General features: G+C 33.3%; 10 protein-coding genes across 17 annotated transcripts in view; 4 read left to right on the top strand and 6 right to left on the bottom strand.

Annotated features, from left to right (window-relative positions):
• The window catches only part of LOC132306770 (protein NPGR2-like), a 12990-nt gene extending 10732 nt beyond the window's left edge, over nucleotides 1–2258 (bottom strand). The window contains exons 1-4 of one of the 3 annotated variants that reach the window (XM_059804328.1): nucleotides 1772–1855; nucleotides 1416–1480; nucleotides 983–1263; nucleotides 431–683 (exon numbers count right to left, since the gene is read on the bottom strand). In XM_059804328.1, coding sequence (XP_059660311.1) covers nucleotides 431–683; nucleotides 983–1240 — 511 coding nt within the window. In that variant the 5' untranslated portion in view covers nucleotides 1241–1263; nucleotides 1416–1480; nucleotides 1772–1855. Of the gene's footprint in view, nucleotides 1–430; nucleotides 684–982; nucleotides 1264–1415; nucleotides 1481–1771; nucleotides 1858–1879 lie in introns of those variants that run through there. The other 2 variants (XM_059804326.1, XM_059804327.1) reach the window with 2 other exon arrangements.
• A 20650-nt stretch (nucleotides 2259–22908) lies between these two features.
• LOC132309430 (probable F-box protein At3g61730) lies at nucleotides 22909–25963 on the top strand. Its single transcript, XM_059807740.1, has 6 exons — nucleotides 22909–23036; nucleotides 23868–24067; nucleotides 24198–24242; nucleotides 24999–25163; nucleotides 25262–25309; nucleotides 25764–25963. The coding sequence occupies exons 1-6, from the start codon at nucleotides 22948–22950 to the stop codon at nucleotides 25961–25963; spliced, it is 747 nt and encodes a 248-aa protein (XP_059663723.1). The 5' UTR covers nucleotides 22909–22947.
• An 811-nt stretch (nucleotides 25964–26774) lies between these two features.
• Nucleotides 26775–27837, top strand: LOC132309431 (putative RING-H2 finger protein ATL21A; the record flags this gene model as incomplete). Its single annotated transcript, XM_059807741.1, has 3 exons — nucleotides 26775–27062; nucleotides 27173–27191; nucleotides 27350–27837. Coding segments are annotated over 3 exons (795 nt in total), but the record flags the coding sequence as incomplete, so codon positions are not given.
• Nucleotides 27671–32461, bottom strand: LOC132306772 (uncharacterized). The gene is made up of 3 exons (XM_059804329.1): nucleotides 31445–32461; nucleotides 30464–31100; nucleotides 27671–28087 (listed from the first exon to the last, which is right to left on the bottom strand). Exons 1-3 carry the CDS (start codon nucleotides 32071–32073, stop codon nucleotides 27941–27943), a joined length of 1413 nt encoding a protein of 470 aa, XP_059660312.1. The 5' UTR covers nucleotides 32074–32461; the 3' UTR covers nucleotides 27671–27940.
• Nucleotides 32462–40876: 8415 nt separating this feature from the next.
• LOC132306773 (uncharacterized) lies at nucleotides 40877–42125 on the top strand. Its single transcript, XM_059804330.1, has 2 exons — nucleotides 40877–41052; nucleotides 41188–42125. The coding sequence occupies exon 2, from the start codon at nucleotides 41281–41283 to the stop codon at nucleotides 41692–41694; it is 414 nt and encodes a 137-aa protein (XP_059660313.1). The 5' UTR covers nucleotides 40877–41052; nucleotides 41188–41280; the 3' UTR covers nucleotides 41695–42125.
• Nucleotides 42126–45026: 2901 nt separating this feature from the next.
• LOC132306775 (succinate--CoA ligase [ADP-forming] subunit beta, mitochondrial) lies at nucleotides 45027–56173 on the top strand. The gene is made up of 13 exons (XM_059804334.1): nucleotides 45027–45274; nucleotides 45702–45812; nucleotides 46162–46273; nucleotides 46881–46945; nucleotides 50674–50751; nucleotides 52960–53034; nucleotides 53127–53279; nucleotides 53405–53539; nucleotides 53838–54002; nucleotides 54225–54347; nucleotides 55573–55644; nucleotides 55768–55840; nucleotides 55951–56173. Exons 1-13 carry the CDS (start codon nucleotides 45173–45175, stop codon nucleotides 55953–55955), a joined length of 1269 nt encoding a protein of 422 aa, XP_059660317.1. The 5' UTR covers nucleotides 45027–45172; the 3' UTR covers nucleotides 55956–56173.
• Nucleotides 56174–57652: 1479 nt separating this feature from the next.
• On the bottom strand, nucleotides 57653–68144 carry LOC132306774 (glutathione gamma-glutamylcysteinyltransferase 1-like). Of its 2 annotated transcripts, none has more exons than XM_059804331.1 (9): nucleotides 67584–68143; nucleotides 66105–66261; nucleotides 64552–64790; nucleotides 63372–63535; nucleotides 62266–62317; nucleotides 60043–60270; nucleotides 59408–59914; nucleotides 58639–58692; nucleotides 57653–58453 (listed from the first exon to the last, which is right to left on the bottom strand). In XM_059804331.1, the coding sequence occupies exons 1-9, from the start codon at nucleotides 67656–67658 to the stop codon at nucleotides 57956–57958; spliced, it is 1974 nt and encodes a 657-aa protein (XP_059660314.1). In that variant the 5' UTR covers nucleotides 67659–68143; the 3' UTR covers nucleotides 57653–57955. The 2 variants fall into 2 exon arrangements, with proteins under 2 accessions (XP_059660314.1, XP_059660315.1); XM_059804332.1 differs by having other exon boundaries at nucleotides 58314–58477; nucleotides 67584–68144.
• A 3680-nt stretch (nucleotides 68145–71824) lies between these two features.
• On the bottom strand, nucleotides 71825–74074 carry LOC132310205 (CRIB domain-containing protein RIC7-like). The gene is made up of 4 exons (XM_059808411.1): nucleotides 74017–74074; nucleotides 73624–73724; nucleotides 73314–73404; nucleotides 71825–72390 (listed from the first exon to the last, which is right to left on the bottom strand). Exons 1-4 carry the CDS (start codon nucleotides 74072–74074, stop codon nucleotides 71906–71908), a joined length of 735 nt encoding a protein of 244 aa, XP_059664394.1. The 3' UTR covers nucleotides 71825–71905.
• Nucleotides 74075–75893: 1819 nt separating this feature from the next.
• Nucleotides 75894–83658, bottom strand: LOC132306776 (glycolipid transfer protein 1-like). Of its 2 annotated transcripts, none has more exons than XM_059804336.1 (7): nucleotides 83575–83658; nucleotides 80985–81114; nucleotides 78739–78794; nucleotides 77963–78093; nucleotides 77641–77776; nucleotides 76326–76457; nucleotides 75894–76153 (listed from the first exon to the last, which is right to left on the bottom strand). In XM_059804336.1, exons 2-7 carry the CDS (start codon nucleotides 81100–81102, stop codon nucleotides 76118–76120), a joined length of 609 nt encoding a protein of 202 aa, XP_059660319.1. In that variant the 5' UTR covers nucleotides 81103–81114; nucleotides 83575–83658; the 3' UTR covers nucleotides 75894–76117. The 2 variants fall into 2 exon arrangements, with proteins under 2 accessions (XP_059660319.1, XP_059660318.1); XM_059804335.1 differs by having other exon boundaries at nucleotides 83462–83638.
• Nucleotides 83659–89858: 6200 nt separating this feature from the next.
• Nucleotides 89859–103478, bottom strand: LOC132306777 (rab GTPase-activating protein 22-like). Of its 4 annotated transcripts, none has more exons than XM_059804338.1 (12): nucleotides 103072–103471; nucleotides 102537–102637; nucleotides 102020–102115; nucleotides 98821–98924; nucleotides 96435–96652; nucleotides 96038–96160; nucleotides 95859–95947; nucleotides 92988–93093; nucleotides 91344–91441; nucleotides 90434–90700; nucleotides 90234–90317; nucleotides 89859–90143 (listed from the first exon to the last, which is right to left on the bottom strand). In XM_059804338.1, exons 2-12 carry the CDS (start codon nucleotides 102627–102629, stop codon nucleotides 90129–90131), a joined length of 1293 nt encoding a protein of 430 aa, XP_059660321.1. In that variant the 5' UTR covers nucleotides 102630–102637; nucleotides 103072–103471; the 3' UTR covers nucleotides 89859–90128. The 4 variants fall into 4 exon arrangements, with proteins under 4 accessions (XP_059660321.1, XP_059660320.1, XP_059660322.1 ...); XM_059804337.1 differs by having other exon boundaries at nucleotides 102537–102640; nucleotides 103072–103470; XM_059804339.1 differs by lacking the exons at nucleotides 98821–98924; nucleotides 102537–102637 and having other exon boundaries at nucleotides 103072–103478.
• Between the last annotated feature and the right edge of the window lie 6020 nt (nucleotides 103479–109498).

Here is a 109498-nt window from a genome sequence, read left to right on the forward strand (position 1 = left end):
GGTATAAAGAAAGGAAACAAAATCAAAGAAAAACAGGAAATATGCCAAAATCTATGTGATCCCATGATTACGGGGATCTTATCTACGTAATCCCTTGATAATAGGGATCTTACATAAAACACCTAATAAAAGGCTGAAAACAGGTAATAAAAAGAAAAATAATAATAATATAGATATTTCAACATAAATAAATAAAGTTCATCACACTGTTTTAATACATACATAAATATAAGAGGGGTATAAAACTAAAGTACCTAAAAATGATAGTCAAACCTTGACAAAAGCTGAGTAATTCATAACTGGAAAATAAGCAAATCATAAAAAAGATAGATAGGAAAGGAAGTAAAAGAAACATGAGCAAGCATAACATACAACACAACATACTATAGAAAGAAGATTGTATTTCAATCAATCAGCAGCAGCACATTACCTTTATACCTCCCAAGTCCCTGCAAGGATTTTGCTTTAAGAAAGATCCCTTCAAAGAGTAAACTGACAGCATGTATAGACATTGGTGGTGTAGCATCACTTTGTGAATGTTTCTTGCGACGTTCTCCTCTTCTAGCAAGGGCCAATTTCATCTTTGGAGTCATAGCAGCAATATCTATCCCTTCAAATACGTGCAAGGCAGCTTCTATGTTTCCCTTATGATATTCGTATCTTCCTAATAAAGCTCTTGCTTCCTGGAAAATGATGACAAAAAGGACGAATCCCTGCCTTTAGACATTTAAAGAAGAGAGAAAATGTTTATAAAATGAGCAGTTGAAGCGGAGTTGATACGGTTACTGAATTGGATGAGTAGCAAAACAAGAAAAGGAAAATGGAACATCAAATGAATGCTTGCAAAAGAGTTAAAGATGACAGCAATTGATAAAGAACAAAAGTGTGCTACAGGGTTAAAGAAAACAGACTTCACCCAAAAAATACATAAAAATAAAAAATAAAAAACAAGAGCTTAGTTAGAATTGTTAGATAAACCAACCTCATAATTCAAACAACCACTCTCGCGCAAAGATGATTCAGCTTCTTCGATATTGCCGGTATCTGGCTTCTGTAGTATTTCACCTGCTCGAGAAGAATGCCCACTGAAGATATAATCCCTGGTTGCAAGAGATTCAGATGGACGAACCATCTCATCTGCTGCTAAATGCTCTCCTGGGCATATGCAATTCATTATCTTCCCAAAATTCCAACCTCTACGGCCCTTCCTTCGCCCTTTGATCCAATTCTCATTCCTCATATTGTTTCACCTCAGTAGCAATCCTTCAACCACAACCACCACCAATAAGGAAAAGAAAAAATTAGACCCTTTATGTCAAAATTAAGATAAACCCCCAATCAAATTCTTAGTTCAGTGACTTAAATTGCAAGATCATGAACAGAAAGAAGAACAAGTTCAATAATCATAAACTTACAATATTATAAAATTTTGAACTGCAAAGCATACCAATCCTTATTCTAGTAGAATCATGATGATGCTCTATCAAAAATTAATTTAAAGAAAAAAAGTCAAACACCAGTAAGCATTAAATATGTATCAATGACAAAATTTAATTAATATAACAGACTTTAATCCCAAAACCCTAAATTCAGCAATCAAAAGTCCAAATTCACGTTACCAAAAAGTAAAACCCATTAACGTTTCTTGAAACCATTTGTGAAATCCACAGATAACCCAATTCACACACTGATCATCGCATTCACCACCCAAAACCCCAACATAGCACTAGGAAAAATAAATGCATTAAAATCAATAAATTACAACAACAACCTCTTATGTATAGACCCAAAATTAGTTGAAAACCCTAGAAATTAATAGCAGGAGAAAACCCATCAGGCCAATCAATTGAATTTCACCAAAGAAATGAACAGAAGTTACCTTTTATTATTCCAGGAATACAAAAAGCAGAGGCCTAGAGCCCACAACACGTCAAAACCAATAACCATCTCCTCTCCAATCAAAGCTTCATTTGAAATTCCCTAATCAACCAAGAATCCAACAAAGTTTCAACAACCTCCTTTCTTTTTCTTTCCCTTTCTTTTCCTTTCTTTTCTTTTATTTTCCTTTCTTTTCAATTGAGAATTTCCTTTTCTAAGAACTATTAACAAACCTTGAGGACTCCAATATTAATGGGTCTCTCTGTGTTTGTGGAATTACTCTGATTTTTGCGTTGTGGCAAAAGGCAGATGAAAACAGAGAATGGAATTTGAACTGAATCGTGAGAGAGAGACTGGGAATTTATTGGATTATTTAAATAATATATCCTAAATACTTGTTTGGGACTCGAGTTAAATGAAAAATCTTAGGTGGGACCCATTTGGAGTTCAGTAGGTGTCTGAGGCTAAGTTTCTGCCACGTGGAATCTGTTTTCATTGCATTTAGTGCCGGCATTAACCTGTCATTATCAAATGACAAAAATCTCCTTTTAATTTCTATTTTTATTTTTTTTTAAATTAATATTAAAATGAATATTAATCCTTCATTATCAGTAAGGAAAAAATTATATTGAAGAGAGATAAAAAAAAGGATGGATGAGACGTTACACAGGTAAGAGAGAATTAAAGAAAGAGTTTTAGTTATTTTTATTATTATATTTAATAATATTTTAATTTATAGATAATAGTATTATAATTTTAAATTTATATAATTTGGTATACCATTTTAATCTAAAATTTTTATAATAGTTCACTTGTCATGGGTACACTTCTTGTCTTCACTCTTTTCTTCTGTCTAACAAATAAAAATTTATAAAGGAAGAATGATCACTCTTCCTATTCTTATTTATTTCCTTATATCATCTCTACCGAACAAAATAAATTAATTTTTTCCTTCCTATTTTAACTTCACACATCTTCCTTTCTATCGAACCCATCATATTAGATTCATTTAATTATTAGATTGAGACAAGGTGTTGTAAGACACTTTGACACTTGTCGAATAGGGAAATTCGGCCAAAACATATGTCAGATATAGCATGAATGCAAAAATAATATGTTTTAAACACTTCGGGGCAGAGTGATTTTATAAACTTTTTTCTAGAAAAATGAGATTCATTGGAATTTAAAATTTATTATTAGTTAATTAAAAAATATTATAAAATCTAAGAAAACAAAAAAACAACAAATGTCTAGTTTCAGGTTCCACAAATTTGTGAATTTATTCAATTATAAGAATAAAATGGTAAAAAAGTATTATTTGTATATATGATAATATATTATAATAATATTTTTTGACATATATATGTTGTACTCATGTTCTATTTTTTGAAATTTTTTGTATTGTCATATTTTTATTGTGCTCTTGTTTTGTGTCCTAGTGTATGTATCCGAGCTTTCTAGGATAATCGAGAATTCTAAAAAATACTAATAAAAATAATTTTTAAAGTAAATATTTAAATTGTCTATAGAAAACAAGAGTTCAGTTTCCATTTTAATTTGTAAGAAATAGGAATTAACATTTCTTGTTAACGAGTATGTAACTTTTGGATAAGGGACATCTTTGGTTCTTTTTTTTGTAGTTCTTCAGAATAAAATAAATAAAAATAAAAAATCTAGAAATTCGTTTGATTGATAATCTTTTCAAAATACATCCTTTTTCAATTCTCTCAAAGCTCTTTCATATTCTTAAGAGTTCTTGAAAATCTATTTCACATAATTAAACCCAAAAAAATAAATAGGCATGAACTGATTTCATAAACACATTTGTATGCATTGGATGTAATAAATTAAATTTAACTAATGAAGTTATTGTTTGTTTAAAAATACTGAATCAGACGCTTTAAATTTCAAAACCAAATTTCTTCTTATTCCAATTATAATTTCGAAGTGACAATTCGATAATCCAAAAATAACTTACACATATTAGTTTAGCGGCCTTTTTCACCATGCATGCATTGAATCATGCTATTTGAGAATTATGGACGATTTGAATCTTTGCTTCTTGATATGAACACAGTTCTTGAAGTAAAATGGTTTCTGGGGAGTGAAACCTTTTGCCGTTTTGATCTTAAATTATTGATAAACGATGTTTTAGAGTGTTAAAATTTGGATTTGTAGATTTTTTTTTTTTTTTTTTTTTTTAATTCTTCAACATGGTCACAGTCAAACGTAAAGAAATACTCTGATTTAACAAGACATTACTAAGTAATTAATGGCCTAAAAAACGCTTTTACATATAGCTGAGCTCACCCCCAAATATAATACTTTGTTCTATATATGTACTATTATATAAAGCCATGGCAATGATTCTGAAAAGTAAGTAGCTACTCTATTTACCAATTAAAGGAACTAGTATCATATGCCTAAAAATTCCAGAATTAGAACTAGCAATGGTCACAGTCAAACGTAAAGATGAGCTTCAAGTGAATAATCATTTTGTGAATATAAAACATCAAAAGTTGAGTAAATACTCTGATTTAACAAGACATTACTAAGTAATTAATGGCCTAAAAAACGCTTTTACATATAGCTGAGCTCACCCCCAAGTATAATATTTTGTATCTATATATGTACTATTATATAAAGCCATGGCAATGATTCTGAAAAGTATGTAGCTACTCTATTTACCAATTAAAGGAACTAGTATCACATGCCTAAAAATTCCAGAATTAGAAGCATAAAAGGTTCAAAATATATTATAACTGTAGCAATCGTGACACAATATTATTTATTTTTTTATTCTTCCAAATTAGAGATTTATCAGGAAGTCACTCATCCTGGCACTTCTTCAGAGTAAACAGACCTAACTTTGTAGTTCTAATAGGTTTATGGCCATCACAACTTTAAAACACATTGTGTCTTCGCTTTCCTCAGGCGATGTGACACCCTGTAACATATCAATGTGGTAACTTGTCTAGTGTCTCGCACCCGCCCGCATCACACTCACCCATAAAAGTAGTCACAATCACCCCTCGTGGGGGTCAACGTCCTTATTGACCACACTTTCTGGCTGGGCTCCAATTCTAATACCATTTGTAATAACTCTCACCCTACCCAAATACAATATTGTCCGCATTTTGGCTCCCCCGGATCATAAACTTTCCAGGAGGTCACCCATTCTAGTATTACTCTAGAGTAAGCACACTTAACTTTGGAGTTCTGATGGGTTCATGGCCATCACGAATTTAAAATACGTGGTATCATTGGAAAGTGTTGAACCTTACATGTGTCACTTCACCTTTTCCAGGCGATGTAGGATCATGACACCCTGTAGCATACCAGTGTGGTAGCTCGTCTAGTGTCTTGCACCCGCCCACATCGCACTTACCCATAGAGGTCGTCACAAGAACAATGGTGGTTCAATGAACAAAACCCAAAAAACTAATTATAGATAATAAATAAATAAATAAGGTTTAAAACACTAGCACCAATAAAGGGGAGGTGAACTGTGGTGGAGCGGTGGAGATAAAAAGAAAGTCGGTGGTGTTAGATGTGAGTAGGTGAAGAGAGAATGGGCCTTGACGAAGATGAGCCGTGGGGAGAGAACGGGTTTTGGCGGAGATGAGCCATGGAGAGAGAGGGGGTGGTGGGTTGTGACATACTACAGGAAAAGAAATTGTTAACTATTAAATGTGTGGACACCCCAAATTATGCAAACGCGTTTTAAGGCACTTATACATGTTACATTGTTACACCCCTAACATTACTGTGGGACATGGGCGGGTATTAGAATATTTCTCAATTTCATCATAGTGTTTGGTTCAAGGTGGAGAGATCATCAGTCGAAGTGGAGCTACGGGGTACCGGTGAATACTGAATTCAAGCAAAAGTGGAGATTGTTGAGTTTGTGGCTTGAATTCATGTGTAAAAGATGGACCTGTTCAATTTATTATGTACATGTTCACTTGGGGTGGGATGCGAAGATGAATGACCCTGAATGGACATGTTCAACTTTTTCATAGTGTTTGGTCTGAGGTGGAGAGATCTTCAGCTGATATAGTGTGATACCCCTCGATTCTAGAGCCACGGATGATCAAGTCCGAGCACAAATCCGAAGGATACCAAACAATCAATATGTAAACAAGCAGGAATAAAACTGAATTAAGATTAACATAATAATAAAACAGAAAGAAAATTAAAATGAAAATCCTCAAACCTTTAAATAATAAATTAATATAATTTAAATCTGTACAACTCGGGAATCCACCTAGTGGACTCCTAATTCCAAATATTTAAATAAATTTATAGAATTAAAATCCAAAACCAAAATAGAAAGGAAATCCTATGTAACCGGAAGAGTGAGTGTCTGTATCTGCATCAACACGATCAAATTCTAAGCCTGGTACTGGCGAATACCTGAAAAATAAGAGTGAGTCAGGCCTACACGGAAGTTCCAATCTACTACAATCCGTACATAAACCCGATACGTAGATACATCCTAGATAGCTCGGCAATATCTACAATAGTCCCTATATATATATATATATATATATATATATATATATATATACATACACTATAGGATACTCACTAGCATATAACATAGTTCAGCCTGGGTAGAAGGTGACATATAAAACACGCTTTTCAGCGGCCAAGTACCTAGACCTACCAGGGAACATTAGCTATATCTAGCTACTCAACCTTTACAATATACGCAGACTCAAGCTCGTATCACGGTACCATAAGTATATATAAATTCCTTCATAATGCAGAAAGATAAAACAAACATCCATTATGTCGTTCAACTGTTTTAGTTGACAGGACATACATCTATGTAGGATTTAACTGTTTTAGTTAATCCATTCCATATGTATGAAGGGATATGACTTAGCTTTTTGATCTAATCCATCCCTGATATGTCACCGTCCCATGCCGGTACATATTATGCAAATGATCCACAAATGATGCACATTTATTAGAACATCAAATACATCTAAAGTCCGGCACAATAGCAATCAGATATAAACAAGATTCTATTATGCATACAGTATATGATTAAAATCACGAAACGTCCGTTTAAATTGCTAAAATAGTAATAAACAATTTAAACTATCCATTTCCATATAATTGACAGAACAGAAATATAACAGTTCAGCAATTAACATCCATAGCATGATATAATGATTATCAGAATTATGAACTGAGCACATTATACTATACATCCCAAACCATACTCTCATACTAGTTCTTTTCGTTTGCTAAAATAAATCTAGTAATCACAACTTACACTATCCTTGACAGCATATCAATCAATGCTTAAATTACATGACGTCCCTAACCACAGCATAACCAAACTTCTTGGAACCAAAGTAGGTCATTTAATAGTTTTATTGATATGACACAAACATGAGTAGGACTTAGTGTTTTGAACTAATCCATCCTAGAATATGTAGGTCTTAGTGTTTTGAACTAAGCCACCCCAAATCCATTTATGAATTAATGTAGGTAAACAAATATTAAGTTTCCTGAACATTGTTTAATTCGTTTAAACATTAATTTCAATTGTCAAAGCAATTAAGTTATACTTCCATCCGATCTAAACAACATATAAGTTATTTAAATTTCCAAACCATCCACCTTCTTAGTATATATAGATATAAGATGCATTCTGGGATCTTCCTAAGTCCATTACATCCATTTTGGTTAATTAAAATAGGTTTAGAAACCATTCTGGGCAACTAAAACCAAAATCCAAGTCGCTGCCCAACTTAGTCGGCTCAATTGCAAACTGAGCAGGCTAAGTTGCTAACTTAGTCGGCTCAGTTCCCAACTGAGTCGGCTAAGTTCCTAACTGAGTCGGCTAAGTTCCTAACTGAGTCAGCTAAGTTGATGCTGAAGCCGTCTTCTTCGTCCGTTCAGCCCCTATAAGCCCCAGAACTCCATTGTTAAGGCCTCTAAGCTTCAACATACGTTCCATACATCCATACTAAATTATTTTAAGTATTTTAACATGTAAAGATTTATCTTAAACAACAATTATGCATCAAAACTTCCACAACCATTCAAAATAAGAAACTGAAACTAAAAACATATACCCTCTGTTTTAATCCAGTTAAGCATGCATAATTACTCAATTTTAGCATTCATTAAACCCCTAGAGTCTACATAGAATGCATAGAACACAAGTTTACAGGAAAGAGATAGATTGAAACTTGCCTTTAGGTTTCAGTTCGAAACCTTTCAATGCCGTTACTAAATTCTCCAAGACTGTTCCCTCCTCTGGTCACTGTTCTCTACCTCTGTTGCGTCTTGGTTCATCCCACGCACAACCCCCTTAATTAATCTCTCAAGACCCTCACTGTGTATCTCTCTTCACGTTCCAGAGCCTCTGTTCTTCCTTTTCAAGATATTACGTGAAGAGGGTTTTCTCAAAACCCTTGCAGACATATAAGAATATATATATATATATATATATATATATATATATATATATATATATAGCCGTCCCCAATCCTAAATCTGTTTATAACCTTATATATATAGTCTTCTGTAAAGCCCTAATCCTAGTTCCAGCCTAATGATATGTCGGCTACTACATGAAATAAAACTCTAAACCTAAACTATAAATACAACACACATAAATTATATAAGCTACCAAAATTAAATTAAAACAATAGTCAAATATTTAAATTAACCAAGAATTAAATTAAAACAATTACAATCAATTTAAACAAACACAATTACCAATTAAGCAAATAAAACCATTAAACACATAGCCAAATAATCATATTTAAATTCACACAAATCAAATAATCAATTAATGAATTAAAATGCACATAAAATACATAAAGAAATTCCAGTTATATCCTTTTGAGAATTAGGGGTATTACATATAGAGATATAGGATAGCGCGTAAAGACTGAATTCAAGCCAAGATGGATATTGTTGGGTTTGTGGCTTGAATTCATGTGTAGAATATAGACTTATTCAAGTTATTATGGACTTGTTCACTTGGGGTGGGGTGGGAAGATGAGTGACCCTCAATAGACCTGTTCAACTTTTTTATAGTGTTTGGTCCAAGGTGGAGAGATCTTCAGTCGATATGGAGCTATGGGGTAGCACGTAAAGACTAAATTCAAGCCAAGGTGGACATTGTTGGGTTTGTGGCTTGAATTCATAGATAGAAGATAGACCTATTCAAGTTATATATTATGGACTTGTTCGCTTAGGGTGGGGTACAAAGATGAGTGACCCCAATACCTGTTCAACTTTTATTTGGAGCTTGTTCATCGTTGGCAATGAACTCGTGTTATTTCAGAGTTGAAGATTAATATAGTAACTCTTTATACACAAGCTGTGAAATTCTTGTCCAATAAGAAGAAATTGTGTTTGAAAACTCTATAAATATATATGGGAATTTTTGTCCAACAAGGAATTGACCGGGTTTGAAAACTCCATAAATAAAGATGTGTGAGATAGGTAGGTAGAAAAAATAAATAATTAAATAAATTAAATAAAATAGAGGAAATATATAAGGGGTTTGTGAGTTTTGTGAGCGGATGAGAGTATATGTAATTTATGAATGCAAATATGTAATCTCAAAAGTTTGATGAGTGAGAGTGAGTGAAATTTGGCATTTGGTTGTATCTTCTTTTCCTTGATTCATAACAATGAAAGCTATCACTTCATGGACGTAGCCTTAAAATTGAGTGAACCATAAAAAATAGTGTTATGTGTGGGTGTCTATGAATGTTATCTACATATGTGCTTATATCGATGTGATGTGATGATACTTTGATTATGTGTAATGAATGAGATTTAACTTTCAACAATAACCTACCATTAAATGAGTTGGAGAGAATTAATTTCCCTAACACATGGGTGGGTGGTAAAGAGACCCAACATTGAAAGTTAATTAAGGGATTGTTAAGTCATTTTGCTTATGAGATTTTTTTTAACTAAAAGAATAATAAAAATTATTGCTTCATTTAGTATAAATTAAGGAAGGAAGAGGGGTGGAGGGAAGACAAGAAGGAAGAAACAAACTTCATTTGTTTGGTAAAGAGGAGGTAATGAGAGAAGAAAAAAGATGATGGTTAAGTCATCCTTCATTCTTTACAAATTTTCTTCCCTCCAAATATGGACGAAAAACACAAATGAAGAAAGGCCCTATTATAAATGTTTTTAAATTACAAAAATTTCTTCATAATTCTCATTTTCTCTTTCCTTCTCTCATAACAGAAAAAATAAGGTATTAAGTCATTCCCTTCTTTTCCATCTAACTAAATAAAAAGAGGGGAAGTACACAATCTCTTCTCCAGTAATGTCTCATTCATCTCTTATTCTTTCCCTTCCATCCAATTTTCTTCCATCCTACCAAACAAAGCATATATAATTAATTTGAGAGGTATATGTGACGTTTCACTAAAAACGTTAACACGTTAGGAAACAAGCCCTAATAAGTGATTTTTTGAGCGTAAGTTTGCACAAACTTATCATCTACCTATAATTTTACATCATTTCAAGAAACATAAAATTGCAAATGCAGCTGACAGAGTCTATTAGATTAGAGTTTGTTACATATGCAACCCTTTTTTTAACAACATTGTTACATTTATAACTAAGAGTGGATCAAAAAAATGCAGCAAGATGAGAGTGGCCAAAACTAAAAGATAAATAATCGATTTTTTTTTTTTGGAATGTTAAGCAATTACGCACAAACTCGTGTTTTCATTGAGACTCGAATTCAAATACTTGTACTAGCGGGTTATTGACCATTTGATAATAATTTAATAGGGCATTTTCATACAAAAACAAACACTACTTTTTTTGGATGTGAAAATGAAGAGAGGCTATGCCATAGACCATAGCTCATTGTTAATAAGCTGAGAAGAAAAAAAAAAAAGGAAAAGAGCAAAAAAAATTAAAAAGAAAAATAAAGAAAAAGGGCCATTCTTGACTGTTATAATGATTTGTGGAAGTATGTTTCCCACATGAGACGTGGTAGGATGAAAGGTTTGATGGTCAACACATGTGGCTTGAACGTGGGGGGCAGTTTTTTAAGCATCTCAAATGCTAGCCATCTACTTGCCCAATGTAACCTGCATAAAAAGCTTGCAAATCACATGGCAAATTTTGGTTACATATTATTATTATTATTTTATTTGTCTTTTAGAATAAATTACCTTTACTTCATCTTAAGTTTTCTTTGCGTCTTAAATTAAACCTTAATCAAGATTACAGTAAGTCTCTTATCAAGTTTTTTTTGTCAAAAATACAGTTATTCTATGTTATGGAGTACCGAATCAGTAGTTTGGATTTGAAATTTGAAAACAAGTTAGTTAAACTTTGAATTATTATTTTTTTTTTAATTCCAAATTCAAGGTATCAATTGGAATATTTGGAAGCATAACTCTGCTTCTTGAATTTATAATTAGAGATAATTTAATTAAAACATGAACTAAATATCATTCGATTACAAATTTAATGTATGATTCCATGCTCCGTTAGTGCCATAGAAAATTTATCTTAAATGCCAAGATTAGCCTTAATTGCAATGAAATTACACGCTTACCCCCTCCCCTCTCTCACCTCACATTGCATAAAATCCACCTTAATCAAAGGAAAATAATAGAAGTCATGAATTGATATTATCAATGGCTCCATTTGGTTACATTTAAAAAAAAAAAAAAAAAAAGAAGAAGAAGAAGAAGAAGAAGAAGAAGAAGAAGAAAGAAATGGAAAATGAATAAAAAAAAAAAAAAAAAGAAAAAAAGTGAAGTGAATGAAAAGAAAATTTATTTTCTAACGTGCATTTGGTTAACATGAAAATTATTCAAGAAAATTGTATTGAAGAGCATAAAAGTTACTAAAAATATTTGTACTTACCCAAATTGTCCTTATGTTATATTTTTCTTATTTTATAAAATAGTAAAATAATAAAATAAATAGTAGAATAATAAAGAATTAATTAGTAGTAATATATATATCCAAAAAAATGATATAATTTTCAATTAATTGACACTTACAAATTAGTATTTATAAAAGTCTAAGTTAATTCAAACTCTACCACCAATAAAGTTATTATTGGTTTGTCATTCTTTGAAATCAAGTAATAAATAAAATAAAATTATTATTGGTGGCTTACAATTATCGATATAGTTGGTGGATAAAATAGAAAGACATTGCTTTCACGAGAAAATTTTATTTTCGCGTGTTTTGGGCAGTAAACGTTTTAAGGAAAATAACAAATTGCAAGTATTCAAATTTTCAAAAACGTTTCATTTTCATTCTATTCAAACTCTAAAAAAGTTGTAAAATTTTCACTTTCCTTTCTTTTTTAGTTAATTCTACCTAACCAACCAGAGCCGTAATTGTCGTGTCTTTTGCTATTGTTGATTTAAATACTTTGAAAAAAGAGAAAGCCCTCTTTATCTAATATCTAAGTAATTAAAAATCTTTGTAAAACAAAAACAAACAGATAATTGCCAAGTTTAGCAGTATTGTAATTTAAATCAAATCATGACATAGGCATCAACCATTGCTGCTAAATACAATGACTAATATATATATATCTCCAAAGAAGATCTGATTACATTATTAGATGTATGTACGGGAGGAGCCAATCAATTTGCCACCACCATTATTGTTGAACCCAATCTCCCATCAACCAAACACAATTTAGCAAGTCCTCTTGATATAACATCATTTGTTTTCTTGTCCGCGCTCAATAATGTAATATTTGTGCATTTATATTAAATATGTAATACTCGTTCAACAGATTACCTGCAATGCATTTTACGTAACTGTTGGATTATATATTAATTTGAAGTTATTGCATTTTCAATATATAGTTTAATTTCGATTTAAACAAAAATGACATACACAAAAAAAGGAGAAGAAGAAGAGTGGATGAGGTGTCAAACTTATTTATAAATAAGCTTAGAGAATTATTGGCGAAATTTATGCGTCAAATATGATTACTGATACGAAATAGCGGGTGAAATGACATGTAGATTGTTTATAAGATGAGAGATAATTTTTTACTAATTTGAAACTGTTGATGCGTAAATCCTCACGACTCGGAACGGCGGCAAAGGGACGTCACCTCAAATGGCACCGTTGGGGTGCCAGCCGAGGACCCTCCGACGATCAAGTTAATACTTGTAATCATATCACATAATAATTATGTATATTCGGGGTTTTTTTTCGTACCTTCTTTAACGTTTTGGTGCTCTATTTATGGCTGTCGATCGTAATCAAATTGGTCCCGCGGGAGATCTGCTTGTACGAGATCAGAGTAGATCGTCTGTTGCCAGATTTGTCGGGGATATAATTTAATCCTTTATCTTTCTTAAATTATGCCAAGGTTATCCTCACCCTATTGAACCACGTCGTCATTCATTATCCTAGATAAGAAATGTCATCATTCTTATCCGATGGAAATCTTTATCTCCGATAACGAAATATGTTGAAGAGGTCTGGCGGCTGGTCAAGGTAGGTTATTTTTCCCTATCAGTTGCCCCCCATTCCCAAGCTTGCTCGTCTAGATTTGCGAATATAAATTTTTTTTTTTTTTTTGTTTTTTGGCCCTCGGAACAGTACCCCGCGGGTACTATTCATGTGAACAGTAGAAGAAATTTTTTTTTTTTTTTTTCTTGCCCTGGGAACTCTTCCCTCGGATACTTTTTTTAGTACCTTTGAGTAATCTCCTCGCGGATACTATTTTTAGTACCTTTGGGTACTCTGCCCCTGAGTACTATTTTTGATACCCTTGGGTACTCTGCCACTGGGTATTCTTTTTGGTACCCTTGGGTACTCTTTCCTTGGTAAGTGAATAAATTGGACGAGTTTCACTCAGGTCGTCACTCCTTTAATAAGGGAATTAAATTTTACGAGCTTTACTCAGCTCGTCCCCTTTAATAAGGAATTTTTATTTACTATCCCTTATAGTACGGGATATTCATTACGGGATTCATTCAGCCCGGGTCCTTGTAGTACAGGACATTTATTTACTATCCCTTATAGTACGGGGATATTGATTACGGGATTCATTCAGCCCATCCCTTTAGCAAGGGAATAAATTTTACGAGTTTCACTCAGCTCGTCCCTTTAGTAAGGGAATTAGGCTTTACGAGCTTAACTCAGCTCGTCCCTTCAGTAAGGAAATTAATTACCACATAGGTATAACACGTGAGGGGGAGGATCGTTTTTTGACCTGACCTTTGTAGGTTAAGTCTTGATCTCTGATGACCATACTTTTGTCAATTAGGTCCTGGTCTTGGTCTCTGATGACCAAACTTGGGGTGACCGGGCACTGATCTTGGATGACCGAGCCTTTGTAGACTTTGGGCAATCAATTCTTAATCTTGGTTGACTAGGCCTTGGTTTTGGATAACCAAGCCTTGATTTATGATAAACAAGAGTTGTACCCTTCCCGGTGTGTAGAAACTTACCTGGTTATGGTTTCGGAGGATCGAGCACCGATCTTGGACAACTAGTGCCCCCAAGGGGTCGCTAAAGGAAAGAGACTGAAAACCCGACTAGCTCGATGCACCAAGGTACGTCAATCTTCTAAACCTTGTCATCATATGTAGATCGACGATTGATATCGTGTGATCCACTATTCTGTCCCCGATGCTGGGATCTTGGGTGATGACCCATTCTATGGACGTTTATACAATAGACAGGGTGTCTGAAGTCGATAGGCAATTCCTGCAAGGGAAGAGAGGTGACAACTGTCGTCTGGTAGGTGGAAGCTTAGCATCCAGCGACTAACTTGATGCTTGGTGGATAGGGGCGTGGTACCCAACGGCTGACAGATGACGGTTTGGTGGCCAATACCAGATGACGGTCTGGTGGCGAGTACCTCGTTGGGTCCAATAATCGCCCTTAACTTAGGAACCTCCTTGGGAATACAGACCTCATGGGATCTTGAGGGACATTGAACTCCTTGGACCTAAAGGCCTCGATACATTCTTGGGTGTAGAAGGCCACCCTGATTGCACGAACGAACAGAGTAATGAGACTCCGTTGCTAGAGACATCCTTAGTAGTAGAGGCTTTACTAGTAGGTAGAGACCCCCTTGTTGGTGGTGATCTTCTTGATGGGTGGAGACCTACCCATTTATGTAAGTGCAAAAGGACCAGGTCTTAGTCTTCAACGATCAGGCCTTGGTAATTGGCTGCTGCCCGATATGAGATGGAGTCTAGTCTTAGACGACCAAACCTCAGTAGTGAGGGGACCAAGCATTGCTAGATGGAAAACACCATATTGGACGCCCTGGGTCGACGTGCCAAATTTTGATTATTGTCATCGTACACTAGGTGGCATCATGTAACCCAATGTTTTGCCCCCAGTATAATGGACGGGTAATCAAGATGTAGAGTCCCGTCCTTATATAAAAACATGGAAACCCGTTGTCAACTGATGACTTTGGGATGGTTTCCATGATCGAAAAATTTCATCTTGCCGTCAGAGAACTAATAGTTCCCATAGATGGCGCCAGCTGTTGATGCGTAAATCCTCACAACTCGGAACGACGGCGTTTACCTGCAAAACAAAAGGACGTCACCTCGAATAGCACCATTGGGGTGCCGGCCGAGGACCCTCCGACGATCAAGTTAGTACTTGTAATCGTATCACATAATAATTATGTATATTCTGTTTAGGGGTTTTTTTTTCGTACCTTCTTTAACGGCTTGATGCCCTATTTATGGCTGTTGATCGTAATCAAATTGGACCTGCGGGAGATCTGCTTGTGCGAGATCAGAGTAGATCATCTGTTGCCAGATTTGTCGGGGATATGATTTACTCCTTTAACTTTCTCAAATTATGCCAAGGTTATCCTCACCTTGTTGAACCACGTCGTCATTCATTATCCTGGATAAGAAATGTTATCATTCTTATCCGATGGAAATCTTTATCTCTGATAACGAAATATGTCGAAGAGGTCTGACGGCTGGTCAAGGTAGGTTATTTTTCCCTATCAGAAACTTTTAAATTATGATCCTTATTTTTATCCTAATTGGATGGAAAAAATTGTGAATTCTACATTTTTTTATTAATCTTTCTCTTCTTTTTTCCTTTTTTTTTTCTTTTTTTTTGGCTGATCAATGAAGATATTAGTTTGTATATATTTTATGGTTTGCAATCACAGTATCGGTTGCGGTTGCGGTCATAATCGCATTATAACAGACTCAAACGAATATTGATATAAATCGATCGGTTCATGAAAATGTATAATGATATCGAACTCTTGAAAAGTAGTTACGAACCGATTGATACTGCGAACCATAATATATAAATTGACTATTTTCTTTATCAAGATAACGAACTGACCTAAGATTAAAAATCTTTGCTTTATGGAGACAACGAACAAGGAAAAAATAGACACAATGGAACAAAAAGTTAGAAATCCCAGGACTTAAAAAAAAAAACAAAAAAAAAAAAAACGAATTCTATATTAAAGTTGATTCAATTAATTTGCCTCGGCAAAGAAAAAAAACAGGAGAAGATACTAACAGAAAAAAAATAAAAAATAAAAAAAATACTCTGTGTGAATGTGGATTCCAAAGGCCTTTTCCTTTTTTTGATTGAGACATTTGAGGATTAATATAGGACTGTCGTGAGGTACATTATGTGATACCACGAGTTAAAATTGTCTCATGTATTTAAAATTTTCTTTAAAATTGTCTTATGTATTAAAGAGGTTCAGTAAGCTAATCAATAAATATATTTTGTCATATTAGTAAAAAAAAAAAAAATTTAAAATTCTCTTTGATGTCACGATGTTTAGTAACTGAGAATGAAATAAATTACATTTGAAAATAAAATAGAATAGTATATTTTTTATTTTTATTGTTTGATTGTAAATATAAAATGATATAAAATGTTCACCACTATTCTACCACCCTTCTACTATTTAGTTCGGCCAATTTAAAACTTAAAATGAAATAAATTTCAAATTGAATTTTCAAAAATATTTTTTTCGGTAACAAATAAATTAAATTAATGCAATAATATTCTTCTATAATTTTGTAAAAGAAATGATGGTGGTAGTGGTGGTGGAAGGCAACGATGATGGCAGTGGGAGCTAACAATGGTGTAGGTGGGCATGACGGTAATGGAAGACGATGGCGATAAAGAACGACAGTGTTGTAGGTAGTGGCAAAAGGCGGTGGCAGTGTGGAAGGAGACAGTGGTGTTGGAAAAAACAATACTATATATATATATATACACACACACACTAGTAAAACGGTATGTGCATTGCACGTGAATAAAATCTAATTTAAAACTAATATTCAACGAAGTAATTAAATAATTATTTTCTCACATATTAATTAAGATAAACAAATTACAAGATTAAATAATGATAACAATTTATAAAATGTTTACAATAATAAATTAGAAAATTATTATATAAAACATAATTAGAAAATTTCTAAAATGATCAATGGACATAACATTGACACAAGATAAAAGAGATAAACATAATAATTATTAATTAAACTTTTCAATAGAAATTCAATTATAGGAGTATTTCCAAACTCCTAAAATAATATCAAAATCAAGACTATTTTTATTATTACAATTCACTAATACTTATTTTAGTATTATTAATATTCAACAAGTCAATGAATATAATTATTGAATATTTATTCATCTACTAAAACTTATATATTTCTTTTTATATATTTTCTTTTCTAATTAGAGAGACTCATATGTAATACTCATGCAATGTATATACATCATGTTGCAATGCATTTTACGTAATTGTTGAATTGTATATTAATTTAAAGTTGTTGCATTTTCAATGTAAAGTTTAATTTCGATTTAAACACAGAAGACACACACAAAAGAAGGAAGAGAAGGAGAGGAGACGAGGTGTCAAACTTATTTATAAATAAGCTTAAGATTGCAAATAGGTAGAATTATTGAAGAAATCCATGCGTTAAATATGATAACTAATACGAAATAGGGACTGAAATGACATTTAGATTGTTTCTAAGATGAGAGACAATCTTTTACTAATTTGAAACTTATTAAATTATGATCCTTATTTTTATCCTAAATGGATGGAAAAATTGTGAATTCTGCATCTTTTTTTATTAATCTCTCTCTATTTTTTTTTTTTTAATTGATCAATGAAGATATTGGTTTGTAAACATATTATGGTTATGGTTTGCAGTCATTGTATTGATTGTGGTCGCGATCGCAGTGTAACGGATTCGAATGAATATTAATATAAATCGGCCAAACCGATCGAGTCATGAAAGTATAATGATATCGGACCCTTAAAAATAATTACGAACTAATTGATACTGCAAACCATAATACATATAGATTGAATATTTGTTTTATCAAGATAACGAACCGCCCTAAGATTGAATCTTTACTTTATCAAGGTAACAAACAAGATAAAAATAGACACAACAGGACAAAAAGTTAGAAATTCTATGACTTAAAAAATAATAATAAATAAATAAAAATAAAATAAAATAAAATAAAATTCTATATTAAAGTTGATCAAATCTAATATTCAAGATTAAATCAATAAATATATTTTTTCATAGTAGTAAAAAAATTAAATCTAATATTCTCTTTAATGTCACTGTGTTTGGTAAGTGAGAATGAAATAAAATACAACTGAAAATAAAATAAAATAATATATTTTTTGTTTTTATTATTTGGTTGCAAATATAAAATAATGTAAGAATAAAATGTTCAGCATCATTCTACCACCATTCTACCATTTAGTTTAAAACTTAAAATGGAATGAATTTCAAATTAAATTCTCAAAAATACTTTTTTTGGTGACAAACAAATTAAATTAACGCAATAATATTTTTCTATAATTTTGTAAAAGAAATGATGGTGGTAGGGGTGGTGGAAGGCAATGGTGACGGCAGTGGAAGCTGACAATGGTGTAGGTGGGCGTGACGATAACAGAAGACGATGGTGGTAGAAGACGACAGTGGTGTAGGCGGTGGCAAAAGGCGGTGGCAGTGTGAAAGGCGACAGTGGTGTAGGTGGTGTTGGAAAAAACAATACTATATATATATATACACTAGTAAAATGGTACGTGCAACGCACGTGAGTAAAATCTAATTTAAAATTAATATTCAACAAAGTAATTAAATAATTATTTTCTCACATAGTAATTAAAATTATTATTTTTAAATAATCACACATTAATATATTAATTAAGATAAATAAAATTACAAGATTAAATAATGATAACAATTTATAAATCTTTACAATAATAAAATAGAAAATTATTCTATAAAACATAATTAGCAAAATTCTAAAATGATCAATGAACATAACATTAGAGATAAATATAATTATTATTAATTAAACTTTTCAATAGGAATTCAATTATTGATAGGCATATTTTCAAACTCCTAAAATAATATCAAAATCGAAGACTATTTTTTTTTTTAATTACAATTCACTAGTACTTATTTTAGTATGAATAATATTCAACAAGTCAATGAATATAATTATTGAATATTTTATTTATCTACTAAGACTTATATATTTCTTTTTATATATTTTCTTGTCTAATTAGAGAGACTAAATTATTTATTTTTTTTATATATATTTCTTTGTCTACTTAGATTTTCTTTTATTAAAAAAACTCATAATAAATAGGTAATTTGAGTTTTATAGAGACTCTTCTAAACACCTTGTATTAATTAAAAAAAATAAAAACTCATAATAAATAGGTAATTTGTGTTAGAGTTTTATACAAACTCTTTTAAAAACTCTTTTTATATCAATTAATAAATATTTTTTTATATTAATAAATAAATTTTAAAATACTGAAATTCTTTACACTTTTAATAATAGTATAGATGTAGATAAATTACTGAAATATTGTTATTTAAATATTATAAAGAATTTTAAAATGAAATTATAAATCAATATAATCATAAAATAAACTATATAAATATAAAGAACCTATTAATAGTCCAAGGATAGAATTTAATTATATATCCTTAAGACAAATTTGCTCTGCTATAGTACTGACGGACTTTGTGGCGTCTGTCTCTCAGGATACAACGACCTTTCTTTTTTCGGTGGCAGCACTTCAAACTGAAGAAATGGGCGAACCGACTAGGTGTAGTACTCCTTCTATGGACCAAACTCAAACCTACACACTAAAACTATATGTATGTAGAAAAGAAAGGTAGAAAGAGAGAATTCAGAAATTTGTAAAGAAGATTATGAATAACACGCTTTGTAAATGAACCAAGGGAGTATTTATAGGCAACTAGGTGCCTTTAAAGGTGACCCGAATGTCACCTTCACCAGACACGATGGTTCAGTCCAAAATGTAAGCACTGGTTCGGACTAGATGCACATTTTCGTGATAACCACAAGAGTAAATCCAACCCAATTCAATAATCTGTTAAACAACAAATTAACTAGATTTTACAATTAATCCTAAGCCTAGGAATTGGGCGGGGCACACATGTGTGATGAATGGTTTGGACCTAAGCTAGCCGTACTCCCCTCTTAAAAACTTGGGTACCATTGGAAAAGTAAATATATTACGTTCATTTCTTTGCGAACAAGAACGCATTCGTCTATTGATCCACAAGAATTTTTTAGCGGAATCTACTTTAAATTTTGCCTAAAGTTTCTATTTTGTATGTTTCATTTCCAACAGGTGGTGGTGATGAAAGACAATAGAGGTAGCAGTGGCGGCGGCAACAATGTCAGTGTGGTAGTGGTGGTGATTTTTGGACTTGAAATGTGAATTTTTTTGTTAAAAAATAAAAAATTACTTGTAAATTATTATAATTATAGTCAAGGGCCTTGTAATATAGTAATTTCTTGTTACAAGTGCCATTTGTCCCACATCGGATCCGGATGGGAAAGTGATTATGTATAAATGGGTGGGTATGTAATACTATCCAACAACTTGAGCTTTTGGATAAATGGGCAAGCGCTCACCCGTTATAGTTGGTATTAGAGTCAGACCTAATCCTTGATCCGATGCCATGCCAAGCGTCCGACCCGGAAGGTGTCCGAGTGAGCTACCACAGATAGGCAGGGTAGCTCGACTGTAATGAGGGTGTTGGGAGATCGGGTGGGGCAGAATGTTACTATGGGCCATTTATCCTACATCGGATCCGGATGAAAAAGTGATTGTGTATAAATGAGTGGGTATGTAACACTATCCAACAACTTGAATTTTGGAATAAATGGACAAGCGCTCACCCGTTAAATTTCTCTTCCACATTCTAAAGTAAAAGGCCAAAATGAGTGTGTGAGTGGTGTCAATGAAAAAGAAAAACTTTTTCCTTTCAATTATTGTCACTTTAATTTTCTTACCAATTCCAGTGGACTTCACATTTATGATGCAAATTAATACATTGATTTTGAGTACCACAACCTTTACATTAATGTGGTATTTGGTGAACGAAGAATAAGTAGTAATTTGAATATAATTTTGGCTATTTTGCAACAATTATATTCCAGCGAAAAATAAGAAGAAAAAAACAGTCCTTAATTTTTGTATTAATAGGACTACAAAATTTAAGGCAGCCTTGTTGTACTAAAATACGGAGACAACCTTATTTTAGAAAGAAAAAAAAAAAAGATTTCACTTGTGTGAGCTTTCCATAACTATTTTGATTATGACAATAAAAATGATGATGAAATTGAAATTGTCTAATGTATATTGTTATATGAAGCCCATGAGTACATGATTTTACTGAGACTACAATGGTTGTTATAAAATACTCGTAATATCATAAAATACTAAACATATAAATGTAAATCACTTCCGCGTAAGAAGAGAACTCATATCATCTAAAGCTAATTATATGATTGTTAATTAACGTTAAATTTTATGTTTTACCAAACGCAAAAAATAGATTTCATCACGAGAGTATTTTGTGGCACACATTTTGTGTGGATAAAATTTCGTATTAAATTAATACGCAGATCGATCACTCCATCTTTCGAGTTGGATTCTTAATTATAAATATTAAACTTTTTTTTTCCCCCAATTTCAAGACACTAATATCATTCTAACATAACCTAATCTAAAAACAAAGAAGAAAAAAAAAACTTTTTATATATTTGTGGCCAAGTAGGAATCCATTTTCCTTTTTTTGAAGTTGACAACTTGTTTGGCTTAGGTGTTTGCCAACACTGGGTTAAGCAGATTTCCCATAGATCAAACCATTTTTCTTTAATGCAATGTTATGCTTCTTACTGATTTAAGTGGAAAAATTCCAAGTTTTCTTCCTTAAACAGTTCCATAATTTATTTTCTATAATAGCTCCTAACTCCAATTGAAATGTCTCTTTAAAGTTGTAATTGCAGGTTTTTAGGATTTTGTTGGAATCTCAAGTTTTCTTCTGCTCTATGTTTTTGAATTCTTTGTTCTATGCAATTTTTTCTATAAAAAATATTTATAATCTAAATGAACACTTGGCAATGAGCAATGAGCAAAAAATATGCCTGTTTTGAACTTTTGATTCTTGCAGACAGAAGGATAAACTGAAATATATGGGTTTTGAACTTCTAATTCTTGTAGATTTTGTAGGCAATTGCGCAGAGAGAGAGAGAGAGAGAGAGAGAGAGGGGGGCAAGTTTGCAGTTGAAAAATATTTTGTTTTTTGGTTTAGTTACTAAAAATATAATCAAATATATATATATAAAACAAAAATTAAAAATAATAAAATAATAATAATTCAACCGTGAATCCGACCCAACCTGCACGAACATATTTGGTCTAGGTTATAATCCAACCCATATTGGGTGTAATTTGGGTTGACCCAACCCAACCCAATTTTGGGTTGAGGTTGGGTTGGGGCTGGGCTGGGTTGGGCCAGCCCAAGTTGCACCCGTACCCTTTATATTTTTCACTTTTTATCGTATTTTTTCTTGGCAGGAAAAGGAGATTTAATTTGGGTATCAAGCAAGTCACACACTGTTGTAGTTCTATTTTTCGAATCTGGTCTTCCCGCGCCTATATATAGCCAGATGTGGCTCTTTTCATTAATTTATTCATTCCGAATTTCTGTTTATCGCTGAAGCACGAAAGCAATGGGGAAACGATTGCGAAGGGAGAAATCAATCTGCTGCTGCATCTCTCCTCGATCCACCTTTCTCACTCCTCACTCCACTTTCTACTGGTTCTCTCTCTCTCTCTCTCTAATCTATATACATATAATATAGATGAACACAAATATATATATATATATATATCTACCTAAGTGCGCATAAATTAGAATACAAATCGCTTTGAAGCTTGATTTGAATTCCGTTTCTGACGAATTTCAAATCGAGTTTGAATTTTTGCTTGAATTTTTGACCAGTCACTGATCCAAGTGTAAAAAGCTATTGGAATCTCTGTATTGATTTATTTTTATTTATTTTTTTTTTCCTGTTCCTGCTGATCTCAGCCTCATTTGATCTTGTATCGTTTTAGATTCAGACTATTTTTGACTGTTAATCTTGATATTCTGATATATAATGCACTTGACGTTTGGTCTCAAAGTCTAAATTTTAGCTGATTTCATGAATTTTGAATTAGTTCCTTCTGTTAGATCGATGCATTCTTTGAACTGTTCCCGGGAAATAACTCTACTTCTTCTTCGCTTCATCACATATGCAGCTCAAGTGTATATATATATATACGTACACATGTATGTATTGATTGTTCTAATTCGATTTACTATTCAAACATTTTCGCATTTAACAGTTTTGATCTGAAGATCAATTCAAAAAAGAACAGGTAACCTGTTTGTGTACTGGAAAGCTCAATCTGTGTGTGTTTATAGATCAAAATCTGTCTCTGCTCCAAACATGCTGATCAATATTGAAATCTAAAGCTTGATCGATCAGAATTAAGTTTGAATTAAAAAAATATGAGATGCTATTTGTGCTTTGATTGTTCTAATTCGATTTACGATTCAAACATTTTCGCATTTAACTGTTTCTATTATTTGAACACAAAATTACAGTTACGAAGAGGACGTGTGGACGGAGATCGCCAAGTACTTGGACGGAAAATCTCTGGTGATGCTCGCAGCAACGGGCAAGTGGTTCCACCGCATTATCATGGATGAGAGTATATGGAACTTTACCTGTTTGCGCGATCTTCAAGTCCCTGATCCTCGCAAGGTGTCCTTCAAATGGATCAAGCTTTACGCTTCAGCTTTCGGTGATGATCATATCCTTCAAATGACTTGCCACGTGTCTATTTTTGATATAGTGTTGCAACAGTTTAAGGTAGACTAGTGTCCGCTTAAGTCTCGCCGTCTGATCAACTCTGTTTGATTACTGTGACGCAGATGGAAGTCACTCTTACATGTTTCGTCAGCAGGAGAAACATATTGGTATATACTCACACACAATCACTCTCTCTGTTTATTTTCTTTTATTCCTATTTTTTATTTTTCTGGTGATTTATGATTGTTGGGTAGTGTGAAAATTCTGATTGTCCTGTGATTACAATATAATAGGTGATTTTGTAACAAGTCGTGTCAATTTTTCCACACTTTTTTAATATTAATTGGGACTTGATTGGCATGAAGTATCTGTCTCGATGGTCTCGGAACCACCTTATCATCAGCAAGGATCTCAGGCTTGTTACTATTACTTTTTTAAGTATATTTAGTCCCTTCATTGTTAAGTTGTTACTATTGCTTTTACAAGTATATAAATTGCATTTGCCTCAGATTTTGATGGAATTACATTTGCCTCAGATTTGGGTGGAATTGCATTTGCTTTACTATAGGAAAACAACAAATTTATCTACATGATGTGATTCAGATTAGCTTTGTGTTTGGATGGTACTTCAGTGTTTTTGATGCCTTATGTGAAGAACAAGCTGAACATGAGCGGAACACTAATGAATATGTGTTGGATTGCCCCTGCATATGACACTTCTTAATACCAATATACATCAGCCTTTAGTTACATTGGAAGTTAATGGTCGCATGAATTTCTTCAGCACTTAAAGAGGGAAACTAAAGAGAGAACTATACATGTTTTACATTTTCTCAAGCAGAAAATAAATACATTCCATGTCATATCTCATGTCTGAACTCCAGACACATAAATGTTCTTTTCTTTTTTGATGGATCAACCAGATTGGATGCGGATCGGGGCATTTTTCTTTGACTCACCAGTAGCATTCCTGACAGAGAAGCTGATTGCTCCAGCGAAAATTCCAATAGAAGAAGGCTTAGATAAAATGTTGCAGTCGAATGGCTTTTGCGTGTTAAACAACATTAAATCTGGCATCTGGATTGCTGGTACACTTCACTGTCCTGGAAATTCCTTAGGCAGGGTCAATATGTTGAAATTCATTACTATCCCTTTAGCTGTATTCTGACCAGGAGCATGTTTTCAGATTTACAGCTTGTTCGATGCCCTGTTTGTGACCTCAATACATGTGATGGTGAGCAATGGAATTGCCTTCTTCTGTCCATAATGTACTTGAATGAGTATTTTAATTAAGATCAATAGACATTATTAGTGATTATGGATGTGATTAAAGAGGTAAGAGTTAGTTCCACTTCGTGTTCTAATCATCACTCAATGCATTGAAAATGGCAATCACTCAATCTGGAGTGAATTGCATTTTTTTTTTCTGCATTGATGACAGAAATAGCATTCTCCTGCTCAATGTTAACAGTTTCGCGAATCATACCAAACATAGTAAAGAGAGGTGATACATCCTATTTGAATGTTCCTGCTTGTTTAGTTGGTTTAATGACCAAAATCTTCCACATAAACAACTTCCAATTATGGATGTATGTTACGTTCTTCCATTAAGAACACAAAACTCAGAAGGTTCATCTATGAAGGTTGAGGGACATATAGATGAAAAATTTACACTTGATTCTATGCAGGAACAATGCAGACACTGGATGCAAGGCAAATGGAGCTCTTTCTGAATGACAAATACAAGGACGGGAGCTGGGAGTACAAGCTGATAGGATCCCATGATGTCAAAAAGCATATAGATGGAGCTTGTGGTGCCATTTTTGACATTAAACACCTCAAGGATCCCTCAACATCTGGTAATTTTCTTACTCCATGGCTAGTTTAACATACCATATTATATAGCATTTTTTCTGTTAATTGGAAAAAATTGAAACTGTGATCAACATCCGTAAGGCCTAAGAAAGAGGACTGCTTAATTAAGAGGATCTCTCGTATACAGAAGTTTAATGGGGAGCATAATGATATAATCGCTGTGATTCCTCATATTCTTAAAACAAATCGGGGATTGTGGTAAAAAGAGAAGAAAATAATAAAATAGAAAAATACTTCATGTTCATGGACGGTATGACAAGAAATTTGAGATGTTTCAGGATTTGGGATGTAAATATAAATATTCTATGATATTTCTGAAAGCACTTAAGACGAGAAAATAGAACTTAAGGCTGTTATTGTAAGCTTAAGGGTGTAATTAAAATGGTTGTTCTATAACTTGAGGTTTCTGTTACCCTTTCAACTCTAAAGAATTCTTAATCATTGATGGAGCATTAGAGAAATTCTTTCTGATAAGTTTTCACGAGAACATGTATATTGATAACGTTTTAATCTCATTAGGATTGTCGTTGTCTTAGTCATGCGGCTTGTAGGCATTTCAAAAGTTCCTGGTTATTAGAACAGAAATGAATATAGATACGTTTTTTTTTTTTTCCCTTTCAGAAATGTAAATTGAATGCGATTGTCCAGCATTATGATCTGAAAGCCAGAAATATATGCATGATGAAAAGATATTGCAATCAATTGGTATGCACCTGTCACACATAAGAATTGATGAATTAAAAAATATTGAAGGGATGTGATTTACTATTGATCACCCATTCACTTTCCTACAGTGGCAAGTGATATGTTAGTGAAATGTTTGGTTGCTTCCTTATTCAGGAGAATTTTTCATACGCGATATCAACTACCAGACACCACAAATACAACTCTACGATCCATATTATTGCCTCCCAAGACGGCTATTGGACATCAATCTTTCAGGTTATTATCAGAACTACACCTTCCTTAGCTGCCCATCTGAGCTCACGAGGTCTCGATTCACTTCCATCGATTGCCTCAGTAATTCCACAAACACTACTTTAGCTACATCTTCAATGACTCTTGTAACATCTATGACCATGTGCAAGATAATGGCTGCTTTGCTATTATCAGTAATTCCACAAACACTACTTTAGCTACATTGTCAACAATTACTGTTCCACTTTGATACCAAGTACTCACAGGGCATGACAGCGTATGAATACTTTTACATCTTTACCAGTGTGCAACATGGAGATCTGGTCTTATTGATATCCCAAAATAATAATAATAATAATTTTGCCTTCTCACTATCAGAGAAAGAACTTCTGATACCAAAACAGAATGGTGAACATATATGACAATATAAAATCATGAAGATCAAATTTTGGACGAGTTTAATGTTATACTTCATTTCCAGGTAGGACTAACAGCCTCAGAGTTTTCAGCATCATTGCCTTGGTCATTGTCCTTCCATCCATCACATGTGCATTTGGTATTGCATTTTTCATGTGTTGCATGGACGACGGAAATCTACGCAGTCCTGCTACCAATACCACACTCACCGTAGCTGCAGTAACACCGCAATCAACCAACTTATCGACAGGCTTAGATGAATCAACCATTGAGTCCTACACCAAAGTAGTCCTCGGTGAGAGCAGACGCCTTCCATGGCCAAATGATAACACTTGCCCAATATGCTTGTCAGATTACAGCCCCAAAGAGACAGTCAGGTGTATACCTGAGTGCATGTACTTTAACTATAAACAACGAATAGCAAGTAAAGATCATGTTGTGCCATTGCTAATTATACATATATTCATTATGTCAGAATTTCAAGGCATAATGAGGATAATCTCATTAAACTGTTTCACAAAGTTGCAGCTTTACAACAGGAGTATCAACTAATAACCAGTAGTACAACTAAAGATGCACACTTCAGCATGGATCTCACTAATGGTACAAATCGACACAAAATAGAACCAAGTCAGATGAAGCATACTAGAAAACCTCATTTCTTGGCAAGCAGCTTTTTTGGAAGCATCTCCACGGGCGTGGTCTTGAGCAGGAAAAGCCTGGCAGCTCGCTCTCGCAAAGTACCCCCACATTTAAGCCCCCGGGCTTGCAACTCAGATTTCAATCTTTCCATGCCAAGAACCTATAATTCCGCCGGAAAAAAATACAATAATATTAGTTGCTGTTGCCAAAATAGACCTTCAGTTTTATAAACAATGGGATAAAACATAATGATTATGATGCTCATAAGATGAATGATGACACAGGCCAAAATTTTGGTTGCAAATTTATGAACTTAGACTGTTCAAATTAAAAGCACATTAACACAACAAATTGAAGTTAGTGTTCCAAATCAGATTCCACTTTTCAAATAAAAGCAATCATCACATACAATGATCCTTCCCTTACAAGGAATCATTCAACTTAATATTGAAAGAGAATCAGCCACCTGGTGTTTAAGAGACGCATACAACAGTTGAAGTAGAAAGCAGATAACATAATCCGAAAGTGCATTTTATCTGTTCTCCCTACTCTCCTCTTGAGATTAGGCATAACCACAATGACATCTCCTATTGTTTGGGACAAGAACACACTTACCATCCATTTAATATTTGCTTCGTGCCCAAACATCTCAATTTGACTATTACCTAGACATACCTGATACACAAAGGGAGTGGGTCCCTCTGTAAATTGTGTATTTTATTCCTGCAGAGAGGTGTGGACACCACCTTGTTATCTAAAAAAATATGAAAGGACTATAATGATGTCATCATTTAATATATCCGAATACCTATTTTACCTCCTTTTTAGTAATAAAAATGCATAATCAATTTTCCCCATAAAAGAAAGGCAAACGTCTATTGTGTCCTTAGTGAGAGGGAGAATGGAAATTCTGATTTAATTTGACGAGTCGCGATCAACCCTCACACAAACCCAGTATAAATCCTATTTAACTCAAACCCTCAAACCAAGTTAACTCAATGAACCATATAACCCGCCTCCCCAAATATCACCTTTATCTAACACCACCCAAAATAAATTCCTTTCCTACATCTACCAATCTACCACCATAAGCATCACAAATTCTACCGACACAACCACAACTCACAAAATCTCAACCACACCAATTGTTTGGCATGGTCACCATAGATAATTTACCCTTTAAATAATTTCTGGAATCCAATTGTCTCCTCCACCTACCAACCCCATAAACACCATGGCTGCTCAAACCAATAGACCATTGACAGACTCATCAACCACAGGTAAGCCCGCCAATTTTTATCAGCATCTTAGGCCCATAACAACAATAGTGGACCACAACCACAACCACAACCGGCGTATTCAATCAAATAAAAAAGGAAAGAAAGTAGTTCTATAAGTTAATCAAATCCAAATGACAAATCAGTAGTAATGATGGAAGAAATAAGATATTCGAAATAATTTAAGGTTTTCAAATTTGAGTTTGTGATTTAAATTTGTGTTTACATTCCATTGAAGATTGAGAATTCTTTCACACTGCTTAGTGCTTATCGATTTTTTCTGCAATCGAATCAATTTGCGACGTAGGTTTTGATTAGAAACAAATTACAGTTATCTAAGCTTACTTTTTCTAATTACTGGATTAGAGACAGAAAATTATTGGGAATAAGAAAACCCAGTAAGAAAAGATCCTCAAATGGAAACAACTCCTAATAAACCCCACTATGGAGATTGTGGTGGTGCTACTAGGCTCATCAACGGTCAATTGCAGCTGTATTAATTATGAATGAAAAACAGTGAAGATGGATTCTGGATTCTCTTTTTCTCAGGTATTTTGTGTGTGAAATACCAGCGAATAGATTTAACATTGTGGCAGCAATGGTCAATTGATCAACTTTGTGGCTGATGAAAGTTGTGACATTGTCCCCTTTCCTCCTTAGTCACTGTAGAGGGGCTTCAATGAATACAATCTCATTGTGGTTGTCAGGTAAATATTTTGTGTTCTCTCTCCATCTCTCACATTCTTGATGAAGGTGGGGGCCCATAGTGTTGTGGTCATGGACTGGTACTAATCAATGTGAAAATGGTTATTACCAAAATTGAGAAAAATGGACTTATCAAAAAAAAAAAAAAATTTGAGAAAAATGGTGATGGTAGAGATTATCGGGTGGACTTATTAAAATACCATGGTAGCAGGTGAGAAGGATCCACTCTTTCGCCCACTCACAGACAACACTGGTAGTTTTGTACTTCTAAAATTAGTTAACTTTTATACTAGAAAAAATCTACATAAATAGGAGGGGTAAGACGTATAACTCAATTACTGCCAACTGCCTCTAACAGACAAGGGATGAAAGGAGAGGTAAATGTAATTCTCAATCAAAATAAATTACAGCTTCTTGAGAAATAAATTTGATTAACAAACTGGATAAGTTTCAAAAGATGGAGTGGCAAAAGAAAAGTAAATAAATCAAACAACAAAATTTAACACCAATATATGAAAATAGTAGCACAAGAAAATTGATCATCGGGAGCATACCTCCATTTCTGTTTCAGAACTATAGTCATCGAAGTTCAATGGCTTCTCTATATCACACATATTTGTGCTTGTGACCACTGTTTCCTCAAGAACTACTAATTTGGATTCCGAATCCCGGTTAATTTCCGAATCACTTTCTCCACTTGAAAAATCCGCCGCCTCTGCAGAGCTGGAAGTTATAGATGGTTGACCAACACTTCCCTCCACATTCCCAAACACAGATCCATCAGATGCTTGCTTTTCAGGCTGAAATGCTTCAGTTGCAGAAACTACTGCCCGCTCCTGGAAAGGTATATCCATCTTTTCTTCATGAACCTCTAAAGCTAGTTCAGCAGCCACATTGCCTTCACTGTGAGCTGCATCTCCACAAGGACTTCCATTAGATTCTAAATCTCCTGCTACCACAGTTCCCTCACCCTCAGAACCGCTCTCAGATGAAATCCCATCGGAAGATTCTCCACCAAGTTTCCCACCAGTAACAGAGCCAGGACTCCCCTCTGTTTCCTTATTCGAAGATGAATGATTCATGTGATTAATAATGACAGACTTCTCATTTTCCTCCTCATCATCAGAGCTGTCATCCTCATCCATATCATCACCGTCACTATCATTCTCACCCAATTTTCTCTTTCCCATCCTAACAAAATCAAATGAAAACAAATTTTTGAGTGATAAAGTTTCTGTTATATTCTATGATAAGCTACAGTTCATGTCAGAAAGATAATTCAACATAACTATCCCAATTGATTGAGCTAAGCATATTTGGTTGGAGCTCCCCCTTATTTTAAATAGGTTTTGGAAACAAAAAATCAAAAAGGAAAACCCACAAATGAGCTTCATTCAACTATGCAGATTTCTCAGAAACCAAGCAAAACATTTGCCAATATTAATTCAAATTAACTGATGCAAAAATTAAAATTTCATTTTAATATAAAAAAAGTAATAACGTAGAAATTAATAAGTGTAGAACCTAATCATTACCATATCTTCAATCTTTTTCCTTCCGATCCATTCAACCCGGCAGCCTTGCGTTTGGAATTCACCAACCCGGCAATGGATTCTCTCACCGATCTATCGACCTCCTCCATACACTTGGCCGATTCCTCTCTATACTTCTCCACATATTTATCCGCCTCCCCCGCCCCTCCAGCCTTCTTCACCGTTTTCGCCTTCTTCTTGATAAACTCCTCGGCGATCTTCTCGAGCCGCCTCTCCTCCTCCTCCGCCTTCCACTCCTCCAGCTTCTTCTCCGCGTTCACGTGCCTTAGCCGCCGTCCACTCATATCACGACAAGCATCGAAATTGTTGGTCTTCTTCTGCCCGGCCTTGGTGGCGGCGCCACGGAGGAGCGAGCCAAAGCCGCCCTTGCCGCCGCGGAGGCGTAGGAGGAGGTGCACCGTGGGGAACAAGCGGGTGCCATCGTCGGTAATTAGGGTTTGGTCTTCAAGTTGCCGGCCGTTGGATAGGAGCCGTTGATTTTGGATAGGGATGGTGGTGATCTCGCAGAGACGGTGTTTGATAGAGTTGGCTGATATTGATGGAGACGCGAAATTGAGGATTTTGTGCTTGCCGTCTAATACTCTCACCAATACTTGATAGATCTCCGCCATAATCAAATCTCTCTCTCTATCTATATCAATGACAAATCAACCAATCGATTCCTGAATCTTATTATGATATATAAACCCTATAAAGTTTATAGAATCCAAGCCCTAGAAAATATAGATCCTCTCTCACCCTTAATCAGGAGCTCCGAATATTCCTTTCCTTTCCTTTCCATTCCATTATTGGGGATGCTACCAAATTTGATGATCTTATTTGGAAACTAAAATGAAGTTGGAAGAAAGCAAAAATTCGATGAGGAAGCTGGTACTCTCCACGACTGTCAATAAGATCTGGATGGAGCGAAACAATAGGGTGTCCACAAATCAGAAGAATTCACAAATGGTGGTATTAAGGCAAATCACTGACATGGTTAGGCAAAAATTATGCCCTAGACTAGACATTGTCTTTGTATCTGTTGGGCTTGGGCCAGTGATCTATTTCTTTGTTAGCTTTTGGTTGGGCTTAGTCCATCATTCGTGGGCTAGCCTATTCTTTTGGAATGCGTTGTAAAGTTTTTTTATTGCAATACATACTTAACTTCCGAAAAAAAAAAAAAAAAAAGCAATTTTGTTTTAGTGAAAGAAACATACATCAGCTCATATGGCTTGTTTGGATGCCCCCAACGAAGTTAAGGGTCCATCCAGTAAAGACTAAAGAGAGTCCAATGATCCGAGTTATGACTGACTACTCTGGAAATTAACTAAAGAACAAGGTTGTGTTTGGGGAGGCTTCTTGATGTAAAAAGTCCTTTCATTATAAAGGGCTTACAAAAATGCCTTTGCAAAAATAAATTTGAGAATAAAAAGTTGTTTGGCTAACATCATGTGGAAAAGTGCTTTTACCTGCAAAAGTGATTTTATTCACATGATGTACATTTGGTAACAATATGTCAAAAAGCCCCTCTATTATTAAATAATTTCAAATTTATAATAATAACCTTCCATAATATTTACATATATCTTACATCAAACACAATTATTGAATCATATTAGTATCAATTATGAAAAAAAATAATAATAAATAAAGAATCATATTAGTACCAGTATTTTGTCATCCTAAAAACCACATAGAGTATTGCCATTAATATTTTCTAACATATTCTAAGAACACGATGATCATCAATTTTACAACTATAACAAACCCAGGAATCTTTACATCCATAACGAGTCCAGGAATCGTTACATCCATATGGACTTGCTATGCAAATTGCTCTGCACTAGGATATATTTCCAATTAAATCAAAAGGGAGGAGAAACTCTATTCACTTTTCTTTATCAATTTGAATTCATATTACATGTTATTACATTTAAGTAAGAAAGAAGAAGAAGAGAAACGGAAACCATTATTTAAGACCTGCTTTTCAATCACCGGAACATTTTTTATCGCCCAAACATTATTATCCCTGTGTATAGCCCAAGTGATTGGATCCTTTGTTGTAGTTTTATCGCCCAAACATTTTTATCCCTGTGTATAGCCCAAGTGATTGGAACATTTTTTATCGCCCAAACATTTTTATCCCTGTGTATAGCCCAAGTGATTGGATCCTTTGTTGTAGTTTTATCGCCCAAACATTTTTATCCCTGTGTATAGCCCAAGTGCCTGTGTATAGCCCAAGTGATTGGATCCTTTGTTGTAGTTTTATCGCCCAAACATTTTTATCCCTGTGTATAGCCCAAGTGATTCACTTGGGCTATACACAGGGATAAAAATGTTTGGGCGATAAAACTACAACAAAGGATCCAATCACTTGGGCTATACACAGGGAATCACTTGGGCTATACACAGGGATAAAAATGTTTGGGCGATAAAACTACAACAAAGGATCCAATCACTTGGGCTATACACAGGGATAAAAACGTTTGGGCGATAAAAAATGTTCTGGTGATTGAAAAATAAACGCCTATGATAATAAGGAGTTTAATCGGATAGCCTAGTGGTACTTTCTTACTTTCTAAAATGCCTATGATATTAAGGAGTTTAATCAGATAGCTTAGTGGTACTTTCTTGCCTTCTAAAATGGAAGGACTATGGCTGAAGTCCTCGCAGAAGCAAAATGGATGAATGACTTTCTTGCCAAGGTAAAAAAAAAAAAAAAATAGTTACATATACTTGTCAAAGCCTAAATTTAAGCAAAATTCTATTATTTTACGAGGTCAATCCAAATTGTTAAGATGGTAAAAACCTCTCCTAGTTATTATTATTATAGGCAAGTATTTTACATAAAAATTAACTTTAATGGAAACCAAAAATCTTGAGAGAGTGGTCACGAGGGATAATTTCTCTTTGACAATATTAAACTGTAAAGCTAACATCAACAAGTACCAGACACCTACTTTTCGAAAGGGGGGTCAGGAGTTTGAGTCTCAATGAAAACATGTGTGTTTGAGTACCAACTAAGAGAGAGAGAGAGAGAGAGAGAAAAAAAAAAAAATTGTAAAGCTAACATAGTTCTTTAGTTAATTTCCAAAGTAGTCAATGAACTGAAATATATGGGTTTTGAACTTCTAATTTTTGTAGATTTTGTAGTTTGCAATTGTGTACAGAGAGAGAGAGACAGAGAGGGCAAGTTTGTAGTTGAAAAATATTTTATTTTTTTGGTTTAGTTACTAAAAATATAATCAAATATATATAAAAAATAATAATAAAAAAAGTTAAAAATAACTCAACCCGTGAACCCGACCCGACCCGACCGAACATATTTGGTTCGAGTTATAACCCAACTCATATTGGGTGCAATTCGGGTTGGCCCACCCCGACCTGATTTAGAGTTGAGGTTGGGTTGGGGTTGGGCTCGGTTGGGCCAGCCCTTGCACCCTCCACAAAAAAAAAAATAAAAAGAAAAATAAAGAAAAAGGACCACTCTTGACTGTTATAATGATTTGTGGAAGTATGTTTCCCACATGAGATGTGGTAGAATGAAATGTTTGATGGTCCGGTCAACACATGTGGCCATGAACGTGGGGGGCAATTATTTAAGCATCTCAAATGCTAGCCATCTACTTGCCCTATTTAACTTGCATAAAAGCTTGCAAATCACATGGCAATTTTTGGTTACATATTATTATTATTTTTTTTATTTCTCTTTTTGAATAAATTACCTTTACTTCATCTTAAGTTTTCTTTTTGCCTTAATCAAGATTATGGTAAGTCTCTCATCAAGTTTTTGTCAAAATACGGCTATGCTATGTCATGGAGTACTGCATCATTAGTTTGAGTTCGAAATTTGAAAAAATTTAGTTAAACTTTGAACTAATTTTTTTTTTTTAATTTCAAATTTAATGTACCGATTTGAATGTTTTGAAGCATAACTTTGCTTCTTGAATTTATAATTAGAGATAATTTTATTAAAACATGAACTAAATATCATTTGATTACAAATTTAATGTACCGATTCCGTACTCTGTTAGTGCCATTGAAATTTTGTCTTAAATGCCAAGATTAGCCTTAATTCCAATGAAATTACACACTTACCCCCTCCCCTCTCTCACCTCACATTGCATAAAATCCACCTTAATTAAAGGAAAATAATAGAAGTCACGAATCAATATTATCAATAAGTAATTGATGTGTCTTGCTATTGTTGATTTAAACACTAAGAAAGAAGACAGAGCTCTCTTTATCTGTCAATTAAAAATCCTTCTCGGATACTAATCATTGAAATAGCAAAAAAAAAAAAAAACCATCGCCAAGTTTAGCATTGTTGTAATTTATTAGATGTATAATATTAGATGTATGTACGGAGAGGAGCCAATCAATTTGCCACCACCATTATTGTTGAACCTAATCTCCCGTCATCATCAACCATCAACCAAACACAATTTAGCAAGTCCACTTGACATAACAACATTTGTTTTCTCCACGAGTTTTAAATACATGAAAGTAGCAAGGATTTTTAGTTAGAAATGACAATGGAACAAGTTTGAGGTGGGATCCTTTTCCGATAACTGTTCATGTCTAAGAGAGTAGTCTTGTTCGTACTCAAAATCATATAAGTACATGAAGTTAAGTAGGCGAACTAGTAAATCAGAAATGCAACACACTGCATCGTGAGATCATTGGGATGTAACATGCATGCAACAATAATGTAATATTTGTGCAAAACATTTATATTGAATATGTAATACTCGTGCAACGTATATACATCATGTTGCAATGCATTTTACGTAATTGTTGAATTATATATTAATTTAAAGTTGTTGCATTTTTAATGTAAAGTTTAATTTTGATTTAAACACAGAAGACATACACAAAAGATGGAAAAGAAGAAGAGGAGACGAGGTGTCAAAACTTATTTATAAATAAGCTTAAGATTGCAAATAAAGAATTGTTGAAGAAATACATGCGTTAAATATGATAACTGATACGAAATAGGGAGTGAAATGACATGTAGATTGTTTCTAAGATGAGAGACAATATTTTACTAATTTGAAACTTATTAAATTATGATCCGTAGTTTTATCCTAAATGGATGGGAAAATTGTGAATTCTGCATCTTTTTTATTAATTTTTTTTCTTTTATTTTTTAGTTGATCAATGAAGATATTGTTTTGTAAACATATTATGGGTTGCAGTCATTGTATTGGTCATCGTACCTTAAAAATGATTACAAACCAATTGAAATTGCAAACCATAACACATATAGATTGAATCTTTATTTTATCAAGATCACGAACCGTTCTAAGATTAAATCTTCATTTTATCAAGATAACGAACAGCTCTAAGATTGAATCTTTACTTTATCAAGGTAAAAATAGACAAAACAGGATAAAAAATTAGAAATTCTATAACTTAAAAAAAAATTCTATATTAAAGTTGATTCAATTAATTTGCGAGAAAAAAAAATAATAATAAATAAATAAATACTCCGTGTGAATGTGGATTCCAAAGGCCTTTACCCTTTTTTTGATTGAGACATTTGAGGATTAATATAGGACTGTCGTGAGGTACATTATGTGATACCACAAGTTAAAATTGTCTCATGTAATTAAAATGTCCTTTAAAATTGTCTCATGCATTAAAGATGTTCAGTAAGCTAATCAATAAATATATTTTGTCATATTAGTAAAAAAAATTAAATCTAATATTCTCTTTAATGTCACTGCATTTGGTAAGTGAGAGTGAAATAAAATACAACTGAAAATAAAATAGAATAATATATTTTTTGTTTTTATTATTTGGTTGCAAATATAAAATGATGTAAAAATGAAATGTTCAGCATCATTCTACCACCATTTTACTATTTAGTTGAACCAATTTAAAACTAAAAATGGAATGAATTTCAAATTGGATTCTCAAAAATACTTTTTTTGGTGACAAATAAATTAAATTAACGCAATAATATTCTTCTATAATTTTGTAAAAGAAATGATGGTGGTAGGGGTGGTGGAAGGCAACGGTGACGGCGGTGGAAGCTGACAATGGTGTAGGTGGGCGTGACGGTAACGGAAGACGATGGTGGTAGAAGACGACAGTGGTGGCAAAAGGCAGTGGCAGTGTGAAAGGCGACAGTGGTGTAGGTGGTGTTGAAAAAAACAATACTATATATATATAAACACACACACATACTAGTAAAACGGTACATGCGTTGCACGTGAGTAAAATCTAATTTAAAATTAATATTTAACAAAGTAATTAAATAATTATTTTCTCACATAGTAATCAAAATTAATTTCCGAAAATAATCACACATTAATATATTAATTAAGATAAATAAAATTTCAAGATTAAATAATGATAACAATTTATAAAATCTTTACATTAATAAAATAGAAAATTATTTTATAAAACATAATTAGCAAAATTCTAAAATGATCAATGAACATAACATTAGAGATAAATATAATAATTATTAATTAAACTTTTCAATAGGAATTCAATTATTGATAGGCGTATTTTCAAACTCCTAAAATAATATCAAAATCAAGACTATTTTTTTTATTACAATTCACTAGTACTTATTTTAGTATGAATAATATTCAACAAGTCAATGAATATAATTATTGAATATTTTATTTATCTACTAAGACTTATATATTTCTTTTTATATATTTTCTTGTCTAATTAGAGAGACTAAATTATTTATTTTTTTATATATTTCTTTGTCTCCTTGGATTTTTTTTAAATTAAAAAACTCATAATAAATAGGTAATTTGAGTTTTATAGAAACTCTTCTAAACACCTTATATTTATTAAAAAATAAAATAAAAACTCGTAATAAATAGGTAATTTGTATTACAGTTTTATACAAACTCTTTTAAAAACTCTTTTTATATCAATTAATTAAAAAAAATTTAAATACTAAAATTCTTATTAAAATACTAAAATATTGTTATTTAAATATTATAAAGAATTTTAAAATAAAATTATAAATCAATATAATCATATAATAAACTATATAAATATAAATAATCTATTAATAATCCAAGGATAGAATTTAATTATATATCCTTAAGACAGATTCGCTCTGCTATAGTACTGATGGACTTTGTGCCGTCTGTCTCCCAGGATACAATGACCTTTCTTTCTTCGGTGGCAGCACTTCAAACTGAAGAAATGGGCGAACCGACTCGGTGTAGTATTCTCTCTATGGACCAAACTCAAACCCAGACGCTAAAGCTATATGTACGTAGAGAAGAAAGGTAGAAAGAGAGAATTCAAAAATTTGTAAAGAAGATTTCGAATAGCACACTCTGGAAATGAACCAAGGGAGTATTTATAGGCAACTAGGTGCCTTTTAAGGTGACCCAAACTGTCACCTTCACCAGACACGATGGTTCAGTCCAAAATGTAAGCACTGGTTCGGACCAAATGCACATTTTCGTGATAACCACAAGAGTAAATCCAACCCAATTCAATAGTCTGTTAAACAACAAATTAATTAGATTTTACAATTAATCCTAAGCCTAGGAATTGGGAGGGGCGCACGTGTGTGATGAATGGTTTGGACCTAAGCTAGTTGTGCTCCCCTATTAAAAACTTGGGTGCCCTTCGAAAAGTAAATATATCACGTTCATCTCTTTGCGGACAAGAACACATTTGTCAATGGATCCGTAAGAATTTCTTAACAAAATCTACTCTAAATTTTAACCAAAGTTTCTATTTTGTATGTTTCATTTCCAACAGGTGGTGGTGGTGGTGAAAGACAATAGAGGTAGCAGTGGTGGCGGGAACAATGGCAGTGTGGTAGTGGGGATGATTTTTGGACTTGGAATGTGAATTTTTTTTGTAAAAAAAAAAAAAAAAATTACTTGTAAATTATTATAATTATAGTCAAGGACCTTGTGGTCTAGTAGTTTCTTGTTATAAGGGTCATTTGTCCCACATCGGATCTGGATGGGAAAGTGATTGTGTATAAATGAGTAGGTATGCAACACTATATAACAATTTGAGCTTTTGGATAAATGGGCAAGCGTCCACCCGTTACAGCTAGTATCAGAGCTAGACCTAGTTCTTGATCCGGTGCCACGCCAAGCATCTGACCCGAAAGGTGTTCGGGTGGGCCATCTCAGATAGGCAGGGTAGCTCGACCGCAATGAGGGTGTTGAGAGTTTGGGTAGGGGAGAATGTTACAAGGGGCTATTTGTCCCACATCGGATTCGGATGAAAAAGTGATTGTGTATAAATGAGTGGATATGCAGCACTACCTAATAACTTGAGTTTGGGATAAATGGGTAAGTGCTCACCCGTTAAATTTCTCTTCGACTTTCTGAAGTAAAAGTTTTCTTTTTCATTTCAATTATTGTCACTTTAATTTTCTTACCAACTCCAGTGGACTTCACATTTATGATGCAAATTAATACATTGATTTTGAGTACCACAACCATTACATTAATGTGGTATTTGGTGAAAGAAGAATATTTAGTAATTAGAATATAATTTTGGCTATTTTGCAACAATTATATTCCAGCGAAAAATAAGAAGAAAAAAACAGTCCTTAATTTTTGTATTAATAGGACTACAAAATTTAAGGCAGCCTTGTTGTACTAAAATACGGAGACAACCTTATTTTAGGAAAAAAAAAAAATTTCACTTGTTTGAGCTTTCCATAACTATTTTGATTATGACAATAAAAATGATGATGAAATTGAAATTGTCTGATGTATATAGATACATGAAGCCCATGAATACATGATTTTACTAAGACAACAATGGTTGTTATAAAATACTCCTAATATCATAAAATACTAAACATATAAATGTAAATCACTTCCGTGTAAAAAGAGAACTCATATCATCTAAAGCTAATTATGTGATTGTTAATTAACGTTAAATTTTACATTTTACCAAACGCAAAAAATAGGCTTCATCACGAGAGTATCCGGTGGTACACATTTTGTGTGGATAAAATTTCGTATTAAATTGATACGCAGATCGATCACTCCACCTTTCTAGTTAGATTCTTAATTATAAATATTAAACTATTTTTTTTTTTTTCTAATTTCAAGACACTAATATCATTCTAACATAACTTAATCTAAAAAAAAGAGAAGAAAAAAAAAAACTTTTTATATATTTGTGGCTAAGTAGGAATCCGTTTTCCTTTTTTTTTTTTTTGAAGTTGACAACTTGTTTGTCTTAGGTGTTTGGCAACTGAAGAAAACGTGAAAAAAGTACAAACACCAAATTCACCAATATACTCCATATTGATGGTTTTAAGATGACAGGGCTCTTTTCGTCCTTTCACATCCTCCTTGGTTTTCTCCTGTAATTCAACACAAAGTCAGGGGCAATTGTTTAATCCATCCTCTACAAATAGTATGCCCCATCTCCACCTCGCTCCCACTCCCTCCACACTTCCATTTTCTCTCCCCCTCCTCCTCATCTCTCTCCCCTCCCCCCTCTCTCTCCCTGTCTATTTACACACACACACACACACACACACACAATATATTTATATCTGGCTGCCTTTGATAATTGGTATCGACGACCTTTCACCACCGCTGAGAAATCAGATTTGGGTCTCTCTCTGATCTATACTTTCACCGGTTACTGCCTATCCCTATTTTCATTTTCATTTTTCATTATTTTTTAATTTGATTTTTTTCAAAATTTGATTGTTAAACAGCGGTTAAAATGACCGTTATGGGCTTTTAACCTTTTTCACTTTTCTGTTTTACCAGCCAAAAAAAGGAAAATGACCACCCTCAGGCGTTTCTGGTAAATTCCATTGTCCGGTGCTGACGTGGCAAAAAGACACGTGTCAATCGGTGATAATGTCGTCAAATAAGCGTAAAGAGAGAGAGGAGGCTTTCGAGTGTATGAAGCCAACAACAAAGCTAGCGAAGCCGACTTTCAGCCGAGCCGATTCGCCGACTGCTCCCGAAGCTGTGAATCGGGTGTCGAGCAATCAGCTTCTAGCAGGATATCTTGCCCATGAGTTCCTCACAAAGGGTACACTCTTTGGGCAACAATGGGACCCGGCTAGAGCCGAGGCTGTTCCGGTGTCGGCTGAGTTGAGGAGACTGAAGTCTATCCAGAAAGCGAAAGCTGAGCCGAGTTCAAAAGCCGAGGTGCAGATGGAAAAGTATGAGAGGTATGTTGAGGTAGCGGATCTATTCAAGACAGATGGAGCCCACTTACCCGGCGTTGTCAACCCGACCCAACTCGCCCGTTTGTTACAACTCTGATGTATTTGAAGGTCAGTCGACGAATTTCATTGGTCTATTCAAGACAGATGGAGCCCACTTACCCCGCGTTGTCAACCCGGCCCAACTTGCCCGTTTGATTCGAAGGTCAGCGTTGCCACGTGGAAGAATTTCATTGATCAGTCTTGGACCGTTTTTATTTATTTTACTTTTTTTAATTTAATGAGTAAAGTTTTTTTTTACTTGGAGAGACTTTAGTGATATGTATTTTGAGGTGCATTTAAAACGACTGAATTAGAGAGTATTTGGGGATTATGATTTTGTGGTGGGGAGGAAATTTTATATGTGGAATTTATAAGGAGTATAAATTTAAGATGAAGTAGATTGACGGAACAAATTCATGTTTGTAAATGTTTTTACAACTGTAAAAATAAGACTTTGTAGCACTTATATCCGTTTGGTTCGATATAAAATATTTTTTTTAAAAAATATTTTTTTTAAATTAATATTTTTTTATTTTTACTTTGTCAGAGTTTGGTAAAGGTTTAGGTCGAGATTGAAGTTGAATCCATCGGACGGGACAGAGAAAATAACTTGCCGAAAATTTATGAATAAATTATTTTTGTTAAATTTTAATATTTTTTTTTTTCGTAAATATTTTAATACAACCAAACACCAGAAAATAAAAAAATATTTTCTAAAAAATATTTTACGTCTAAATAAATGGAGCCTAAATTTGAACCTCATTTTCACTAAAAATTACTTTGTGATGTATTTTGTGCATGCATTGATATGCAATGGACGAAATCATTAATGTGATTGTTAAAGCTTAAAGTTTCTATTATTATTTTTTTTTTCAATTTTTATTCTAAAACGGTCAATTTAGAATTCCAAATGCAGCATAAATATCATTATTATTATTATTTTTTTGAAAGTTCAAACAAAAGCGCGCGCATTCATTAGATCATATTATCTAAACTATATAATTATATCTAGCCCTGCTCTTTTCGCTGGCTTTATAGGTAAGGATTATTTTTTAAGTAAAATATGATGGACAATTAATGTAATTTTTTACATTGCTTTGGAGTGGACGTTAAAAGCTCAACCTCTCTTGGTTATCTTTATTACCATTTTAATTTTTCGAACTCATATATACAACTTACAAAATATTATTCATTCAAATGTATGTGAAAAACTGAAAATATAATCTTCAGTATGTAACGGTTTAATGTGAAGTCCATCTAATATTGGTATATAGTTCGATTCTGAGAGAAGGTATTACACATTATATAGATATAGATATAGATATAGAGATAGAGATAGAGAGAGACAGTTCTAAGTGTGACACAAATTGTTTACTTCCGCAGAAGCTTCCTGGTGGTGTGTTATATACGCGGTATAAGTAGTGAGAGACAATTCAAGCGTGACAAATTGTTAAGCAGAAGCTTAAAAAAAATAGAAATTAAAAAAATCAGTGATTTATTTATTTATTTATTTTATACCAAATTTGAAGGTTTCTTGGACAAGAGTTATGGAATCTCGTTATTGTGACAAATTGACATCCATGACTAGAGAAAATTTAATAACTTTGCTAAATCAGATTGTGTTTCACAGAAGAAGTGATGGGCCCACCTATTGTGGTATTGTGGTAGGTTAGAAAACACATATATGGGATACGAATACAATATTATATGAGTAACTGCGAATCGACAAATCTACAAAAAGAGAGAAGGATACAGTCTCATACGACAGTAAAAAATTAATAAATTTTATTTTTATATATATAAAAAATTAATTTTTGGTCATTTTAAAAAATATAATAAATCTAAAATGCAATCATTAATATAACATAGAAATTGGGTTCAATATACATAAAACAAGTATCCGTAGTCAATACTTAATAAATTTTGAATTTTTCTTAACAATTATATTATGTTATTATTATACGTAGACAAAATACATAAGTAATATCGGATACATATTAATAATTAAAAAATATATTTTAAAATTATGGATACATTTAAAAAATATCGGACACATATATGCGAATATTTGTGGAGTATTTGTATCCGATATGTGTATGTTACTCTCCTAAAAATATCCATATTTTCTAAGTATGAGACCTACCACACTATGTGACACTCAATAAATCAGGTTGAGGAATATAATATGTATTAAGTCATAAGTCACATTATTATGAAACATCATATTTGAGCATTTTCAAACACAATTGAATTATTTTTGACAGTTTTTCAAATAATAAGTAATACTTAAATATGAAAAAAAAAAAAGGGTGCACAAATTGTTCCAAATACGGAGAATGGAGATGATAAAAATGGTCATATCTTAGTACATCTTTAGGGTAACAAAATATATGAGAAATGAATATATATTCTAAAAAGAAAAACATATATTTTTTTTCCCCGAAAGGGAAAAGGAAAAACACACATTGCGAACAAAAATATTTTAATTTTGGTTTTTTTAAATTTTTTGGTACTTAATTTGAATTATCTTAATTATTTTGAAGAAAATATAGAAGATTTATGTACAGTATTTGCTTGAGGCAGTCATACTTTTCAATTCAAAAATGATGCCTTACGAAGAGAGAACATTCTTTTTCCATGTACAACCATCACCTTGACCGGTCTAGAAACATTGAATGACTAATTTGGTTCCATCATTTAAAAATATATATCTTAAATGATTTAAAAGCATGTTAAATAATTTGGAAAATTACAAAACTACGTATTTTAATTTTTAACTCAATTTCAGAAATATAATTTAAAAGATGTCATTAAATTACAAAAATGATCTTATTTACTGATAAATAAAAAATTCATCCGCACTATTTTTAGTGACAGCTGAATGTGATTGTTATGTGTTTATTGGTAACTTTTTTTTATATCCATTGTCACCATTCATGGTGTGGTATGGTGTGAATGAATTTCTTAAATAACTATTAACGAATGATTATTACCCATTAAATAATTTTTTGAAACGACTTTTTATTTAATTTTTACTATTAGAATATAAAGAAGTGTGAAAAACATGTTAATATCAATTTTATTTTTCTTTCTTTATTGGCAATATAATAGAAGATTATGAACTTTTATCTAATATTTAGAGAAGATAATTATTGAATCCAATACTTCTATAGTAGGTTTCATCACATGATGTGACATTATATAAATGTGAGACTCACCACCTCACCCACTTAAATTAAATTTAATGTCTTTAAATCATTATTTTTGAAAATTAACATTTAATCCAAAATGGCTAATTAATGAATAAAACTAAAAAAAGAATTAGAAAATAATAATAAAAAAGAAGAACAGAGAAATATGTATTTTTCATAAAATGAAAAGGAGAAAAGAATAAAATAAAAGAAGTCACGGTCGTCTCTGCGCTTCCGGTACACAAAAAACACCAATTCTCTCTCTCTCTCTAGGGTTTCAACGCTGGCTCTATTCGTATAGGAGCTTGATCAATCTCATCTGAATCTCTCACTTGGATCTGAAGAATGGTGAGAGGATTGCTAAAAAAACTCACCTCTCAGTCTCTCTCCGTCGCCGGAAAATGGCAGCAACAGCAGCTCCGGCGTCTCAACATCCACGAATATCAGGTCACTCTTTCCTCATCATCTTCGCATTATATATACACACGCGTATGTGTGGGTTTTTGTATGTACATATCTGTATATATGTTGAAAAATCTCGTATTCTGCGTAATTTTGATTTTCAAAGGAAAATGAAAAGAACGATTTATCTCAAACAGAAAAATGGTTGTGTAATTTTAGTTAGTCGACCTTTTTTCAATTATTGAGTCCCAAAAAATTATTGTGAAATTACATACACTTTCGTTTTCATACATTTTCTAGGCAAACAAACGTATCATTAGGTAATGAACGACTGCCTCGTTACTTATTGTTGATCTCAAAACACACACACACACACACACTTTCATATATATATATATACACACACACACACATCGTTTGAAACTGTTGATTATATGTGCAATGATTGACAATTTTCAGTATTCTAAAACAGGGAGCAGAGTTGATGAGCAAACATGGAGTAAATGTTCCGAAAGGTGTAGCCGTTTCTTCCGTTGAGGAAGTGAGAAAGGCTATTCAGAATGTATTTCCAAATGAAAATGAGGTAGTGCTCACAGATTTTGGAATTCAGGGCAATAATATTTTTGTCTTAGTTTGAGGATATATTAGTGATCCATTTGGATGCTCACTTTAGAAAATTCGAGAATAGTATTGAATTTTGATGCCCATGTTATATGTTCTCTTACATTAACAGACGAAATCTATTTGAAAAGTTAAAACAAGCCCAAATGCCTTGTCAGACTCCTGAATTATGAATGATTTTAAGACTTAAAATTTAGATTATATGTGTATATATATATATATAATGTTATTTTGTTTTCTTTCGTACTCTTTTCTGAACAATGAACTAGAGTGAAGGTAAACGGAGAAGACTAACTTTCAGTCTGGTGCAGTTGGTGGTTAAGAGCCAAATTCTTGCTGGTGGACGAGGCTTGGGAACTTTCAAAAGTGGTCTCAAGGGTGGAGTTCACATTGTTAAGGCTGATCAGGTTGAAGACATAGCTGGTATTGAAGATTTTTCTCCTTGTCCACTTAAATATGATATGTTTTTGTTGATATCTTTATATCATCTCTATAACCTTTCTTATTATTTACAAGCGTATCTCCTACACATACTCTATGGAACTTATAGAGAATTGAATAGGGTTTATTCAATTACATTGTAGAGACCACTCACTTATAATGTTATATTGATATACCAACTCGGCGAATTGTTTGAGTAATCTTATGAAGGCACAAACTTTGTACACAGAGAATAATTTTATTTTCTCTATGACGTTCTATGGAAGTTTCAGAAACTTGATTAATGTGATAATGTGAATGCTCTATATAATTATTCAAGTACAGTTTAGATGTCAATGACTTGTGTGTGGCAACATTATGTTATTATATTATTGGATTGGTGAATCGTGTGAGTAACCTTGAGAAGCCACATATTGTACACGGAGAACCATTGACCTTTTCTTTTCCACAGTTGATTAGTTTGATAATGTGCCGCAGGGTGAGTAATCTTGTTACTTGAGTTTCCAGCTTGAGTAGATCGCAGCCTTAAGCAACAATTTAAAACTAATTAAATTAATTAATTAATTTTTATTTTATATTTCTTTTGTAGGGAAGATGCTTGGTGAAATACTTGTTACCAAACAAACTGGGCCCCAAGGAAAAATTGTCAGCAAGGTTTGGCACTATTTACTTATTCTATGTACAACTTATGTATAGGACTCATTGAAACATCCATCTTCATTTGAGGAGAGCATATCACGTGCTTTTAAACCAATTTTAATATTTGATTTATATTATAATTGTTGGATTATAATGTCATTTATGGGGTTTCTTTGAAGCCCAATGTCACAGTCACAATTAATTTCATGAGATCGAGAGAAACTCTACTGTCATATTCTCCCATTTTCCCTTCTATCTACCTCTTCTTTTTTTCCTCTTATCCTATCATACTGATTTACCCAAAACTACTTATTACTAGAGTGGAAAATTTATTGTGCTTGAAGCCTACTGATTATCATAATACATGCATTTGTTTGACGAGCTCATGGATGGAACCTTAGCTACATGCAAAGGGGCATGTTAATAGTGTAAAATAATTAAGTTGCATCCTCTCTAATAATAGTATAAGCTTTTAGAGGAGTTTTTGTTAACATGCTATTAGTGTTATATATTCAGAATTAAGAAAAATGATTAGGAGCACAAAATAGGGAGAAATGCTGTTCAGATGCCTACACCAGTGCTGCGTGGACAATGACACAAGTGTCCTTTGATGTTATCATACATTACAATTAGAATTTTCTTTCTGCCATTTCTCTTGGTGAAATTTTTTGGTTATTGAAGTCGTCTGAAGATTTTAGGTCTGTAATTTCAGCAAGTTAGGTTAGTGCCATAAATGACAACCCTGTTCTCCAGATTGCCACCATGAATCTAGATAGCAGTAACTACCTTGAGTGGTCACGATCAATACACTTGTTTGTTAAGAGTAGAAGATCATCAAGCTATTTAAAGGGGCTCTGAGAACTTTAGAATTATGCCTTGCCTTCTTCTTTCTATGCAATTGGAGATGAGTAAGGGGTACCACTTAAGACAGCAAAAAGTGATTTGGAATATTGCTTTTCCAACTTACTCAATGGTGGGGAATTCAGCTCAGGTCTTCAAGTGAAGTAGAAAATACATGAGACTGAGCAAGGAGACATGACCTTGGCGTACTTTTGCCTTTTTTGATTTCTTAGCGGGAGAAATCTTGAACATAACCAATTTGTGCTCTAAAACCCCTTCCATTCAAGGGAAGAGTAGAAGGAATCCCTGCTCCAAGATGTTACCCATGTTCTGTGTCTGCTTCTCAGAGAGTTGACAAAGGAGGGAGCAAGAGTTGTGAATTTGGTCAGTCAGGGATGCAGTTTCCGATGCGAAGGACAAACTTAAGCATGAATTTTGTGGTAAGACTAGACACACAAAACAAAGCTGTTCGAAACTCTATGGTTGGCCTACAAGAGGTAGATGTCATCGCACAGGTGATAGTTTCATAGCTTGTGCCCGTCGTACTTCGTCAATAGACAGATAAGGTACTCAGGTGCCTACTTCTACGATCAATTTTCAATTTTTCTGGAGAGGAGGTTGAGTTTTTCAGATGACTCGTGGCTACGATGGAGATCCCTTGATACCTCTAAGGCCATTTATTCAGTTACTCATGGAACTGCATGTTGTATACAGTTTACATTATTTAATCGCATTGGGATCATTGATTTGGGGGCTATAATTCTTGTTCATGTAGTGAGAAATTTAGGATTGTCATTAGGTCTTTGTTTTCTATGTATGGAAATGTCCCATTGTTTTTCTCCATCCTTGCCTTTTTCTTTTTTCTGTATTACGTGTTCCAAAATTTTCAACTAATCTTCTATATATTACCAGTACTGTCAAATCGATTTGTAGTTTTTTCATGGTTTTAAATCGTGTTATCAGTTATGTAACAGTCCTGATCGCGTGTACTAACATCGGGAGCATATGTCAAGGAGTAATGGTATTGATTGTAATCATATACAGTGATTTTCTATATCATTAGTCAATTATGTAAAATTAATGATACACGTTTTGATCCTAATTTGTTACAGTTTCTTAAGTTTTTTATTGTTCCTTGTCAATGTTATGACACCTGGAAAGATGCTTAACTTATTGTATCGGGTAGTTTTTTGTCAATGTTATCACTCCTCTGTTGACACTGATTGATACTGAATGATGGCTTTTTATTTTATTTTATTTTTATGTAAGCTTAAAAATCCAGCTAAAAGATATAACCTTCATCTCAATTCATGGGTGTCTCTCTCTATCTCTTTCTTGTTTTGTTTTGTTCTGTTTAGTACTTTATGGGTGTCTTTCTGAAAATGCTATATGTCGTAATTATAATAGAAAAATGGAACTAGGAGCAAAAGGCTAATGTCAAAGCACTATATCATGTTGACGCGGTCCTCCGTCGTCTTTTCCCTTCCCTGTTCAACTTACCAACTACGATCTCTCTCTCTCTCTCTCTCTCTCTCTCTCTCTCTATGTAAATGTATATATGTATCTGTAATTTTTTATTCAATTGAAACATACTATTACCCTTAAATGCAAAGAATCCACCACTGTTCAGTTCAAAGTTGGTTCTCTGGCCATAATTTTTGAAAAATCGCATCAGAGTTAATAACCCTTGTGTTCAGACTTTCACTTGTTGAGAATTTCCAATAGTGTATCATGCTGGATTATTAAAAAGAAGTGGCAATTCTTTTTAACAATTCAAGGCTTATACACACGCACACAATATATATATATATATAATATGCACTGGAAGTTAACAATTAACAAAGAAAGAAGACCACAATGTCCACAAAATTAAGACTATCCACTTTGTATATAATGCCAAATATTAGGTCTAATCTAACTCTCCTAGCACTTCATGCTGTCTGGACCAACTCTTGATAATAGATAGCCTCAGAAATGAATAGCAATCAAGGATTGTGAACATGATATTTAAATGGTTCCGTTGTTATGTCAAATACTATTTGAATACCCGTGACTGTTTTTGGGGCTTGTCCTATTAAAGAAAAGCAAAGCTATAAATTTCATCAACTGGTAGTTCTACAGTTTCAATTATATAGTGGATAGGGGTAGTGAATTTTGAACTAGTTTCTCTAGATCCTTCTAAAATGTTTGAGGCCACATAATGCAAGCAGCTTGAATCATATTAGTTACATGAACCATTTGTATTATATACATATGTGGATTGACACATACATTTGTAGTTAATGTCAATCCTGCGGATGCCATCTCTAAATTTAGATGGTATGTTCAGATGCAATTTACCATAGCAATGTTTCTGTGCTACCTGCTTATATATAACTGGATATATATTGGTCTCCTAGATTTGCTGGTGCTTCATGGTGATCAACTGATCTGTACATGGCTAGAATAGGCCACTCAGCGTACTTTACTTCATTTGTTAATTTTCCAGAAGGGAGATCTACTAGACTCTACAGATAGGATTCTAGAGTAGCCTAAATGGGAATAGAGTCTCACACGATTAGATGTGATACGGAAATTCCAGTTCTTGATGGTTACTTAACAAACTAGATTGTTAAGAAATACTTGTGTTTATATGTTCTCCTTTTTCTCTTTTACTATGCAAAAATGATAATAATGTAAATACGTTAAGAGCTATCATCAGTTTTTCTGTTAAAAACAATGACAACCTGTGATTCTTTGATATATATTTTTTTAATCCAGATTTTTTTATTCACTATTTATTTTAATTTTACTTTTGGTTGCCTTTGCGTAGCATTACTGATGTAAAATTTATTTTTGATTGAAGGTTTGCATTTTAGATAATAATTGTTACATATTTGGTTCTTGTCCCTCTTTTTATGCAGGTTTACTTGTGTGAAAAGCTGTCACTTGTCAATGAGATGTACTTTGCTATCACTCTTGATCGTGCTAGTGCTGGTCCTGTATGTTCTCAAACTGACTTTTACCATTACGAAGTATTACACTTGATTATGTAAAAAGTTAATCTTCTCACTCCCCCCCTCCCCCCGCGCGCGCGCGGGTCTTTCTCTCTCTCAATGTCTAGCCATTTTGGTTGATGCATCTCTCTTCAAGTTTGCCAAAAGCAGGGTTGGCTCGATAGAAATTGAGGCTCAAAGCAAGAACTTTAAGAAGTCTTTATTGCAGTTAATATATTAATATAAATAACATGGATTAAATTTTTACAAATTAACCAATACTGAATTTGAAAAAAGAAGGAAATAGTAACAGGTGAGAAGTCTGTTAGAAAAATAAGAAGAGATTCGGGAAAGGACTAGTTGAAGTAGAAGTCTTGGATTATTACATAGTTCTATTCAATTTAAGAATCAAAGAAAGTGCATGCTTTGAATTTAATGGAGGCCCAGATAAATGAATTAGAGAGACTGTATGTTAATTAACAAAGGAATTTACAGTGAAATTCACTGGGAGAAATCCTGTATGTTATATATATATTTTTTGATAAGTAAATCCTGTATGTTATATATAACAAAGGAAATCTACAATGAAATTCACTGGGAGAAATCCTGTATGTTATATAACAAAGGAAATCTACAATGAAATTCACTAGGAGAAATCTAATGAACCATATCTATATGGTGTCCGTCTTGAATCTAATCTTTTTCAAAGACTTTGCCCCTATGATCTATTGCGTTGCTGATAAAGTATATTTATGACGTATACGAGCTATATTTTTGGATTGATTTTAAGCAGATTGAATGTTCATCTCAAGATAAGCACGGGGTCTCTTTTTTTTTTTTTCTTTTCTTTTCTTCTTTTTTAATATTGTGGAGTAAGCAGTAAGCTGCCTTGGAACTTATAGAACTTTAATACATTAAAAGGTAGGATTGACTCAATTGAGATTGTTTAGTACCAGGACGGAATAGAGAAATGTGAGTGCAAGTGCAAAATGCTGGCGTGGTTTTGTTCCTAGAATCAAGAATTGGTAGTCTTCCTGATGCTAAAAGTATATAATTATTAGAAACAAGAAGAGACCATCAGTAATATTCTGCAGCCTTGAACCTTTTATTGTAGAATAGAATTGAGAAGTGCCCAAAACATTCACATTCAACTCAAAATGGGCATTGCTTGTCCCTTGAGATGATTTTGTCCCTCTAGGAGTATGGATCTTGATGTATTGATTGCAAGCGAAGGATTGTGGCCTTGCCACCTGTTATCCAATGACGAGCCTGCAGAGATTTTTGGAAATTCTCATGGCTTGTATAACTGGATTTTGTTCCAGTTTGATTTGGCCCAGTGAACCCAAAAGAAAAATCCGGCCACCAGGGCTGGATGCCGGATGCCTGTGGGAAGAATTTCTGTTGAGGCTGCATTACTTTGCTGTTGCTTGAAGTTTATATTAAACAAGGAATTGTATCTTTGAACTGCCCCAGTTCAAGTGGTTGAGATAAGGCTCTGCCTTTCAATTTGTCTTTCATGGTATTTGAAAATGTTTGATATCTTCTTTTGCCTAGTGGGAAAGAATTGGTTGTGAACAACACCCTGCATGTGGATCACTTTGTATTGCTTAGGCTCTTCAAATAGGTCCTACTCCTTTTTTCCTTTCAATGAAACAAATTTCAGTATTTATCATCAAAATTTGGCCACTAAAGTAGGTTTTATACAAAGTTTTAACTGGTTGGAATTCAGATTTGGAAAAGCATAGAGAGAGAAATTATCAGGCAATTTTTTTGGTAGATAATTATCAAGTAAATATTCTTGCCTAGTGTCTTTTTTTTTTCCCTCCCCCTTCTTTTGTTTGAGGGAGTGGCCAGGTTCTTTAGATTTACTAGTCAGAAGATTTTGCTTCAGTGTTGATGTTTTGCTGGACTTGTTGCAACTGCCTGTTCATGAGATAGGTTTTTTTAGACGGGATGGGAATTCAATTGGTTCTGATGCATTAGATTTGTTTACTGGTAAGAAAATTTGGCTGCAGTGTTAGTATTTTACTGGATTTGTTGCAACTGCCTGTTCATGAGATAGGTTTTCTATACGGAATGGAACCACAATCAATTGTCACTTGTCATTATTTATCACCTTATTTACTTTACCTGTGTTAATATATCTGATCCTTTTATCACATAATAATGCTTGTTCTAAGCCTTAGGTGCTTATTGCCATATTCTGTTCTCCAGCTTATAATTGCCTGTCGCAAGGGAGGAACTAGTATTGAAGACCTTGCAGAGAAATTCCCTGACATGATTATTAAGGTTATTTTTTGTGCTTTTTCTTTCAAATGCTAGTGTTGCTTTTGGCAATTTCTCGTGCTTTGCCTAATAAATTGGCATATTTTTTTGCCCAGGTACCTATCGATGTTTTCACAGGAATTACTGATGAAGATGCTGCCAAAGTTGTAGATGGTTTGGCTCCAAAAGTGGCTGACAGAAATGCCTCAATTGAACAAGTGAAGAAATTATATAAACTTTTCTGTGAATGTGATTGCACACAGTTGGAAGTAAGCATTAACTTCTATTTTCCAGGATCGCCACACTTGTTTGATAATTTACTAGATGATTTGTATCTAAGTTTTCTTTCTCCGCCAGTGTACATCTTTGTTTGAGCCTTTATTTGTTTGGACAGATCAATCCCATTGCAGAGACTTCCGATAACCAGTTGGTAGCTGCTGATGCAAAGCTGAACTTCGATGATAATGCTGCTTTCCGTCGGAAAGAGATATTTGCTCTCCGTGATCCATCGCAGGAGGATCCTCGTGAGGTATCTCTAGTCTTTTTGCATAGTGATTCATTTAACAACATTCATCCATAGATTCTGGTGTTATGCAAAAGTTGATAGTTTTTGGAGACGGTTGTTTTCATAGAATGATAGGATAAATTTTTATGAGACATTCTTACGATTTTACAAGAGCAGCAAAGAATTTGAACCAAATAACACCACCCCCCACCCCCGAGAGGGAAGCCCTTACAAACTCAAATGTGAAATTGTGACAGCTGTGAAAAGGATTTCAACACATTAATTATTATTATTTTTTTTGTTGCCTTTTAACTTTTGACAGGTTGCTGCCTCGAAGGCGGATTTGAATTATATCGGCTTGGATGGAGAAATTGGTTGCATGGTGAATGGTGCTGGATTAGCAATGGCTACAATGGATATAATTAAGTTGCATGGAGGAACTCCTGCCAATTTTCTAGACGTTGGTGGGAATGCTTCTGAGAACCAGGTAATGATTTGATTTTAGGGTATTATTTGTCACTTGCAGGATGTCATTGGCCCTCATAACCTTTTTAAATTTGTAATCAAGCATGCTTCCAGGCACATGCTTGCATGTCCTTTGTTTTATGTTGCACACTACTGATTTTGGACACAAATTTTCGTTTCCTGGTTTTCTTATTTGGCTTAATAAAGTAACATATTCAACTTTTTCCGACAATGAGTGGAGCAGGTTGTGGAGGCTTTTAAAATATTGACATCTGATGATAAGGTGAAAGCAATTTTGGTCAATATTTTTGGAGGAATAATGAAGTGTGATGTAATAGCTAGTGGAATTGTCAATGCTGCTAAGACGGTGAGTTACTCATCAGATTGATTCAAGCTGAATTCATTATAATTGCAATTTCTTCTCAGTGATTGCATCTTTTGGCACCCAGTTTTTCCTTTTAACCATTGAATTTGTTGCAGCTTTCTTGTTCTGCTTTTTACGAGTTTTGTCCTTTTCCCTTTGGATGGACCCATATTTTAAGAGCATATGGTATGCAATCAGAACGTTGGCGTAATCTGGTGGTAACGGAAATAAAATGATTTGACAATTTAGCATCTTTATAGAACTGAGGAAACAGAATAGCTGGTCATGTGAGGTTACTTGTAATTAGATTTGATTTATTGCTATCTTTGCCATGCAGATATTGTTAGGTCAATAGGACATACGTTAATTTTGTTTCAAAAACTTGAGTCCATTTTTATTAAACTTTTAGATGGTTTTTATAAGTTAGAACTCTCGTTGTGGTACTTAGGCCAATAGCAAATTTTAAAGTCAAGGCTATATTTAAGGGCAAAAGGTAAATTCAACATTAAATATGCTCCTACCATTGCGATCATGTTTTTTATGCATTCATTCTATCAGGTCTCGTACATTTCATGTTTTGATTCATAAAGATCCTTTTTGAAGCGTGTTAAGATGTTTTTGGAATTTTTCCTAAACAAAAATATTAATACAAGGATAGGATCAATTGATCCATCGAAGGCTACTGGTCATGTGCCAATCGATTGACACTTGGCTCAATCAATTATGACCTGCCAAATTCTGTTTCCAATTAGGAATGAATCTATTTTTAACTTTAGTCTCCGTAGGCTTCTAAACTCTATATAAAGACCACACATGTTAGAAAATCTAAGCAACCAACGCGAGCAATCTCTGAGCATACGTAGAGCATATTAGTGTGCATTCTAGCAATGCTTTGCTTGAGTTTGGCATTAGTTTGTGTCAAGAGGTAACTAGGGGTTTTTGAGTGTTTGGGAAACTGGTAACCTAGTTATAACGTCTCTCATAGTGACTTACCAAAGTAATAATATTAATAGTCTCTCTCATAGTGGATTGATCTGTTTGGATTAAGTCCTGTGGTTTTTCTTCTTGGGGTTTCCGCATGAAAATCTGTGTTCATCGTGTGATTGCTTAGTTTTCTTTACATATATCCGTATGCTTTTAAACATTATGAGTAATTGGATTACCATCCTAATTTCTTGTATTCAAATAATTGCATCGTTACTGACTCTCGACGTGGCTTGTGTGACAGGTTTCTTTAAAAGTACCAGTAGTTGTTCGTCTAGAAGGGACTAATGTTGATCAAGGAAAGAGGATTTTGAAGGTAAATTTGAAACCTGATCTCCATTCAAATCTTTACATAAACAAAAACTTTACCGTGTCTTGAAGGATTAATATTGTAATGAAGAAGACTGAAATGTTGAATGCTGCTATTTGGTACAAACAGGAAAGTGGTATGGCATTAATAACGGCAGAAGATCTGGATGATGCGGCTGAAAAGGCAGTTAAAGCAATTTCTGGTTGAGAAAATATCTTGTTCTCTCGAATGTTCTTATTTTGCTTTAGCCATTTTATACAAAATCTCGCGTACTCTGATTGGCCTTTTTTTTTTCTTTTCTGCAAAGAGCAGTGTAGTTCTGCGAATTTAAAATTGATGTGAAGCAACCAGCGATGAGAGCTGTTTTGTTGCCAAAACATTAATAAGGCTGGCTGTTATCCAGTGAGGAGAGTTTCTTTCTTCTTTCTCATGTGTACTTTTGTTTCTTTGGCTACATTGCCTTCGGAGAAGCCAAGGTATGATTGTCCTTTTCTCGGAAAAGTAATCATCAATACTGTCTTGGCTGATTTTGCAACCGTGAAATAGTACTATTTAGCTTATGTTTTCGAGCACCTGTACTTGTTTGGCAGAATTTGTAGCGAAAAAATAGTACTTTTTAGCTTATATTTTGAAGCACCTGACACCCCTATCCAGGGTTAAATCCTATAATTTTTCGCTCCGCTCCTGCTTTACCGACCCTAAATAAGGGTCATATCTTAGCGTTTTATTGAAAGATTTACATGTGATCCAGAAAGTAATGGTTAATTATGGGGTTGCTCTAAGAAGCCTGGCATGATCATAAGTTACATATAGGGTTGCCCTTAAAAGACTGACGATGTATAAACTAATAGATATGGAACAATTTTAGACCTATATTTGTAGGGTAGGGCTTGTTGGTATCTTAACTTGTTGGTCTTTGGCAATTTGTTATAAATAGATTACTTGGACATTTATAACAAAATATGTTAAAGAGTAATATTTCTTCTACCTGACCTGATGCTTGGTTTGTATGTTTCAATTAATCAAATGGCATGCTAGGCAGTAAAATTTCCAAGGATTCATCTAACGTCCACGTTATTTTGCAATAAAGTACAACGAAAGCACTGTTGTGATTGTGATGGTAGGTCCAATTAGTCAATGGGGGCATACTAGGGGATGGAAACCCAAAAAAGAGAGTTTAATTTATTTCTAATTTTTATATAAAGAGTTACGCCAAGATGATTTAAAAAATAAAGTTATATTATTATTGTAATGATTTTTATATTATACATACTAATATTCTATTAGTGTGTCATTACAATGTTATTGTTTTAAATTAACGAGGATCATTTCATGTCACTTGTGATTATATATATAATGTTAATTTTTCTTAAAAATATTTAACACTTCAAAATGTGTTGTGTTTTTGATTGCTTAGAATTGAAGCCGAATTTGAGAAAAATAGCTAAGAAAATTGGACAAATTTTTTTTTAATTTAAATTCCACCAATTATAATTTTAAGACTCCAATTTCATGCAACTGATAATCCCAAAATGATTTACACTTCACAAATAACAGAAAGTGCCAAATGTTTAGAAAGTGTAGGAAGTGTAAGCTAAGATTTTTAATTATAGACATATAAACACATGTCAAAGGAGTGTTCGTGTCAGTGACCAACATTGACACGGGCTTTTTTTAGAGAGAGACCCCACCTGAAATCACCATACACATTTTGCAATTTATAACACCTTGTTAATTTCAAGCAATATGAGAAAGCCTCCATTTATGGGTTTAATAAGGAAGAAAAAAAAAATAAAAGCAAAAACAGAAAATAGACGTAGTTTACGTCGCAAATTCTCTTGGGATAGGAAGAATTAAAAAGCCATCCTTTCCCCTAATAGTCTCGTATCCTTGTTTCCTTATAAACAAGCAAATATGATTCTGTTTCACTGTTTTTTCATTTCTCCACTTTAAATCCTTGAATAAAATGTGTCCTGCAGCATTCAAATAAAAGGAAAAATATAAGTGAGAGATCTCACCAAAACCATAATCTCGTATAACCAAGGGAAGTGATCATTTAATTCCGTTTGGAATATCTTTCAACCATTCCAAGAATTCTACCGGTTAATATATACTATGTCAACTAGTTACAGGATGGGGATGTACTAAACACAGCGTCTGAACGCAAACGAACCATACCAGCTTCTCTGGCTCGGAAGGGCAAAAGCTACTAGTGTTACAAGTGAACTCTTTATAAAACTTCACTTAAATCAGTTAATAAATACTTCGGCAATGGCAGGCAGCAACACAGGCACCTCTATGATACCACCCGTCTTCTCTAAGTGAGGCAGCCGAATGGAACAGACAAACTACAGGGAAAACTGGGCTTTCTACAACATACGAAGGATAACGGGGAAGGTTTGGCCATAAATCGTACCTTGCTCCTAGCACAAGGCAAGTTTACATGTTTCTCCCTGAACCCACCCATAAACCGGTTTGAGACAGGTGATTGGAGCAGGTTACCGGAATAAGTTAATCCGTTGCTATCCTTAATGATGTGGTTCCACTTTGAACAGTGCTTCCAACTCTCGCAGACAATTCTTGCTCCTTCACTGTGGAATTTCAATCTCTGAGAGTTATATTTCTCCCCGAACCCACCCATAAAACGATTTAAGGCATGTGATAGGGGCAGGTTATCGGAATAAGACAACCCATCGCTATCCTTAATCATGTGGTTCCACTTTGAACTGTGCTTCCAACTCTGGCAGTCAATTCCAGCTTCTTCACTGTGGAATTTCAATCTCTGAGAGACACCTCTTGTTTCTTGACCTATGACCTAAAAAGGGCAATAAATACCATTCTGCAGTGTGCATGTAAAATATTTTGGAGTTTTCAGCACTACATTATTGCAAATTTGCAATATTGTAATAACGGGATGTTTTCTTACAATAGAACAAATTTAAGAGAATGTAATAAGACAAGGAAATGCTAAACGAGAGGTGCACCAAGATCTTCATCTACCTTATCATCTTGGCATCTCTTGAGAAGATGAAGTTGTCCTCGCAAGTGCAAAACCTGCCATACCAATGCATGATGATGAGAAATCTACCATACGGAAACCAAAACAGAACTTAAGAGGTGACAATTTTAATGTACCATACACATACATAGTGATTTTTTAAAAATAAAAAATAAATTTATCCGACTAAAAAAAAAAAAAAAAAAAAATTAGAAGAATATGCGCATAAATATATGATCATATTTCATATATGTCGGATGATGATTAGATATCCACCATGGAAATCAAAGTAAACTTATCATGTATATCTATAAATATATGCATACATATATATATGCACACGTGGACACAAAAAGACATGGAGAGATATAAAGGAACCACCAATACATATAATTAGCTTCATAAATTAACTTTTTTGAACATCCAACTATAGCAAACAAACTCCCTATCAAGAATAAACTGAAATTAAGTATCTAAAACCAACACCACAATTTCAATATTAGAAGAAAGACTTCTATTTATCTTAAACACAAAGATGAATTTTAAAACAAAGAACGGCATAAACACTAACAAGAAAAGAATAATAGGTACATTAATCAAAAAGTACATCCACATATATGCATATTTCCAATTCATCAGCAAGATGCCTCAATCTATTTTTAGAGGTACCCATAACAAGATGTTAGGGAGGCATAAAAGCAGAATTTAAAGTACTCTACTAGAAGCTACCAATTTTATAAGAGAACATTAGAAATCAATGAAAAACAGTACCTCTTCTTGGAGCAGAGTAGGAAGGTTTTCAGATGCAACAAGACTACGTATTTCCTGCAAAAGCTTCTCCTCTTTGATACCCGACCATGTTTCTGGAGGCAAGGCTAATAGAAGTGCTGTAAGAATATCATTGCTAGCTGGATGCATGACAATGCAATTATCTGGGACAGAGCCAGAGCAACCCTTCATTTGAGATGAAGGGACCAGGACATCAACCCCTTGCTTACCATTACCATTCAGCACCATCCCGGACACTACTGTAATGGGCTTGTCGCCGTTAGCTTGAAAGCATGTCACACATGTTTCCCGACAGCAAAACCGATCTGATGAGCCTGACCTCCCTACAAAAAACCCTGCCCCCTGGCAACAAACACTTGCTGCTATTTCAGGCAAACTATCTTCATCACTTGAAGTTGGAATGAATCTGCAACATGATTTTTCTGAATTTAAAAAATATGTCACATGTTCATGTAGACCTGTCTCCTGCACTTGTTTCAATACCTCTTCCTGCAAAACAATAATTTGAATCTTTAAAAATTCAGCAGGAAACACAACTAACTGTAGATCAAATTTTTTGGTTCATCCAGGGCTCAAATTTTTTTTAAAAAAATAAAAATTACATAATGTTGTAAAACCTTAACAACAAGCCTTCCTTTCTCCTCTTGGCTTAAACTTTGATCACCATCCTCTTGTCTCCGAACTTCAGCAACCCACTTGATGAATTCCCCAAAATTTGAGGGGAGAGATTTTAGAACCATGGAGAGCACATCCTTAATATCTTTCACATCCTTAGACTTCAACAGAAGAGGGACATCATCCACCAAGTACTTTGCAATACTGATCCAACTCTCATGTTTACAGCTCTACAAACAATATTATAATAACATCCTTCATCGGTATAAGATATGTGAGCTAGCAAGATTGCAGATAACTCCAACCTTTTACACACAAGGGGGGAAATAATGCTTTTTGATGTATCAGATCATATTTTAATTTATAAGGCAGGTGAACGTGAAACAGAAAATTCATGCACATATACACCAGCACCCAAATATTTATTCTTATAAGAACAGTTAGCAGATTAAGAAAACAACTTTAATATAAAATTATCAATCTCCCATCCTACTGTTCACCAGTGCATCGAATTGTCCAGCTCAAATTGGAATAAAAGATGATCAATCCTGCAAAATGATTTTTTAACCCTTGGGCGGCACAACCTTAAAGGCCCTCAATAGGAGAAAAAGCCCCTGAAAAGTGGGTCCCATTATATCACTTATATTTCTTTTAATGTATTAATGTTGTTCCATTTATTGTATCAATTATCAAATCAATAATACTACTTTCCTATTGGTTAATACAAGTCGATTTAACCTTTTTTTTATTTTATATTACTTCCTTTCTCTCAACAATCTCACACCTTTTGAATTTCTTATAATTTTGGATTCTCTCACTTTTTTTTTTTTCCTTCACAGTTGATACTCACACACACATGCCTCCTTGGAGGCTTGAACCCTTGACCTTCCTTTGGGAAATAAGGGCTTGATACCGCTAGGCCATTGGCCCGTTGGTGATTCTCTCACATTACATCCATAATTGTTTTAACATTATATTTCTTTTGAGACTCTCTCATACATCAACAGCTTGCTTGATTAAAACACGATTTCTTTTCCTTGAGCTGAATGCAGGTTAGACAGAATTTTTTAAAAAACATATATTAGTTTTACATATATTTATACATTAAATATCACTTGGCAATTCCACCTTAGGCCATAAACTGTATCAAGCCGACCTCGACTAGATCCCGAACTAAAATACCAATACAATACAAGGGGGAAGGCAAAGTTGAAACTAAAAACACAAGGGTCGGTCAGTTTTCTTATATTTTTTTAACAAGGTCAAAGTTGACCAGCCTAACCAAAATAAATAAATAAATAAAATAAACAAGAGAAAGAAAAAGGTGTTGACCAGTTTTTTTCAAATGACAGGAGTTGATGATGTGTGTGTGTGTGTATTACTAATCCATCAAGTCAGAATTCTAAAACATAAAAAATGCCCTTCTGAGGTGGTGTAAGACCAAAATTAAAACCAAATGCAAGGAATGGGCAAATAAATTGCAATAGTGCATTGATGGTGAGAAGGCAAAGGTGTTAGTACATAAATTCCACAGCAATGCAGAGCCAACAAAAGTGATGATAATGTCAGTCACAGTACGTATCTATGAAAAATTGTCGTACAATAATGATTTCAATAGCTGCCAACCAATCCTTTTCTTTTTTATTTATTTATTTTTTTCCTTTCTTTTTTTCAGTTATCGCCCACAAAGGTCATAAATGGATCGTTAATCTCGCTCTAGAAAATAATCAGTTACGAAAAATCATTACGTTGACAATTTCAAAATTCAATATTAGTCCGTTGGCCAAAATAAATAAATAAGTAATCCAATACCAGTAAGTTCGGGCAGTGTAAGATCTCCAGACTATGCTTGAAAAATTATGACACGTATCAAATCATTAGAAGTTACCAATTCGCAATTAGATAAAAATTTCTGAACAATTTATCTGACGAACAAGAGTATCATTAGTAGGTCCTACCACAAGCACATCATAACCATGACAGATCAAATCATTAGAAGTTTCCTTGTAAATATTACACGCTTACCACCTGGATTAATTTATGACAGAAGTATTGTTCTACAATGGAAACAAATAAGAGGGAAATTAATGTGTGTGTGTTTATATATATATATAGGAAAAGGAATACAGGATTGATACAACCAATTATGTATTAGTAATGGAATGTATGCGTTTGTTTGCAGGCACAAAAAATTGACATTACAAAGGCACCCACTAGAATCATACCAGGGTATAAAGAAGTGATGGCGCTCTATGAAGCCTAGATACTAGCATGAACCTGGAAGATCAAACTTCTGATGTAAATAGAAACCCAACAATAAGATATGTAATAATATAAATAAATACATAAACTTAAATAATACGTAATTACCTGCAAGAAGAAGAAGAAAAAGTTAAAGTGAAAGAGAAAGGGAATAGCCAAAATGCAATTTCATAGCATGCAAAAACCAACTACCGAGTATAAGAAGTAGCATATACTGGATAGCATATGTATAACACAGAATAGAACAAGCACTGGTTTACAACCAGAGAACCATACACTTTCCAGGGTGCATTTTCTTGTTGCTTTTCATGAAAAAAAAGAAGAAGTAATAATAATAACTTAGGAGATTTAACAGCAAATTAGTGTTGCAACATCCAATAGACTTGATAAGTTGAGCTAACAAGCATGTTCTAGGATGCATTTCTATATGCAAAAAGCACCATCATGCGACACATATTAGGATCAATTGTCAATAGATCTTTGCTAATCAAACTTTTGATAGTTTCTACTTCTCAGTTCTCACATTTAAGTTTGACCAAATCTATAAATAGTTTTCTGTAATAATTTATAGTTTGCATAATCAACTACTTTTTCCATGAATATGTCTTCAGTTGTACTTGTCAATCCTGCTCAAACCTATATCACATGGACTCTTCCAAACAAGTGGAGTACCTGTGTGAAAACACAACACTTGGGTATGAGAATGGGACGTGTTCGATATGGCTGACCTTGGCTGCCTACCCGTGTCCTTGGGTTTAGGGATTTATAACACATAAAACACATATTCGAGTCCATGTTACATAAGTCCAACCATTTTGAACAAACATTGATTATGGAATGAAAACAAAGGGGGACGGGTAGTAGGAGGGGGAAGCAAAACCAACAAATAGATATACCGTTACCTACTCATCCATGGCAACCGAGAGAATCAGATATTTAAACAAAATCACAAGATGTAACATATGCAAATGCACAATACCTATGAAGTAACACCCCACATGCATAAACTGTTTCCAATAAAAATATTGAATAAAATAATTCCCTAGATGAAGCATAAAAAATTCCGTACCCCCTACTGAGTCCAGTTGCTTCGTCCAGAGTGTCCATGGCTTCCCAAAGGAGTGTTAGTGGAACCCAATGAGGAGGATACTTAAAACGTGCAACGTCCAGAATCAGTGCCATATCCTTTTCAGCATGGTAACCACCAATAGGTGAAAAGTGACCGGCTCCTGTCTGCAATAAATTCAAAAATATTCTTTCATCAACAACTAAAAACCCGAGAAAGGTTGTGACAATACAAACAACAATATATAAACCACAAGATGGCCCACAGAATGTATCCATTGTATTTGTTTCACAGGTCGAGGAAATATAGTGCATTTTATATTATTAAACAAAAACTCAAGACAAGTACTTTGTTGCTAATATATCTCCTTTCCTCCGACAATTTGTCTAAGACGAGACAAAACTTCAACTAAAAAATTAGCCTGGAACAGTTTTACTGAACAATAATGAATACGAGGAATAAAATTATCATAGAAAACCTCCAAAAGATTGGAAAACTACACTTCCTTGAAAAGTTCTTTTCATATCTTGGACATGATTCAACAATTTCTAAAAAGTCGTAGAAATGGCAGACCAGACCATCGCTCCTGTACCTACTTTTTTATGAATATAATAGTGAGAACATCCATAACGAACTAAAGAACGAAGTGGTCAACTTGATTTCATAGAAAAAAAGAAGGGACAATCCCAAAAAAGAATTAATCAAACCATAATTTATAAGCCAAAAAAACTTACTATAACACATGCCCAAAGCAATTTTAATTGACTAAAATTATGGTTTCCACCCAATTTTTCTATCAAACTGAACCATCCCCTTCTTGGCAGACTTGCCTGACTCTATACTACACAAACATGGCATAAAGACATTTAAGGTCCAATCATCAATAGAGCTGACATGGCTAATAACATCAGACCACCCAATTTATTGACCTTTCATTTGCTCTATTTCCATAAACAATGAATAAATATTCTAAAGGAAGCTACTAAATCAGAAAGGCAAAAATGCAGTTTGTCAAACTAACTTATGCATAATGTAACACAATATACTGCTTTGACACAATATCTAATAGGCTGGACCAAATACGTTGAGCATCAACAAACTGGTTCTGCAGTTTTGCACAGAAAATAATGTGTAGTAGTAGAAAGAAACAAAAATAAGCAAATGAATCGAGCTTAACAGTTACCTGTTTAAAAGTTCCTCTATGGTATGATGTGAGCACGTGGCAATCACTAGAAGTGGAACATTCCATTACATGCTTACGGAAATCATCAATAGTGCTCAGATTTGTCCGAAAAGCATCAACTTTTGCTCCAGCACAGCGAGCCAAGCATACCACCTTTCCAAATGAGATGCCCTTAGCTTTAACCTTTTCCAAGGGCTCGCAACAGTCCAGCATAGACTCGTCAAACCATCTCCAAGGCCCTGTAATCAAAGTGTAGTCAAACTATCTCCAAGCACAATGTACATGGATCAAATAACAAAAAGTCTAAATGTAGTTTTTATTGAGGAAGACACCCAAGAGAGAAAAACACAGAAATTCAAAATTTAGGATTTTGATGTAGAGTTCATCACATTCATATTGACTGAAACAAGTTTACTATTATCCACAATGAGCTATTATATTCCATAAAAACTAAACACCAATCTACTATGAAATAACTCTTTAGCAGTCCAGGAAAATTGAGTCAAATAAGTGACAAACACAGACAAAATGGTGCTCAGTACCATCATATAAGTAATTCTTAAAGCAACATCCTTGCACAAGCATAAAACACATCCACCATTTGACATAAAATTGATAATAAAAAAGTTAAATTTCTCAAACAGAAAACACCATTATACGACAATGGTGTACAGACAATAGAGCTAGGCATTTAGCCATTAATAACATTGTTCTTTGCATAAAATTGGAATCTTAAACCTATCATCATTTTCATTCCACCAGGAAAACACCTAAACTATAGCGAGCATGATCAAAAAACAAAAATCAGTGATTGGCCAACTTAACATACAGATAATATTTGGTTCTCAGCCAAAAATGCAAAGTTCTCGATTTTAATAAGTTTAGTCATAAAAATGTATGCATATATATGTATATCTCTCCTGCATGTACATATGAAGGCAAGATTAGATTAATAGTCCCTTGAGTTCAGTTTATACCAGGAACCCATCAAGAACACGGCATCATTAGCTCAGTCCTCCATTAATATAGGTAGAGTGGGGCAAGTCTCAGCCAGGCTAGCCAAAATCGTAGAGTGAATTATTTCAGCTCCATTTTTTCTTTCTTTTGAATCAAAATTATCAAGTAGAGCATTGATTTCAATTATTTCATTCATAGAAAACAAGTAATCCTATATAGTATCAACATAACCCCCAAAGTATATCAACAATCCACACAAAGCATCAATTCTTTTATGGCATGACTCAAAATGGCCTAAAAGTCACTTTAATTGTATCTCACACCCACATGGCAACCAAAAACATCATCCACCCAAATTTAGGGAGACAGGCTGAGTAGAAAAACAGGAAACCAAGGATCAGTGTGTAAAGTAGTTTGCCAAGCACCGAGAAGCCACAACTGCATTGGCCCACCCAAGTTAATTGATGTAACTTGACCAACAAAAAACAGCAGTCCATTTTAGGTTTAGCCTCAAAGTAATTGCTTCCCGTTGCAAGTTGGAACAGTGAAGAACATAAATAAACAAAATCTAATACTACCAAGAACTTAAGAATTACCTTTCCATTTTCTGCCTGGATCAATAGAGAGGGCATTCAAGACCATGGCAAGGCTGGCCAATCCACAATATGCAGGCTCTGATTGTGTCTGAAAGTATGAGATCAACTTGAAAAAACCTTCCATGGTTCCTTTTTGAACAGCTTCCAGGAAGAGTTGCTGCAGTTCCAAAATTTACAATAAGACTAACGGTTTATGAGAAAGAAACAATGATTAGAAGCACCATAACCTTTCCTTGATGAGAAGCTGTGTAACATCCTACCAAACAATATTAGTTGTCAAATGACACGTGTACTAGCTTATTTATGACATACGGGCCAAGGATTTGTTGAGTTCAGTTGTCAAATGACACATGAGAAGGATCTGTGTGTAAAGTAGTTTATTAAAACGGCAGCGTTGAAAAGCTCCATATTGTGAGTTTTACAAATGACCAACAAATTTACACATTTCTTTTACCCATAAAATGAATAAAAAGAATGGCCTTAAATAGGATTAAGCATCCTCTACTTGCATCTAGACACTTCTCACTCTTAAACGTACACCAGGCTCAATTTGCTAATGATAAAGATTAACTTGTGTAAACAAGTACATATATTACGTTGGATTTTTCATAGTACTGATCCCAGCAAAGCATTGAGTTCCCAGGGTCATGTAGTGGTTCTTTATTTTTTCAGTGCCATGGAGAATACTGGATTGAGATAAAAGCACTTCTTGAGAAAATAGAAAAAGTATTTTAAAAGATGATCAAGACAGGAAACAAATGTTGTGAAGACCTATCCACGTTGATCGACTCCTTGTGAAATCCCTGTTTCAGGCCAGTGATAACTAGGTATAGTATGTGGTACATGTCCAAAATATGCCGGTTGGACATGAATTGATCATCTGTATCTAGTAATTCAAATTTACCATATGATTGAAATTTTATTATGTTCTACATTACAATTACATAATACTATATGATGCACAAAGATATCATGAAATTCTAGGAAATAAAAGAGAAATATTTAACATATGTACAAGTTGTGTCACCATATCTTTGTGTTTGGATACTTTGTAAGCCCAACTTTTGGATGTAAGTTGTAACAAGAAGTGAAGAATTTTCAGTTAATTTTATTTATAACTGCCACAAATATAAATAAGTCCACTGCTGGAGCATCTGTATGACACAAGTTCACAGTTGAAATAAGGCATGTTGGAGCTTATAGCATCATCAAACCAGCAATAGAAACCACCAAAAAGTCATGGCAAATACTGGTAAAAAAAGTTCAGATCACTGATTGTCCCAATTTCACCACACTTACCCAAACACCATCCAAGACAATGCACTATGATGATCACATTACACCAAAAATCAACCACGAAACTTACATTAAAGCAGAAACATAGATAAAACAGGTGTATCACGTGAATTGAAACCCTAGCTTCCAAAATCTTTCACGGAATTGGAAACTTATGAGCGGATGAGAGAGAGAGGGACTGACCTTTCCTTCGGATGAAGCGAAATCGATGGCGGGAGGGGAAGGGAGGATTCGCCTGTACAAACCAGCCATCGCCATTTTTTTTGGAATCGCTTAACTATCAGATGATGAGGTGTGATGAGTTCTAGGGTTTTTCCGAGAGACTTTCCCGAATACGTGAAGAAAACGCCTCTTCTGCTTGGGACAGCGCGCGTAAATTTGAGGATTTCAACTTTGAAAAAAGGGAATGCCCTGCTCGCGAAAGCTGTCTTGTCAGGTAAAAGTAGTCTGTCCACCGACCGTCACAGGATTAACAGTCGTAATCGGGAATCATATCAGAAGAGCCGTTTTCAAACAGTAATCCATTGATCATTACGTGCGCTGTTTTAGTGATACTATTGGATTGGTTGGCGTGTTCTGGACAAAGAGACGAATTTCAATATTTGTCTCACTTTTTCTTTCTTTTTGTTCAAGTCTCTTCTATGTTTTTCAAATTTTTTTTTTTTTTTTTTTTTCTGGTTCCCCTTTTATTTATTTATAAATTAAATAAATGACAAAAGTAACCTTCAAGTATCCTAATTGTTTCCTCCTTTTTCTCTTGGTACACTTAATGCTATATTTGGTAGAAAGAAAGAGAACATAGTGGATAGAAAATAGGTAGAAAATGGAAATAAATAAATAATTTTTTTTTGTTCGGTAAAGATATACAAAAAAGAAAAGGAATAGAAGAAGGATGGGTCCTTTATAAATTTTTATCTGTCAAAAAATGGACAAAAGAAAGGAGGAAAAACAGGTGAACTATTATAGAAAATTTAAATTAAATACTATCTTAAATTATACAAGTTTTTGGATTTGTACTATATATTATTGGATATAATGGTCAAAATAATTAAAAAAATTTATTTCTTTCTCTCGATACAACATAATAAATTATGAGCTTATTGTTGTCTTCTATCCAACTGAACAAAAAGAAAAAAATACATAATCTCTAATCTAGGAATATCTTATCTATCCCTTTTTCTCTCCCTTCCATCTAATTTTTTTTCTTTCATATCGAACAAAGCATAAATAAAATTCACTCTCATTTCCATCTCTTTTCTTTCTATCTTTGTATGTTTCCTTCTCTTTTCTTTCTATCTTTTGCATGCTTCTTTTTTTACTCCAACTGAATCACAAATTACTCTGTTTCAATTTTCTTTTTTTGCATGCTTCTTTTTTTACTCCAACTAAATCAGGAACACTTACTATTTACAAAAAGCTATTTATCTTATTTGGTGTACAATGGTGAATGAGAATATCATAAATATGCATATACATAATTTTGGCAAACCATTGCTCACGTGCCTTTTACGGTCAAATTTTAGATGAAAGGAAAAATTACTAAAATTTAATAACATTGAGTGTGTAATTTTATCCAGAGAAGAAGCTATTAAAGTTGGAAAAATCTATACTTACCACACAAGAAAACAAAAGTTAAAAGGCTATTGGAGAAAGAATATAACCAGAGTGTAAAATGTTACACATTTTATGATTATAGCCTTTGAGATTCTATTAGGTTATGTCTTGTTTTCCTCTTCTTCATCGTTAATATTGTCTAAATAATTACGGATTCTTTTTCACCTCTATATGTTGCTCTGATTAATCTCTTTTTTTATTTAAGTTGATAGTATTGACAGTGATTTATGTTATAATATATTGAGGGCAATCTAAATACTAGTAGGAGATGAAAGATGGTAGGGAGAGAGGAGAGAAATGGGTGAAAAGGAAACAAAGGGTTATTTTTGTCATTTAATTTATAAAAATATTGAAGTGGAACGCCTTAGTATAATTTTAGAGCGCTAATATGAGCACCCTATTTAAATTATGACATTATTTGTCTGTTTTCAGGATCTTATAATAGTTTCTTTAGTATCAAAGAATTTTTCACAATTATCGTATTGTAGGGTATGTTTGGTTTAATTTTTAGAATATATTTTTTTGTTTTATGAGAAGAGAAAATGTGAAAATTGTATTAAAAATATATTGAACAGTGTTCAATCGAATTCCAATTAGTTTTAAAATAATTTTATATTTATTTCTATATTTTTGTCTAGTTACAAATTCTTGAGAGTATCAAATTCGAACAACCTGGTTTGTCTTGCTCTGAAAACCTCGGCAAATATATTTATAGTTTATATTTTTATGACAAATTTTTACTCTCAATTTTTATAATAAAAAAAATCTGTGTAAGGCCTGTATTAAAACTTAATGCCCCATTTTTTAAAAAATAAAATAAAATAAAATAAAATAATCCTATTAGGTTTCTCTAATGTATTTTTTATTATGCCTATAATTTTTGTTTATTGTATGATATACGTGCTCTTCAATTTATGTGGTCCATCGTAGAAGAATTGATACTTCTACAATTTTTTTTATTGCTAGATAAGTTACTCACCACACACTATTGCACCCATGGAACCTTTAATCATCAACCTTCCATTGGAAAAGGGAAGAGATGCCATTTGAATTAGTGAAATACTCTTTTCTTATTCTTAAGAGTTAACTTTTAAACATTCCATTCCTAAAAAAAATCTTAGAAAATCAATTATTATATCAATATATCAACAACTAAAATCATCATCACACAACTGCAATCCAACGTAAATGCCTCGATACTCCAGTGGTTAGTGCTTCCGGTGAATTTTGTGATTGTCAGCTTTCGATTCTTTGCACCTTCTAACCCTTCTTTGCTTTGTTAAAAAAAATAATAATAATAATAAATAAATAAATAAAAACTGCAATCCAACATCTGCAAACTCCTTAAACATCTTCCATATTCTATGAATGGAAATGCTAGCTGAAGTCCCCATTTCCTACTCAAGGCATCGGCCACAACGTTGGTCACCTCAAGTTCAAGTCCCTCTATGAGAAGAGGTACTCGAGGCTCTTGTGATCGGAGAAAATCTCAAACTTCTCCCCATACAAGTAATATCTCCACTCCTTCAATGCAAAGATCATTGCTGCGAGTTCTTTTTAAGAGAAATTGTTAGAACTGCCACGCAACCAAATGTGTAACCCTTGCGTTAGGCCTCACCTTATATCGTGGTTGGCAGTCGTGGTATCGATCGTGGTGTAACTAATTCGAACAAATATCGGTATAAACTGATTGAACCGGTCGGTTCATGAAGGTATATAACGATATCAAACTCTTAAAATGAGTTACGAATCACCCGATAGGGCGAATCATACCTTATATATATGTGAGCCTGCCGCCTAGTCTTACTGTTTTTACTACCCCCAAGGTGTGTAAGAGCCAACCTTCGAATTAGAATATATCAACTGAATTGTCTAGCCATTTGTGTGCAAAACCAGAAAGCATTAGTGAGTAATACTGAAGGTAAATGCAAAGACTAAACTTGGTGAGCTCAAATAGTTCAAAAATTTATAATGTGATTAGACAAGAGTTATTATTATTATTATTATTATTACTTTGTGTGGATGATAGACCTAGCTCTTAGATCACTTCATAATTCATCTCCGGACACATGTAGTCTCGTCCACATGCACCGTGCAAGTATCGAAAAAACTAGCTCGCACAATACATAATAACAAAATAAAATTCATTTAAACAATTCCAAATAAATTGAGCTAATATTTTGTTATATATTTTGTCAAGATCTCGTTCTTTTGTTGATGAGTCGAGTGTAATTTCACCACTGAACATCCCTAAAACATGCAGATCACAAGAATCACACAACTCACTCCATGATTTGGAAATGCCAATTAGGTCATTGCAGCTAGGCTGTGTCAAGAACTGGAATCAAATCCACACACACCAATCTACTTAAAATCCACAGATGTTAAGAAAATGAATGAATGTCTCTGTAATCCACACATGGTCCTCCTCCATTCATTCATATATATATATATACATGCCTGGAATGAATATATAGGGCTTCAGGGTCATAACCATCAGCACTAAAAGTCTAAAACCATTTCTTATATGAAAATGATATGCATTTCGAAAGTCGGATCAAGTCAATTATTTTGTATGAGTGGGGACTGACATTTATAACGTCAATCTCTACTCACATAAAATAAATCCGAGTTGTCTGACTGTCATGATGATATTAGTGGTTAAACTTTCATGATGTCAACCCCACTCATATAAAAGTAGTCGGAGTTATCCGATTGTCAGACTCCAAATCATTACTCTTTCTTTCCTATATGTATGCATGCCACTAAGTCAACAGAAACTGCAAAGAGAAATGTTTCTTCCATATAGTTCCATGTGTGTGTATATATATAATGGATGTATTATACAAGATTGCATGAAATAAAACTAAAGCATTTTTTTTGGGTTCTTTTTAGGATATCCCATAGCGTCCTTTCTCATCCTCCTGTACAAGAGGTTTCAAATTCTGAGGTTGACATAGCTCTCCTCCTGTCCCTCCTGCTCCAGGATCCGAAAATGGAGATGTATATGTACTACTAGAAGCTGCAGCTGCTTTTGATCTAGATGTTCTTATTGAGCCACTGCTGGATTCCTTAGCCTTCTTTCGCCGCGTTGACTTCTTAGGGATGTCTGGCAGCAGGGTCCGGGGTGACCCTGGTTCGGAGCCAGGGTCCTGGACCCCTACCCCACTTGGTTTACTACTCTCATTCGACTCCTTTGAGTTGCTTTTAGAGTGGCGTCGCAGCCTGCTGGACGACTTTTGTTTGGTGGATGGCTCGCGGGATGGGGAGTCTGCTGCTAAATAGCCATCTGTTGAGTGGCGCCGCGATGATATTGGTAAATCTGGCGAGTCTATGACCGGTGAATTTTGAGGTCTCATACTTCTCCGGCTTGAATCTACCAAAAAAAAGACAGTAGGGTTCAAAAATAGTGTTTAAATAGAGTTTAGAGTTGGTAATAGTGTCCAATGCATCAAGTTTTGCCATATGCATTCTCATATTTTGATAATATCATTTAGATGAGTATCAAAGATCTATAATGCGAGTGGTCAAAGGGTCGAGTGGTTAAAGGGTCTAAAGGAGCTAGTAGTAAACTCGGACATCTTGAGTTCAACTTTCACAAAGCACAAAAACACTCAGGTTTAAGTGATATGTGTGATTTACGGATTATTTATATTCTAAATTTACCTTACAGCTATAAGTCCAAAGAACCGGTGGTTGGAAGGGTTTCTATTTTCATATATATATAATGCGTTATATGATTACACAAATATGCAAATTGAGGGGTATAAACTGATGCAATTAGGCATTCAATTTTCTTGAGAAATGCTTGGTGCTAGTAAATAATTTATAATGTGAACCTACACCGGTGATCTAGTGGTTAAAGGAATTAAATGGGCTAGCCTTACACTCGGCCGTTCTAAGTTTGACTTTCTCAATGCACGAAAACACTCGAGTTTAAATGGTATGTGTGATTTGCGAATTACACATATTCCAATTTATCTTACAGTCATAAGTCCAAAGGGTCGGTGGTTAAAAGGATTCTGATGTATAACTGATACCATTAGGCATTCAATTTTCTTGAGAAATGCTTGGTACTACAAATGATTAATGAAAGCTAAGAAAGTCTTCACAATTTTTGTGCTAAGAAACATTTTTGAGGGGGGTAAATTTTTATTTTTTATTTTTTTTTTATGTACTAATTTGAAGCAAGAACATGTTACCCTTAAACATGTCATAAAATGCATCACAACACCGGTTTCAGGTGTTTTTGTTTTCCATGATTTTGGAAGCAATGCGAGAAAATGAGAAGCACCAAACCTCCAGAAACCCATTTGACTTCAGGATTCTCCTTCGATTCTGAATTGATATTTAACGGTGCTGATTGAGACGATCCCGGAAACTCCTTCATCTGCACAAATTAAAATTTCACTAACATAAGGCTTGTGTTTCTGATTCAAATGCAAGAAATTGAATACATTGGTACATTTACAAAGTATTTTGGGAGGCACAATGAAACCTAATAGTGGAAACCTAAGCTCATTGAACATCAAAGCAAGAAAATGTTCAATATGATCAAAATCAATTTCCAAAAAAATAAAAATAGTAATAATTAAATAATTAAGATTACCCAGCTTGGTGAATCTACAGATGGCCCATCCCATCCTATATGAGCAACATGCTTTACATCAGTTGGATACCCAATCTGCATTTCTGGTTCTTTTTCATTTTCTGCAGCAAAATTACCAAATCTCTTAGAACATATGTTTCAAGAAAATCGAATTCACGAATTAATTTTTTTTTTTGGGAGTTAAAGCAAACACACACACAATACGTCTCTAGTGGGGCTGGAACTTTCAATCTCTTTTGAGAAGGAGAGAGATGATACCATCTAGACTAGAGGCCGACTAATTGAGAATGGAATTCACAATTCCTTCATATTGTACCATAAAACAAGGGAATGTATATATATATATATATATATATATATATATATATATATATATAGGAGAGAATTACATACCAAATATTTGAGAAATGTATCTTAGGCCTTTTATAAGGCCCTTCATCTTTGTGCCCATTCTTGTCTAATAATGTATATGTATATTGAATTATTGATTCTATGAGCTATAGATCTATCCTTAGTAGCCTTTGGCTAGCAAAAAAATGCTGGCTTTTGACCTTCAGATCTGAAACAAAGAAAACAAAACGAGAATCAAACAGTTTCTATATGAATTAAAAAAAAAAATGAAACCATTTTTGTTTTAAAGTGAGCTTGAAAAAAAATCAAACCTTTTGAAGACAACTCAATGCAACACCATGAAATTAGTGGTTCATGCAACATCATATGTGTGTGTATATATATCTATTTGGCTTAATGTGTCCCAACTTTGAGTTCTCTGAGAATCTGAAGGTGAAAAGAAAAATCAAAGGGAAATGGAGAAATGGTATATAAATCTGTTTGGTTTTTAGTTTGACTTTTCTATTGGCTGATGATGAGAGAAGAAAACAAAAAGCAAATGCTGTTTAAAGCAAACATTTCGTTGATTTGATGGCAATGCATGGTTTATTGTTAATACCTATTAACCAAAACCATAAGTGGATCGAAAATTCAGGTGTGAGAATATATTTAGTACTTTAAACATATAAAAAATGCTATTTTTAGGGTGGTCATAACGAGTCTTCCTCAAATTCAGCTGTTCATTGAGAAAAAGAGGAAAATCTAGAAAAGGTACTGAAGGAAAAGCCCTAGAAGTGGCTCAAAAACTTGATTCTCTGAATGGAGAGGCTGCCAATCTAACATTCAGACGAAGTTGATAAATTTTGTTATCCTCAGGTGGTGGTATCTCTTTTTTCTTCTTTATTTTCTCTATTAGTCTCGTAATATTGACATGATGTTTGAGAGTTAAGATCCAAAGTCACCAAAATATATAGATTATCCTCGAGTGATTTTTTTTTTCTTTACCAGTCTTGAAATTCTGACATGAGGCTTGAGAGTGAAAACCCAAAGCCACCAAACCCGAAGTATACCGGTTATTCTCGGGTGATTTTGTTGCTTCTATCTTGAGATCATCATTGGTCAAGGCCAGTGAAATTGAACTTAGTTGTGAACATTTGGAAGGTCAATTGCTTGTTTTGATGATATCTTGAGTTTGTGATATGTACAAAGGCACAGAAAATCCCAAAAAAATGAAGCCACAAAAAGTCCCTTCATCATGTTCATCGTTATCATTTTTACCTTTATCCTGTACAAAGAATGGTTGCCCTGAAGTACGTTCTCTCTCTCTCAAATAGACCCACCGAATTTCTCCCTAATCCTTTAATTATTAATCTTTTATAATTATTCCTAACATCCATCTTTAACACGAACATGAATGCATTGTTCGTGTTTCTTTTTTAACGCCCAACATTCCGCTCTATATAAAATAGCCGTCTAGTGATCCCGGATCAAGTTTGTGGATGTTAGAATGCCATCACCCAAAGTTCAACCTGCCAATGTAAGGTGTTTGGGATTGATGAATTTGGATTGCCCGCCTTGGTTAATCTCAGGAGATTCAGGAAGCAGTATCAACCTGAAAAATAGATTTTGCTTTTGACTTCTAGAGATGACATGAAAGCTGTTATAACACACAGGTAAAAATGCTGACATTATTATACCAAAGGTGCAATCAGAACCTTACATCGCAAAACCACTTAAAATTCATATCAAGCCATTAAAATTATTTGACAGTTTGAACGAAATGGAGAACCGAAGACTCAGTCTTTGGCTCCATTTTTCGTTCAAACTCTTTGGCGCTAATAGCATTACTCTAGGATTATATATCATGCCCTAACCAACAACAACAGTAGCACTTCTCGTGAATTCAATTTGGGTTCATAAATATTTCAAGACACTATTCATTCGTAAATCATTAGACTACACCATTATTATTTCTTAACATATCGCCGCATGTAGACCAGTCCTCTATGTTGTTACAGTATGCCATGTAACAGTGCTCTTTTCAGTTCCTGTTTTAGCTACACAATGATATATGTGGTTCCGATTATATCAAGTCAAGAAATACAGTTCAAAGGGAATAAAACACACACACACACACACACAATATTATGTCTTCAGTAGCCCATTACGAAGCTTTCAGATCGTCCATTCCAACACTAGCCTGCAAAACAAAAGCACATATTTTAAATAATTATCGAACACTATTCTTCATGAAATCAAATAACTGAACAACATGCCCAACATACAGTGATCATACACTACATTCAAAATTCAACCAAAACTAGAAAGTGTAAACTATATGACATAGACTTCCTATGCGTGAGAGATCTTACCAAGAACTTGTGATTCTCTTCAAGAAGCGGAGAGAAGGTTGAGCAGAAATTTTCAATATCAAGGTTAATGTCACCTGTGCCCTTTATGACTTCCATGAACTTCTCTCTATTGGGAGCAAGCTTCATGGCAAACTGTAATATAAATTCAGCATAAATGAAGGCGCAGATGAAAGAAAAAAAAACACACACACACACAAGAACTTACAACCTCTATTTAACAGAAAATTAGTTACAAGGGGTCTTCATGCTAAATGCTAAATTTTCGAGCATTGAGGCTTCTTTTTTATGTCAACATAGTTTAATGAAAAATCTAAACCATTCACCAGGATGCTAGTTGGGTTGATGACAAGGTAAAAGGCATGTGAGGAAAGGTTCTTTAATGATGAGAAAAAAGCATAGAACCAGAAAACAACTGAGAGAGGAGAGTTGAGAAGATATAATACCGATTGCAGTAATTTGAGTTCAAATAGGTAAAAAACAGTTTCAAATATAAATCCTCAGCTATGTAACAAAGCCATTTCTAAATTCTGTCTTTTATCTTGCCGTGTTTAACATCAACGCCCATTCTAGGAAAACTAGATTTGTCAAACAAAAGGAAATCCCCAAAGTTGTTTCCTCCTAGGTTTATAAGAACTTGCCATTGTTGTGGGAAAGGATCGCATAAAATAATAAAAAAGAAAACGAGATCCCTGAAGTTGTCTCCTCCAAGGTTTATTAGAAATTGCCATCGTTGTGGGAAGAAAAATCGCATTAAGTCTCATCATGTGTGGATGGTAGAGATCTCATTGAAAAAAGAACTATCAGCCATTTTAGGAAAGAAGAGGTCCTACAACATAAGACTAGAGAATTATAACCTGAGACCAAGCAGTCTGTTAGAGTACTCGTGATGATCAATAGTTTGGCACTAGTAATTATTTGAATATGTGGGGGCATTAATAAAGGTTAATACAGAAAGGAAAAGTTAAACCACATATCTATAATCTATATGTACCCCATCTCCTGCTGTAACTTGCAAGTTATTACGGGTTAAAGATCCAACAATAAATAGAAGCTGTCCAAGTTTCTACATGGACAAAAATTACAATGATCGAATAATTTTGGCTCGTGCAGATTTGGTGACTGCGGATTCATGCTTCGAGTATGAGACTAAATAGGAAGACACAATACAACATTACACGTATGGAAAGTTCAACATAAAAGAGTATGATGGTGTGTTTCTCCACAATGACTAAAGAAGCAGGATCACAAACAGTGTGTTCTCCACATATCAATATATCATCAGCTACTAAATTATATTGCGGGTATAAATGTTTACCGAAAAACTTGAACTGGCAAGCCAGCCATGCCATTTCTTTAGTGTCTTGCTGTAGGAATCAGTGCAAGCTTGTGACATTGTCCAGTCTGCATGGTCCAATAAGTTGCGGAACAATGCTACCAAGAAATCCATAGCCCTGAAGAAGTAATCCACGAAATATCTTAAGACTTAAGTTGATGAAGGCAATCTCAATTCTGACAAAGAAAATAAACTCATGCATGAACTCAACAAAGCCACAGGGAGAGTGGAATAAACATATAACAGAAAAATCAACACATGCAAAACAGTAGACATAAAATACATGCTGTAAATTCTTGCTCACCTTGTTAACCAAAGAAGACCATTGGTGCAACTGGATGAAGCTTTTGCTGTCTTAGCTTCAACCTCTGCACGCACCATACTATACAGGTGATTGAATTCTGATGGGTTGGACAAATACTTGTTCTCCAATCTCTAGAAGTATATAAATGTGCACATATCAATCACTTCAAATATATATATAAATATATATATATATATATATATATATATATATACATATTTAACAAGTATCAATCACTTCAAATATTTACTGAAAGCCAACATAAAAATGCAATATTAACAAACCCTAAAATGAAAGGAGGTCTTAGTAGTTAGTATCGACCAGAAATTTTCTTCAATGATCCAGTTAGACAAATATTTAAATTTGCAAGTTGGTTTGAATTCAGTTTTGTGGGTCGAAAGAAACCCATCTATGATTTTGTCATGGACAAAATTCTGTTAGGAACCTATGTTTTCAAGGGGTCTTGGTGAATCTGAGCAGGACAATGTTTTCAAGTGATCTTGGTGAATCTGAGCAGGATAGACCATTTCCCAGCTCCAACAAAAAAAAAGAAAGAAAAACAATTAAAAGGACAGAGTAACGAGGAAGAAAACCGGTCCTAGCAGACAATATTTGACTTTCTATTCAAAGCCAAGATATCTTAATCAAGTCATTCTTATATACTTAAAGCAATGAACGGTGTACGTAATTTCATAACAAACTAAGTTCACATTCTCAGGAAATCAAATATATTACTACAGAGATGTTTGAAACACATGGAAAAAAGAATGTCTTACCGTTATATTACCGCCAATGTCAGATTTTACAAGTGCCATGGCAGCTCCAAATTTGTCTGATATCATATATAAAATTAAAAGAGCTGATTTACTACCAACTTCGGGACAATTTTTTTACTTTAAATCAAAGAACAGAAAGAAAAGATGACCAATAATACATATTTTCAATGACAGTCATTGAAAACATAACACAATTGAACTTGAAAAAATAATGTCAAGACCTGAATAAGAAACTTTGGGACAAGCAGACAAAATAAATAAAAAAGACAAATCTCTTTCTCCAAAGTTGCAACAAGGAAACTTCAGAAACACTAGCTACATGCAAACAAAGGCAAAAGACCCAACCAGTGGCCATTATCCCAGCTGGTATAACTTCTCCTCCCACAAAGGGGAGGTGAGGGGTTTGAGTCCCATAGTGGGCATTTGTTGAGGTGTGAGAGAGTATTTGCCTAACCAAGAAAAAAAAAAGAAAAAAGACCCAAGGCAACTTCTGAAACACTATACGCAAACAAAGACACAAAACCCACCCACATAATTCAGGAAAAAAAAAAAAAAAAAGACCCACCCACATACAACATAAACATTATAAGCATATACAAGATTCAAAATTAGCCGTGACATAATAACGACCAACAGCCCTTGTTAGAAAGAACTGATTTTCAGAATTGAATCATAAAGTGCAGTTCAGAGTAAGAAATGATATTAAAACTGATTAGAAATTATATTAACATTGATTAAAGCATAAACTGGATTGTGCAATCAGGCAGAATTTGGCAATCTCTGCATAACTCTACCCCTCTTTCATGTCAGATTCAAGCACCAAAAGGCCACAATAGAGGGATTACAATTAAAGAAATGGGGTGTCAAACATTAAGTGAAAGTTCACACATACTGGATGTGGACAGGGGGATAAAAGTATTCAAAGCTATGTCCATAAGGAAGAATAAAATTCTGCTTGGAGCACCTCGAGACCTGGTCAAAGGTCAAAAGAATTTCATTTAAGCAAATGAAAAGGTAAATGCTGGACATAAGCTCAACAGAGAACACGAACTTAAGTATGTGCAAAACACTGTAAGAAGATTTGCAAAGCAGAAATATGGGCAATTGGGATGATTCCAAGTGTCTACATATTACTGATATTCTCATGAGAGTAACGTATATCCAGAATTGAAATAAAAAAGTCCAAATTTTTTGTTTCTTTCCATTTGTCAAGGATCAAACTTTCCATCTCAATCAATCTTGAATGCTTAATTAGATTTGAAAAGAGTTGAAAGGAATTGATGTTTAAAACCAATTATCATAAGCATGGTTAAATGATATATTGGCATATTTATTATCTTTGGTCAACCGACTTTTTTGCCGATAATACTTATAAGTATGTGTGACCTCAGACGTGCTGAAATTAACATATAACAGTCTGTACTCAGTTGCACTAAAGACTTGAGACAGACCTAGCTTTTGCCTTTATTTTACACAAAGTGGCTGCTCTAAAACTCCAAGTCCTTGTCTTCAACACCTCACGTAGGTGTGATCAATATTGTGTACTGCCCTTAAAAAAAAATGTATTTAGAATATTTAACCATAACATAATTGATGTATCAAGCAACATCAGATAAATTTCACCCAATATACCATATATAAATTAATTTAAGAGTAGCCAATGCACTTCCTGGCACCAATATCTACAAATATGCTTATAAGAATATAATCTCATTTAATTAAACTGTCTCTTGCACTATTTTTTGGGTAGGGCATTAATTAAGTTGACATCAGTTGCAACTTGCCAGATCAGACTAATAAAATTAACTTAGAATCAGGATTGTGACCCCCTCATTGAGATTATAAACTTGGTGAACCAAACTAATAGTAGTGGATATTTATGGAACACTATGACAAGGCAGGAAAAATGTCAATCACCTATAAAGATCATAACTCATGCCTCACAATTCATATATAATAGTATCATAAAACTTAACAACCCAAGACGACTTGTAGAAACTACTAATCATAATGTCATATTGTCGAAACTAAAAAATACACACACACACACATATTTATAATTTGAAGGAAGCATTAATGAGAAACCGTACAAAGAAAAAGATTAAAAAAAAAATAATAATAATAAAAAAAAAAAATGTAAACACAATGAAAGAGCTATGAAGCAAAGTGGAACTGTAATTTATATGTAAAAGATGGGGATGCCTAAAACTAATTCATTCCCCAGATTAAAAGTCAATATTTCATACCTATAACAGGTAATATCTGCTTACAGACATCCAAGAAAGGCTTGGCAAGCATTTCTCCTTCTTCAGATTTGACGTGCTTCATTCCTTCCAAAGCAGGAGTGAACACTGTCCCTTCCATTCTTACTCTTTGCTGCATTAAAATTTGATATGATACCAAATATTAAAAATGGATAGATATGTGCAAAAAAACCAAATGCACAAAAAGTTTGTTTGCACATTGTTTAATCATTCAGTATTGAATATCAACTATTGTAGAAATTAAACAGCTTATGGTGATATTTAATGATTAGTGACGCATAAATGAAAATTTGACAATAACAAGATAATGGATGGCACCATATTGAGTATGGTCAATCGGTAATGTAATCATCACTGAAATTTTCATGTTTATCTTGACAAACAGTTGACTGCAGCTCCATAATAGAAAAAGAATCCCATGTCCCAGCATATATATCATACACAGTGACATATCACAGTATAATAAATGATTACATCAACACAAAGTCCATTGTCAGGGAATTATAGAATCAATAAATGATAATCGCATAAACTACTACACAATATTATTCCAATAAAAACACTCCCATAGCTACATGAGCATGACAATAGATTCTATAATGATCAGCAATGAAAGAAAGTAAAACGCACAGCACAATTAAACACTGAAGAGGTGGATATTATGCAGGTGAAAACACCTAATATGGAAACAGGGTATTATAGAACACAATCTCAAATGTGTTGGACTATTGAAAATTGTTTATCATTATATAACTAAGCACCCTGTTCATGCTTACTGTACTAATGCACATCACAACTCTGCTACACTTTGATCGGCAAGAATTAGATATCACACTGCTTAATAATCTTCTGAGTGGTTGTGTGGAAATGTAGGAGAAGAAAAAGAAAATATATCTTGAGTCTCGTAATTCACATTATCTGATCCTTTTATCTCAGTCTAAAATAAGTACCGAATTCAGTTAAGTTGATTTTTTTTTTTTTTTTTTTTTTTTTAAATTTCAGTGAAACCAAAACAAAAGATTTCCCAAAACTTTTTTTTTTTTTTTTCATTATTTTTTTCCCTGTTTTCGATTTTCGCGGAAGACAAACAAAAAAGGAAGTGAAGTGGAATAGTGTATCAGTACTGCAATTTTTTTTTGATAAGTAGTACAACAATTGTTCACATAGTATCAACCTAATCACAGAATTCAACAAAATGCTTAACTATAATAATTCGGAAGCTAAATCCAAGCAAAATCGCATAACTAATTAAATTACACTAAAACTACCGCGAGATCTATGTATTGATCTGTAGAAGATCAATTTCCAAAAACTAGCACCCTATGCTTGTTTAGTGTAACAATGCACATCACGACTCTGCTACACTTTGATCCACAAGAGTTACAGATGACACTGCTTAATAATCTTCCTTGTGGTTGTGTGGAATGTAGGAGAAGCAAAAGAAAATAATATATCTTGAGTCTCAAAATTACAATTATCTTGAACCTTTTAACTCGATCTAAAACAAGTAGTCAAGTACCCAATTCGTTGAATTTTTTTTCAATTTCAGTAAACCAAGAGAGGAATAAGAAAAGAATCGCCAAAACCTTTTCTTTTTCTTCTTCGATTTTCTTGGAAGACAAACAGAATAATTCACATTATTTGGATCATTTTAACTCATTCTAAAACAAGTACTGAACTCAGTTGAGTAGAATTTTTTAAACCAAAAGATGATTAACAAAAGAATCGCCGAAACCTTTTATTTTTCTTCTTTTTTTTCGTCTTCGATTTTCTTGGAAGACAAACAGAAAAGGAAGTGAAGCAGAACGGTGGATCACTACTACAATTGTTCACACAGTATTAATCTAATTGCAAAATTAAACTAAATGCTTAACCATAATCTTTGGAAGCTGAATCCAATAACTAATTAATAAACCTTTTATTTTTATTTTTCTTTTTTTTCCGTCTTCGATTTTCTCGGAAGACAAATAGAAAAGGAAGTGAAGCGGAACAGTGGATCACTAATACAATTGTTCACACAGTATCAATCTAATCGAAAAATTAAACTAAATGCTTAACCATAATCATTCGGAAGCTAAATCCAAGCAGAATTGCGGCACTAATTAATAAACCTTTTCTTTTTCTTCTTCTTTTTCTTTTCTTTTTCCTGTCTTAGATTTTCTTGGAAGCCAAACAGAAAAGGAAGTGAGGGGAGCACTACTACAATTGTTCACACAATATCAATCTAATCAGATAATTAAAATAAATGCTTAACTGTAAAGTCTATAATCATTCGGAAGCAAAATCCAAGCAAAATTGCAGAGCTAATCAATTAAACTAAAAACAACGGCAAGATCGGTGTAGAGATCTGTAGAAGAAGATCGATTACCAAAAACTATCTATCTCAGACAGTACGATAGAAGTTAAAAGTCAAGTGGAAGTATACTGAAAGAAGAAATGCAAGGTAGATCTAAACATACCTGTGTGTGTATATATATATATGTATAGCAGTTGTATATGTGTGTGTGAGTGTGTGTAATGGAGAGAGAAGAGAAGAAAGAGGAACAGAGATGGTAGATCGGAAATGGAGAACCTTTCCGCGTACACTCTGCTGATTGTTGCGTTCAGAAGGGAGCTGATTGAAATAGACGATAGTGTGATCTGATTCTCTCTGTTTCGCGAATATGAAATAAATGGAAATTTGGGGGCGACAAAAACGTCGTCGTATAATGATTGCGTGGCAAGTGATTATTACTTTACTCTTTATATTGTGATTTATTTATTTATTTGCACTTTGCAGCGATTGATTAAAATTAAATCCTCACAACATATATATAAATAAAATTTACAACTAGGACATTAGGCGGTATTGGGAAAACCGTCGTTGTGATGATTTCAACGTCATGTTTAATCAATCGCATTTTGCGAATTTGCGATATATCACTCTAAAATGGAACATCATGCTTACACGGCATAAAGAAAAAGACTCGAAATAAACTAAATTTTTAATATTTTTACGAAATAGAGATTTGAGATAAATCTAAAAAGAAGATCGACCCGTTAGTATTTTCATGTAAAAGTGTAAATCTGTATAAAGTGATGAAGAAAATAATAATAGTTCCATTACTATTTTCACGAAAAAGTGTAAATATGTATAAAGTGAACCTCTGAAACAAGTGTATACTGGTAGAGATGGAAAAGTTAACTTGTAGAGTTATTTTTTTTATAAGAATTATTTATTATTTGATAAAGTCAAAGCCTTATAGTTTCAAAAAAAATTGAAATTGATCAAAATATTGACCTAAAATTAGAAAAATACTATTTATTTGTCATAAGATACCACTTTTGGACAATAAATATCATTTTTATGCACGCATGTATCATTTTTTGTTATCATGTATCATTTTTGTTTTTGGTAACACAAAAAAATGTGCCTAAAAGTGGTACCTTTAGGCAAATAAATAATATTTTTCTATATCAACAGTCAGCATTTTGGTCAACTTTATTTTTTAAAAATTATGAGATTTTGACTTCATTTATTAATAATCCCTATTTCATACTTAGAGAAAGAGCGGGAGAACAAAGCATGGGGCCTTATTTTAAGTAATTTTACAAAGTAATAAAATTTTGAGTTAATTTTAGTGACACTCTTCGAATTTAGTCAAATGTTCCATTGAACTAACTTTTGAAAATTACCGTCACTTAGGTTCAATTTTATTTTTTCGTCATTAACACAGTAAAAAATGTGCAAAAAGACATTTTTACCCATAATTTTTTAATCATATTTATTTCAAAATATCAAGGAACTAAAATAACCATTTTACCCTCATTTAATCAAATGAATCAATGCAAAAACAAGTATCAGACAATGAATCAATCCATTTTGCACAAATTCATAAGCTTCCCAACCCAATTTAATCACCTGGGCATGGTACATAAAAACCAAGGCCGTGGTGGTGGTTATGGTGGAAGGGACGCCGATGAAAGAAGAGTTCATGGTTGTGGTTGATAAAAATGGGTTTTCTAAATCTAGGTTCCGTTTCACGGTTACATGTTCAAATCTATCGTTGATACTCACAACTTAGGGTTATATATATATATATATATATTTAGGTCTTATATATATGTTGTATAATATATACGTATATAATCACAATTCTTAGGAGGCGATGTTGTCTTCTTCTCTCTGTCATGGACGCTGCCTCTCACCCTGTTGTAGTCATAGACAACAACACCTGGTTTTTGTAATAATTTGTATTGTTGCGACTGCCTAGCTGGTTAGCCTCATTCATTTTCCTTTGACTTTGGTTGCTGTATTTCTAAGAGCTAATGGAGATGAAAAGCGATCTATAAATACACACACACTTGGTGAGAGAAGAATATATATAATCAGTGATAGGAGGAGAGGAGAGAGGGATTCAATTTTTGGGCATTTTGGTGTTCTACGGGGGTAATTAAGTAATTTTATACGTGAAATAATCTTTTTGCACATACCATAAAGTAAAAGGGTAATAATGTCATTTTACATATAAAGTTTGCTATAACATCACTTAAAAATAACGTTTAGGGTGTGAATAAAAAACGGATCAAACATTTATGATATGAGTGATAATAATTTTTGAAAGTTATTTCAATGTAATATTTAGCCAAACCTGAAGGAGTGTAACTGAAATTAATCTTAAATTTTTAATTCAAACTTGCACCAAATGTTGTAATTTAGTGGTACTTTCTTACCTTTCAAAGTAGAAAACGGGCGGAGTCAGGATTTGAAAATGCCCCGCTAAAGAAAAAGAATTTATTGGAAAAAAAAAAATTTCAAACAGAAAAGATGAAAATACCAAAAATAATACCACATCATGTCAAATAGGCCCTAGATCTTCTTCAATCTTTTAGTTCTAATTTGTTTGTAGGCTTATTTTCTGGACTGAGCCATATATCATTTATGTTTTATTATGGATTAAGCAGTTTGGGCTGGGCTGGGCTGAGCCATAGCTAATAGAAAATAATAATACTAATTTTTATTTTTTGAATCTGGGCTATAGCCCAGGTTAGTCCACATGGAGTTCCGTCCCTTAGCCCTGATAGAAGATCAAGGCTCAAGTCCCCATATGGTCGAAAGATGGGTGTGTGAGTTTCTTGTCAAAAAAAACACCGTGCACCAATAACATTTTTTATTCAAACATTAAGCAGTAGATAATAGAAAAAACCTTATTCATTTAAGCTCAAGTTAACATTTCCCCTCTATTTCCTTGTAATCACTTAGGCCTTGTCTGGCGCTTTATATATCCTTGTAATCACTTAACAAAGATAATTTCAAGATATAAGGCTTTCTTATTAAAGCAGGTAGTTCAAAAGCCCGTTCTTCCACCAAATATTTTGCTTTTTCCTGGATACTCAAGTTCAAATTGATACCCATGGATTCGTTGTTTGCTGACTGGCTTCTTAAAATTCACCTCAGAATTATACATATTGAGAGTATACATTTGAAGATGAAGGACAAAGCCTTGTAGAGTTCGAGCTCTGAAGAACTGAAGAAGAAAGGCTATTTCCGTCTTTTTATTTAGAATATGAGTTATGCAGAGATATGTATATAGATAAAATGGATGTCCAATATTATTACTAAGCAGTAATTATGAAATTCAAAACTTGCACCAATAGCATTGATATTCAAACATTAAACAGCTAATCAGACAACAACCATTAATATAAGGTTGGAGTAGAAAAACTTTTTGCTCAATTCTTTAAATATCAAGTTAACAATTTCATTCTATTTCCTCATAATCACTTAAGCGTCGTTTGGCGTTGTTGTCGGTTTTGAAAAAAACATAAAACTTGCCGTGTTGCTTTGTTGTCAAGAAAAATTGAAGACACATTTGGTGATGTACAAATGACGTAAAGTAAATTTTTAAAAAATAAAGCAAAACACGTTAGTGTTGTAATTAACTATTTTTTACTTAATATGGTGTGCTTACAAATTTTTTTTTGCTCTCTTAATATGTATTTAATATTAATTGTAGAAAAAAAAAAAAAAATTGAACTACAGAGAGAATATGTCTTGGAATCTTGAGAGGAATGCAAGTCCTTGCGTATAGAAAGGAAATAAGTCTATGCATATATAAAATATAAATATATCTTTACATATAGAAAGGAAATAAAGTATTAGAACACAAATTATCAACATATCATAAATCAAACAACTTGTCAAGTTAGAATATTACATAAAAAAGGCCCATTACTTGTCCCAGACATAACAAAAAAATATCACATACATTACTCACTTGCCATTTTTCGAAAGAGATGGAAAAGAAAGCCTGAAAAAACCGATAGAACATAGAAGTTAAAAAAATGTATGAAAAAAATGTACATCTGTATAAAGTAAAAGAAGTGTATATCGAAAGAAAATAAAGCTTAAAAAAACCGAGAGAATTTTCTTATTCATGGAGAGTAAGAGTGTTAATGCAACGAAAGAGATCGAGGTGTGAAAAAGAAAAGCTATGTATAATCAAATATCTGAATCTATTCATCTAATTCGTTAGACCAGATGGATGTCATTTCATAGGGCCATTACATTTAACTCATCATTACACGTTTTAGGTGACCTAGCACGATGCTAGGTGGTGATTCCATTCCTTAGGCCCTTTGTACATTTTGTCACATTAAAGGGTCTTATTTTCTCGATATTACCCTCGTTTATACTACTTACATAAACATTCTCCTTGCGAGCGTGTTGTAGGGGTTCGGGCTCGGCTTGTTTACTAAGCGAGCCTAAAAATTGAGCTCGAGCTCGGCTCGTTTACTTAACGAGCGAGTCCGAACCGAGCCCTTAGCAAGCCGAGCCTGAGCTATTCATGAACAGCTCGGCTCATTTGCAACCCTAGCGACACTAATGAGTTTTGCTGCAAACCGATTTTAATAAATAGCGTCCCAAGAAAGACTTATGGTCAATAATAAATAAGGATTGAGTTTCTTTTATGTATAGTGTTTATCTCAATAATTGTCAAAACTGTGAATAATAAATAAAAAATTCTAATATTATTTTGCTTTATTCTAACCTTTATGAAAGCGAGAATCAAAGCATCTGATTTTAAGGAATTAGAATTGAAAGGAAAGAATCAAGATTTCGATAGCAATCAAGATAAAAAGAAAGGAACAAAAATGAGTGGAATGAATAGAGGAGAGGAAAGAATCAGTGCACAAGATTTAAAAAAAAAACGGAGTACAAGGATCACGATTATAGCAAGCAGCTGAGTAGAGGAAAATCTCTCATAAAACGATGTATATTTCTGTATTGCTTTAGTTTCTTTTCTCTTAATCTATATATATCACCTTAAAGTTTTCAGTATGATCTAAAATTCCGTGCACTTAGTTGAGATTTCAATATCCAATACCTTGAATTTTACACGCTCTCTGAATTTTTAGTTCCTTCCACATTTCTAACACAGTTCGGCTCCGACGCAAAATATTTTTTTTAAAATTTTTATTTTTATTTTAAGTAAAATATTTTCTGTTATTTTTATTTTTCAATGTTTGGCAAATGTCTAAGTGGAAATTGAGGTCAAGTCCATCGGGTAAGACATGTAAAATAGCTTGCTTAATAAGTTATTTTTGTTAAATTTTAATATTTTTTACTTCGTAAATATTTTTCACAATCAAATACCACAAAAACACAAAAAAATATTTTTCGCTCAAACAAATGGGACCTTGACGTAAGCTCACCCTATTAAATTTTAAAAAGTGTTAAAATGTGTCTCCGACAAAAGTCATAAATTCTCTTTGATAGTCTTGAGATTTAGAAATTCATTAAATTATTGTCATAGCTCTTTATATATATATATGTGTATATATATATATATATATATTCACAAATCTCGAAAATGTTTTCGATTCAGTGATTAATAACATGAATTCAGGGACTTTTGTCATGAAAGAGATCTTTTAATAGCCCCATTCACTCGATAAAACATTTGGCCAAATTGCACTAAAGCCATTGTAGTTTTAAAAAGTTGCAACCCAATTGAAAGGGTCTCCTTTACCTTCCTCAATTGCTTGCACCAAGTTGAATTACTTTTTTATAAATATAGCATGTTATTCTATTTCCATGTTTGCCATTTTAGGGTGTTTTCTCTGGGACAATATTGGAATTGAAACATCCAGTTGGGGAAGATAGGGATGACGGGATTATGTTAATTTTACCTTCGGTCACCCTCTGGGCATTGTTTGACAAAAACAAATTGCATATCAAGATAACTCTATTTTACCAGAGAGTAATGATACAGTGTCCGTCAGACAAATCCGACTAATTTTTTGTGAGTAATAAAAAATGTCTGACAAATTTGACTATTTTTTTAATGAGAATATTAATAACATCATGACGTCAGCATCTACTCATATAAATCAGTCTTTATTGTGATTTTAGACTCCAAATTATTATCCTTTATTACTGCCTCCGTCCCAATATAAGTGTCGTCATTGAAATTTGTGCATAACGACACTTATATTGACAAGGAGGGAGTACATCACAGGCTTTCTTTTTCCAACAACCACGTAAGTCGTGTGCAAAGGATAGGCCGGTTCTCTTAAAGAGAAACATGATTAGACTTCACAAGGAAAGGTAAAATAAGGGAAATTTGGATGTGCAAAACAGTCTAGTGGGAAGAGAAACATGATTAGACTTCATCAGTTAAGGTACAATAAGGAAAATAGATCAATATATATATAGAAGAAAATATGAAATATCAAAACCAACATCACTATTCACCAGTGAACCTTTCTTTGTGCAAAAAACTATACAAAACTTTTAGGGAGAAAAAGATTGTATTCATCAACAAAACAGGTTAAAACTGAAACAAAGAAAGCGGCGAGTATATGCAGAACATGTCAGGCCAAAAAGAGAACTCTCATCTGCTTTATTTTCATATTTTTTGATGTTGCAAATACAATTGCTGAAGCATATGCACGTCATATCAAAATAATAATTCTTATATACAAAAATCCATTTTACAAAGAAGAATTGAGTTATCACACAATGAGGGGCGGAGTAGAATCATTTTCGCAACGAATGGTGCAAAAAAAATATATATATTAGGAAAATGGAAAGAAGTGTAAAGACCTCGTTCAATGTGCGTCGCCAATTCTCCCAATCATAAACTATGATTTTTTTGCCTGCAAGAAACGATAAGCGGTAAGGCATCTGCTGTGTTCAGAGAGAGGGAGAGAGATTACAGCAGGTATGAACAGAAGGATGAAACTTGCCTTACTCAGGTACTTCTTATGAATCTTCAATGCCTCATTTAGTGCTTTTCTAGCATCCATATTTCCAGTTATGTCATGCATGATCTGGAAAGATAGTTCCATTCAAAACTATGATAAATGTAAACATGTATATCAAACACTTCCAATATATATATATATATATATATATATAGAGAGAGAGAGAGAGAGAGAGAGAGGACCTTGACAACATCGTCTATACCCTTGGCCTCTTTTAGAAGTTTCTTATTCTTTGTCTCAAGGACACTTGCAGCAAGAAAAATGACGAGAGCGCTGTTTTGGCCTGATCTTCCAGTCTTCACATTTTTTCTCTCAAATTTGCCATACTGCTTGAGCGTCTTGTTATTTATCTTAGGTGCAACATTTTTATCCGTAACCACGCCTGAGTCATGCCCTGACTCTTCGTATGATGCAAACATGTTTGGATTGTATTCCATGGCCCACATAACCTGAAATTCATGTTTGATCAAATACTCTTTATCAATTATACAGTCCAAATTGATCAATTCCAGTGAACATTAATGGAACCTTTCTTCAGGGCTCTCAGGATCATGGCTTTTCAATAAATAAAAGAAAGCTTATTTAGGAACAACTCAAAACAAGGACAGAAGTGAATAAGGGTAGACCAAGGACATGTTTTGCAGCTTGCTTGAATATTTTAGATAAACATCCTTGTCTGTTTAATCTGCAGAAGAGGGGTGTCCAATTGACCTCAGTGTGCTCTTAACGGTTTATCAAATGAGGACTACCGTGATCATTTGTTTCTGTCATGTCCTTTTGCAAAGGAAATTTGGGCATGGTTTGCTGAGATTTTGAACTGGCCTTTTCCGGTGGTGGGGAGTTTTGATCAGCTGATTAACTGGTTTGTACTTTGTTCAGTACACCGGGATCTTCTTCTATCAAATCTAAGCTCAGTAGGATGGTTTTGTCAGCTGCTGTGTGGGCTATTTGGGGTGAGAGGAATTCAAGGTTCCATCAGATTATTGATGCTGGCACTATCCCCTTGTACTGATTGCCATATCCTTTGGTTATTAATACAATGCCTGCTTATGAAAAAAAGAAAGAAAAAAAATGACAGAAGTTCTCCCTTACCTCCCAAAGGTACAGTGCATCAACAAATGAAAACTCTCTCCGAAAAATTACCATCAACATACGGAAGGCAAATAAATATTCCCCACCATCTAGTTCCTCTGCCAAAGAAGAAATGAGATATTAGCTAACAATTAAGGGTCGGTCTTAGAGAGAGAGAGAGAGAGAGAGAGAGAGAGAGAAAGTATCAACTATCTATCATTCACAAAGTGACTTGTTCTCTTAACAATTTAAAACAGGCACATAATGTGCCTTTCTTGTATTCTTTTCCCCACCTCAAATTAAGGTGTAAACTTGAGCGGTCAGATTACCAACTTGTTTGAGCTTATGCTCTTGCTCTTTTTTTTCACTAGAAAAAGCACCAAGCATCATAAATAACTATAATGTCAAATGTTAAGTTCATATATCATCTATGCTACATGGATTAATGGCGGAGGTCTTCATTTCCAAAATCACTTACGAATATAAACAAAAATGAGATGAATCATGGAAATATTGCCAAAAAGTACCAAGTTTTGTCATGTTTTATATGAATTGAACTGATTGCAGAAAACACAATGGAATAAGGAAACTGAAAACATGTAAAAATGCATAAAATGTTCTTCATTCACCCACATTGTAAGACAGCTTACAGCTAAAGGAAACCCTGTCATGATAGCAGGTCCAGATAGTGGTCAATACATTATTATAACTAAGAAACATTTATAAATATATTGTTAGTTTTTATATAAAAGCTGATTCATTCACGTGATACAGTGAAAATTAGTTGAGTGTAATCATCGCATATATATATATATATATATATATATATAACTGTCAAAATTAAATCGAAGTCCATGTCCACAGCTTTCCAGAGCACAATACAAGCAGCCCAGAGTAAGGCACACTAGGAACTAGGCATCACATTCAAGTTTTTGAATTATGAACTTTCCAGAGCACAATACAAGCTGCCCTGATAGGAACTAGGCATCAGATTCAAGTTTTTGAATTATGTCAATGTAAAATTCGGCGTGGCCCATTTTAGCTAGAAGATTCAGTTTTGATAGCAAACTAAATCAGAAAGGCTCCATTTCTTCTTAATGACTTCAAATTGGCAGAACTCAATTTGATCGCTTTATTTCATTTCAAAGTGTATTAGAACTTTCAATTATCAATTTTTATAATTTTATTCGAAGATCATTACAACTTTCATGTAGCTGTCCCAGTTATTTTGAACTTAAGGCTTTGTTTAGTTGAATTAAATGTTTAATATTAGATCTCCTTGTTTGCATGATGTATTTTATAGGTGGCTAGTTCAAAATGGAGAGGATTGCTGCATTGAAACAAATTTGAAAACCATCACGATGCCCGAAATTGGAAGAAAAATATGCTAATAAAATTTGAAGAATGAACACCTCTTTGAATGGATCATCATGCATTTCCATAAAGTAAATTTAAATGTTAAGAACTTTTAAACTTAAAATTATTACAATTTAGTGATTATACGTACATTTGGTTAAACTAATTTATTTCTAATGAAAGTGTTATGTTGGTAACTTCCTTGTATGAATAAGATTATAAACCACAATGATGTCCACGATCAAACAGTAAATGCTATGGTCAACCCAACAAAATATAGGAAAAACTTCTGACAAGTTCAGTCCATACCAAGGTGTTGATGAAGCTTCGGATCAACCGCTTTAATTATTTCCGAGAGGGTACTCAACTGAGACTGCACACCTATTGAAGTTGTACTGCACCTGAAATTTTCTCTCTTTTCAAACAAAAGAAAGGTTAAAAGTTGTAAATGCAAAAGGAGGCAGGAAGAATTGAAAGCATTAATGATTTTAAAGACATACTAGGCTTAGAAAAATGATATATATCTGAGAACAAAAACAACAAACTCAAATATTAAGTCTTCTGAATATGAAGGTAGGCGAATTAAATCTTAATCATGTAAAATCAAAATTTGTAGTAACAAACTGAGAACTTCTGCGAAAAGTGTTAATCAATCCATGCATATATGCCGTCCAGAACCTACAAATTGTAACACATTCACCCTGGATATGTGAAAGCATAAATTGCAAAGGACCTGACTTAGAATAAAACAAAATAAACTGTCTACAACATGATAATAACAAAAAATGTATATATTAAAGATTTTCTACAAAGCTCCATCGAACAAAACCTCATTTCTACTACTTGCAGAACATGAAACAATTTGATTCACCCAACATGGGGCCATTAGCTACAGTTAGATCCTACTTCCTAACATGTTTAAGTTAAATAGAAAACTTAAAAAAATAAATAAAAAATAAAAAAAATAAAAAAAACAGAGAAAAAGAGTGAAAATAGTCAAACTGACATTTACTTGAACATATGAAACTTCTAGCATTTTAAGAGTGACAGATGTGTAAAAAATGAATCATCTGGTGTTACAATAATCAACCAATTAGATTCTTTAACTGCAAATAATCATTTATTCATTTGCTATAACATTATTAATCAAAGACACGTCATCATCTATATCCTCACTAGTGAAGCCATCAGATCTTATGCCCCTTCCAGTTTTCATCTTCTTTCTATTCATTTCGCAAAACTTGATCTTATAAAAAATATCATACCAATATTGTTTGCTCTAATTTTACCATGGTTACCATAATCTTCGGAACCTAATCTTCCGGTACAATTTTCATCCAACAAAGTTTAAAATATAAAAAATAACTATCCAACCTTTCTTTAATTTCATCATCTTTTACCAAAACCTTTAGATTCTCACTCTTGATGTAAGTAATGTTATTAAAATCTCTAATTTTCCCCTCCCTTAAATGAAAAAGTCTGTATATATATTTCTCCCAATCTTTTGTACCTAATGTCTAATAAAGATTGTCATATACTTTGTACATCAGATCTCTTACGACTTTTTTAACTTCTTTTTTCAAAACTTTCTTCATTACTAGTGTGTGCGTCCAAAATTTTTCTAGTTTTTGAAACTTTCTTCATGTATCATCATAAGAGTTAACAATTTCAAGTTCTATTCAAATATTTACCGAGTTTATAATTCAAGTCTCAGATTTTAACGGTGATCTGTCACAAAAGGAAATGTTATAAAACCAAGGGCAACGAATTATATAATATAAGAAAGGTGACAAGATGGAAAAACTAAGGGCGGCAAATGCCCCCCTCCCCACCCCCACCCCAAAAGTTAAATAATAGATATGTAAAAAAAAGTTTAATAATAGATATATAAAATATATATATATATATATATTAAAAAAGCTAAAAGTACCAGCAGGATCAAGAAGAGACATGCTTAACTTTTTCTTTTTCTTACACCAGTAGACGAGGTCAAATAGATCAAGTTCAGCCTGAATGTGAGTATAGCCTGATCTAATTTATTAACACAAAAGCCACTATGATCAAATGCCTGCTTATAATAATAGGACTGTATCTGCATCATAAATTGTCAAGTAACAGGTATCCTATCTGTTGGCAGTCAATCTGAAAATAACTATTATTTGGCAAAAAGAAAGGGGAAAAAAAAGAGAGAGAGAGAGAGAAGAAGAAATAATATAGTTAACCCAACACCATGTTTCAATAGCCCCTAAGGGAGAACAGAGAGAAGAAGAAAAATCACATAAAAACTAAACCCAAGAACAAAGAAATAAAACAATATTACTCCTTTGCTTTGTCAAACAAAGATATCAAGAATAAAAGAAGAAGAATTAAACAAAAGAACACTAATGAACAAATAAATAAATATAAAAGAGATCCTCATATTAAACTTTTGCTTGGTCAATATAGGAGGGTACTTGTTTAAAACTATGTAAGAACAAGAAAAGGATGATGAAAAAGAAAGATAATAATTTAAAAGCCCCAGATGAAGACTTATCAAAAAAAAAAAAAAGCCCCAGATGAAAAGCTGAATACAGAGAATCGACTATAGGAGTAAAGAGTGAAGACAAACAATTTGCCATTCAATTATGTTTGAAAAGATACCTGATATTTACCACGTATGTTTCTTTTATTAACTGTTATATCTTTTGTCATCTAGCTGCAAAAACTCAATAGTGTTTGTTTCTGGGTTGACCATCATCATACAATCCATCATTATAGTTTCAGATTTGGGTTGTTACCAAGCAGAATGACCAGTACCCCTGTCTGGCATCTTAGAGTATTAGATTAATGGATTGAAATTGTTATCAGGTGAACAGATTGGATGTCCTTCACCAAATCACAAATATTTTGGGAAAATATAGTAAGTGGTAGTTTGAATCATTCATTCAACAAACATGAATGGTAGTTGATCTCTTTTGTTACCAATTCTAGACTCAGATACTGGCCAGACAATAATGCTGGTAACCAAAGTGAAACCAAAAAGTATATTCTCATGTCATTCACTCTGTAATGGAAGCCAACCAACTGAAATCACTGTCTATCGTTCAAACAGAATAATTCCACGAACAAGGAACACTAAAATAAAACCGTTCTGTTATTTAATAGCAGTGCCTCTTTTGATAAGGAAAATGGATAGCATACCAATCTACGCATCGCATGCTCAAAGCACCAGAAGGCATCTGCTTCATCTTCTAGAAGAATCACCATTGGAGAGCAAATATCATTCATTCCTGCTCAAGAAAAAAAGATGATGAAAACCATGACAATTGTAAAAACTAGGAATTGATTCAATTTAACGGTATTGTAGTAGAGTAATTCACCTTGGACATAGCTAATGTCATTGTCAACCCAAGCATAAACAGCAAGCAAATCCCAAAGTTTTGCCTGATTAATTTCACTCTCATAAAAGACAAGAGCACGATCAGTGCGCACAACATCCAGACCTACAGCCCAAATTGCACCATAAGTCAATAGAAAGGACATATTAACAATAATTTATCTTTTCCCATGCAAACAAGTCTTCTCCAAGTTAAGTATTTTTTCCTTGACAGAAACTGTATCAGCACCAATGAACAAGGCAAAATTTTAATTTGAGGTCCGCAACAAACAAAAACGGAGCATAAGGAGAAATAAGCAAAATGTGGATAATAGATCGAAGTGCCACATAAAAAAAGGTGTAAGAGCTACAAGAAATTGAAGTTTGAACCAAGAACAAACCAATTTGAGGCAAGCCAAGCTTCCAATGAATCACTTTCTTGTCTGAAACAGCGTCATTACTTGACATGGTTCCACTGTTATCTATTGAATCATTGTCGGTTGAAGGATCTCGTATTGGTTGGCCATCATCACTGATTATAGGTGTCGTAACAAACTTTCCACTACCAACAATAGGCACCATCTTCTGGCATTCGGCTTTCCATGCACCATATTGCTCCCTAATAATATCATGTAATGTTTTAATTAATACGCTCGCCTTGAAGAAAAACATAAATATAATATATATAAGTATGTTTACACATATACATAAAAATATGCACACACATATAGACAACTATATGCATGCTTACAACCTCCATTTCTCATTTTAATTGAGGGCATTTATGTAATTTTGATCATTATTTCTGGAATTGGAACATGAGGACCCCTTACTAAAACACTCCTTGAAACTGCCTACTGCTTCCCTCCCTTTAAGATTAAATATTCCAGAGTTGTTGACCAGACAAACATAATCAAGAGATACCTAATTTGGATTCAGAGGTTTTATGGATGTGTTTAAAACCCCATGATTTTCAAGATTACCTGAATTCTGCCCACTTCCTGTATTTCTGGAATGTTTATTACTTTGTTATTTATCTCTGTTTTCTTTCTTTCTTTCTTCTTCTTCATTTTTCTTTCAAGTCCATAGCCTGTAAAGATACTAGAAGGGACACCATTGAATGGCTCCAACATTGTGTAAAGGTTTTTAATGTCATACATGCATCTAGAGCACTCTTTAAAGATTGTATAGAAAAGAAATTTATTACAAGCATTTCATTGTTGAGCTCACTTCAAGGAAATGAAAAGCAGAGTAGTCAACAAAAAAAGTTCTCATTCCATATAGATCCAGGATTTTTCTTTTTTCTTTTTTTGATAAGTAACGTATCAATAGAGATCCTGGATTTTTCTTTTAAATTACTTAATGCAGTAATGCCTTTACTGAAGATAGCATTCCCAAGAAAATGATTTCGCTTTCATAATGGCTTATGAAGGTGATTAGTATTCCTAAACCTTCCCTACAGAAGTATGTAAGAGATTAGCACTACTACGATGATTAGTTAAGATGGTTTGATGACGTGCCATGTATATAAGGTGCAAAGCCCTCTCGATACCTTATTCGAGCTTTGTAACTAATGGACGTTTCCCCATCACTAGAGAGTTTTCCCAGTGCACAGAGCTCCAACAAGGAAGGTGTTACTTGTTTATCATTGGGTCAATAATGTTAATCCCTCTTTTTGTCCTGCTCCTTCTCCTAGGACGAAAAAAAAAAACTGAAAATAAATTATATCACATTGCACTTAGATTGTCAACTGCATGTAAAGCCACCTCCATGCCACCCAAGATACAATGCTCCAAGTCAGAGATGGAATGCTACAGTTAGGGAAACCAACTCGAGTTTAAAAGTTTAGCCCATTCAGATAAGTGGTTGACCAATGGTTGTAGCCCAGTAGTATCTCCTTTACCTCCAAAGTGAAAGGTAGAGGGTTCAAGTCCCCATAGGGGAAAAATGGGAGGGTGTTTTATTTGCCAGACGACATCAGCATCATCACCCTCATCATCCTTTCTTTAATCCCATATGAAATGGGTCGCCACATGAATTCTCTTTTTCCAAACAATAAAAAGTAAAATAGTGGCTGCCCTTCAGCTTCATTTGCTAAGAAAGGAAATAATATTAGAAGAAAGAGTAAAAGAAAGTGAAATGAATGACAGGAAAAAATATTTTCTTAAATGTATTTGGTTAGGATGAAAATTTTATAAGAAAGTTGTCATTAAAATTTACAAGATACACTTATAGCATTTTCTGTAGAAAAGTTTTGGAAGAAAATTAAGCAAAGCCAAAAGTTTTCTGTAGAAAAGTTTCTTGCCCAAAAGTTTTTATTTCCTGATTTTCACTCTTAAAATGTTAAAAATATTCCTATTTATACTTTCCATCTAATTAAACAAAGCCATGGTGAACTTGAAAGCAGAAAATAGTATGATGTCATGGTTAAAAATGTGAAGAATAACCTAGTGCAACTCAATAGCATAAAACTTGTGTCTAGAGTCTAGACATCACCAAGTAAACTATGTTAAAAGCTCCAAGAAATTTTTCCCCAAAATCTTATACACTATTAGTATTAGGTTGTTCCAATAACTATAATTTAGGAATGGTTCCTCATGGCTTTAATTCCCAGCTCAATTTATGTTCGAAAAAATATTTAAAATGCAAAACTTATAAGGAGATAAAGAGGATCCCTGCAGAATGCATGCATTGCAATAAGGCTGAAATTTTGTGTACGTTCCTATTACTGAATCCTGATTGGATTAACAAAAGAAAAAACACCTAATATTCCTAATATTGTACTACCTCCGGTGTTGCCTCAGCTCATTTCGTTCATCGAAGGTGCTGTTGGGATCATAACAACCCAACAAAAACTCCCAGACTACCCCTTTGATAGAAGGATGAACGCCCTTGCATGAGTAACCGAAAAAAACAAAACAAAAATTAATACTCGTCTTATTCTAATTCAGTGTTCCAGTTAAATAAAAAAAATAAAATGCATATGCTACAATACATCAACAAAAAATTCAGTGCTAACAAGTAGAGCACAAATCAGAATTCTAATTCAGTGTTCCAGCTGAACAAAAAATAATAAAATGCATATGCTACAATACATCAACAAAAAATTCAGTGCTAACAAGCAGAGCACAAATCAGATTATCTACAAATTAAAAGACAAGTATGTATAGTATTTGATGAAGCTAGTAACATTAGTAGAGTTGACAAAATAAATTAGAACACTACATATAGAGGTGAAAGAGAGTAAATTAAAAAGTCATAGTATCCTTATTATAATAGAATATTTTCCCAGGAACAGGCCATGAAACTCCATTTCCTACTAAGATTATACTAAGTTCATCAACCTTAGCAATATAAGAACAAGAGCTCAAAGTTAATGTCAGATGACAGGAATCTTGAATGTTTATGAACTGAAGACTCAACGGGCCCCTAGATTCTTCAAAGTAAGGACAAAGCCTCAGCTATTTTAGAATAATCCACCCCAGTGGCACAGGAACAGACATGAATGATATGACTTGATTAGCCAATGGAGATGCAACGTATTCCTGAAGCCACAGCCCACAGATTTCCCAAAGAGCATAAGATGAAGGTGACCTTAACTTCACCTCAAGAGAGAACATATTTTTTCTTGCTCTGTCTAAAATGAAAAAGAAAGAAAATATCCGCCATGAAAACAATGATGAAACATATGAGAAAAGGGGGTTGTGAAATTACCTAGAGCTTGGCATGTCCTTGGATAATACACCCAAAAAAAAAACAGCTAACATAAAATCTCCATTTCCTTTTACATACAAGTTATACAAGCTCAACAATTCTGACAAATTTCGGTAAAGCTTTAAAACAAAATCCAAACCAAGCAAAACCACGAGAGGTAGAAAAATATTTATATAAGCTTGTGAATGTATAGATTTTGCACTGATCTGAATCAGAATGTGTTGCGACTCACGTAAAAATTGAACGAAAGAATCTAAGATTACGTAAATTTGAAAGCACCACCATTTTCAATAGGACAGATTAGCAACCCCAAAAAAGCATTTCACATGAAAATGGGGATGGATAATACACGCATAAACAAGAGTGCAGTCATTGACTTTGCTTTTACAGGGTCTTGATGACCAACCTGAAAGGCATACTATAGCCAGGGACGGACCTAGTAAGGGACCAACGGGGACAGCTGCCCCAACTGATTTTTTTTTTTTTTTACAAAATTACCTATATTTTTTGTTAAAATCTTAAAAATTTTAAGATTTTGATAAAACCCCACTATATATTCTTGTTATTCAAGTCCACCCCCTCTCATACAATTTTCTCGGTCCGTCACTGACTATAACCATCCAGAGGGTTTTACGAAAACACTATGTACTATTGTAAGTTCGCTATATATGTTTAAAAGATTCACTACAATCAACTTTCATATCATCTTGATAGCCTCAAATCAGAATTTGTCCAGTCACAGAATAAGGTGACAGCACCACCGGATTTTCAATCCATGGAGGCATGACAGACATAAAACTTCTTTTCTGTTCACCAAAGAGACATAAAAGATTCCATAATACCAAACTTTAATCCTATTAGTAAATGGATTAAGATTGATGCATTTGTCTCCCATTAACCCACTAGTATATTTCATCTCTTTCAGTACTTGTCAAACCAATCTCCTCTCTTGGTACTCTAAATATTTCATCTCTTTCAAAACTTGTCAAAATAGTCTCACTCCTCATTTAGTAACTAAGTGACAAAGATTACTTCTTCAATAAAATACTTTCTGCATCCCAACAGAAAGCATCAAAGACACAATACTAGCTGTAAAACCTGTAACAATACTTATCTATATAAAAGATAACCAAGTCATGATGCATGCCATGGTGGTTACTATAAAATAATCGCTTATGGATCTAGTCAGTAAGCAATCAATTCTGTGATTGGAAAATCAAAATAGCTAACATCCCTAACATACGGGGCACCATATTTCACCAAATCCAGATTATAAAAGAAATCATTATAGGAAATGTCAAAATAAAATATAATACCCAAATAGAAAGGATCAAATTCATTAATAATCTTTATGGCCCCCATTTCTTTGTTAGTATTTTCCAATATTATACAATATGTAGGTTTTAGCCGCATTTAATCAACTTCATGATCCTATTTTTTCATTCATTTATTTCCTGTTCCACTACAAAAAGCTCAAAAAGGAACTTCATATATGATAGTAGCAGTGATATTTTAACACACTTAACTTCAAATTACACACTTGAAAACGGTCATTATTCCTTTCCATTACTAAAAAAATTCACTATAGTTTGGATCATGAATGATACAACTGAAACATATAACCAATCAAGGAATAACAAAAGTCAAAAACCAGAAAGAGCATGTAACTGAACTTTGTCTGCCTACAAATAAAATAGTGCGTGTATTGACAATTCATGCAATAAGCTATATTTATGATATCAGTATATCATAAAAATGCAAGGATTGACATCCCAAGATCTTGTCTTTAAGAGTGAGGATGGTGATTCTTAAGGGAAAGGTATTCATTTGTTTCATATAAACTTAGAATGTAAATAAATTGGATATTTGAAATAAAATCTTACCAAGTAGCTCAATAGATCATAGCATTCTTGTAGGAAACATTTTGAAAGAAAAAATATTAAAAAGTTTCATTGTACCTATCTTGCTATTTCAATATGTGCTTACCATTTATTTATGACTTTCTTAATACTTCAGATTCTTTGTTCTCTTTAAATACACCATTTTATCAAGCAAAAGTTTTATTGGTCCCATCAATACAATACCCTAGGCCAGTTCTGAGCAAAGTAGCCAGCGATAAACATTGTGCTTAAAAAGCTTTATGACAGCTTATCAATCTGACTCAACTATAGCTAATTATGTTTAAATTTTATTAGCTTAAAAATAAAACATACATATATAAATATTCGCATGCATTTAAAGATGGAGTCAAACAATAATAGAAAGGCTTTACCCCTTTTTGAATCCTCCTAAGAACTCCAGCAATATCCAGATGACCATCTTTAGAGAATGCAGCATTCCATCTTCTTTCGCTTAGAGTCTTTCCCGGCTGTGAAATGGATGGAAAGATATCGTTACAAGTTTAAAAAGAATCCCGTATAAGCATGTCACAACAATCCAGTAAGCGAATTGTAAATGCACAATAAAACAAACCCATCTTTTAGCTGGAGCAAGCACCTAAGACATCACCATTTGAGCTTTTAACATGCATTGTTCTACTTCAAAAGTAACTGTACCAAATTCTGATGCATCAAGATCCTAAGTCCACCCCCCCAAAAAAAAAACTAATAATTACTTACAAAAATAAGAGTCTGCTGGCCCTTACACTTATAAATATATTTTCCCAGATTGTGTAATTGATGACGGTGTTTTAAAATAAAATAAAATAAATTCTTAGTAAATGAATTATGGGTGTCCATTATATCACAACTGAAACAAATAACTGGCCGCGAAAAATAACATGTGCACACCCTCAGCTTAAAATGTGTCTTTGGGACGTCGCCTTGGCATTCTGGTCTAATTGCAAAGAATGACTCCAGCTCCTTAGATGCGTAATTCATCATAAAATTTGCTGCTACAATCACAACAAGCACCCAATTAGTCTCAAACAGTCTTTCTCCAACAAGACCAAACCCCGTATGAAGTCCTACAAATTTTGTGAACATCAAATCAAACCCATTACCAATACCAATTTTTTTCACTAATCCAAGACTGCATACCCCCACAAAAATGTCAACTCGTTTGGAATTTACAATATTATTAACGCCTCAAATGACCCTAAAAAACTTACTGATTTCAAAAAATTTCCAATCAGGTTAACAAATTCTCATTGAGATCGAAATCAAAAGCCAACCAGATCAGATAAACTTTCCGAATCAAAATGTTCCACATTCAAAACCATCAACGACAAGTATAAAATAGCAACAAAACGTATATACACGCACAATTAGGATTATATATATATATATATATATATATGCACACACAATAGAGGAATCTATATACCTTTGTTCGAGGCACTAGACGATGAATGGATCAAAACTTGATTTCTTCTTTTTTTTCTTTTTTCTTTTTTTGGTGGGGGTTAAATACTACAACATTGTTCGGTGCTTATTTTTTAATATTCGAGAAGAAACAGAGGTTTGCGACTGAAATGAATGCATGTGGGCATAGATATGAAGAGAGATTGTGTGAATCGGAAAGAGATTAGGGTTTTATAGAGAAGGAGGAGGAGAAGATGCTTGAAAATGAGAAATTATTAGAAAGGAAATGAAAGAGTGACAGACAGCCTAAATTATTAACGGTTGGCGATCCCAGCAGTTGATCTGTCTTCTTCCTTCCATTTTCTTCGGTTTTGCCGCATATTTGAATTTTCACGACGAACTCAGTCATTAAATATGAGTACTTTTATTGGATGTACGGAAAATAGAAAATAAAATCATTTGAGATTTTAAAAAAGGGTAAATTAGACTCAGGTTTGGGTTAAACCGTTTAATTATGTATCATGCACACTCTTACAAAGGGGCACTACTCCTATTGTCCTCAAATACTCGTTTGACAATTTATATATACGTGTTTTAAATAAAAATAAATTTTTATTATTTTGAATATTTTTAGAAAACTTCACCAATATTTCTTGAATACTTAGGCTGAAATTTTAAAACAAATTATAACACAAGTCTATCTAATAATCTTGAAAATAATATCAACACTTTCTTAAGTTTTCAACTTAAAATATTTATTCATTTAAAAAAAAAATACTATTATGATAAAATAGTGAAATAATTGTGTATATGATATAAAAATCATTACAACTCTTAGTATAAAAATTAAAAATAAATTCAAGTTTTATAATACTGCATATAAATAAAAATTCAAATTTATATATAGCCGTGTCCAAGTCGTATCTATGTCCTACTTTTTTAAAATTTGACTTGTCGTGTCGTATCCGTATTCTGTATCCGTATCTGTGCTACATTGAATTTTAATCTTCTTTGAAATCATTCTGTGACTTTTGAGTGTGAAAAGTCACTAATGTCTTATTTTTTATACAAAATGGCAAGATTTGGGAAGCATAAAATTGTCATTCTATAAAATTTAGTCAGTAGATTTGCCAAAAAAAAAAAAATTATAATAGGGTTGTTCCGCACACACCAAAATTGGAAGTTAAAAGTTATAAACGATAAACGGTCTATTAGTATATAATTTGCACAAACTCAAGAGAAGTTTGAGTAATTTAACTTTGAAAATTGTATTTAATTTGGTTGGCTAGCCATTTTAATTATCCCTTTTTGGGAGTTTGATTTTTATTAGATTTGTGCTGAACAAGTTATCAAATTTACCTTAGTGGGTGGTCATGGTGGCTCACTTTTTATTCAATTCAAGAAACTTAAATTGATACTATTGCAAAAAGTAGTCATTGACTTTTAAAATTGGACAATTCTTTTGAGACTGATAAAAACAGAAAAAAGGTGTACACTTATTTGGGACTAAGGGAGTATAATGTAAAATGAAAGAATGGGAAATAAATTTAGGACAAGTGCAGAAAATATTTTTAAAGTATATTTTGCATAGCACTTTTATCTTTATTGAAAAAGTGTGTAAAAAAATTTCAAATATTTTCATATTATGCAAAAATACCATTGTGACATAAATTAATATTGTAATATATGTTTTGCCCTTTTATTATGTGCACATTACCTTATATGTTGTTGTTGTTGTTTTTTTTTTTTTTTTTTTTTTTTAAACTTTGAGAATTTGTAGAATACGAATTTAAATTTTTTGAGATTTCAATTTACTATTTTCTACCAAAAATTATTTATTTATGTTTTTGTACCAACACTGTTATAAAATAATAAAAAAATAAAATAAAAAAAAATCTCAATATCAATTTGCACTGGTTTTCTAATTTTGGAAAGATTGATTTTCTTTAGTTTGCACTTTATTTTCATTTTTTATTTTTATCTTTACTTTCTTTTATATTTATATTTATATTTTCTATTTTTATCTTTACTTGTTCATTGATGTCTTCCTCCAATAGTGTCATTTTTGGTCATTTAATAAAAATATATTTTTATTTATTTTATAAAATGGTTCAGTAAGAATAATTTAGTCAACTTAGGGTTTAATTTTGTCAGGGACTTATTTACACCAAATTAAAACTTTAAGAGTGTTTTTTGCACGACGTCCTCCAATAATGTCATTTTCGGTCATTTATAAAATTATTTATTTTATATATTTTATAAAATGTTTCTGTAAGGGTAATTTAGTCAACTTAGGGTTTAAATTTATCAGAGGACCTATTTGCACCAATTTAAAACTTTAGGGTTGGTTTTTGCACGTGATAGGTGTGATATGTATTATAAGTATACTTTAGGGGTATTTTTTGTATCCAAATAAATTTGTTTATATGTATTGGATTGTTGTCAAATTATTATTAGAAATCCCCAATGCATAGCGGTGTTGGCAGGGATCCGGAAAATAAGTCCTTAATTAAGGAAAAAAAATTTATTATTAGAAAGTTATAAAATACTTTTATGTAATTTTATTTAATGATTAGGAGTACATGTTGTCTTCATTTAGCATTAATTATAGTAACAAATCTCAGCTCAATAATTTTTTACTTTTTTATAAAACAAAATTAATGTGAAAATTTAAAGAAATGATTTCATACTTAGAGAGATTTATGGTAAATCTATTTTGTTTTAGAGAGATAAAAAGAATTTATTTGTACGTTTAAATATATGTTTTTCAAAAAAATTAAAAAAAAAAAAAAAAAAAAAAATTTTGCGTGAAAAAATATGGAAAAGGATTAATTGTAATGAAAAACTAATTTATTTCAAAATTTTCATTTTTCGACTATCCAAACCCATAAAATGTATGTTTTGATAAATAACGAGATGGTAATATTACTCTCTCTTCTTCTTTTTTTTTTTTTTGGATAAATACTGATTTTAAGATGAAAGTTTGTGTTTTGTCACATAATGAATAAAAGGTCTTGCTTTTTTACTCTATATATGGTAAGTGTAAAGTTTTAAACAATAGTACAAAGAGCAGTACACAGTGGCATAATCACTTTCTGATGAATTAAACAACATTTATAATTTATGAATGTGGATCTCACAGTAGACGGATGTGCATCAAAATCTCAAAATTAAGATTTTTATATAATAAAATAATAATAAATTAAATTTAAAAATAATTACAAAAAAAAAAAAAAATACAAACAATTCACCAAACTCTCACAACAAATTAGCATGAACCTACTACTAAATCGTCAGTGGAGCAATTGTCCTCACTGATTTTTTTATTTTACTTTTTAGTATTTATATTAGTGATATTGTTCCTTGAAATTAACACAAAAATCTCTCCATTGTCCTCCTCGTACAATTTTCTGAGTTTGTCCGAATGTAGGAATTGTGAAATAAAAGACTGACTTTTTTTTTCATAAAAAAAAATGATAACTATTTTTGAATGTTGATCCACATGCTGCTCACATTTTAATAACGTGTAATGTACAATGAGACACCCTATCAAATGAAGGAGGACAATTTCCACATGACACGAAATTGTCTTGCCATTTCACTTCATTTATACGTGTTTTCGAGGTTGAGGAGGAAAGATTACACGAAGTTTCTTAATTTCTGTTTTTTCCTATCATGTTATTTTTGGAGAGAATGGTTCAAATTACCTTATGAAATGTCTTGAGATTCAAGTTTTAAGTACTTGTAGCTATTGCAGTGTCTTGTCATTATGGCGCAGAGAAATTGTAGACAGAGGCTAACTTCAATGGCACCCCACAATTGAAAATGACAGATTCGAGTGATGGTTGCATCACATGACAATAAATTTTATTATTTTTTATTATTAGTTAAAGCCATTATTAAGTTTTCTTAAGGAGACTTGAAGTTTCAACCTTTCCATTTAGAAAAGAGATGTTAAACGGATGATAAATTTAGGATACAATTACACCTACCTCCTTTCTAGTTTAGGTTTGAAAAACACGACTTCTCTGTTATAAAATAAGATGCTTTTGCTGATATCATATTCAAAAGTTACTTAAAACCCGATAATGCCCTTAATTAATATTATTATTCGTAAAGGAACGGATGTTTTACATTAAAAAATAATAAAAATATAATGAGTATTTTAACAAATTTAAGTCAGAGTCAATACTAACCGGAGAGGTTAGTGTTATATTTGAGGAAATTTGTAATACCCCGTATTTTATTTCAGAGTTTAGTTTATTTAAAAAAATTCATTTATGTGAGGATTTCTTTACTTATTATTGTGCATGCTACATTATTATATTAAGTTCATTTAAATGTGCATGTAAATTAATTGTGTATGTTAAAATAGTAAATTTATTCATTTAATTATGCATGTATTATTATTAATAATTTTATTTGTTAGTTATGCTTATATTAATCATTATTAGTTAATTAAAGTATTATATTTGTGTTATAAAGTATTATAATGTTATAATGTATTCTTATGTAATAATAATAATAATAATAGTTTAATAATAATATAATAATAATAATATATTAATAATAATAATAATAATAATAGTTTAATAATAATAATATTATAATAATAATATAATAATAATTATTATAAAAGTTTTATTAATAATAATATTAGTAATAATAATATTAGTATTAAATCAATGTAATGATGAAAAATTAAATCTTAGGATAGGATTTACCTTAGGACATCTTGCTTGACTTGGCTTGCTAGCCTTGAAGCCTTATGGTTGGGAAGGTGGTTAGTAAATGTAAAAATTAGATATTTGTAATATTTATATTATATAATTTGTATATAAATTAGCTAGCCTACCTTAGAAGGAAGGAAAGGGAGTTAGACACAAATTATAAATTCTAGTAAGCCATTGTAAGAGTGTGGAAAGGAAGAGAGAGAAAGAAAGGAGCTTGGACCGGTGTAGGGAATTTACCCGACTACGCGCAACCGGCGGATTTATTTTAAATCCAAAAAGGCAAGTTATTATCTACTTTTCCCCTTTGAATCCATAAATTATTCATTTAATTTATTTCGGGTTTTTTAGAGACTAGAAACCATGTTAGGAGTTTCAATAAATTATTTTTAGTTTATTAAAATAATGTGTTTTAATTATTAAAGAGGTTAGTTATTTATTTATTAGCCTACGTAATTAAAATATAGCTGAAAATAATTAAATAAGGCTTTAGGGATTTTTCTAGAATTTTCTAGATTTTTTCGAGGCTTTTTTGCAATTTCCGGCGAGCCTCCGGCGAGGATTCCGGCCACCGGCAGTGAAGAAGATGACCGGAGTGATCCGGTGTGCTGCAGCGCATGGTAGGTTAGTGCGCGCGTGCATCCTGGCCATTGGTAGAGTCTGATTGATCCGGTGCATTGCAGTCCATGATACTGCAGTACACCCGGATCAAGAACCTTTGGATTAAGTAGATTAATCCAATGCAGCATGCCCACGGAGAATCGGTACAACCGACCAACCAGCACACGCCATGTCAGCAGGAACCATTAGTGCGCGCGTGGCTGATGCCAGACGCGTGTGGAGGCGAGTGGGAGAGTGGGGAAGATTGGGCTGCGCGTGGGGAGGCTCTGGGAGGCGCGTGAGGGCGCGTGTGGGGTCCCTACAGCTGCTGAAAATTACCAGAATACCCCTAGGGCCTGTTTTGTAAATTTCAGAACCTTAAACATGGATTTTTAGGTACTGTGTTGGTATTTACGGGTTTAACGGGCCACGAAATTATTATTTTAATACCCGTTAAGTATTATTATGGCCGATTAATATTTCTAAACCTTAATTGGCCCGTTTACCGTACGGATATGAATGTGATTTATTTATCAACATTACCATAGATGGCGTTATTATTTTATGGTATTCATTATTACTGTTCAAATATAATAATGTTACGGTTATCGTCATATAAATTATCCATCATATATTATGGGATATTTATACTGTTAACCATATATCAACCATGATTATTATGCTGTGTGCATTTCAGAGAATAAATGGACTGTTCAAATTATGTCGCATTTATATTATATGGATGTGTTGCCATATAGAACCATGTGAGCTGGCTAATAAGTTTAGACTCATTTATACCTTATGCATTCGTTGCTATAGACAGATGTGTGGCTGTCGGGGTATGTGGTTTAATATTATTGGCATGTGTTGCCTAATGGACATGCTCAGTATATTTAGTAATATTATTGGCATGTGTTGCATAATTTGTATGCTCAGTATATTCATCAGTACTTTGAGAGGTATTATCACTGTGTAGTTCGTTATAGTCTGTGTTGTCAGTATCGTGCACCATGTATAATAGCTGATTTCCCGGGTAGGGAAAGGCGACACTTAACCACCTAGTGTGAGTCTAAGTGATCACCGTCTATTCTGGTTGAGGTCATGTTATACATTGGATGG

This window comes from Cornus florida, unplaced genomic scaffold (assembly GCF_030987335.1).
Source record: "Cornus florida cultivar Cherokee Brave unplaced genomic scaffold, ASM3098733v1 CherokeeBrave_3.0.0_Hap2_Chr05, whole genome shotgun sequence".
NCBI lineage: Eukaryota > Viridiplantae > Streptophyta > Magnoliopsida > Cornales > Cornaceae > Cornus > Cornus florida.

Coding starts and splice junctions, on each gene's coding strand:
- LOC132309430 (XM_059807740.1), top strand. CDS start 22,948: ATGGGGAAACGATTGCGAAGGGAGAAATCAATCTGCTGCTGCATCTCT. Junction 23,037..23,867: donor CCTCACTCCACTTTCTACTG/GTTCTCTCTCTC, acceptor ACAAAATTACAG/TTACGAAGAGGACGTGTGGA. Junction 24,068..24,197: donor GCTTTACGCTTCAGCTTTCG/GTGATGATCATA, acceptor ACTGTGACGCAG/ATGGAAGTCACTCTTACATG.
- LOC132306775 (XM_059804334.1), top strand. CDS start 45,173: ATGGTGAGAGGATTGCTAAAAAAACTCACCTCTCAGTCTCTCTCCGTC. Junction 46,946..50,673: donor AAGGAAAAATTGTCAGCAAG/GTTTGGCACTAT, acceptor CTTTTTATGCAG/GTTTACTTGTGTGAAAAGCT. Junction 55,645..55,767: donor AAGGAAAGAGGATTTTGAAG/GTAAATTTGAAA, acceptor TGGTACAAACAG/GAAAGTGGTATGGCATTAAT.
- LOC132306777 (XM_059804338.1), bottom strand. CDS start 102,629: ATGATGAATTACGCATCTAAGGAGCTGGAGTCATTCTTTGCAATTAGA. Junction 91,442..92,987: donor GAAGCTTCATCAACACCTTG/GTATGGACTGAA, acceptor CTTCTTTGGCAG/AGGAACTAGATGGTGGGGAA. Junction 90,701..91,343: donor ATGCACTGTACCTTTGGGAG/GTAAGGGAGAAC, acceptor CATGAATTTCAG/GTTATGTGGGCCATGGAATA.
- LOC132306772 (XM_059804329.1), bottom strand. CDS start 32,073: ATGGCGGAGATCTATCAAGTATTGGTGAGAGTATTAGACGGCAAGCAC. Junction 31,101..31,444: donor GGAAAAAGATTGAAGATATG/GTAATGATTAGG, acceptor TGATTTTGTTAG/GATGGGAAAGAGAAAATTGG. Junction 28,088..30,463: donor GTTCTGAAACAGAAATGGAG/GTATGCTCCCGA, acceptor GCGGAATTATAG/GTTCTTGGCATGGAAAGATT.
- LOC132306773 (XM_059804330.1), top strand. CDS start 41,281: ATGTCGTCAAATAAGCGTAAAGAGAGAGAGGAGGCTTTCGAGTGTATG.
- LOC132306774 (XM_059804331.1), bottom strand. CDS start 67,658: ATGGCGATGGCTGGTTTGTACAGGCGAATCCTCCCTTCCCCTCCCGCC. Junction 62,318..63,371: donor GCAACTGGACTCAGTAGGGG/GTACGGAATTTT, acceptor TTGATCTTCCAG/GTTCATGCTAGTATCTAGGC. Junction 59,915..60,042: donor AAGGAAGGCTTGTTGTTAAG/GTTTTACAACAT, acceptor ATTGTTTTGCAG/GAAGAGGTATTGAAACAAGT.
- LOC132306776 (XM_059804336.1), bottom strand. CDS start 81,102: ATGGAAGGGACAGTGTTCACTCCTGCTTTGGAAGGAATGAAGCACGTC. Junction 78,094..78,738: donor ACATTGGCGGTAATATAACG/GTAAGACATTCT, acceptor ATATACTTCTAG/AGATTGGAGAACAAGTATTT. Junction 76,154..76,325: donor AAGAGAATCACAAGTTCTTG/GTAAGATCTCTC, acceptor TTTGTTTTGCAG/GCTAGTGTTGGAATGGACGA.
- LOC132310205 (XM_059808411.1), bottom strand. CDS start 74,074: ATGGGCACAAAGATGAAGGGCCTTATAAAAGGCCTAAGATACATTTCT. Junction 73,405..73,623: donor CTGTAGATTCACCAAGCTGG/GTAATCTTAATT, acceptor TAATTTGTGCAG/ATGAAGGAGTTTCCGGGATC. Junction 72,391..73,313: donor AGTCAAATGGGTTTCTGGAG/GTTTGGTGCTTC, acceptor TTTTTTTGGTAG/ATTCAAGCCGGAGAAGTATG.